This window comes from Equus quagga, chromosome 11 (assembly GCF_021613505.1).
Source record: "Equus quagga isolate Etosha38 chromosome 11, UCLA_HA_Equagga_1.0, whole genome shotgun sequence".
Classification (NCBI taxonomy): domain Eukaryota; kingdom Metazoa; phylum Chordata; class Mammalia; order Perissodactyla; family Equidae; genus Equus; species Equus quagga.
In genome coordinates this window covers 11,498,391-11,611,564 of record NC_060277.1, presented here as the reverse complement: position 1 = coordinate 11,611,564, position 113,174 = coordinate 11,498,391, and the positions used below count along the sequence as shown (strand labels likewise).

General features: G+C 40.9%; 1 protein-coding gene across 5 annotated transcripts; it reads left to right on the top strand.

Annotated features, from left to right (window-relative positions):
- The first annotated feature begins 13,440 nt into the window (after positions 1-13,440).
- On the top strand, positions 13,441-110,723 carry TPD52L1 (TPD52 like 1). Of its 5 annotated transcripts, none has more exons than XM_046677295.1 (8): positions 13,441-13,632; positions 74,535-74,650; positions 83,690-83,838; positions 96,810-96,911; positions 100,223-100,237; positions 101,823-101,861; positions 104,918-104,978; positions 110,108-110,723. In XM_046677295.1, exons 1-8 carry the CDS (start codon positions 13,614-13,616, stop codon positions 110,234-110,236), a joined length of 630 nt encoding a protein of 209 aa, XP_046533251.1. In that variant the 5' UTR covers positions 13,441-13,613; the 3' UTR covers positions 110,237-110,723. The 5 variants fall into 5 exon arrangements, with proteins under 5 accessions (XP_046533251.1, XP_046533252.1, XP_046533253.1 ...); XM_046677298.1 differs by lacking the exon at positions 13,441-13,632 and adding an exon at positions 59,937-59,993; XM_046677296.1 differs by lacking the exon at positions 100,223-100,237.
- Positions 110,724-113,174: the final 2,451 nt, after the last annotated feature.

Genomic DNA, 113,174 nt, shown 5'->3' with positions numbered 1-113,174 from the left:
TTATATATTTATATGTATATATAATTATATATTATATATTTATATGTATATATAATTATATATTATATATTTATATATAAATATATATTACATATTTATATGTTTATATAAATATATACAGTATATCAGGCAGAATAAATTTTGAGAAATGCTCCTGGGTGATGGAAAGTTGGTTTTTTAAATAAAGACAGTAATAACATATTAGATTTGGGTTTTAGAAAGATGGTTGGTAACAGCATGGTAGCTGAGTGAAGAGAAAAAAACCAAAAACCTAGAGGCTGCCAAATGAGTTAGATTAGGGCTGAATCACCCAGAGCCCACAAGTAGAAAATGTAACACACCACTGCATATGTCAGGAATTTTAAACTATGGGACTAAAAACGGTTTTAGGGCACTACAAATTTGGAGGCAGTAATTTATTCCCTTTAAAAGAAGAGACTGATTAAATAAGGTAACAGACCTTATTGGCAGAAATGACACAACGTAAGAGACAAAAAGAACTGACAAAAGGATGGACTTCTTGGGTGTAGAAATATCATGCGCCGAGCAGAAATTAGTACAAGGGCAAGCAAATCTAAGCCACAGCAAATAGAGAATTCTGCTGATAGAATATAAGATACAATAAATGCCCAACAGCAATGCATAAATTATAGAAAAAATTATTTCCCCTGTATTTGATAATTGTAGTGTGTACTTCAAAATTCTCTTGCCTCTTTTATTGAAAATGACAGATGTAGGTGGAATACTTTATCTTATGAAACAGAAATCAGTTCTTGTGAGTTATCAGAACCAGAATGAGTGTGTGTGTGTGTGTGTATATGTGTGTTAGCGCAGAATAGCGTTTTGGCAAAGTGGGTTGGAGATAGCTCCCGGGGAGGTGGAATGAAAAAATATAAAAAGGTAGAAAGCAAAACTCCTTGAATATATTAGAGGAATAAAAAGAGAATAAAACCTTTTTTCTACAGGACATTGAATTATCCCAGCAGTTTGACGGATTCTCTTTGCTCTCAAACTGATTTTATTCACCAGTACTTAGAGTGGTTGCTCTACTCACCTGACAGTTATGGGGAATAATTACACATTTTTCCTTACTGAACTGGTTTGAAATGTCACGTTGCTTGAGAGTTCCTGCAGCTTGTCAGATTGTGTTAATTTTCTTCATTTTTCTAGCGAATGCTTTAAACTGTTGACCCAGCTCATGAATAGAGTGGCCCTTTTCTTCCTTCTCTGAAAAAGACAGGTAATTGGTTAACATGTTGTTAGGTATGCAGAAAGTGAAGCATCCTGGGACAGATGTAAGTCAATGTTTTTAAGAGAAAGCCAACATAGTTTTCCTTTTTTCGAATTCTTCCATTGATATGATGCAACGTTTATTTCAAGTGAATTTAGTCCATTAAACTTGGTTTTTAATTTATATTTTCACTGACTATTCCTAATATTATTACAGAATAAACTGTGATAGTCACTTTTTAACTATACCCAGGAATGGAGGGAAACAAAATTAGAAATTGGAGGCAGTCTGTGTTAGAGCATCTAAGGAGCGTCTGTGTTAGAACATAGGTGGAGGAACTTAACCTGGGTTCACATCCCAGCTGCACTGTTACTAGCTGTCTGACCTAAGCTAGTTAAATAATCTAAGACTCAGTTTCTTTGTCTATAAAATGGGGATAATAATACCTAACTCCAAAGAGATTTTATAGTACCTAACTCCTGTGTGTGTGTGTGTGTGATTACTTATTATTTTGGCACTGTCCAAAATAAAATTATTAATATACACTTAAATCAATATTCTTACTTTGGGTTTTTTTCTTTCAAAATGAAAATTAGAATATGACCTCTAGTAGCATAAATAATGAAACCATCAGGCACTCCAGATTCTCCTTAGGTTTCGCTTACTTATCCAATCTGATCTCTAACTAATTCCCAGAATTAACCCTCCATTTCAGGGGGGCGGGTCAGCCTTCCTCTACCTGTGCATGCTTGCACCTGTCCCCATGCTTTTTTCAGCTCCTTAGAAAGCGTTTCCTTCTCCCCACACACCATCTCACCACACAGAGCTGAAGACCTATTTACTTGTCCTGGACACCTGCCTGACGTTACTGGTAAACATACTGATGCTGAAATTTTCTTATCCCAATCATAGTCTCTAATGTTTCTATATCTCTTTGCAAGTATAACTACCATATTATAAATGATGAAAGATAGTTCCATAAGTTTGTTTTAAACATTTCTCCAACATTCTTTGGAACTCTTTCTTGCTTTTGATAACTTGCATTCTCTAGGATCGCCAACTGAAACGTCACTTTGAGGCGACATCCTATCTTAGCTTTTCCCAAGAAAAATATATCAAACACAGGTCCCTAATTCTCTTTGAAGTCATTAGTATACGATAATGAATTAGTATATTACCATTTGTAAGAACATCTTTGCGTTTTAGCAACTGCCTTCAAGTTATCCAGAGAAGTGCCTAGTGGGAAGATTTCGAGCATCATCTGAAGAGTCAGGAGTAATTTTTGACAAACAGCTGTATTGACACCTCATAAACCACCCCAAGTGAAAGCCTGTCCCCTCTGCCCATACATGACCTCATCCTAGATCAACAGGATGATATTTACATATGGAGACTATTGCTTCTTCAAAGACTCAAGAATAAGGAAAACTAGGAATGAGAAAACCTTGCATTAGTAAATTTACATGTGGCAAATGAAAACTTCTAAATCTCTAATTCTCATAATGTGATAGACAAGAGAGCCTGATACCATCCCATTAGATAAAAATATAAATATTCATAAGTTATTCAAAATGTTAAATACACTTTTTGAATGAAAAGATAAGGCTGAAAAACAGTCAGGGAGATATGAAGACAGGAGTGCATGATGAGTAGATACATGGGGAGGTAAGATACTTTGGAGGCACATGCAGATTCTTATTTCCACTCAAAGAGAAATAAGAAAAAACAAGGCTTGGAGCTACAGCAAATGGGGAGCTACATAGGAGAATGCGCTTCATAAAGTTTAGGCTCAAAAAAGAACTATAATCTGAAATAAAAGACTGTTCAAAGACACTCTAAGCCACAGAGGCACGCAGCAAGGAAAATGACTCAGCTCTGCCTCTGCATCAAGGTTAAAACATTTTCTCCAAGAATGTATATATATATAAGGGCTGGCCATCATGTGAGTTTGGGAACTGAATTAATGTTATTTGCAAGGTTCAAAAAAAAACCCCATCACAATCCCGGAATTGTAATTTAAAGTGGATTTTCGATTGCCCATCAGAAGCAAATGCTTTCTGGATGAATACATGCTCCTTCTAAGGTACAAACCCTCTCTAGGTAAAGTTTCAGGAAATATGAAATCAGAATTGAAAATCACATGCACTTTAAATATCTTACAATTTTATTTATCAATTATACATCAATAAAGCTGAAAAAAAGAGAAACTTATATTCCAAAAAAACAAATTGAAAAATCACAAAACAAAGAATGAAACAAGACGTAACTAATGAGTCAACAAAATCAATGACTCTTTTATTAGAATGACCAGAACAGAACGCAGATTAAGTATCTTCAGTACATTTGAAGAAATTAAAAGTGGAACTGAAATCATGATTGTGGTAAGCTGAATAATGACCCCCCCCCCCCAAAAGATCCACATTCTAGTCCCTGGAACCTATGAATGTTACCATACCTGGGAAAAGAAAAGGACTTTGCAGCTGCAATTAAGTTAAAGATGAGAATGAGCAGATAGCCTGGATTACCCAGGTGGTTCCTAAATGCAGCCATATGTTTCTGTATAACAAAGCTAGAGATGATTTGACACATGAAGACACGAGAGAAGAGAAGGCAGTGTGACCACAAAGACAAAGTTGGGGGTGATGCCGTCAGTCAAATGCTGGCAGCCCCCAGAAGCTAGAAGGAGTAAGGAACGAATTCTTCCTTAGAGAGTCCAGAGGGAACACAGACCTGCCAACAGCTTGATTTTGACCCAGTGATACTGATTTTGGCCTTCTGACCTCTAGATCTGTGAGAGTATACATTTCTGTTGTTTTAAACCACCAAGTTTGTGGTTTAAAATTAAATTGGTTAGAGCAGCCTAAGAAATGAATATAATGATTAAGGGACAAGAGACAGTAAAAAATAAGGGACATTTAGAAAAAGAACAAAGCTGAACTTTTAGAAATAAGAAATATGACATTTAATATTGTACATAAATACTGTAATTATATAAATTATAATATGAACTTAAATTATGTAATCATACAAATATATAAATTGTATAAATATAAGGAATAAAGAAGATTAGGCACAGTTGAAGAGAGAATTGGTGATTGGAGATAGAACTGAATAAATTTCACAGATCAAAAGAAAATGAGACAGATAGAATATATGGAAGAAAGCTTAAAACACATGGAGGTTTGAGCATAAAGATTACTATACATAAAACCAGAATTATATAAGGAGATGGCAGGGAGAATAGAGGAAAATTAGTATTCAAAATGATTAATGACTGAGAATTTTCCAGACTTGATGGAAGAGTAGCATAATAAATCCTAGCATAAAAATATAAAGAAATCCAAACATAGACAAATATTGAGGAACTGCAGAACAAAACACCAAAGCAACAGAGATTATTTTAAAAGCAACAAGAATAAAAATAGAGGTGACTTACAAAGAAATAAAATCAGTGTGACGCTAATTTTCACTCGTAACAATAAAACATAACAATAAAAAGTCGTGACAATAAAAGACGTAAGACAGTGGAACAGTATTTTAATATGCTGAAAAAAATCAACTTTCAATACAGAATTGAATAACAAACTTTCTTTCAGAAACCACCAAGAAAGGAATTTCTAAAAAACATACATTAATATAAAATGGAATGATCCCAGAAGTGAGATCTGAGATGCAAGTGAATTTTAAAAAACCAACAACGATGTACGATGACATAAAACAGTAATAATGGCAAGTTGCTTTTTTGCTTAGCATTATATTTTTGAGATTTAACCATATGGATACTTGTAGCTCCAAATATTTATACATATATAACATACATACTATATATATATCATTTCATACAAATGTACATTTATTTCACATTGTCTTATTGGTGACATTTAGGCTGTTTACAAATTTTTGCTATCACAACTAACACAGCAATGAGCATCTGTGCATGTCTCCTTGTGCATATGGCCAAGGGTTTCTCTAAGTTCCAGGTGTAGATCCAGGTGTGGATTTGATGGGCTGAAGCTTATGTACATCTTCAACTTTACTAGATATGGCTGAATTATTCTCCAAAGCTACCATACAAATCTACATTCTCACCAACAAGTGAGAATTCACTTGCTCCTCATCCTGACAACACTATTGTTAGATTTTTCTCCCTTTTTTTTTTTTAAGTTGGTGGATGTGTTGTGGTGGTAATTTACATTTCTTTGATTTTCAGTGAATGTGAATATTGATTTATTGGGCATTTATATTTCCTCTTCTTGAATTGCATTATCTTTGCCCATTTTTATTGGGTTAGCGTCTGTCTCAATTTCTAAGTGATTAAATCATTCATCCTTGATTTATACAATTCTAATGTTAAATGGTGATTTTACCTTCTTCCCAGACAAGGCAAGAACCTTAGAACATTTAAACTCCTGACATATATACAGTTGTGCAATATATTTTAATTCCATATATATTTTAAGCCCCACAGAAAATTATTTTTGTTGTATTATACAGTCAATATTTATTTTGCTTTACCCCTCATATTCACCATTTTTTTCACTCCATTATGCATTTCTGACATTTCATTCAGATTCATTTTCTTATTTCCTAAATAACATCCTTTCCTATTTCCCGAAAATTTGACAGTCAGCTCTCACGAGCCAGTATGAGCTGGCTGCAGTACTCTCCTGTTTTCATTATTATATTTTCTGAAGTTGAACCATCCATGGATTCCCGGGTTTAATCTTGATTGGTAAAGTGATAAACAAACACACACACACTTAATACACTGTTGAATTTTATTTGCCTTCATTTTATTTAGAACTTTTGTACTGATAGTAGTAATTTTTTATAATTTTATTTCCTAGGACTGTCCTTATTGGCTTTTGGTATCAAGGTTATAGCTACACAACGTCTTTGAGAGTCTAGAATTTCATCCCTTTTCCTATTGTAGGTGTTGTAAGAAAGTTATTTTCCAACTTGTTGATTTTGGCTACTTTTCATGGATAGAAATTTTAATTTTTGAAGCCAAATATGGTCATCTTTCCGCTTATGATTGCTTTCTATCACGTTTAAACCTTGAAAGTACTCCTCAAACCTTAAAACTTAATACATATTCAATTATATTTTCTTCTAGCTTTTCTACGGTTTAAAAATATTTGATATTTTAATTTCATTAGAATTAATTTTAATGGATGAGGTGAAAAGAATGTATCAATTGAAATTTTAGAAGTTCCTATTCAAAACCTTAAAAGAATGATAGAAATTCTTGGCTTTCCCCCCCATTTTAAAGATTAAAAAATGGGGAAAAATCGTCCCCATTTAAAAAATCTTTTAAAAAGGTTGCATTTAGTCTTGGTAAAATCATTTCACAGATTTTCGCAATATAACATGATTGTTTTATGCTTAATTTTCTTAAAGTCTTGAAATTAACTTATTGCAACTCTGTATACATGAACAACAAAATAAATTTACATATATATATTTTTCTTACATAGAGTATGTGTTTGGTTGGAATTAGTGAATGTAAATGTAGATAATTCCTGAGTTAATTACGATATAATACTATATGAGGTCTATTTGAATTACTCATTTTTCCCATACAATTTGCTTCATCAACTTATTGCAGGAAACTTCCCTGGAGAGATAGATTTTTCCTCATTCATGAGGAGGACTGACCACCAAAACACGAGAATTCTGAGAGAGATCTCATGAACATGTTTCCTCGGCACAATTCTGTAAGTACATTTTCCCTACTAGCTTTTATTCAAAAGTTTAAATACTAGAATATTAAAATGTGAGAATATTTGAAGAATTAAGTTTATAGTGCTTTTAAGAATTTTTCAATTCCAAAATGATTCTTTTTAATAATACTATTTATGGGTTTATTTTTTTCTTCTACAAATGTGTTGGAACTTTGGACAATATGCAGTATTTCAAATTCAAATTTAAATTCCTTCCTTCCATTTTATAGTTTGCAAAATCAAAAGTTCGTATTATCCACTTGCTCACATCCTAGCAGAGCTGACTTTCTGAATGAGTCTTAAGGCTGCCCCCACGCCCAGGTCCTTGAACTTGACATAAGCTGGTGTAACAGAGCTTAAGTTGGTATGTTCTTATTGACCAACTGCACAGTTGTTACGATCAATTTGTATTGTCTATCACATTTATTTAAGATCCAATTTAGACAATTTCAGATTAAGAAAGTCACTTTGCAGTCTTAGAAAATAGCTGTTGCGGTCGCTAAACAATCCTTTGCCATTTGGCAGTGTTGTTTGTGATCTATCCTGTGACCTCGGACAGCAGATGTGGTGCCGTCATCAAGATATCACCCAGATTTCTGCCTACCAAAGTAAAGGAGCCTCCTGGTTCCTTTCCCTTCCCCTACGGACCTTGTCAATAATCTTTGTGACATTCTACTTCACCTTTCTCTAATTTTTCAATGTCACTTGTAAAAAAGGAAGCCAGAAGTGTACATCGTGTTTGAAAAGAACTGGATGACACCTGACTTTCTGCTTTTGTTTTACGAGAATGGTGTGGTGATATCCATTTACCTAGAGGTCAGACTGGCAAGGACAGCCATTGGGAACTCAGCCACTAACCACAACAGCCCTCTCATTGGCAACAAGCCGCCCTGGAGCTGTAAAGAAATTGCACTTTTCAATAAACACGTCAAAAATCCCCCGAGGAACAAGAAAACCAAGTAATGCAGGAATTGACTGCGTGGTGGAGGCCTTTGTCTTTTCCTTCTGTCCTTTCCTGCCTCTCTCTTGGAGTTTGCTTGTTTCCAGCACTCCCACCATGCACTGTTCTGGCCTAGCCTTAGTTGGTAATACACTCCTTTTCTGTCTTTCCTTAGCACTATTGAAAGAATTGAACATTTTTCAAAGGGAACATAATAAGCACTAAGCAGAAAAATATACCAAAAAATAAACAAAAGAGATGCAAGTAGCCTGAAAATAGCCAATTTTGCAAACTACAGGTTTTGGAATCTAAGAAAACCAAATGTTAACCACAAAATGACGGGTGCAGGCCTAGGCTTCCTTCTTCCCAGCATCTCAGATTCCTTGTGTCTGATGGTCACATTCCAACGTGAAAGTCCATGTAAGTAATGTCTTCCCGATCTTCTGTCACCCTTCTCACAACAAAGGAGATTGGGCAAAGAACACTGGTCACTCTCAGCTCAAGTGTATCCCTGGGCAGAACCGATGTAAATCGGTTCAATCTCCAAAAAGGGGAAGAACTTCTAGTACTTTCCTCAGGCACAGTTAGAGAGCAATAGCCACATGGGCCAGTCTGCCTCCTCTAGCTCTTTGTCTTTCTCTTTAGGCATGAGGTAAAGCCCCTCTTTGTCCTTTCTTGGACAATGGCATCTATTCAGGCAGCAGATGAGGAAGGACTGATAAGAGAAGCAAAGAGGAAAACTCCAAGAGCAGCTGTATGTGGAAATGATGGGCAAATATCCCCTCCCTGGCTCAGCTCAGAGGGCCTGGCTGTACCGTAGGCGTCTCTACATTACACAGGGCAATCATTGCTATTCCTAATCATTCTATTCGTAATGATCTCCAAGAAAGAGCTAAAGTTGTGGTTCTCACCTAGGGGAGACTTTGCCCTCCAGGAGACATTTGGCAATGTCTGGAGACGTTTTTGATTGTTGCAACCAAAGAGTTGCTGCTGGAATCTAGTGGGTAGAGGCCAGGGGTTCACTTATATATCCTACAACACAGCAAAGAATTAGTCAGCAAAGAATGTCAACAGTGCCAAGGTTGAGAGGCCCTACACTAAGATTTTAGAAAACAAATCCATTTTAAATGAATTTTAGAGATTACCGTTTAAAAATGATTATATATTTTAAAGTCTAAAGGAGTAAGTTTTAGTATTTGTGTATACTGGAACTTCAGGGTACAACGAAATAATATGTCTCTATATAATGGAAAAGAAAGCACTTTTATCCTCTGAATTCTCTGAACATCCATGTGTAATTTATGATCCGGGGAATATGTCTAAAAATTCTGGAGGAATTTAGAAAAGAAGAAATGTGTAAACTAGTTTTTTTTGTAAACGATTTTATATAGTGTAACCAGTTTATTGAGAAGTTACAAGTTTTTGAGGGATAAACAAGAAATATTTGTACTTTTCCAATAACTGTTCCCTCAACTGGCTTCAAAATGCCTCCCTTACAGGCAGCTGGTCCAGAATCATTAATTTTAGTTAGTTTTTGGTTAGTAGAACAGTCCGATGTTGGTATGTGGTCTAGTCCTCTCAATCTCAGAGTAAACCTCTTCTTTCCTCTCTCAGCACTATTTGGGAAATCTTTGTGCATGTGTGTGTATTAGAGAGTTACAGAGAAAAAACTAGTCTGATTTTTTTTGCCCCTCTCTCTTCTAAGTACCAGCTCCTCTTGGTGGAATATGTGGTGGGAACTGAGAGGAAGGGGTGAAACCCAATGACTCCATATTTAACTGGATGAGATTGACATCATTCAGGCCCCCCAGGTCTGGGTAGACCCTAACTGATGGCCTCATGCTCCACTCCTCTGAAGTTCACCTCTTGGCTTTCTACTTCAGTGGTCCTGGCAAGATGGCAGCCCACTAACTCTCCTGGCCTCATGGCTGACTCTGGCTGGTGGACTTGAATAGGAGTCACGTTCCAGGTCTTCTGAGGACTGGGGAGTTTGTGGAGATGGGGTAAAAGCAGTCCCTCTCTGAGAAATACCTTGCCAAACTCTCTCCCCCTATTTCCTTTCCCCTGCTTAGTAGCATGACGTGGGTGAGGCCAGCAAGTCCTCTGGCCAAGCAGGGATCCCACACAGACGCTGACTGCCTCTCCCTTTGTGCAGCCCCTCCTATCTTCCTTCCCTTATGGAGCCTCTCTTCCTCCAGCCTCGTGGGAATGTTGGCTCACCAGCTGGTTCTCTCTCCCCTAACTTCCACACCCCACATGGGGCTCAAGGGAACTCCTAGATGTTTTCCTACACCACTTGAAAGTGGGGAAGGATGGATTCAAGGTGACATTCACTTTGCTTCTAACATGTCTCAAAATGATCTGGCCATTATTAGGTTCTCGATGGGACTGTCAAGGCCAGGTCCTCTTTGCTCTGAGGAGGGTAGGGAAGGAAGGGGTAAGAGACATGACAGAGCCATGTCTAAGCTCTCCTTCAAACTTCCCTTCCCTGCCCAACTCCCCTGGAAGGAGGGGCAAAAAATCCTTGCTCTGCCTGCTCTCTTTTCTTTTTTATTATTTTATTATGTATTATATTTAATAATATAAAATATTTATATTTTATTATTAGTATTTATTATTCATTATTTTATTATTATTTATTATTTTATTATTTTATTATTATCTGGGTGGCAACTTTTGAATTTAAAAGCTGAGAATTTAGTACCTTTCACCTTTTCTGTGGACAGTTTCTAAAACGTTCATTCTCAATCTTGGAAGCAGGTCAATACGGCCTAGAGAGCTTTCAAAAAATCAAATCAGAATATGTGGGGAGTGGGGCTGAGGTATCAGAAATGTGTGGAAGGCCCCCCCGTGGTGCTGATGCAAACAAGGGCCGGGAAGCATTGCCCCAGCAACACGGGAGCCCCGGGGCTGGAGGGAAACAACACGCCGATTAATGCCTCAGAGAGCGTGCTGCCCCACAATGCAGAAACCCAGGTACAGAGAGGCTGAGAAACTGGCTTCAGGTTACTCAGCTAGTAATTTTCAGAGTGAGAATCTAATGGAGCTCCCAAGCCCATGTTCTCCTTCAATGGCTTCGGAAGTTTCCTGATCCCAAGGAGCATACTTTATGGGTCCTTTCCTGCTTCTTCCTCTCGTTTCTGGGCCCTGGCCACTCCCAAGAGCACCCTCAGCACCTTATGTTACAGGTGACCCAAACCTGGTTTAGGCAAGGACTGTTGAATCCACCTCGCCTTTGGACATTTAGATTTCCACTGCATCCCCGCCTCTGCAGAAAGATCAATTCTGGAGGAGTGAACCAGGTTTTCACGGACTTAGTCAAATACTCACCTCTTGTTGCCCACGTGGAATAGCTACAGAGATGAAGAGCAAGAGGGGGAAGATGGCTGTGTCACTAACCCTTAAAGAGATGAAGGAAATGCACCATCGTAAGCGAAAGAAAAGGAGAGACATAAAATGTACAGTCTTCCTTTTCATGATATGTTCACTTCAACAATTGTCTCTTTGGCTAAGCCATTATTTGGGGGCTAACGCAACTTATGGGTCTAATTCCTTCATCCTTCAAGTCTCAGCTGAGGCGACACCCTCTTTTATCTCCTCCCCAGTCTGAGCGAGGAGCCCTCCCTGGTTGCTCACATGCACCTATCCTATTGCACTGCCTTATAAAGCCTCATTTCTCCCTCCTTCTCACCAGACCATGACCTCCCTGCATAAAAAAGATCCTGTCCTTTACTTGTATCCTTAGCATCTAGCGCAGTCCCTGGCACAGAGACGACATTCAGTAACTATTTCTGAATGAATTTCAATATTTTATTATTATTAATGATAAAAGACATTAAGGGGGTAGTATCTTAAAATTTCATAAATCAGAAAAATGAGTCAGAGTTTAGATGAAGGTTAGATGACACAAGCTGGAAAGTCATTAACTATTTTTAGCTCCTTTTTACAGCTGGGAGTCAGCCTTAACTTGGTGTTTTATTTCCAGGGCACAAAGGACCAGAACAACTGAGCAGACTCTAAAAGTGATTTACTCGCTGATTCTGATTTGTCACTCGGTGCATCCATGGTCACAATCACCAAAAACCATTAAAAAACCCTATGCTTGGTGTTTTATAGAGCAATTTTAATGGTACAGATTACAAATTAGGGACATCTTCAACATAGCAAAGAATACTGACTTGTTTATACATATGCCAAGAAATCATGGCTGCTCCTTCTTTCAAATAAAAATGTAAGACTCCATTAATGTTTATTAGTCTTTACTTTGAGAGTAACTTGGGCATAGATAAAATAGAACCTACTGGTTAGTTAATTGTTTATTCAATAAATCTTTTTTGAGCTATGAATTTGTATAAGGCTCTTGGGCAGGAAATACGGAAGGCTCAAGATACGACCTATACTGGACCCTCACAGACTTTACCTCTATTTAAGAAAGAAAAAAAAACCCACTGAAAATCATGGCAAACCATTCAAGACCAAATGTAAATAAATACATTGTATGTATTTCACAGAGGAAGATAGCGCGGATGTGAGGAAAAAGGGGAGATCTGGAACGGCTAAAGACCTGAGGAGGTGAGACTTGAGCTGATATTTCTTCCTCCCTTCCCTGCTTTCTGGTCACATTGCCAGGCCAGGCTTGGAGCAGAACTGTAAGCTTCTGGTCTGTTCTCTGAAAACATGACTGCTTCATCAACCGACAGGTAGAGTCTACAAGTTTCGGATTAGAAAATATATACACAGTTGATGCTTATTATTTGCAGATTCCATATTCGTGAATTTGCCTCCTTATTCAGATTTCTTTGTGACACTAAAGTCAGTACAGTGTTTTCGTGGTCATTATCAGACAAGGGCAGAGCGGGAGAAACATGGGCCCACAGGTGCATACCTTCCCAGCCAAGGTCAGCCAAGGCTAAGCTCCACCTGCTTTATTTCAGCTCTCACACTGTAAACTAGCGCCGTTTGAACGCACTGCAGATAGACCATTTTTGTGCTTTTCTTGGGTGATTTTGCTATTTAAAATGGACGCCAAGCATACTGCTGAAGAGCTGTCTAGTGTCCTAAGTGCAGGAAGGCTGGTATGTGCCTTAAGCAAAAAATGTATACGTTAAACAAGCTTATTAAGTTTTATTCAGGTATGAGGTATAGCGCTGTTGGCCATGAGCTCAATGTCAATGAATCAACTGTATATTAAGTAAGGTATCTTTTAACAGAAACACACATAACACCAGCTTATTTGTTGATCAGTTGACAAAAATGTTGGAACCAGAGGGTCAGAGGAACCTAACTCTGCTTTTCCAGCAGGAGCGATGGTTCAGTATTGTAAACCCACCCTCCTTCCTCTCTGCCAGGGCATTTGCGCCTATGGCCCACCTCAGGGCCTACTTCAGCTGGGTCAGGCAGCTCTTGGGTCCGAGCACGCACCCTGAGCCAGCAGTGGGCGCCCTCGGCCCGCTGCGCAGCGCGGCCGGCAGGTGGCGCCAGCGGTGACTCCTTCCCAGCTCGGTCTGGGCCAGGTGGACTGGAAGGGGCGGAGGGAACCAGAAGCGGCCAGTGGTGGCTGCCCCGCGGTTCCCCACCCCTTCCTCGCCGCGAGCGCCAGGCGCGCGCAGCAAGAGGGCGCGAGCGGCGGGCCAGCTGCGCTCTGAGCTCCGGCACCGCTGCCTGCGTGTCTGCGAAGCGCCAGGGCGTCCTCGCCACGCTCAGCCCGAAGTCGGCCACCATGGAGGCGCAGGCACAAGGTGAGTGGACGCCGACAGCCCTGAGGGTCAGGTCCTGGCGCGCGCCTAAAGGCGCTTTTCCTGCATCACCTAACTTTGCTCTCGGACACAGCGGATCGGTGCCATCTCCACGCGTCCGCAACTCTGCTCCTACCCGCGCCGGGGGGGTAATTCCTGCTCCCCAAACTCAGGATTTGCGGCGGGGCTGGGGGCCAGTGAGGGAGAGGTCTCTTCGCAGGAAATGCGCCCACGGAGCGCTCTACCGTTTTCCCCAACCAGTCGACCCCGCTTCCCGAACCTCGCGGGTGCCCAAAGGACCTGTTGTGCAGCGTCGCGAATCCGCGCTCCGTTCCCTTTCCCTCGGGGGAGCCAGGAGGGAGCGGGGCTTCGCGTCCTGCAGCTCCCAAGTTCGAGGAAGAGCGCGGCGCGCGCCCAGGTGGCTCTGCGGAGACCTGGGTCTCCCGGCTGCGCGAGGGGCTTGCGGCGCGGGGACCGCCTCCCGAGGCGAGGGGAGCGTCACCGCCCGCAGATCTCCAGCAGCCCAGCGCCGGCGTCCCGGTTTCCCACGGCCGGGGAGCGACCTCTGCCCCCCGGGCGCGCGGGGCCTCCGGCCGCGTTCTGGCCGCCGGGCTCCCCGCTCCCGGGGGCCTCCCGCTGGAGGAGCCCGCGACGGCTTTATGAAGGGCGGCCTCCTATCTGGGGTCCCCCTCGGACCAGGGTTAGGGAATCCCGAAGAATCGTGCTAGAATGGGAGTAAAGGGGCTGTGGAAGGGAGCAGAGGTGGGCGGATGCGGAGCACGAGGCGGGGAGGTACGACCCTGACTCTCGAGTCTATCTTGGGAGCAACGCCAAGGAGGCAAGGGTCGCCGAGTTCAGCCTTTTTCAGCTTTTAAAACAATTATCACCACCTTTCTTCTACACTGTAGGAAATTCTGTGATGGCTTTTTATATCAATAGAAGCCCATTAAAAAAAAAAAGGAGCAAGAGGTTCCATGACCCTATGCGCTCGCCCTCTGCGGGCAGAAGCGTCCTGAATGAGCGCCGTTTGGCAGGTGCCGGGGCCTGGAGCCACCCAACAGATTTGCTGCCAGGATTACAGTTGTCTGAACAGCGCGAACTGTCCTCGTTGGTTCCATCAGCCAAGATCCTACTCATAAAGCTGCCGTTTCCAGCTTCCAGTATTTTTTCCCCCCATTATCTAATAGGAAAGAAGAATTCAGCCAAAGGTGGGGGCAAGCTTGATTTTGAGTTGGTCAAATTGAAAAGCAGAGGTCGGCTTGGAGGCCTTCCCTCCTGAACCGAAACAGGTGGGAACAACACTGGAGCTTTCCAACCTGACTTGCAGCTTAGAGTTGTTTGTCGAGTCTTAGATACTGGCTCTGTCCAGTTCCAGACCAACCAAATTGGAATCTCTGGGGTCTGGGCGTGGGTGTATTTGAAGGCTTCCCAGGTGCTTCTCTTATTCAGTGAGGTTGGAGAGAAGCCACAGCAGGTAGGAAATTTTCATCCCAATTCTGAAGACATCTGAAATACGGATTGGAGCCTCTGGGGTCTTTGGTGAGCTTTACTGGTTTGCTTTACTTGCGAGATTTACTTAAAATGTTCCAGTGCTTTCCTTTGCCAAGCACGTGCTTGGAGGAGCAATCGCAGACTTGATTTCTGCTTCATGAAATTAACAGTAGAAGAGAGAGACATTAGTTTGATACTTATTTGATTAAAAAAAAATTGCAGGCGTGTTACTGCTATGAAAGAGGCCCGCATAGTGCGATGAGAGCCTGAAGAACTTGAGGCCAAATAGGTGGTAATCCACAAAGCGAAGATTGTTTACTGTGCCCCTGTTTCCCTTCTTCGTGCTTTACGTGTGTTGACTCATTTCTTCTTTACAACAGTTCCATAACGTGGGTAGCGTTCTTATTCTCGTTCCACAGAGAGGAAACAGTCACAGAATGTAAATTCCTCGTGACATCAAGTAGGTAATGAGTAGCAGAGTTGATGCTTTGAGCGCCCCGTTCCCACTCAAAACCTGCCACTTTCAAGGGGAAGGTAAAACGTGGGTCCCCACCTGCCTGTCCCTGCCCCCTCTGCCACTCTTCCCCACCGTCTGCTCATGGCTGGGTGGAACCTGAGCTCTGGGGGAAGGACAAGTTAAAAGGCAAATGCATTGTCCTAGGGGGACTTGATTTAGGGTGACGGTCAGCCAGGAGGAGAAAAATGCATAGACTTAAATCCTTAGGAAGAAAAGTCAAATGAACTTGGATTGGATGTGAAGGAGGGCGGGTCAAGGCTGACCCAAGTTTACCCTTCTCCAGCCCGATGGATGATATTTGCATCTTAAATCCTCATTTTCCTGCGACTCTTAAGTTCTTCATTTTTCAGATTTCTTCTTTTTTTTCCTGTCATTTAAGCAACCGACATATTAAATTCTTTAAGACTAAAACTTTTTAATAAAACTTGGCTGTATTGTGCTAAGCAAAATAAGTCAGACAGAGAAGGTCAAATACTGTATGTTTTTATTCATAAGAGGAATATAAAAACAACGATGAACAAACAAGGAGACCTAGAGACTGGATTGGTGGTTTCCAGTGGGGAGGTGGGGAGACAGGAGGGCGAAACGGGTGACTGGGCATGTGTGTACGGTGATGTATGGTAATTAGTCTTTGGGTGGTGAACGTGGTGTAGTCTACACAGAAATCAAAAAAGAATGATGTACACATTTATATAATGTTAGAAACCAGTATTACCTCAATTAAAAAACCAATAAAACTTTTTACAAAATGTTTATAGTTTATATTAAAGGGAAAAATCTTCTTTCTATCTGGCACATTTTTCTGGCTAAATAAATTGGCTCTTAGATTCTAAGAGCCCTATGTTTTCCTAAGTGCAACTTTCTACCATGGGCGCAGTTTATTTTAGAATTATCTAGAATGGAGATGGCTTATCTTTCTGCCTCTTGATCTAGAGACAGTGGAGATGAGTGAGGTTAAGCAGGCAGCGGCTGCTGAGATGTCCCCTTGTCCTGTCCAGGAGACCACCCAGGTGCTCTGGACACTATTGGCATATATAGTTCAATAAACGGAGCAGCGGGTGCTAGGAACTTTTCTGTAAGTAAAATTCTGCAAATATAATATTTGACTTTATGAAAGAACAGATTACTTCTAGCAAGACAAGGCATTCTGGGAAGTTCGTAGAATGGAAAACGCAGAAGTGGGATTATGAGCAGAGTGATTCAAGGAGGCGGGCTGGAGAAAGTGTGAAATGAGAGGCCCACCGGAGGCTCACGTTCCCAGTGGCTTTCCTGGTATGAGAGAATTTTGCTTGCATATAATTGATATATTAGAGAGGGAATGTGGTTAGGAATGTAGCATTTTCCCGAAACATATGGCAGTCCTTTAAAAGAGAAAGTTCCTGATCGCTTTAAACGACCTTTCAATACTTCATTATTCTAGGAAATAACTTTGTTTTTGTCTTTCTCAATGTCTTTAATGTTAAAAGGAAAGTTTTCTTTCCACTTAACACTTGTATATATAGATTAATAACTGTATTAGTCTCCTATGACTGCTGTAAAAAATCACTACAAATTTGGTGGCTTACAACAACAGAAATGTATTCTCTCACAGTTCTGGAGGCCAGAAGTCCTAAATCACTCTCACTGGACCAAAATCTAGATGTCTACAGGGCATCGCTCCCGGTGGAAGCACTAAGAAAGAACCCATTCCTTACCTCCTCCGGCTTCTGCTGGCTGCTGGCGATCTTTGGCCGCATCACTCCCATGTGGTCAGTCTCTGTGCTGACGCTGCCTTGCCTGCTGCCTTGCCTTCTGCCTGTGTCAAATCTCCCTCTGCCTCCAATTTATAAGGACACCTGTGATTTCACTTAGGCCCACCTGGGTAACCCAAGATAATCTCCCCATCCCAGGACCCTTAACTTAATCACATCTGCATGACCCTTTTCCTGTAAGGTAACATTTACAGCTTCTAAGGATTGGGACCTCATCTTTGGGAGACATTATTACAGTAACCATTTTTTATATTTGAACATTGTACTCAAGAAGATGCTCAGAAGTGCATGAATGACATAAAATAATAAATGTCAGATTAATCCTACCTTTTCGCAAATTCCATTCAAGTGAAAATGTCATATGTACCTGACATCATGCTTTGCTCACAGGACATTTATGTACCCTCATATTGTTCCAGGAAGACTTCTGGCAGTTTATATGAGTCTATAAAACCCTGCAAGACAATGTAAATTAGAAATAGGTGAAAGAAAATAAATAAGAACAAGAAAAGAAAATGAAGCAAGGAATGAAGCTCTTGAAAAATGAAGACAGTTATATCCTTTTCATTAATATTGCGTGGAAAATAAATTCTTGCTTTGTAAACAAAGTGTGTTATTTTGTTATGAAACAATAAAGTAATCCCTCCTTCCCCTGTCTAATAGCAGCAGCACGAGTCTCCTATATTGTAGGGATCAGATTACCCACGGAAAAAATTTATTTTGTATATTTCAGGCAATATAATCATAAACCCCCAAATATGGGAGCTAGATGTTGTACATTTTGATTTATGATTTTTAAAAATATTATTATGAGTATTCTTACTGTCTTCAAAGCTACTTCCTAGTTTTATTTTCTTTCTAAATGAAAGTTTTGAAGTAGGTCGTGATGTGCGTTAGATGAAGTCAATCATTTGCAGCAAATCTTACACTGTTGTTGCAATTCAAATTCTTCTAAAATCTAATTGTACAAATGACAGATATTATCGGATATTGGAACCTCTTCTGAATTGCCTTCCCTAACATACACCTTATTTTCTTAATACTCTGGGTAGGCAGAATTTAAGAAGTTGTTTCAAAAAACTTAATAGCAGGAGAGTCCATTTTTGTGGCCTAGGATAAGATTTGGTACTTAGTGAGATACCATAAATAATAAACAAGTACTTCAGCAAATATTGGTTTGTTAAATATTTCAACAAATAGTTATTGATTATTGCAGTCATAGCAAATATTCGACAAGCACTTACTTATGAGAGGCAGCGGGGGGTAGTGGCTAAGATTCCAGAATCAAGGCAAACTGCCTGAATTTTAATCCTGCCATTGTCACTTCCCATTAATACGACCTGGAACAGGTTACTTGGGGCTTGGTTTCCTCATCTGTAAAGCGAGGATAATAATAACGTCTATGGCGTAGGATCGTAACAAGGATGTAAGGACTTAATACAAGCCAAGTGCTTAAAACAGTTCCGAGCACGTGGTCAGGACTCTGTAAATGTTTGCTGTTGCTTTTAGTGGCATATACCAAGAACTTTCCATGTGTTATCCTATTGAATCCTTATAATAACACCGTAAGATAGATACTGTTACTTTTAACTCATTTTATAGGCAGAGAAACTGAAGGCGAGGAAGGCAGGGTTCAGCTCCGTGTCCATCTGAGTCCTGAGTATGAGCTTCTCCATTGTACTACACTGTCCCTCTGTGTGTGCTGGGCAACACATACCAACAGGAAGCAGAGATGAATTTGACGTGGGTCATCTTTCCAGGGAGGGCAGCAAAGAAGAGTCATCCCTAGGGGTAACGCACATGGAACTGATGAAATGACGTTTCCGTCTCAATGGGATTTTTGGAGTACTAGAGTGCTAATTAGAACTAACTCACGTTGATGGTCATAATAACAATAATATTTTAGTGGTTTTTTTCAATGCCAGATACCATGTTATGCACTTAAAAAAAATCGTGTTATTTAATGAATACAACAGAGTCACAAGGAAGGTAGTGTTATTCTCGTTTTACTGATGAGGACACTGAATGGCAGAGTGGTTACACAGCTTTCTCCAACTCATGCAGCTTGGACGTGTTGGAGCCCGGATTTGAAATCAGAGAGTTTGACTTCATATCTTGGGATTTCAATTACTATTCTATATCATCTCCTGAAACTGGCATGCATACGTGGTCAGTGTGCAAAGTTACAAAGAATAGATTTTACTTTATATTCTATATGGTCAAGGGGTTTTAAAAGGGCAGGATTTAATTGTACTGTCCATCTCACATATGGGCAGGGTCTTGATCTGAATATGATCCAGAATTCCTAAGGTCTGCAAGAATAAGCCCCATAATATGGCAAGTTGGGGAGTGGGTGCTCATATAATCAACAGCTTGCTGTTTTAGCTATGTTTTCGAGATGAAGAATTCTGTAGAATTCATAGGATATGTAATTCTTAGAACTGGTGTAGAACCTTATTACTAGCCATGAGAAAAAGCCAGTTAAAACGTGGAATGGTTCAGATATATTATTCCACTCGGTGTTCATCCATGTCCACTAATCTCAGGACTTGCAAATAAATGAAAGGCATAGGATCTGCGTGCTTGTTTCCGGAAAGTAGGATCTGTACTCTTTAGATGCTGTCTGAAAGGACTAATCTCAATGAGGACCCGAAAAAGAAAGATTTTTATAGTCTCATGAGTGATATAATTACTTGTTTCTACGAATATGTTATATTTATTTAACCATCTCCCAAGCATGTTAGCACAATACCTACTTTAAGAAGGTACCTAGTGGGAAAAATGAATAGTCAGAGGATTTGTCCTTAAGCTGCTGTAGCATCTCTGTGTTAGATTTTTATGGTCTAACGTGGCAAGTGAACAACAGGGCTTCAGCCTCGGTTATCAGCCTGGCTTGCTCTCCATACATGTGGACATTCACCCTTCTGGACTGTCCCCAGGAACACCTTGAAGCCATCTGTTAAATTTACTGGGTTAGGATGCATTTAAGAACACATAAAGATGACCCCAAATTATGGATTTTCAAACCTGTCATTCTGCTTTTCATTGAACGTTTAAGTGTATAATTTATTTAAAATGTATGCATCAAATTAAGAATCATCATTAACGTGCTAGGGAAGGCAGCAGAACATTTTAATGAATTTGAGTTGGCTAAAAGAAAGCTTTGGGTCCTACAAGAAAGATGAATTTTAAATAGTTTCTCACAATGTGAGTCATTCATAAATACTGCATTTTGATGGAGAGGAAGCAAAATTCCCAGAATAAAACCACAAATCTCCAAGAATACCCCATCATCACTAAGATATTGCTTTTTTTCTCAAAAGACAAAAATCTGGCACTTTGCTGTTTGTGCTGTAGCCAGATAATGTACGATGCCGGGGAAATGTGTGTGTATGTTACACCTCATCCCCAGTTACCTGTGGTTATTTGTACTTTACACAAATTACATTTTCCCTGATGTATATCTGAAACATAGAATCCTCCAGCCCCTTGGCAGTTGCAAACTGCATTTTTCTTATAATTAGACATTTCTTTTGTCAGTCAATAGCAAGAGTGACTTGTCAAGAATCCTAGAAGCAGATCATTCAAAATATGCTTGATTTTGATTCATTCAAAAGAAAAAGACAAATTGGGATGGGGGTGGTAGGAGGGGATCTCTTCAAATCTCTCAATTTCAGAGTCTTTGGCTGTTGTATTTTTTTTTTCCCACAGATATTTCCCCCTGTCCATGAATGAGCCGAGAGTAGCAATAATGAGAACTGAAAAGAAAATTGTCTATAAATATTTTCCAACATTTTGGCTTCCAAAATGGATTCATTTCTACATGAAGACATCATGGAAAGACAGTTTCACTTACTGAACAGTTAGGACAGGCCAGGAGGAAACTGAAGTGTTTGGACCCTGTTTTTCCTCTTTAGATACCCCAGGGCTCCTACTGGAAGTTTCAAGATATTTGTGCTTCCTGCACAGTTTCTTTCAAGTGATTGGAAGCTGCTTGTAACCACTCTCTACTTTCTTGTATTTTCCCCAATCCCCGAAGGGCATTACTGGCGAGGAAAATATCTACTTACTGTGGGCCTACTGTGTACCAGACATGGTTCCAATTACTCATGAGCCGCTGCATCAGTTGCCACAGCCTGCTCTCCATGACGCTGCCCCTGAAAGAAGGAAGCAGGCTCTGGGGATAAGGACTTCCACTTTTTCATGGTGACAGTTTAGAGGATGTATAGACATAAGAACACACATTCAGTAATTTTTTGAAATATGATCTTGCTGTTTGAAAAAATCTGCAATATGCACGCAGAAGACGTGAGGGGAGCATCCAGCAGCCAGAAAGTAGGTGGTTACTTCGTGGCACTGCTTAACACATGCACGTTACAGGTTCTCTTGCGTACAGGAGAAGAGCCTGGCCCCATCATTCCAGAAGTGGTTTTGGCATCCACAAAAGAGGGAGGACAGCCCTTGTACTTACAAATAAATAATCTAATATATTTGAAAAGCATATCTTGTACAGTCAGGCACCGCATAGTGACTTTTCGGTCAACGGCAGACTGCATCTATGACGGTGGTCCCGTAAGATTAGTGCCATACAGCCTAGGTGTGTGTAGTAGGCTCTACCATCTATGTGTAAGTACACTCTGTGATGTTTGCACAATGGTGAAATCCTTAGCAATGCATTTCTCAGAATGGATTCCCATCATTAAGGAATGCATGATGGTATTGGGAGGAAAAAAAAGGAGGTGGGCTGAGTAATAGTAAACAGAGGTAAAACCTACATCTGAAAAAAGATTCAGCTATTCATTTGAAAAGAATTCAAGTCACAATATCCCTCCCCTCGCCATTGACTTAAATTCTTTTGACTATGTTTTGGGGTGTGACTTCCTTCATTAAGAGATCCGGGCAAATAGAAGATCAGTGGTATCGAGCACTAGCATTTTATATCCTGCCATCCCAAATCTTACAATTAGAGATGAATATAATTTTTTATGACCTTTGCTAATGGGGGGCACAACCCCATTTATATAATTTAGCTTCATCCCACATTTTGTGTACTTACAGTTAAATATGCTGATTTCCAATGACCTGGGAATTCACAACCTATAAAAGTACAAAACCACCTCCCTGTGGAGATCTGACCTCGGGAAAAGAAAGAACCTGCCGCCAGTGTCTGTTTGAGTCGAGAGGGCCTCAGTGTCCTCTCCTCTCCTCTGCGGTGATGCCCCATGCCCACCTCTGCCCGCCTCTGCAGAGCTGGCCTCTGTCCTTCTCAGATTTTTGTCTGTTCTTCTTATCCCTTCCCCAAGACTGAGGAAAAATAAATATTTTGGATTAATGTAATGAGACCTGTTATATATGGTGGAGGTGTAATGGTCCCGTGTAATGGCTTTGAGATTGGGTTCCATTTGATTTGAGGAAAGAGAAAATTAGCTCTTCCTCTTTAAAAAAAAACATCCAGCGGTTAGTTCTCAGTCCTCATCTTATTAGCTGGCCTACCAGCATCACTTGGCACAGTTGCTCACCACCTCCTCTTTGGAGCTCTTGGTTCTCTTGGTTTCCAGGACACCGACCTCTCTTTTTTTCCCTTCTACCCAAGCCCTGCCTCAGTCTCCTTTGCTTGCCATCTGTACTCACTCTCTTGGTGAGCTCCTCATGACTCGTGCTTTTAAATTCCATCCATACCCCTACCACTCCCAAATTTATTTTCCCAACCTAAACCTGCCCCCCCCGCAACTTCAGATGGCCCACTTGATATGCCTGCATGAATGTCTAATAAACATCTTAAACTTAACATATCTAACATTGAACTTCTCATCTCCTTCCTACAAAATGCCCCTAGTTTTCCCAGAGTTATCCCCTCCTCAGTTAACGGCAACTCCATTTCAAATGCAAACGCCCCAAACCTATTCCCCCAAGAGGTTTTTGGTTTTTGATTTTCTCCCATCGAACCGCATTGCCAGGCTGTCACGCAATTTCTATTTTCAAAATACATCTAGAGTCGTGCACCTTCCCACCCCCTCTGCTGATACTGCCTTGGCCCAGGCCGCATTGTCTCTCACCAGGGTTCTGCACGAGTTTCCTCGCTCGTTTCCCTGCTTGGGCCCTGGTCTAACTTCAGTCTCTTCCCAACGTGGTAACTGAAGCAAATGATGCTCTCAGAACACATAGTATCATGCCACTCCTCGCTTCAGAACTCTACAGGAGCTCCTCATTTCACTCAGAACAAAGGGCAGAGTCCTTACAGTGGCCACAAGGGTGCTGCTGCGTGATCTGTCGTTCCTCACCATTGCTTCCCTGAGCCCAGCTCCTGATGCGCTCCCGGTTAGTTCCGTTTGCTTCCTCTTCAGAGCCTTTCAACTTACTAAGCCCGCTGCCTCAAACTCTTCCTCAGATAGCTGCCTCGCTTGCGTCCTCCTTGCTGGCCCGTGTTACCCTCACACCCGGCAACTGGAGCCCTGTCATCAGGAGACAGTTCTCCAAAGGTCTCTCAAGTTTCTGCACAACTGGTCTTCTGAGCAAAGGCCTGAACAGTTCATTTCCTCTGCCCTAGCTTTCCAAGGACGTTTGCATAGCAGGCAGCCCCGGAAGGTAGAGACTGTCTGCCTTAGGGGCAGCTTGATTTACTGTCCGGGATAATAAAGATCAGGTCTCCCTCTGGACCAGGTCTTGGGCAGATTTGCTGGCAACCCTTATATCACATTGTGGCTTCGTAAGCTCGGTGTTACTCTGTTGAAACACGCTGTGCTGTGTAAACAGGCAGCATCTGGCCCTCATCACGTCACCCTTTTGGAATTAGGGCTCCGAGAACTGGTGCAATGATGTTACTATGGCTACTGCTATTGCTGTGAGTAATTGTCTTTTTTCTGTGACCCAGGAGTCTTGTGTCTTCTGCCAGCATCCCTGAAACTGGCAAGCTAATTTGTTTGCTTGCAAGTAGGGCAAAATCTGACCCTTCACAATTTTTGACACCTATCCTAAGCCACTGACTTTAGAGGGCCCTGTTTTAGCCTTCTGTCTGAGCCTTGTCCTGAATGTGTAGTCTATAGGTCCACCTAGAACCTATGTTTCTTCTTTTAAACCGTACTGTGGATACATGGGACTCCAGAGTTCTCTACCGAAACAGCCCTCAGTGTGTCACCAGGCTTGCGTGTGCCTTCCATAGGCAGACCATGCTGCCAACATGTACATTCCTAATCCTGAGACACCGTTTCTGGGGGTGGCAGTGTGAGTGGGTCAGACATACAGGCTAGAGTATGATTCTCAAAGTGTGATCCCTTGACCAGCACCATCACCTTCACCTGGGAACTTGTTAGAAATGCAACTTCTTAAGTCCCATCGCAGACCTGGTGAATCAGAACCTTTGGGGGTGGGCTGTCTGTGTCTTAACAGACCCTCCGATGACTGATGCACACTCTCCGAGAATTCTGATGTGAACTCTCTGGGTGAGGTTGTCCACATACGCGTGCATGAAGCAGCACCTCCCCCCCCCCCCGAATGGTGCCGTGGGGGACGGGCCCTCAGGGGCCCCCCACCGATTCCTGACTTCTGGTATTCCTACCCTTGTATAATCCTTCCCCCTAGATTTCAGGCAGGACGTGTGACTTGCTTCTAACTAATGGAATGAGACATACTTGATGGGATGTTACTCCCTTGATGATGTTCTTTCAATAAGACTCTGTCTTAGCAGACTAGACGGAGACTCTCCTTGTGGGTTGATGAAGTGTAGGGGAGGAGGACATTTCCTCTCCCCAAATGTGGGTTTGTCTGGCCGGAGAACGAATTAAATTCACATGAGACAGAATAGCAAGAGAAAATTAAACAAAGCTTTATGAAGAACCATGGCCCGGGGCCTTTCTTCCCAAAGGAAGAAAGGGCACCGAAGAAGTGGGGTGCACATAGTGGTTATATACCCCCAAACGGGGTGTTTCACATGTGATTGAAATGCCCCTCCCACAACAGTCACAAGATTGCCCTGTCGGCACAGTGCCTGATGGACACAGCAGGTAGTGGTCGGCTATCTCGGTGGGCGTAGCAGGAGGCAAGTGGATTGTCTGGAGCTGGGCGTCACAGGTGAGCACAGCAATCAGTTCCTTCCCTAAGGAAAGATGCTTAATCCTTAAAGAAATGCCAAAGTTGGGAGGGGGAGGGAAGTCAGTTACAGGAGGTTACCAGAGAAGCACAATAAAATGCAGATTTAAGTCCTTGCCTTTGGCATTGATTAAGAGTTTCTAGAGAGAAGGTCATCTCCTTTCTTCTTCCTGGTACAGAGAGGGAGGCACCTTTTACAGATAGAGATTTACCTTACAGATGTAAATGTGTCCTAACAAAGGGCAAGTTCCATTCCTCAGAGCCTCCTTCCCTGTCCCAGTTTATCAAAAGCAATCAGCTTCAAATAATCCTGATGCCAAAGAGACATATCTTGGGGTGGCCAACCTCAGGTCCCCACAGAAGTAAGTAGCCATGTGGACAAGCCCACATGGCAAGGAACTTCCGGCAGCCTCTAGAGACGGTGGGTGTTTTCTAGCACCTGAGGAAGGCAGCAGAAACCTAGGGCTTTCAGTTCTCTAGCTGCCAAGAACCTGAGGGAGCCTTGAAGTGGACTGCCCCTGAGTCAGACCTCTGGATGAGAATGCATCCGCTGACGCCTTGACCTCAGCTTTGTGAGACCCTGAGAGAGGCTCCAGACCAGCTGTTTCTGACCCACAGAAACTCTGAGATAATGAATGTTTGTGGTTTTAAGCATCGAACTTTGTGGTAATTTGTGATCGAGCAGTGGACACCTAACACCGTGCAGGGTCTGTGTGGGACAGAGGGCCAGCTGTGTGCTCTGCAGATGTTGGCCATGGTCATCATGTCCTGGCCTCTCTGGATGAATGCTCACCTCGTCCCCTCGCCACACACACAGGAACACTTACTATTTCCCTTCTCTGCTTTTTGTCTTTTATTTTTAGCAGCTATTCTCCTCTCACATGCTATGTATTTTACCTAATTTGTTTTGTTCATTGTCTCTTCCCACCCGCCCTAAATGTAAGTTCCCTGAGGCTGAGATAGTTTACTGGGTGTGTCACGGCTTAATCTCCAACACCTGGAAGACAGCTTGACACCTCGTCGAGGTTCAGTCAATATTTATTAAATGAATGAAGTGAACTACGATCTTTGGGAAAGTCTGCTGCCTCCTTGTTAATGCGCCACTGAAATCGACAGGCTCTTCCTGCTGTCTCAGCTCAGTGTCAGGTATTGCATGAATGGGAAAAATAAATGTGAAGAAAATAATCGGAGCAAAATAGTCAAATAAAAACATGGGTTCTATTCCCTAGCCCTTCCCCCAGAAAAAGGACCAGTTGGCCCGGGGTTTGCTGTTCTTACAAGACCAGAGTCCGTCCACCCATATCCCCATGAATGTCACTCTGACTTTGTCAGCAAGTCTCTTCTTATTCCGTGGCTACCTAGCTGCTGTGTGTTGGTGTGGAGACATGAGCGCATGCTCTCAGGAGGAATCCAGAAGGAGGAAAGTGTCCACCCTCCCCATTGATCTGTGCCCCATTCTCCTCTCTTCCCTAATTGACAAAGCTGCACTGACTCAGTCATTTAGGCCAGAGGACTTTCCACTTCGAGTCAGGCACATGGTCCAAGGAAGGGTTTATAGAGGCCGTGGTTGTCCTCCCCAACATAAATCTAAATTTTTCTCCAGGTAGTTAGTAGTTTTCTGTTGTTTCTTGATGAAGCCCTTTTGGGAGGCAACATGATGTAGAGAGCGGGCACTGGCCTGGGAGCTAGGAGGCCTGGGTCCTGGCCTCTGCTTTGCCACCTTTTGTCACTTGCCTCTCAGGTCCTCTGTCTGCTCATGTCTTACCTGAGAGGGTTGGACCAGATCCCTTCGAGTCTTAACTAGCTCTTTCTTGAGAGGCTTACTCAAATTCTTTCATCACATGTTGCTTTAAAAAAATAATAAAATATATATATACACACGTATGTGTATATATGTATGTGGAACTTAGATTTAGGAGAGGTGGGAAGAGACAATGAACAAAACACATTAGGTAAAATATATAGCATATGAGAGGGAAATAGCTGCTAAAAAAAGGACAAAAAGCAGGGAAGGGAAATGGTGAGGGTCCCTGGGTGTGTGGTGGGGTTGGGGTGAGCTATAACACGTGTGTATGTATATATGTTAAGCTGTTGTCCCTTGAACTGGGTTTGCTTCCATTTCCATGTGGGAAGTTTGCAGCCAAGTTAGATATTTCCATTTTCTAATGTAATTCCTAAAATTTTATTCTAGGTGCTGCTGCTTCTCATTTAGAGAATGACTGTATACCCACGTAAGCGGTTTCTCCAGGCAGAAGAGATGACTGTGGTCATGTGAGGAGAAGTCAAAAGGAAGGAAATAGAAAGGTTCTGTCATAGGAAGGGACTCCAGCCTAGTGCTGGAGAGCATGGATGTTGTCACAAAGATTTGGATTCTTGTCCCAGTTCAGCCACTTCTTGGCTTTGTGACCTTTAACTTACTCAAGTCTCAGTTTGCTCGTCTACAAATGGTGAAAGTGGTGGCTGCCCGGCGAGTTTTGAGATGATTGACTGAGGCGATGCATGTGAAGTGCTTGTGACACTGCTTGGTTCTATTTTGGCAGCTAACAGGAAAGGAGAGATTCATTTCCTGATTTCTCATGAAGTGTGCATTGAGCGCCCCCTGTGCAGGGCCCTGTGCTGAGTGTTGGGGAAACAGTTGATTGAACCAAAGTCCTTTCTTCGTGAGCTTACCATCCTATTTTTGTTGTGGCAGTTGCATGTCAAGCTACTATCTTTAATGCATTCTTTTATCAGAAAATGTTTTGGATTTTGTATACCACCTACCACAAAGTTAAAAATAGCTTTCTGGAGCTAAGGAAAGATGAGTAAGTTGAAGATAGAAATAAATATATAAGTTGATGGAATTTGGACATCTGGCCCCCATGCAACGTTCTTTTCTGAAGCACAAATTTTACCTACTAGCGCACACTGAAATTTTGCTAACAGGAGGGTAAATATTTTGAACGTTTGCTCTTTTCATCTTTCTTTATTTACTTGAATGTAAGTTTAAAGGTGCACATAGCAGACGTACAAAGCAATGTTCATTGTTTGGGCACGTGTCGAGGATGAGCGGGTTGAATTTTTTGCTTACGTTTCCATTGCTTCTCTCATAATCATTTGACAAATCATCGGGGCTTGTCTTTTCAGTTAGCAGATCTTATTTCTGGTCTCTCGTGGCTGGGATGGTGATTATTACAGTGCAGCCTTGCTGAAGGATGGCAAAGCCAGTGGAGAAAGGTGTGTGTTCTGGATGGCAGGGCTGTGAGGATCCTGGTGTCTGTTGCTTAGCAGCGTGCTTGAGATTGCTGAGCGTTCTGAAATGCTTCTAATGACAAGTGCCGATTTCTGCTCTTGCTATTTTAGATGTTTCAAAAAATAAATAAGGCACAATGAAAACTTTTAGTATGTATGTGGATGCATACATACATGCATATATATATAAGTGACCCCATCGTGGTCTATCCCCTTCATTCTGCCTTGTTTTTCTTCATACCACTATGGCATTTTATATTACGCTTAATTATTTGTTTCTTTTTTCTCCCAACAAGCATTTAAGCTCCTTGGGGGCAGGGACTTTGACTGTTTTCTTTATTATCATGTTCCCAGTGTCTAGAAAATGATTGGTTCATAGAAAGTGCTCTGTAAATACATGTGGGGAACGTGATGAATGAATGATTCGTATTGAGTAGATAATATCATATATAACCCTGTTATAATGGGGAATGGACATTTCAGGTTTTATAAGAAATGAATAGTTTTTTAAAAATTTTATTGTAACTTCTCATTAGAGCTCCCCAAATTAAGAAGTGTGAGAGTGACAGTAGGAGTTCTCAGTACTCCTGCACTGTCAGAAAATGTCGTCCCCAGTGCTGAAATCCTGAAGATGATATTAAGCTTAGGAGGCGGGTATGTCAACATGAGAATACAAGTTGGGATAGAACTAAGCCACTCTTCTTAAGAAAAGGAGAGTGAGGAGGATATGGGGAGATTAAGGGGGAATATGGGAAGTGGGGAGGAAAGGACCCCTGGAGACTGAGCCCTGGAGGGAGACAGAGAAATAGAGCCAGAGAGAATGAGATGCCTGGAGGCCGAGGAGAGAAACGTAGGACAAGAGATGCTTCTAATGGTGTCTTCCCAGGAAATGCTATACACCATCTCCTACTTTCCCTGTAGTTTCTTTAGTAAATTCTGCATTGCTCATTTGAATTTTTTGTGGGAATCGAGTTTTGTTGTGGGACAGCTCAAAAGAAAAGAGGTCACTGGACACCTTTCTATTTTACAAAGAAATGGATAGTCAGTTTCTCCCAGTCTCCGTGAAACAAATATTGAGCAAATACCTAAACTCTCAGTGTGACGTGTGCAAGTGAACCGTGTGCTCTGGGTGCCCATGTTTCTGTCCTGGTGTGGAGGGTCCAGCGTGGTGGAGGAGGGGTGAGAGGGGGAAAGCCACAGCCCACCCCATGCAGAGTGGTCTGCCTGGGCAGCTGATGTTCAGTGCGGTTGAAAACCTGGATCAGCAACAGCTGCTGAAATTATTGTAACTGGACAGATGAAAGTCTCGTTTATAGAAAAGAAGCTACAATAATTTGGTGGCGTTCTCTTGTGCAATGTACATGTGCTGCTCTCCTTAGCTAGTTTATAGAGATTCATGAGAAAATACGTCCGTATTCTTGTGTTGCTTAAAAGAGTTATTTTGCATGCGGCAAGCAGTGACTGAACTAACCCTGAAAAAGGCTTATTTCCTTTCCTGAATGTGCCCCCTCCCCAAGTCCTCGCTGATGCCTGCTAGGGTTTGAATATTGATGAATATGCATCCATTCATCTCCAAATTTCACTGACTTTTCGATGGAGAGTATTTTTAGCTTTGGTGAGAATTTAGGGCAGAGGAAATCTCCTAGAGAAATATCAGGTTAGGTGGTATTCTTTCAGTTTCATAGACCTCAAGATGGATTCTGTAAGATGAATATTTGCGTCTTCATTAGCCTTACACTAGTAAAGTAGTGTAAGCTTGTTTTTAAGTAAGCTGCCAAGAAATTACTGTGTGATTTAAAAGCACATCCTTCTTGTAGAATCTAATCTTAATACAAATAGATATAATAATTTTGATAATCAGTTGTTTAGGTCCTATGTAAATACTATCCTTCTGCTATTAAACTCTCTCTAGCCTCCTAACAGATAATGTAAAGGCTGCTACTAATACATTAGCTTTTTGAGCATGAGATATCTTCTTCAACACATTAGTGAGGGGCTCTCTTGAGCAGACTTGATGGCTAGCTTACCACTGGACATTTTCCCTGACTCCCCATTTTCCAAACCCACTTTCTACTTTCCCATGTTAGAGCGTTGGCTCACATGGTTTTCTCTACTCCGAATGCTGTTTCTGCTCATTTTGACTTGTCAGATTCCACCCAGCTACTAATGAGCCCCTGATTTTCCCAGTGGAAGTAATCTCCCTCTTTTCTCAACTCCCACAGCATTTTGAATCTGTTTTATGTCCATAAGGAGCAGCATCATAATTTAGAGTTGGGAGGTACTTAATAAATGATCTCACACGATCTCCTTATTTGATAGATGTAAGCGCTCCAAGGTCAGGCCATTGACCTGGGCTGGTTTCTCCTAAGTGGGGGCACTGGGACAAGAACGGGGGTGTTCTGCCTGCCGGCCCTGTGGTCCTTTCTCTGCGACATCCAGCTTTCCACCTTCTGCAGCACATTGTGGTGATTCTTACCTATGTCCTGTGAAAAGACCATTTGGAGGTTTATTTTTAATTTAAAAGTTAACATTTTCTTCATTAAAGTCAGAGTCAGAAAACTTACACTTTTAAGTTCCGCTTGCAAATCTTATTCTATTCATAAAATTAGCAAATGTTAATATTTACTTTTAAAGGAACTTTGAATAATGTGATCGTCAAATAGTACGATATTAACTGATATACAAATTTAGCAGATGTACTCAATTTCGTATTTAAGTGCTTCAGTTTTCTAATTGACCGCCATTCCCAAGTACTTAAATCTAATAAATCTAAAAATTAAATATATAAATATAGTAAATCTAAGATTCTCTTAAATGTTCTAATATTACTTACAAATTTAGTAGGATTTCCACTTAAAACTCACATTTAAATGTTACATAATTAAACATTTAAAATTGTAATTACAAGCCTGATAATATCTCAATAGACCAAATTCTCTCAATCTTAATATAGAATACCAAACATCCAGATACCTCCCCACAAAAACACCAGTTATGGTTTTGGTTTTATTCATTTCTTCATTCACTCATTTCTTCAGTCAATAATTATTTATAATATCTATGTGCCAGGCACTCTTCTAGGCTCCAGAAAAATGCGAGCAAACAAAATAAAAATTCCTGCCCTCGGGAATTTCATATTCTAGCTAGGAGGCAAGTAGTAAACAACATGAAATAAAAGATGTTGTGTACTAGATGTTGGTAAATGCTAAGGAAAATGATAAATTGGCAAAGTGGGGATGTGAAATGTGGAGGTTGTGGATGATTCTATTTCTCTCTGGAATTGGTACTCTGCACAGACATTTTTCAGTGATCTGAGCTTCCTTTCCAGCAGAGGGAGGTGGCTTTCCGAGTACACTTGAGGTTGCACAAGGACCAGAGATTTGGGTCGGGAGGTTGCCTGGATGCCCACTGGTGACCCTGGTGAATAATCTGAACTTATAATTACTGTGTCCACAACTCCATGACTTCTAAAGGGAAACCTGCAGCCTCCACATTGCTTGATTGGGTTTTGTATTTTTCTGGCTCTTACAAAATGTGAATGTACTTTCCACCCAACTGTCAAGACCTTTGATATAACCCTGAATTCCTTCATATTCTTCAGACCACTCAGTCTTAACAGACATGCAGTATCTGACTGAATTCGGAGCATCCCTCATGTGTCCTGCAATTTGAACACAACTTCCTGTCACTTTCCTGATCAATTTTAGCTCTCCAGGAGACAGTGAAATTCGAGAGGAAAAACACTGTGCCTTGGCTCAGTTTTGTTTCTCATTCTTCATTGTGTTCCATAGATTACACCCAAGAGGATGCTTGGTATGTGATGTTTAAGGCAGCCCAGCGAGTCCAGAGCCAGCAGGTCATCCCCCTCAGCTGCCTGGTTGCAGGCAGCTGCTCAGAGACTGGACTCCCTCAGGTGTGAATAGGAATTATGATAATCCCCATGTGCCTCAAAGCACTTTGTGACTGAGAACCACTGCAGGAATGCTAGTTTTCCTTCATATTAATGGTTGAATTTTTATTTAAAAAATCGCTTAAAGCATTTCACAAGCAGGTGGTCCTTTTCCCTTTCTAGTTAGGCTTTACGATAATGTGAGTTGTACTATATACTGTTTTGTTTTTACAACGCTGATAATTTTATTGTACTTGCTATATATTTAAGGCACAAGTTCTTTTTCACAGGATGGCTTCAATGTAGCAGAATGATCTTTCATTTCTTTTTTTCCACTCTATGGTGCTAACTTAGTCTTATTTTCTATTCCTTCAATTTACCCACTCTGAATTCCACTGATCTTTTTAAGGATGAAATGCTGAGAAGGCTCTGATTTAAAGTGAGTCTCTTCTACTCTCATGCAGGATACTGTTGTTTGAGCATTCTAAGGAAAATTCGGAAATGGTTTGTAAGAAGGCTGTGTTGCTCTGGGGAGCAGCATCTTACGGCAATCTGGTTAAGAGAGGGTGTTGGAAAGCTGTTTCGACAAGGAAAGCCACTTTCTACCTGGAGTCTGAGTGCACCTCAATGCACCATGGGACAGGACTCTGATACCATCCTGACAGGACCTTTTCATCACCTTTAACCCATAACTCTGGTTTTTGCTGTTCTTCAGTTTGTGCTCTGTCTTGTGGGTAACTGTTATGCTCAGAGTCTTTGAGATTCTTCAGATGTCTCAGTTTCCTTTTGTCTCTTAAAATAACTGCTGCACAAACTCTAGTTTATTTCGATGTAATGGTTAGTTCATCAGATATGATGTTGTAAGCCGGTTCAACTCCTTTATGGAGTGAAGGCAGAAGGAAGGTAAGGAAGAAAGAGGAAGGCAGGCTTGTACTGTTAGGTTTTCAAAGACAAATTTATTTGAAAGTGAGTCTTTTCCCAGAATTACCTACCACTTGCTATGGTTAATTGGACACAGTTAGTGCCAAGCATGGTTTGCCACTTTTTTTAATTGAGCAAAATTTTTCTTTAACTTGAAGCTTCTGAAATTACGGACATATTAGAATTTGCAAATTTAAATTATGTTGTACATAAATTTTAAATTAATAAATAAAAATATATGATATATATATGTATGTATATTTTTTCAGCTGTTTCTTGATCAGAGAACATAAAGGAGAGTGTTAATTACCCCATTCTGGAGAATTCAGCTTACAATTGAAAACATGAAGTGGGACTGTTTACCATCTATATAAAACACTGCTCCCCGTCTTTCTAATGATACATTCAGGTATCAAGAATATTTTCTATTTACTTCTCAGAGTGCTTTTAAATAAAGAAACAGAATCACACCAGCTTCCTGCTCTGAGGACCCACAGAATTGCAGCTACATGACTTGCTATTACCATTTATATTTGCTGACTGCTTTTCAGTACATCTAATTGTGAGTGTTCACAGTGCCTTCTGGCGGTGTGAAGGAGGCTGCTGCCCTTGTGCAGATTACAAGGCTGGAACCAGAGGAGGGGAAAATGATGGCTTAAATTAATGTTAGAGGTTAAGTTCAAGCCTACCGTTTGTTTTTCTCTTTAAGATGTAGAAAGGTAAAGAATCTGATGGCAATGAACCAAGTACAGTCAACCCACCATAGTTGAAGGTTCCATATCCGAGAATTCAGCAAACTGCTGATGGAAAGCCCTGTGATGATTGTGTCTTTACTGAACATATACAGACTTTTTTTTTCTTCTCATTATTCCCTAAACAATACAGTGTAACAACTATTTACATAGTATTTATATTATACTAAGTATCATAAGTAATCTAGAGATGATTTAAATAGGGGAGATGTGCCTAGGTTACATGCAAATGCTGCACCGTTTTATATAAGGGACTCGAGCATCAGTGGATTTTGGTGTCTGTGGGGATCCTGGAACCAATCCGTCATGGATACCAAGAGATGATGTAATGAATGTGATGTCATTATTTATTTATACCCTGTAGTAATTAATTTGTAGCAATTAACAAGCAAACCTGATAATATGGGATCTAAGTGATCAGTATAAGTAACAAGGCCAAGACCAAAATTCAGGAAGACTAAGAGGTTAGAATATAAAATACTTCTTCAGGAGGATTAGGAATAACCAAGAGAACTAAATAACAGACCCACCTAAGAGACTGAAGAAACGTTTCAGCCAGGGTTCAACAAGGAGCTAAGGCAGCTGGGAAGTTCAGTGATAATGTGGAGGCAAACTAGCTATTTTATCTTATCGTGTCCATGCCATCTATTTTCTAGAGAACAAAGAGAGAGGAAGCCAAATCAAGACTTAACCAGCATTGTGGGATTTAAATATCAGACTAGATGAATTTGGGTGTCTTACGCTAGCACCAAGGACAGACCTAGCTAGAAGCATAGGCTATTTTGTGGTACTGTTTGTTTACTGACAAACATTTGGTGAACGTCTTCTGTGTGCTACACAATGTATGGATTTTGGGGACATAATCACGAACTAGAACGGATGCTAGAATGTGGCAGCACAGGTAGCTATGAACATCCAGGCCTTATTGGTTTGCCTCGGCATGGTGTGAGCCATAGATCTTTGGAGAATTTCTGTCTCCTCTCATGTTGTCAAAGGCCAGGATTTCCCAGGAGAACTGGAGTGAGTCGGTGTTGGATAGTGCACTGATTCCAGCGTTAAGGAGTCTCTAGGACATTTGGGAGATTCTGGGGCAGTTGAGTTTCATTTGGAAAGTTGACTTTGAACTGCCCCTCTCCTGGTGGCTCCTGTCTAGATCACCTCTTCAGGGCAGTTCTTATGGCAAGGCTGCCTCTAGGATGCTTCTGGCTGTAGGGAGGCACTACAGTGCTCCTCTGAAGCTGTACTTTCTAGAAACCAGTTAACCATAATGACCAAGAGTCCCTAGGAAGGCAGGTAGACAGAGCTGTTGAGTCACTGCCAGGGGCCTTTATTAAGCCAAAGTTTGTAAATGTGTGTTACTTGGCCGGGCATTGTACAAACCAATTTAAACAGCAACTGTGCCTTCTCAAACGCAGATGTACCAACATCAAAAGCACATAGAGGCACAGGGGAAGTATGTGAACAGTGAACAAATGCACAGTGCTGTGTCGCTTTTGACCATGTGTCAGCACAAGCTGCCTTTTTCAGGCATCGTGAGCTGAAGTCGTGAGCAAAGTGTTGTAGGAGTTGCATTTTTAGAGAGTGAGGTGGAGCGGCGTGGCTTCCTCTGTAATAGTCAGTCAGGAAGGGGTTGTTGAGGGGGTGGTTTTTGAGAGTTGGTTGAAGGTAGAAAGGGAGGGAACCTGCCATCTGGGTGTGTGATGATGTTCCAGGCGTTGGGTACAGCTTCTTAAAGTAGCCTCTGCTTTTAGAGTACAAGAAAGGACATGGAAGAAGAGGACATGAAATGAACTTGGCTGAGAACAGCTGAGGGAGTCAGAATGTTAGGAGCACTGGCTCGGCTGTCAGACATCATCATCCCTACGATTTCCTCACCTTGGCATCCTGAACCACTGCTAAGTAAGCATGACCATACAGGATCCCATTTAATCTGTTCCAAAACACAGCTACGTGGCTGGTGACAGTGTCCCCATTTCACAGATGAGTAAATGGAGGCCTAGAGACTTTAAGTAACTTGTGCACTGAGTACTCAAAAATTACTGTGTGTGTGTGTGTGTTTATATACCACATATGACTACACATATATGATGTGGGTATTAAAAGTGCAAGGAATATTATTTTTGAGTACTTCATACCAATCACTGTATTATAAACTATGAGGAGAGCCAAAAAGACAAATTCTTCTTTTCTGAGGAATTTCTAATAGAATCAGTCCTTATACAGTGAATAGAGATGAAAAGAATATTTGGAAAGCAGCATTAAAGGGCATGTAGAACTCTGAAGCATCTAGAAGGTTCAGGGTGGCTGCCTGGAACTACACAGGAGAACCTATTGGAAGCGTGAGCTTGGGGCCAGATTTTGTAGTTAGAAATGATAGGGTATCAATAGTTGAAAGAAGCATAGATCCATGAAGAGTGCCCAGTGAAGGGCCTTGAATGGAACACATACTGATGTTGATATTTCTCTATATGACTCCACTGGAAGACCTTAGCTAAGTTCCTTTAATAAAAACAATGAACAAAGCATCACTGGATTGAATGGGAATAAAATTGGAAAATATTAATAAAATCTGTGAAGGTGACTATAGAACAAAAAGACAGGGATCAAGTTTTAGCAGTCCTTTTTTTCTGCAAAACCCAATTCCTGGCAACTTGGTTGACTCTCAGATGTTGGTTAAATATAAATAAATAATGATAGTGATTGGGAATGTGTAACATAAGAGCTAAACAGGTAAAGAAGAGACATGTTGAAAGGAAAACTTTGTCTAAAACCAAAAGTACGAAATTATTATCTCAGTAAAATCTGAGAGTTCTATGGGGAGAAAGGGGGAGTATCATTCAGGGTCCAATTGCAGAGGACAGAACCCACTCATCCATTTTAAACAGGAAGGAATCTGTTACCGAGTCACGTTAAATGGCCCCAGAAGCATTATATGGCTGAAGTAGTAGACACTAAGTTTTCAGGAACAACTCTTAATGCTACTCCCCGGAACTGGGGCCCCATGTTCCTGCTGCCCTGGGTACTATTAAGAAGCAGTTGAGACCAGGAAGCTGCTCCCACCATTGGGGCCTGCCTTGTCACCAAGCTGCTGCTCCAGCCATTGGCTACAGAACTGTGCTGCACCTGCTTCTGTCTGCACCAGTAAGATGGACGAGTCACACCATGAGGTGAGGGGGGACACAGGGACCTTCTGACTGACCAAAACCAGAGTCACATGTGGCCCTTGACTCTGAGGACGTCAGCTTCTGGGACTTTGCAGTAGAGGCGGGCATATCCACGTGGGGAGGGACTCCAAGCTCTCGTCCTGTGGGGCAGGGGGAGCGGCAGTGTAGGAATAACCTATCTGGCAGGAAGAAATACTTGGTACTTTGTTTGGGATAAGATAGTGGACATTTGATTTTGTCTGATTACTAGTATTAGGCATTTAATTTTCAGATTTAAAAACAGATATTTGTGAAGGGAAGCTAATTGTGGAATTGAAAAGAGTAGTAGAGCTTTCAAATTAACAAGAGGAAAAAGGAATGAATAGAAGTTCTACCAAGCCAGCAAAATAGGAAAGAGAAAAAGAGGAGAAAACAATAAATTGTAAATATAAAATTAGAAAAACAATCAAGTATACTATTGTTACATTAAAATGTAAAAGAGGGGCCAGCCCAGTGGCGTAGTGAATTTTCTGTGCTCGACTTTGGCGGCCTGGGCTTCGTGGGTTTGGATACTGGGCACAGACCTACGCACTGCTCATCAAGACATGCTGTGGCAGCATCCCGCATACAAAGTAGAGGAAGATTGACACAGATTTTAGCTCAGCAACAATCTTCCTCAAGGAAAAGTGGAGGATTGGCAACAGCTGTTACCTCAGGGCCGATCTTCCTCACCAAAAAAATAAAAAAATAAGTAAAAGAGCTAAATACTCATATGTAAAGAGAGAGACTATTGGGATAAAAATAAAAACATAGATGAGAGTTGCTACAAGAAATATAGTTAAAAAAGAGGAGGATTGGTGGCAGATGTCAGCTTAGGGCTAATCTTCCTCAAAAAAAAAAAAATAAAAATAAGATATATTATAGAACTTTATATAGAACTTCATGTTCTTTTCCTAACTCCCTGGGTGCCATGAAACACTTAGAAAAAAGACTGAAGAATTTGGCCCAAAGAATAGCTTAAAAAATTCAGAGGGGCTTTTACAGACCACTTCCTTTAATCATTGTCCAACAACATTAGAAATAAATATTAAAATGTAACTCCAAATTTTTAACAACTTGGAAATTAAGAAACACACTTGGGCCAAAGGTAATATCAAAATGAAATTCTAAACTATCTGGAAAACAGTGAAAAGTGGAACACTCCAAAATCCATGAGACACAGAGTAACTACAAGTCATAAAAGTTAATAATTAAGAAACTAGAAAAAAAAATACACTAAAAGAATAGAGGGTTTTAAAAGATGATAGCAGAAATGAATGAAATTGAAAACAGCAACAATGAAAAGAGTAGAAAAGATAAGTAAATCCAAAAGTTAATTTTTGCAAAGACAGAAACCTCTTGTGAACCTATTTCCAGAAAAAAAGAGAGCAAAGTTAGAAATGTAAAAAAAAAAAAAAAAAAAAAAAACTAAAATATTGAAGAAATTTTAGAAGCTGGAGAATACCATGTGTAACTTTTTGGAAACTAAATTTTAAACCTAGAGCTGGGATCTGCAAACTTTTTCTATAAAGGGACATATAGTAAATATTTTAGGCTTTGCAAGTCATATGGTCTCTGTAACAGCTACTCTATTCTGTCACTGTAGCACAAAAGAAGCCATGGGCATTATAAAAACAAGGGGGCATGGCTATGATCCGATAAAACTTTATTTACAAAAGCAGGCAGATCACCAGATTTGACCTGCAAGCCATAGTTGGCTGACCTCTGAACCAGAGGAAGTATAGCAAAATATAAACTACCAAAATTGATCCAAGGAGAACTTAAAACTGCAATAGATAAATTATTAACTATATTCAATGTAAATCCATTTAAAGTCCCAACAAAGGTATTGTGGAGTTGGATAAAATACTCTTAGAGTACTTATAAAGAATAAATGTGTGAGATGAGACAAGGCACTATGATGAAGACAACTGGGTGGAGACGGGAGTTGCCTTAGGGACTATTAATATACATGGTAAAGTCACTCATCAAAACAGTATGGTATTGGCATCATAGATAAGTACCACAAAATGGAGTCCAGAATGGATCTTGGAATATACTAGAATTTAATATGTGCAATTCAGTGGGAAATATGCTTTATTTAATAACAAGTGCTAGTACAATTGACTATCTATCTGAAAAAAATAAAGTTTGACTCTTATTCTATGCCTTACAAAGTTAATTTTATATTAAAGTCTTTACTATAAAAAATGAAATAATGCAAATATTAAAAATGAGATGACTATGTACAATGTAATAACTGGGGAGACTCTTTCAACCAAGAAAGGAAACACAGAAAGTACAAAAGAAAAATACTGATAGACATTTTATCCTATATAAAATTTAAAAATATTTGCATGGCAAAAGATATTATCAAATTCAAGAGGCAAACAATATGTTGGAAAAAGAATTTCATCACATATAGCAGTTAATGGATTAATATTAATAAAATACAAAAAAACGAATCATTTGATATAGCAACAGAAAAATATGCAAATAATTTGAATGGACAATTTACAGAAAAGCATATCCAACAGCATATGAAAAGATGCTTAAATTAATTATTCTGGGGAAATGCAGATTTAAGTAATGATAAGATATTGTGTTATAGACCTTAGACAGGCAAAAAGTTGTAAGTGTGGTAACTCCCATTGCTGAGAAGGACGGAGAAAGAGAATACTTTCACTGTTGCTGGTGCAAGTGTGAATTGCTCCAGTCTTTTTGGAAAACAATCAGGCAGCATCTATTAAAATTTAAATTATTCTCTTGGAATTTTTTGAAACTAAAGCTACCTTGTGTAATGATACATGCACAAAGATATTCATTGCATCACTGAATGAATTCTCCATCCAGAAAAAAGTGAAATAAATACATGTTCATCAAAAGGGCACTTTAAATACATTCAATATTTGCTTATCATAATTCCACACTTAAAAGAATGAGTTATAGCTGTACCATTTGGCACATATGTTCATTATGAAGGGTTAGGTAAGAATAGCAAGACACAGAGGAGTAGATAAATATGCTGCCATTTTTGTCAAACAGTGGCAAAAAATTGTGTATGTATAATTATATACTGTATGTGCATATACACACATACATCCAAACATGCATTGCCAAAGAATAAAGGAAGTCTTGTGTTATCTTAAATCCAGAAACTGTCAGATGCTGAGGAGCAGAGTGTTTTAGCTGGCGGTTGGAGGGAGGAGTAAGGGGAGCAATTCACATTTAGGAATAATTAACAGAGATCTTGTTTTGGAAGTTTCTACTGAGAAGGTGGCTAGGTTTTATGGCATCATCAATTAAATAAGATATCTCGTAATTATCCAGGCATACTGCACATTCCACCAAAGCCTTCACAGCTGCTTAGGTTTCACAACAAGTTACCATAGCTGAGAAAACTAGTGACTCCAATGGAAATTTTACAGTGCCTCGTTCCTCTGTGAAGATATCTGCGTCATCAACTTGTTATCTAAGTGGAAAGGCACATTTTTATCCTTCAGTGGATCTATCATCTTCATGTGGTAGATGACGATTCTTACTCCCACAGCCACATTCTGAGTAGAGCTAAAAGGGGCCTCTCTCGTCCGTTTGTTCCCACCCTTACCTTGTTGGAAAGAGGGAATTATATTGGTAGTGTGTGAACTTTTGGATTTTATATTAAACAATGAAATTAAATATCCTTCTTAGAAGTGTTTTTCTAACTTTTCAAACCTTGATACAGAATAACAAATACATTTTATATTGCACAGTATCATGTTGCTGTGTGCCTGCATGTGTGTGTGTGTGTATATAAAATGACCATAACTGAATCAAAATTTCATGAAATATTCCTTGCCCTTACCATGTGCATTTCCAATAATTTCTACTGTATTTTATTTCATTTAAAAAGTGCTGATCACAGCCCATAAGTTGACTTTGTGACCCATTACATGGGTTAGTGACCTACAGTTTGAAAAAAATACTGCATCAAAGGACTCCTATCAAACTGCATGTATGACATTCCCTGGTCAGAAGATTTCACTGGGCTGGCAGGGCAGTGACTCAGAGAGGTGAAATCCAGACCTGGGTGTCTTTTGCTTTATTTAGTCTATGCCAGTAAAGCCATCCTATGTGAACGACCTTCTGATAGCAGGTTCCTTAAGGTAGTTTTAAATCTTAGGCAAAGCATTGTGATACTTCTAGATAATTAGCTTAAACTGAGGGCAGATAGCTTTTTACTGCGGTGGTAGATGGCTTAGGTAATGATTTTTCTCGAACAGTTGGGACTGCCATGAGAAGGCTGGTCATCTTGGTGTAACTAGAAGGCATCGCAGTCGATTTCACCTCTGCCCTAAGCGTTCTTGAGTTATCTTTCCCACTTAGACTTTAAAATTGCATGCTCAAGTTGGCAAAAGAAGAATTTCCATACCAAACTAAGCAGTAATTAATAGTAATTACCCCAGTTGGGCAAACTGCCAAATTAAGTTTTCTTAGGACCAGTAAGATCAGTTGTGTACTCCTTTCCAAATACAGGATTTGTGTGGGCCATGAACACAGAGGAGGTTGATGTACAGGCTTTTAAAGCAGAAGTTTGAAAACCTGGCTCATATTTTGCAAAGGAAAATGATGTGTGTCATATCTGACTGAATTTGGGAGCAAAGAATTTCAAAAAGAAGGTGGAAAATGGACTCTGCCTACGTCATCCTTTGTAGCACATATACCTAATTTGCGATGTGTATAAAAAATTTTTTTAGATATTCGTTAGGAAAGAAAGACTGTTGCATCCTGCCGTTAACTTTCGTTTTTTAATAGAACTTATTTTTTCCCGCTGATTAACATTGATGCCTTTGATTTTGTGGGTGTTGTCAAGAGAGAGTTCATCACGTGGGGAAAGAGCGGAGAGGAAGATTGGCAGTCTCTCTCCTTGGTACTTTTCCATAATTCTCCTTTCACCACCTCGTTGTTATTTCTTTTTCACTCTGAAGTAGTTCCAAATCTGATATGGTAGAAACTTGATTTTATTTCCTGACTACATGAGTATTTGAAATAAACTGGGCCTTTTTTTTCAAGTTTTTTAATAAGTATCACAGAAAGAAGATTGTAAAGTAAAAGCAAGAGCAGTGATAACTTACATTTGAAAAACTACATAACAAGAAGGGTATGCTGAGATGTAGAAAGTCAAATTATAGGTACCCCTAAAATCCTCCCTCCACTTTCCTTCCTTTACTAGAATTTTCTACCAACATTGAAGTATTGGGGGTTAGGATAGGAAGGAAGTATGGACAGAGCTTTCTGTTCCTAAGACATTTGGCACTTCTTTCTAAAGCTGAAGACAGTTAACCTCAAAGTAACTGGAGTGCCAGACTGGAAATAGTTTCTATGAACTATATTGGTCGTAATTTGAACTATTTCTACCAGCTGTGACTTTGTGACTGGCAAGAATTAATATGCCTTTTTTGGTTTGTAGGGCTGTCAAAAAATGAGACACCAAACTTGTGACCAATCCCAAGTGAAGCAGACTATTGTCCCTGGTGCTCCATTTTGAGAATAAGTCCAGGCTCGTTCTCTCTGAAAAGAGTACTGAAGTAGGTGGCATGTGGGAGTCATTGCAACAACCAACCTGATGATGGGGAATCGATGGGCCCAAGAGCCATCAATGTTACATTAGCATGCTTTAGAGTTTTTAGGATGTATTCAGTATATCTCTTTTGCTATACCAAGGAAACAATGTGGAACCATCTGTTTCTGTTGTCTCTTCTCTACACATTGACTACAGTGATTTGCATTATAGCATATGTGTTATATGGAACCTTAATAGAATTTTATTTTCGGTTGTCTTCCAAACTATGCCTAATGTTTTCTCTAAAATTGAATAGTCCTCACTGACCTGGGGGTCTTGTTTTGTTCTTGGTGTGTGTGTGTTTGGGTATTTTGTTCAAATTATATTTTCTCCATTTCTTTATTCTCAGTAATATTCCCAGCCTTATTTCCTAGTGGATGATTTTGCAGAAGAACCGATTGTCCTTTGACACTTGCATCCCCTCCATTGTCCACCTGCCTGATGTATTTCCATGAGCACGGGCAGCGGCTTTTCCTCTCTTCTCTTCTAAATGAAGAAGAGAGAGACCAAATATCTTACTCCAGGTTCTGTCAAAATATGAATTTAATTCTTTTTCCTTAATTTCAAAAGGAAATGGTGAAGGGATAACAATGTATTCAAAATTGGATGAATTGTATTATTTTCTAACTGAAACAGTGTAGAGGAACCTACCCACTGTCAAATCTCACTGGCACAGCTTTATAGATACTGAGGAACAGCCGTGTTTCCATTTGGCTGGCTGTTCTCACATGTGGTTTGTCAAAATAGAGAAACACGGCACGGATATTCTGAGTATAAGACCAAACATGCTCTGAGCATGTCTCTCTCTCTGTCCTCTGAGGAGAGAGAGAGCCATGAGCAAGGAAGAAATGGACAACTGTAGGACACCTCACAGTCCTCTGTGGCCCTCAGAAACCTGTTCTTCTCCCTCCTTGTTCTGTTCATTGGACACACACATACCTTGTCATAATGAACTGTTATTATTTTTTTAACAAGGTAAGTTCAAGAAAAATTTAAGAGAGCCAATATTCACATGGTGTAATAGCATACGGAACTTGCTGTTCTAAGAAGCCAGAATTGAAGTAGATCATAAAAGATTTGAACAAAATTGTGAATGAAGGACCTGACGTAGTGACTACATGGCCACCAGCTGTCCTGATGACTTCTGTCATGTGCTGTCAGAGGAGAAGACTATATCCTCTCCTCCTCGTTCCCTCAGGGCCTTTGTTGTAGGAGAATCATGGGAAGGATTGAGGATGGCTTTGACTCCAAGTGGGAATTTTTGTTTTCCTGACGAACCTGACTAGAACTCAGCTTTAGGCGTATGACTACCACCCGGTCATGTTGACATCTGCCCTTATGCCAAGGGTTTCAAAACCCAGTGCCCCTAGCTGCATGAAGTTCTTTTGGGTTAATCTGTAGCAATTAAAGTGTTTCTGGATCCCAAAATGTCCTTGCTGGTAACTTGAAACACAGTCTATTACGGGGAGGAGAAATGGGCATGCAGCTGTGATGTGACTCATTCAGACTTTGTCCCTTTGATGGAAAAGAACCTGCTGTGACATCACCTATTCACCAGGGGACATGCCATTGCCAGAGAGCTCCTGCTTCATCTACTAGCACCCCCTTCGGAGAAAGGCTGGGTTTTTGTGTGCAGCAGCACCTTACAGGGAGGCCTCCTGCTGCCCATCTTCATTTCTAAGGAAATAAGCATCGATTTTTTTTCCTCTTTGTTAAGTTGCTGGCTAGGGCTGAGTGCACTCTTCTCAGAGATAATAAGAACCCAAAGAGAAAAGAGACTCTTAGCCGTGGTTCCAAACACCCACCAAGCGCTTTGCCATGATCTGCTTTGGTGGGTGGGCCTGCGTCTGCATTGACCGCTGTCCATCCCTCGTGCTCTGCATTGTCCCCTGGGCCTCGCCTCCTTCATGCTCTGCACCTGACGCACACACATACCTTACTGAGAAAGCCAGATCCCTGTGTGGCCACTCCAACGGGAGCTGGGTCTGTCACAAGGATCCCTCCTGATTTCCTGAAAGATTTTATTAGTATCCATGTCCTCCATGGCAAACATTTAATTATAAGGGCACTGACGGGGGAGGTCAGGCCTGGCTGGTTGTTTATGATAATCATTGCTAACATCTACTCCTTAGCCTTATGTGGCAGACATTGGACCCAGCAGTTTATCTAATTTAATCTCATTTAATCCTCTAAACAACTGCTAGAGATAGTAGTTATCATTTTCTCTATTTTACAGATGAGGAAAGTGAAGGTTGAGGAAGCTAAACAAGATGGCAGGATTGGTCAGCTAATAATTGTGTTGCTAGCACAGGGTTGAGGCCCATCGTAACCCAAAGGCCAAATTCTTGAATTGTACTGTGGTTCTCCATTTAGGGAGTGGGGATTGGGGTGAAGCCCTGTCCCCCCACCCCCTTGGGATATGGCAGAAGGATTTAGGGAATTTTTTCAGTCTGCTTCCATTCATATTCCCTTTCCCATCTGCATTCCCATTGCCATTGTCTTCCTCTTCCCTATTCTGTCTGATTTGCTTTCCTGGGTCAGCAGGGTCGGGGGAGGGCCTGTGCTCACCATGCATGGAAGGTCACTACCACACTGAGTCACTGTTCCTGAGGGGTGTGCTGTAGCCCTCAGGAGCACTGTGATGGAAATATAGCTGAGAACCAGTGGGCTGAAGAGGGGCTGACAAATCCCCAAGCAATTTTTCTGCGACTTCCTGCATGAAGAGTTCTCTCTGTGATGGCATAGCTTCAGGTGGTACCCACAGCTGTGGAGTGCTGAGAAAGGATGGAAAACAGCCTCCCTATATATGAAAAATGTGTGTGTATATATAATATGAAACATATGTAAAATGCATATATTCATGGAAAACATACGCATACAAAACACATATATGTGAAATATATATACATATAAAAGAAAATATATATGAAAAAATGTATTAGACTCTAGGTGTGTCTTTCCTCCTCTCCCACTTCCAGCATCACATTAGTAAGGGTACACTTGTTTCCTTTCATTATGTGGCATCTCCTCCATGAGCCTTGCAGAGTGAGCTGGGGAATGGGTGGGGATAAAGGCCGTGCCCAGGCCTTCAAGGAGCTCACAACCCAAAGGGCTTTTGTTTCTCTTGAGGATAACACTGACAGTTCAATTTATAGATCAGTTCTCTTAGATCATCATGATTTAGACAGTCAGAGAATTCTGTGGAAAAGTTTTCTGAAAAGTAAAAAAAAAAAAAAATCTTAATACAAGGCCCCAAGCCTTTCAGTATCCAAGAGCTGACCGGGCCCACTTTTGGATTTCAAGCTTATTCACTCAGTTATAGATTAATATTAAGTGTGACTTTTTTGTTCCCTTTGGCAACTTCTAGTTTCCAGTCAATTAGAAATGGCATTTGACATCAGGGAAAGATCTGGAAGAAATACCAGCTCTACATTCTTGGCATTTCTGAGCTTTTTGTGGACGGATGTAAGGGCCATTTATAACTCAGCAGCCCCTGAGGTTGTCCGCGTAGCATCAGAGCATCAGGAAGGTAACATTTTCTTCCTCAAGCACATCTCTTATTTTTTCATTCCCCTGCTCAGAAATCTTCTGTGCTTCTCCACTGCCTCCATCTCCTTTCCAATTCAAGGCCTCTAGGACCTGGACCAAACATCCTTTTTGGTATCTTTCTTACGACCTTCCCCTAGAAGCCTAACCCCAGCTAGTCAAGCAGCTCTTCATGCTTTTACCGTACCCGAACTTTCATGGTTCTGAAACTTTGCCCATGCTCTTCCCTACACGATCCGCTTCCCCATCTCCACCTGTCAAAATCCCCTTATTTTGTAAGACCAACCTCAGACAACGTTATCTCTGTGAAGATCTTCAGGATTAGCTATTGAAATTAAACACTCTTTATTTGTGCCAATAGTATGTGGTTTAGACCTTGGCTAAAGCGTTTAATACATTCTTTTTTGATTTCTAGCTGCCTGGGTACATTGAGGATCTCTACTCTGTTCTTTGAGGATAAGAAGCATGTTATGCATTTTTGTATCACTCTTCAGTGAGAGAAAGATTTTGTATAAAATGAGTCATTTTTAAATAGCTTAACATTAAGTAAACTTTACATCTGTGGGAAAGGTACTTATGTGAAATTCCCTGATAATACCAGATAAATCAGCATTGTCCTCTTGAGCATTGCTCTAATCAACACTTGCACCTTTTGGTCCTTTGATGGACCAGGCAGATTTTAACTTTAGGACTGTTGAACTAGCTGTGACCTCTCCCTGGAAATCTCTTTTCTTTTGGATTTTACATGGCAGCTCCTTCTTGGCGCCACACTACTGACCCATCTTAGAGAGGCTTTCTCTGACTTCTCAAACCATTGTTGGTCTTGTGTTGAGACAGAAGCCCTGTCCCCAGTCGCTCTGTCACAGTGCCCTGTTGTACTATAGCACTACCACAGCCAGGTGAGTTGTGGCTTGTCTGCATAGCATGTGTCTCTTAAGCTTCATGAGAGCGAAGTCCTCCAATAGCTGGTCCCCAGTAAAGGCACTGCTGATGTCTGTCGATGCTGTAAGGTTGGCTGTGGCATTCCATGTCATTCCAGAAGGCCATCCTACCTAGTGAGACAGTGGCACAAGTCTGTTTCCCACAGTTGTAGGCACATGACAGAAGAAGCAGATGTCACCATGGGTCCACTGATCTTCCTGGGAAAGGCTGGTGACCAGGGTATGGAGGGGTCCACCTCTTCTCATACGTCTGTGGACTTGAGCGTAGGTCTGACCACAGTGGTATCCCTGATTCTGGCTACCATTGTCCTGGGTCTTGCCAGGAGCTGTCAGGCTGCTTCTCACCTTGTGATGTGCCCTGTGTCTGCTTCCCAATAAAAGAAGAAAGTGAAAACAAAATACACATATATATGTATATATAATATGATGTAAGTGGCTCACAGTGGTGCCACTTACATCATATTATATTATTGAAGATCAATGGTTTTCAACATTGGCTATCTGTTAGTGTCACCTGTGGGGCTTAAAAACACACAGATGTTCAAGGTTGACCTCAAAGATTCCAACTCAGCTGGCCTGGAATGATGCTCGTAAATTTGACTCTAAATGTATGAATCATCAAAAGGTCAGGAAAACAAGGAAAGATCAGCTTTCCATGGCTTCCAAAGTTGTGGTTGTTTTTAAGACTGTCTATATTTTTTCTTAAATCCTCATCTCATCTCCTTAATCCTTGTGACTGTCACAGTGAAATAATAAGATCAAACATGAACTTGGCCACAGAAACATCTGGGGCAGTTTTAATTACTGTTTTGATAGTGTAAGAGCTTCATTATAGTTTTAATATATAAACAGGTTTTGGTATGTTGTCCTCCAGATAAAGGAAATGTAAATAATTATCACCTGGGCTTCTGTCTCAATGCAAGACCAACGATCACCAAGTTATTTTTAAAAAATGTACTGCATGTTAAATGGCTATTTTTCTGTTAGCTTATATAAAGTACTCTATATTGAGTAACTTGAAGTGAATGTTTATTTTATCCATAATTTGTCTTTGGTGTTTATCAGATTCCATTAAAATTGTACAACGCGTTTCCCTGTAAATAGAACTTTCCTTTTGCTCGTATTTGTGCATTTGATATCAGACTGTATTCTTAGACTCTCCACCTCCCTCATCCCCGTGGGATCTGGACAGGTTGAAGTGTGACGTGCGGCCCCCCGTATTTGACACAGGAAGCACAGAGGTCAGAGTGGGTTAGAATCCTGCTCAGAGCCACTTGCCCAGTCAGTGGCAGACCCAGCATTAGAATTCCTCCCCCTGAGGATCAGAGGTGTGGTCATATTCCTAAATCATTAGGCAGGCAAATAAAAACAACAACCTTAAAACAATTCCTCAGAGATATCTGGCCTAGTCGGTGCTTTTAATCAGAACAGTCGTGTGGTGAATCTCCTGCTGGGGAGATCCAGAAAAGATTTCCCCAACCTTTTCTGGATCACAGGAGTTACATTTAATTTATACTGTGAAAATATTTCCTAAGACAGACTCATAATCGTGCTTGCTGAGAAAAGAGCTGCTGCCTTTTCCCTTTCACAAGCCTCCCAATGTGGACAGTCTCGGGCGATGTCTCTTTTTCCAGACTAAAATCTGTTTTTTTGTGTTATCACTTTGACCTTCCAAACCCTTGAATTGTTTTACTTCTTCATCTTGGTGGGTCTGTTGTCTTCATAATCTCTAATTAAATGGTTCTGAACCTCATATAGCCACCGACCATCCAGTTCAGCATAGCGTGGGTAGGATCAAGTTCACAGGCTCAGAAATGCAAGAGATGTAACTTTCCTGATTTTCTGCAGCTCATTTGCATGCCCATTTTGAATTCTTTTTCTACCAGGGAGAATTTTAGAGAAACATTTATCCTCAACATCGGTGAACACTCCCTTCTTTCTCCCTGCCAGGCCCCAAAGTAAAGACTTTTTGGAGTGTTAAGTGTGAGGTTCAGAACTCTGAGAGGCAGAAGAGTTGGAAGGATTTTTTTAAAGCAAAGTCTGTTTTCTACCCAAAGTAGAGTATAATGAAAGTACTTATCGAGTATCCCAACTTGCTATTTCTTTTCTTTTCTTTTTTGAGGAAGGTTAGCCCTGAGCTAACATCCGCAGCCAATCTTCCACTTTTTGCTCAGGAAGGTTGGCCCTGAGCTAACATCTGTGCCCATCTTCCTCTATTTTTTGTATGTGGGATGCCTGCCACAGCATGGCTTGATAAGTAGTAGGTCCGTGCCCAGGATCTGAACCAGTGAACCCGGGGCCACCAAACCAAAGCATGTGAACTTATCCACTACACCACCGTCCTGGCCCCCAAACTTGCTATTTCTAAATAACATGTAGTTCAATGTTTTCTTGAAGTTAGGCCACACTTTGGAAACAAGAGTGCCTTTTTAATTATTACTCTCAACTAAGATGGGCCCCAGAAGATTATAACCACCTGCCAAGTTACTTTTCCTTTCATTTTAGTGTTAAGGATTCAGATGAATGGCAGGAACTAAGAAAGCGAAAGTGTACATAACTGGTCAAGTGGGAGAGTCCAAAGGGAATTGAAGCCCATAAAACCTCAGAAGTGAGGGGTGTACCATCTAATTTTCAGAGACTTTGAAAGACTTTCTTTCTAAAAAAAAGTCATTTGGGTGTCCATTACCTGAAATAGTAGAGTCTTCTTTTTCTTGGTCCAAAAAGAAGCAACAAGGAGACATAGGAGATGTCACAGCAGAGTGTGGTTAACAGCAGCTCCCTGCTGGAATCCACAGGTGAGGCTGGTCAAATGCCTCAGTTCTAGGTCAGAGTTGGGCTGGCAATGGGATCAGTTAGCCTGGGGACCTCTGAGTGAGCCTGTGGCTCCAGTTAAATAAGCAGAGGCCAGGATCTGGGAAGGTTGACACCATCAAAGCCCTTCCAGGAACTAGGATTGTCCCCTGGGCTTTAAGCCAAGACACTGGCTCTCTGCCTGATCTTGAGTGTGATCTTGAGCTCTGCTTTGCTCCCCAGAGAAGGATTCCAAGCTCTCCGCCGTCGGGGACAGAAGGTCTGCGGTTAGCTCCCCATGATCTTGACTACAGCAGGGCAACCCAAAGGCTGTCGGCCCCTGGGAGGCTCCTATGGTGCTTTAAACCCTGGAAGGCGATTTGAGTCTTCTGTGTCTGTTGTCTTTGAAGGTGTCTAGTGCAGTATTTGAAACCTGTAGCGGCCATGTTGCTAAGTGATTTTTCAGCTGTTCACTGGAGATGGAAAAATTGCAAAGTGCCCCGCCTTTATTTTCCAGTTTTACTCACTTGGCAGTGGCTGCCCCAATTCTCTCCCTGCACACCCATGCTTGGATGCATGGGGTCAGGGAAATCCATTTACAAACACATAACCAGCTTCCAAAGCTGAGAGGTCAAGGGACACGTTGAGGTGATAGGTCATCTGAATACAGAAAAGGCAGGGGAACCTAGTTCAACCACTTTCTCTCTGTGGACATCAATTTCCACATCCATAAATTAGGGATGGTGATATCTACCCATATGAATTAATGTGCATAAAATAAAACCCCTGGCCTAGTGAGTGACACATTGTGAACACAGGTGTCAGCTCCGGCCCAGCAGCCAGAATTGTGGATGTGGGACTGTCTCTGTGCTGGACCACAGCTTCCTCAATGGTTCTCAACTGGGTGTAGTTTGCCCCACAGGGGACATTGGGCAATGTCTGGAGACGTTTTGATAGTCACAACTGAGCGGAAGGGTACTACTGGTATCTAGCTGGCCCAGGCCATACACGCTACTGAACACGCACCGGACTGGCCCAAAATGTCAATAGTGCCAAGGTTGAGAAACCCATCCAGCTAAAGTCATAGCAAAAAAGGGATGAGGTTGGCAGATTTTCCTTCGTCCTTTGGAAAAAGAACATGTTAATGTAATTATTGACCTCATCTGGTGCTTAAAGAAACAGAGCGTGGAGGTCTAGACACTGCTGTGAAACTAAATCCAATTCTGGTGAAAGAAAATGTTTCCTGGATTCTGAGAAAGTAAAGGATTTTTAAAAAAATTTGAATAAGCAATTCTAACTATTCAACTGGTTTATTGAACTATGGATTGTAGGATCAAAGGCTGGGTTTTCTTGATTTTAATTTTTACCAATAATGCAGCCTAAAACCTTTTGCTAGGTTTGTATGATTTACTAAATAGTTGCTGATATTTGCGTGACACACTGGACCAAGAATGTCGCTTGTTAAATTCTGCATATAGTCTTATTTTAAGTCAGATGAAACTCTAAAGGAGAAAAGGCATTAAGTTTAGCTTGCCTTAAATATAAAAGTAAAATGTGCTAGAATTGAGTACTCATGTCATAAAATATTGAAAATCAGATGTTGATAAAAATTTTAAAATGACTCAATGCATAAAAATGCTTTGTAGTCATAGGGCAGTTTTTTTGTTTTTGTTTTTGTCAGGGAAGATTCACCCTAAACTAACATCTGTTGCCAATCTTCCTCCTGACCCCCCCCCCCCCCCCCGCCACCAAAGCTGCCCTACATAATTGTATATAGTTGTAAGTTCTTCTAGTTCTGCTAGTTCTTCTGTGTGAGCCACCACCACAGCATGGCTACTGATAGACAAGTGGTGTGGTTCCTCACCCTGGAACCGAGCTCAGGCTGCCAGAGCAGAGAGCTCAGAACTTTAACTGCTAGGCCATCAGGGCTGGCTCCATAGCACAGTTTTTAAAGCTCAGCTTTCATTGAGTTTCTAAATTGTTCCAGGTGAAATCTCCTAAGTGAGTGGATCACCACCCAACTTCCTGGGCTGAGTTACCTGGGACCCATGAGAGAACCAGCAGTCATTGCCATGTTTGACAGTTCTAGTCTGTGTTAAACTTCTAAAGTGGTGCCTTTTTTAAAGGAACACACATTTTCAAAGCCACTGATTATTATCAAAACCCTTCTTTCAGTCAACTTATTTGCAGACTTTCATCTTCAGTTTTGTTTGCCAACTAGGAAGGATTTTAAAAGAGAACTTGGGCTCCTTCCTGCTTCTGTGTTTAGCATGCTATAAATTCCAATAATAAATTCTTAAGATAGTTTAATCTTCAATTTTTAAAAAAATACCTCTACATCTCAGTAATTTGTTAAAAACGTATTGAAAATAGACCCCAATTGCACTAGCCACAAATAGATTTGGTACGTATTTTCTTTGAAAAAATTTCCATTCAAACTATCAAAAATGTTTTCAGAAACATATATACACAATTTTTCAATAATTCAACATGACCTAACTTTTAAATGTTCCTCAGTAGTCACTGATCTCCAGAGGGATCAAAGACTGTGTGTCTGCGAATATGGGACACTCCAGCAGCTGCTGGTGACTTCGGATTGCAGCAGCAACGTGAGTACTGTCTGAAAGATACCAAGAACATTCTTACAAGGGAGATGAACTTTGGGACTGTGTGTTCTCCTTGTCCTTGTCCAGCTGGTCTCCACAGACACTGTCCCCTCAGCCACCTTCTAAAATCCAGATCCACTCTGCCTAGACCCGATTTACTTGGTTTGCATATGTTAAGATTTATTCATTCATGTTCCTTCACCCATTCTGTATTTGAAATAAAATCACCACTCATGATTTAGAAGAGTATGCATTTGCCTCCCATTGATACCAAAACCATAAAATGAAATGAGTTATTTAGTGGTTTATATATATATATATATATTGTACATGTATTGTCCTTTGGTGATAACATTGAGAGTTGAAAAGACTGATCTATTCTTTCTACTCTTGTACATATAAAAATCTATCTTCTCTGAGTAAAGATTTTTTAAAAAATGGCCTTTGATTTCAATTTTTAATTGCAATTTGTAAGACAGTTCTCTTCCAAAACTCTGTGATCCTCTTGCTTAGAAAGAACTTACCAATCCAGCGATTTTTCTTATTTCTTCTGTTTTCGTGGTGATTTTTGGACAGAAGTTCCAATAATTCTCCATGATTGTGGGATATACAATTGTACTTTGTTTCTATTTAACTATATATTCACTTATTCATCCAGTAGGCTTTAACTCCTCTTGCATACTACAACTGTGCTAAGTGCTGGAGATTCAGACATTATTAAGACAGTGTCTCAACTCTTGAAGATTTTATCGGTAAGGACTAATAAGCACTAAATTCATATAATATTATAAGTGCTAGGACAGAACCAAGAGAATGGGTAAGACATATACATGAGGAAGCAGTTAACTCAGAGAAAAGCTTCACCATGTAGGCACCATGTGATCTGGGCTTTGAGGGTGAAGTGAAGTTGGACACATGAAGACGGTGGGAAAGGGCATGACTTGCCCAAGAGAAGTGTGAGCAGAGGAATGGGAGCAGAAAGTGCTCAGTGCTCTGAGAACGACTGGTGAGCTGGCGTGACTGGAGAGTAGGCTGCCTGATGAAGAACAGCTGAAGGGCCCTATGCAAAGCGGCTCTCGCTGGTACTGATGCTCTGCGAAGGGGGTTATATTTTACCCTGTACCCAGTGGAAAACCATCAAAGGCCCTACTGTGATGTCATAGACCAGCTTATCCTTGGGTGGGGGATATAGGGGCCCCAAGGAAGCCAATCTAGAAAGTTCTACATTTTTTCCTTAATATCTGTTTATTTTAGAGTATTTGAAGACTACAAGAAAGTAGTTAGAAGTAAATGAAAAAAATCACCAGTAAATCCACTTTCCATTTATATTCATTTTGAAGATTTTTATGGGTTTCATCCCTCATAGTCTTTTCCTATGCATAGAAAATCTATGAATTTTATATAATATTTGATACAAAATTTGAACCTACAGTTTTGTGTATTTTAAAATTAGCCTGATATTTTGAGCTTTTAAAGTAATCAGTCATTATTTTTCTTGAAAATGATATTTTATGATGCATAATGTTCGCTTGTATGGATTTACCATAAAGTTTATAAATAATAATCCATTTTTGGACATTTCACACATTTCACCTTTTTTGTTGTCTGTCTTCAGTAATGGTTTGCTGAACATCCCAGTTAAAATTGTTAAAGCGTAATAATACCACGTCGGTGATATCGTGTATTCATGAATTCCACTGAAAAAGGATAACAATAAATAAACGTTGGTTGAGCTGAATGGGAATGAGGCATTTGCTTTGATGGCAGTGAGAGTCATTTGGGTTAGATGTTAGGAAGGGCTCTTTTACTGTAACAGCTGTGACATAGTATTTGCCATCATGGGACTCTTGAACCTATAGTCCCATTTTCTGAATGTTTGAAAAATAAACAGCCAGGATTTAAGTACTATCTTTCTTACCTGAATTGACTAGGATAGACAGTATCTTATGTCTGTTATCTAAGATTTTCAACTTCTGTAATCCTTTAAAATTTTATTTATATTTAAAATACAAATTTTCAAAATTTTTAACAATTACATGCTGTCATAGTCCACTTGAGCTGCTGTAGCAAAAATACCATAGACTGTGTGGCTTAAATAGCAAATATTTATTTCTCACAGTTTTGGAGGCTGGGCAGTCCAAGATCAAGGCCCTGGCAGATTCCTGTCTGGGGAGAGATCACGTCCTGGTTCATAGACAGCTGGTTGTCTTCTCGCTGTGTCCTCACACGGGGGAAGGGGTGAGGAAGCTCTCTGGGGCCTCTCTTACAAGGGCACTAATCCCATTCATGAGGGCTCCACCCTCATGACCTAACCACCTCCCAAAGGCCCCACCTCATAATACCATCACATTGGGGATTATGATTTCAAGATATGAATTTTGGGAAGACACAGGCATTCAGTCCATTGCGCGTGCTTTTTGTAACCAGCCAAGTAATACAGAGGTATGTAAAACAGAGTTAATCTTTTCCCTAGCCGATCTCACCCTTCTGCGGTAACCAGCATTAACAATTCAGTGTGTCTTTTCTCACCTTTCTCAGTGCTCGTACAGACACATGGACATTCATGTTCCCATATAAAAGGTGTTTTTGTTGAGCAGAGTGCTGTGTACTGGTTTGTTTGTTTTTTTCAAAGATTGACACCTGAGCTAACAACTATTGCCAATCTTTTTTTGTTTTCTCCCCAAAAGCCCCCAGTACATAGTTGTAGATTCTAGTTGTGAGTGTCTCTGGTTGTGCTATGTGGGTTGCTGCCTCAGCGTGGCCTGATGAGCCGTGCCATGCCCGTGCCGTGGATCTGAACCTGCGAAACCCTGGGCCGCCGAAGCAGATACGCGAACTTAACCACTCGGCCACAGGGCCGGCCCCGAGTACTGCTTATTAATCCCGAGAGCAGAACACTGTGTACCAATCCCAGGGGAGGACTCCAAACACTTCTTTCCATTGCCTCTTGGTATTGGAGTTGCCACAGAAAACAACGCGATCCGGCACTAGATGGAACAACACGACAGAGCAAGATCAGCTTCAATGGTGTGTGTCAGTCCTTCATGGCCAGCGGGTCTGTGTCCCATCCTGTCATTTCCCTACCCCCAACAGCCGATGCAGGGCAATTGGCCTACTGTACATTCCTCATGTTTCTACCACTACCAACAATGATTTGAAGGACCCCAACCTCTCCCGTGGAGTCTGAAATACTGAAAGCTGAGGGCATGCCTAAGGGCCATTGATACACAAGCTTAAGTCACTGCGCCTGAGATAGGGAGAGAGAATCCCTCACTAGGTGATAACCCAGCACAGGCTATGTGGGGTCTTTATCTCTTGGAGAGGAAGTGTTCCAGGCCCGAGACCCATTCTTATTCAGCCATGTGGGGGTCCAATGCATGCCTTCCCCAACAATTTTTATTCCTGTCCCCAAGTGAATCATGTGCAAACATAACTCAGCAACTTGCTTTCCACATTTAACAACATACAAGGAACATTCCTCCTGGTCAATACACGTCACTCCAGTTGGTTATTTTTAGACTGAAAAATAGTACGCAGTGTGGGTGTGCTGTGCTTATTTCATTTGTTCCTGATGGGCATTCAGGTTTTTGTAGTTTTCTGCCGCTATCAACAAGGCTGCAGTAAATATTTTATACCTATCTTCTGAGGTCTGCTCCTTTTTTTCTATGAGATTGATCCTTAAGAGTGGGATGGCTGGGCCAACGGCTCTCCCCAGTCAGCTGTCACAGTCCAGAAGCCAACAAAGTATTAGAGGACCTATTTCGCTACAGCCTTGCCAACACAGGCTGTTATCCAACTTCTGCATTTTTACTGATCTCTTAGATGAAAAGATGATATATTGCCGGGGTCCCGCCCCGGCTGAGTCCAGGTTCCTGAGGGATGGACGGCGTCGGCGCAATGAGGGGAAAATAAAGAGGACATGAGACTTGGGTTGGTGTTAGCAAGTCCAACTTTACTGTGCACACGTGTCGTTTATATATTTTTCAGGATTAGTACAGAAATAGTTCTACAAATATTCTCAGAGAGATAAGGAAGTAAAAAACGAGCACAAGAATATTTATTAGCATTCCATTCTATAGAGCATAAGGTTAATGATCGTCTTCTCCGCAACTAACTAGTGTTTGTTGTCTCTAAGCTAAAAGAGATAGGTACCTAGACACCTGTTGTAATTCATGGTAAAGTTAAATCAAAGAGAGAAAGTCCAGGCCTCCGGACAGGACAGCAGTCCGTCTGGTTACATCCTGGTGGAGCCATCCCTGCCTCCCTCAATCATTTACGCCATTTAATGTAGATGGTTAATGGGAACAAAAGGCAACTCCAGGGTGTCTTTTCCCCAGGGCTATCTGCATTCTCAGCGGGCAGTTAAACATCTTTACTTTTTCGCGCCCTGTAGGGGGTGAAAGCATTCCTTTGTCTTTTAGATTGTGGAGCTAACAGTCCCTTAAGCACACTGCTGGAGAAAGTATCATTTTGTTAGTAAAGTAAAGGGCTGAAAAGCTAAGCTAAACTGTATATCTTCAAGAATAAAAAACAGAAATAAGTATAGACATAACCTTGATAGAAAGCATGCATATAATTCAGAAAATATCAGGGGTGTCGGCCGGCCATTCTTCACCGAGGGGCATCCCTGCACCCCTCGGCCCTTCTACTCATCAATTATTTATTATTTATTGCTTTTAGGAGAAAACCTCTATAACATTTTAACAGAAAGCAGAAGGTCAAGAATAATATATAGATACTTCTTGGTCATCCAATTAACCAGCAAACTTAGAAGGACGATGCATATATATTTAGACAAAGAACTGGAGGGAGAAGGAAACATTAACCAGATGGAGGCCATAAACCTAATTCGACATCTTATCTGGGCAGGATTCCTTTCTGTTTGTCTCAAATGGGACTGTGTGCTCCTCCGTTAATTAACTGAAAAATATCTTGAAAGTTACCTGCAGGTGGTCACATTCTCTTACTATATCTAATTTTCCCGGGAGGTAGTGCCTCCCAAGCAGCCACCCAAAGGAGTGAAAACTGGAAGTTAAGAAAGGAAAAGGAATGAAGGGCAATTAGAAGCAGCACAGGTTTCAGAGCTATGTGAGGGGCTGGCCGGTTATTCTTCACCAAGGGGCGACCCTGCATCCCTCGGCGTTAATCGGCTGGACCCTGTCAAACAGCCAATCAAATGATGTAGCCACGGCTCCCGGCAATATATCTTTGTGATTTTGCTTTTTTTCCTCTTTAATTTTTTTTTATTGTGGTCATAATAGCTTATAACATAGTGAGATTTCAGTTGTACATTGTTGTTTGTCATACACCAATATAAGTATGCATATCTTTGTGGTTTTAATTTGCATTTTTCTTATTACTATTGAGGTTGTCTTTTCACATTTTATTTGGCCATTGCATTTTCTTGTGTATGACTTGCCTTAAACTTTTCTAATTCTTGCATATTTTATTTTTGCTAAACATTTCATGATTCACAAACACACATTTCCATCTCTTTTAATAGTTATTTTCCTACCCAGATTTCAAGAGAAAAAGAGATTTTCTCCTGGATGTTGTCAATAGCAGCTATTTGAAATGATAAAGATTTGATAAGTGAAACTGGAGAAATGTGAATGTTACTGAACGGATTGCTTCAAGTGAAAGGAAGATTGCTGATACCTCTGACCGATGCTTCTTAAATGATCAGGCCCCCGAGTCAGGCTGCAGTACCCAAAGGCATGAGTCCAGGCTTGACATATTGGTGGCTGCATCCTGGAATCATTTTCTGACTCTCACCCTAACATTGATGTTGTGTAAGGCCTAGATTACTTAAACAATCTCTAGCCTGTCTGAGGACGTCTTTCTTACTATCTACCCTTTTCTTTAAATATGCCATGGGGGGAAAAGTTACATTTTGTCTTGCTTCGTGTGCATAGTGGATGTCTTCCATTGCAAAGGGAATGGTGTTACTGTTTTCCTCATCTCACCTGAAAGGATGACCCGGAACTTTATAAAGACCAGAGAGCATTCAAGGAATCACCGAGGAGGGGAATGTAGCATGTCCAGGGAGCTGACCACAGGCACAGCTTGTGTCTGTCTCCCTCCCTCAGCGGTTACAGGAGATAGAAACTGGTCGCAGAGCCCTGTGCTGTAGTTTGGGTATCAGAACAACTCACCAAAAAATGCACGGAAAACCCAGTTCTTGAGTGGGAGGAGAGGGGAGAAGGGAGAAGAGAGGGATTTCCTTTTCTTTAAATGAGTGTTACGTTTTGTTAATGAGTTTGAATTCAGAATAATTTATTACCTTGGAGTTTTCTTGTAATTTGAGACTGTCTCCCTTCTTGCTTAAGGCAAAAATCTATGGCTGGCTGTTAAATTCGGAGGTTTATCCTTTGTCAGGTTTGGCTGCCTTTTCCTAAGAGGTAAATTTGAATATGTGTGTTAGGGAGGCTGAGAAATGAAGGGAAGATGCAGAGAAAAAGGTGATTTAAAGGTTAAGGTGGTCTACCCATGTTTGGTTTGTCTACACACATTCCTGGAATAGTTTTATTTTCCCTCATGCTATGTAGGAGTTCATTCAGACGAGGAAGTTCCTAGAGTCTGTGCATCAGGAGCATTAGCTATTTTTTGTTTTTCCTTAACTATTTGTTTGGTTTTTTATTCACAAATTTGTGGCTGCTGTGTTTTGATGACTTTGTTTTTGAGTTGTTTGGATCTGAGTGCCAGTTTTATCCAGTGTGCATCTCTTGTGTGTGTGTGTCAACCTGTACCTTTTCTAGAGTGGCAAATAGTGTTTTGAAACGGGAGGAATACCCCAAATGCCCTTATACTTGAAGCTGAGGTTTGTGATAAACATTTTACATCTTTTAATTGAAAATTCACTTAGTGTTTTTCTAGGTGGTTTTGAGTGTGGTCACTGAAATGCTCATAACCAGCAGAAGCCATTGGTGTGGATAAGGTCATGTGACCTCATGTGAAGAATAAAAGCTCAGGTCTGAGGGCTCTGGTTGTGATTCCTGTTGGCCCCACTGGAGGGAAGTTCAGAAGCGGCCCCTCGAGGAGCACAGCTACCACATCAACTGTGAGGAACTTAAGCTTTTCTGTTTCTGGCTTTCGTTACAGAAAACCTGATGTCTTCTATACTTGTTCCCTTAACCTACTTATAAAACAATTTTTAAAAAATTTTCTACAGTATTCACATTTTAAACTGAAGTTTTCTTTTACTGATGGATATTCTAAACAACATAAATTATGATGGAGGTTGGAAAGTATGACACAACTATGTCCTGGTAACGTGAAAAGACACCTTTCTACCACAAATAGTCCCAGGTATACATCAATTTTTGACTTTTTGGCATGTTGGATCGATCCTGATGTAGGTGTCTTCTATTACTAAATGCAGTTAACATTCTAGGGTCACCTGTCGTGTCATGAAGCTCCTAGTTCATTCTAATCTTTCTCACTTTTCTTACTTGTAACTTTTTCAAGGAAGTGGAGACTTAAATTTTTTTTATCTGGGAATATAGAAGTATAAACTCAGGCAGAACATTGATAGAATGAAAGCTAGCCTCTGGCTTAATGTAGTCCTTGAAGGGACTGAATGCAGAACAAAAATGGAGTGATGGTAGCCGTACAGCTCGTACACTGATGTGTGCTGATTCTTACTCTCGTTACATGTTGTTTGCTACTCCTGTCAATGGCCATTGCATTGGTTGTCAGTCTTAGTCATTTTATCTTCAACGCTACAAAAGAAAGATGCTCCCCTGGCTGAGTATCAGATTTAATTTATAGACGTTGGAATAGTACATATGTAAGGTCATGATAGCTAATTAAGTTATTCCACAAATATTTACTGAGTGCCTGGTAGTAACAGTGAATAAAGTACCTCATAATCTAAAGGAGGAGAAAGACAATGAATCATATAGTTAAAATATAGCGTAAGTGCTACAATATCTTGAAGTCTTCTAACTCTCTTTATTCTTCCCAGTGTTGACCAGATAATCTTCTGCTGTTCATTTGGTTTCTCAAGAAGATTTTGTTCTGAGGAAGAAAAGAGCACAGAATTTGCCATAAGATATTTGGTCTACTTGGCAAATCAATCTCCCAGGAGATTTGTTAGTAGGAACTATCATCTGAGAAGCTGGTCACCATAGTGTGAACTGGTGAAATAAAATTCTGGACCTAACCACATAGGACAGCTTGAAATATGATATCTCTCAGATATGCAGCCAACCTGGGGATCCCAGCCTGAATGACCAGCTGGTCTTACATAGTAATTGAAACTGTGTTTTACTGCAATGACATTTTCTCTAGTTAGTCCAGTGAGGTGACGTCATGAAGCAAGCTGCTCCCATGGCCTTGGGCAGTGTCACTGTAGCCATAGGACAAGCAGGTCCTGCCCATCACCCCAAATTTTCATATCTCTTAGTGCCTTCAGGAGCATCCTAAAGGCATTGAGTGGGCATGAGACTACAGAAGCCTTGGATAAATGTGGCCAGTTCAGGCTCTCTGAGATTGCTATTCCTGGAGATGAGTAGAAGTCTTGATCAGATTTTGGCCACAGAAATGATAATTTACGTTTACGTGCATCCCTAATTGGTTTGAGCTCCTTGTTGATTGCCTACCTTCCAGCACCTCCCAGTGCTTATTTAGCTGTTGGGTTCCATGTCCTTTCTGCTATCTTTAGTATTCACTCGAATTCTGGTGACTTCAGCAGTACATGATGAATGTGGGAATTTTATGTCGAAGTTATGTTTCCTCTTGCAGTCAAAAGACAGTCACTTTGTGCATATAGATGAATGAGAAATGCAAGGAAATATTTCCATATGTTTGTTGATCTCTATCTGTAATAACATGTCACTTCCATCTTTAGCCAAAGTTAGGTTTTGGCTAGTCACAAATGGTTTTAGAGATTAGAGTCAATTTTAATCACCATCTAACTGTTTGGATTGATACCTAAGCAGCATATTAGAAAAAAAAAAAAAGTGGAAAGACAGAGTGTAAGAATTTAATTTAGTCTACTATAAACTCAGAAGCATCTTCAGATAAAATACTTAGTAAAAAGCATAATATCTTTCTTTATTCACCTGATCAGTACACTCTCAGACTAAGCATTATAGATATGACTTCTTTTTTTGGCTACATTATTAAATGAAAGCAAACCTTTAGAAAACAATGAATGCTATTAATAGTAGAGAGTCATGTGTTCTTCGTATTTTAAGAAGGATGGTAAACTTTTATAGGACAGTGTCTGAAATATTTTCTGCATAAACTTTAACTATAATTAGAGTAATATATGGTATCATGTGTCTTAATGCAATTTATAATGCGAGTTGTAATGTAGCTTGTGTTGCATATAGTATTTACTAGAAATGTAGATAGTAAGATATATAAAAAACAAAAAAGTCAACATTTTAGATCGAATTCAGCACACAACATGTTACGTGTTATTGTAGTGTAATTGGCGGCTAGGTAGGATTCCAGAACAGAAACTGAGGAGGCAGAGGAGAGAGGATTTTGCGAGGGATGGAGCAGCATAAAAAATGTATGATCAAACAGAACATGACTGAGGGACACTGCATATGACAGTCTGCCTGGTTTTGAGGGTTTGGTGGGAAAAGCATAGGCAGGCTAGTTGAATCGTCACTTGCAGCCAGCTGTGGAAGGTTTTGAATGCTAGTCTAAGAATTTTCAAATTTAGGCTGTAAGCAATTCCATCCATTGAATGTGTCTTGAACTGGGTTTTGACATGATGAAAGTAATGTGTTCAAAATACTGAGTGTTGTGTAGATTGGGTGGTGGAGAAAGAGAATGCAAGCAAGGAAATAAAATTTAGCTTAGATTTCAATAGTCTGAGTGTATAGAGATAAAAGCCTAAATCACTATCATGGCGATGAAAATTCAAAGGAATGCAGATATGACAGATATCGTGAGGAGACTTGATAGTTTGATTTTCCAGCTTAGGGGATTAATTCAACAAACACTAGTTGAACAACTCCTATAAGAGTGGGTTTAGGAGCTGTAAGCCCACCCCGGACTCCTCCCAGTTATCAATGGTGAGGAGGCTGCATATATTGAAGCTACAGATCTTGGCCTTCAGTAAGCCTGAGTCCTGCAGGGCAGAAGGTTTTATGGGTGGGAAAGAGAGACATTCTAGTTCCTGTCCGACCTCTGCGAGAGATGTGGTCAAGTTGAAAAAGCATGAGCTCTGTTACCTAATAGAGTTGCATTCAAATCTCAAGTCCAGGGCCTGGCCCCGTGGCTGAGTGGTTGAGTTCGCACACTACAGTTCAGCCGCCCAGGGTTTCCCCCATTTGGATCCTGGGCACAGACATGGCATCGCTCACCGAGCCATGCTGAGGTGGCATCCCACATAGCACAGCTAGAAGGACCTGCAACGAGAATATACAACTATGCACTGGGAGGCTTTAGGGAGAAGAAGAAGAGAAAAAAAAGATTGGCAACAGATGTTAGCTCAGGTGCCAATCTTTAGGAAAAAAACAAACTCAAGTCCACCACTCATCAATCATGTGAGCTTGGGCAAGTTATCTAACTTTTTAAATCATCATTTCTTCATTTGAAAACTGAGCAAATGCCAGCTATGGAAGATGATTCTCCATAAATCACCTGCATTTCTGCACATCTTTCAAGCAGAGACATTGACAGCCTTTTTTCTGCCCTATCTTTTCAAGGATGTTTATAGTGAACAGTCTTGGAAGATAGAGATAGTGTCTCCCTCTAGAGCAGAAGGCAGATTTGCTTACTGCCTGTTAGAAAAGATTTGGATTCCCTGAGCTCAGGATTCTTTACCTCTGATGCAAACCCATTTTCCATCTAGGTCCCACCATGTCACCCCCCATGAAACTTGGTGGCAAGAGAAACATGCCTGAACATGATGTTTATGCTGCTTGCTATGCTGTGAGTCTCTGATCCAGGAGTCTTGGCTCCTCTGCCAGCATCCATGAAATTGTGACAAGCTAATAACTTGTTAGCTTATGAGTTGGGTAAAATCTGAGACCCTTTGTCTTGATGCCATCTGCCTAATATGTTTCTGGGGAGGATGAGACAAGATATGATATAGAACACATCTGGCATATAGTCTGTGGTTGAAAAGAAAGTATTTGTTCTACTTCCTCCCTTAAGAGAGCAATTGACGAACTGCTGAAAGTTCTCAAAGACACAGCAGCACTTATGCCCTTTCCAATATGGTTTCATCATCAGCGCAGATCCTTTGTCCTACTGTCAGGATATGTTGTGGAGTGATTGACAGAGAGGGACCCAAAAAAGTTTAGGAAGAGATTATTATGCTGCCTGGTTGCAGTTGAGGGTCTGGTGCCCTTCACTGACTTCTCTCAAGGTCAAGGTATCAGAGAGAGAAACAAAGAGCAGCTTGATAGCAATTCTCTATTTATTTTACCAGGATTGAGCTGAGGATAAGGAGGTGGTAAATATGGTTCATCTAAGACGGTGGTCCATGGAGAGGAAAAGAGATGAGGCCTGGGGAAGAAGAGAGACACAGCTCTCTCAGTGAATGTGACTCTGAAGGAGAAGATGGAAGAAACTGTCTCTGTAAGAAGGACTGGTTGTTCCCACGAGGGCTTGGCTGAGGAGGGAGCGTCACCCTGGCAGTGTCTTGACCTTCTGTAGTCACCTTTGCACACATGAGTGTGACATTCACGTGCCTGATCCTGGGTTACTCTTTTCAGAGACAGTTCCTCATCTGTGGCTCTGAGCACAGCTGTTGCGTTTTGCTCTAGGTTGGGTCTCTCCTTTCATCATCGTGCCAGGACAGATTGTCATGCTAGGAAATGCAGGGAGGCCAAGGTGAACAAAACTGGTTTCCTGTCATTCAGTTGCTCACATTCTAGCACGGGAGATAAGAGGGGTAGTCAAATAGACTGAATACAAGGGAGAAAGTAGCGAGTGCCTGAGGGTGGCACAGGCGCTGATATGGGGCTGAGTGGTGACGAGACCAGTGCTGACAGCATTGCTGAGGGAGTCACCCCGTCCAGAGCCCCCATGATCTCAGAGTGAATCCCATGCCTTGCTCCAGACCCTTTCATCCTACTAAAGAAGACACTGTGCCAGTGAAGACAGCCTCTACGTCCAAAGGACAGGAATGGGCAGGCAGGCCCTAGGTTGCAGCTCAAAACCAGTAGGAGCCTGCACAGAGCTGTTGAGGAAAACTGCTGAGCACTTCCTTCAGGGTCTCAGAATCTCGTCTCTACCATGTGCCTCGTCTCTGACACAGCTTTGCTTATTTCCCAGACCCAGCCTTGAACTTTAAGACTGGACTTTACCTGTGTCAGCCTTCTTGGAAAACAGCCCACCTTGTTCTAGATCCTTGGCTGAAGGCTTATCCCCTAGTAACCCCAATCGTCCACCTGGAGACACACAACTCTTGGCTGCCACCTATGGCCATATGACCCAAATGGAACCATGGTTCTGACTTGGTCTATGCTGTCAGGAGGTCCAGGCTGTGAAGGGCCAGACATGGTGTGCAATTGTCACCGCTCAGCACTAGATCAGTGCCTGTACCACCCTCAGGCGCTCGCTGCTTTCTCCCTTGTGTTAAGACTATTTGACTAGATGTCTAGTGCCAGACATGAAAGGCCAAACACTGGAGTAGAGAACACTCATCTGTCACTTCTCAGGGCAGGTAAATAACACAGCTCCTAAAGACAAGCCCACACTTGTGGGGTCTGCACCAATCTTCCCACATGTAGATGACTCAGGGAACTCTAGGAGTCCAGTCTTGTACTTCAGCTCCAGAAAATTCCTGGTGCCCCCCCAGAGATATTCCAGAAGTATCTCCAGCTCTTCTGGTTTAGCCAGAATCCCTGGGCTTTTGTCTATGCATGTACAGGGATGTTTCCAGATAAACTATGGAAAGGCCAAACCTTAATGACCAGATCAGCTTTCAGAATCTGTATAGAGACCATAGCCCAACAACTCGTAGTAACAGTCGCATCTGTCTGGGAGCATCCAAACGCCGTGAACAAGGTGCTGTGTTGAGAAGTTCTGGAGGGCTGGTGAGACTGAGTGACCCCTGCCCCACGCCTTGCTCTCTCAGAGTGAAGGGGACTGGGCTCGGGGAAAGTAAAGGAGGGTACCATTATGGTTTAGGTATGCTTTAACCTCCTAAACCATTTCTATCAGAGAAGATCTTAAAGACTATACAAGTGGCAAAGTGACCAGGTTTAGAGAGAGCCAGCTCAGGGCAAAAATTTTTAATTAATTTATTTTGAGGCCATGACAAGTCATTGAAGTCATGGAGCTAAAATTTGGTAGAGTTCTTAATAACCTGTGTTTTACCTGAATTCTATAATATTGTCTCTGTTTATCTCAGTTTGTTTGGGGAAAAAAAGACATTCAGACTAACTCAAATGAAAGATGAGGTTTATTTTAAGGATAAAGAGAAAGCTCATGGAAATTTAGGAGAACTCAAACAGCTGGCCTTAGGACAGTCAGCATTATAAGTTCTGTGTGAGCAAAGACCTGCACAGTACTAAGTAGATGCTCAGTAAATGTTTATTGAATGAATGAATGAATAAATGAACAAACACATGACCTGAGCAGCAGTGAGAAAGAGTTAGGCCCACACTCTACTCTTCTGCTAGCACTCGAGTTAACCTTACTCCACGAATCCATCCTTTGTCTCAGTTTAAAATCACAAGAGAGGATTCCAGAGGCTACCCCTGGGTCAGGTGTCCAGCCTAGCCCATTAGGCAATGGCAGAAAGATAGTGCCAAATGAACGTAGGGCTCCCTTCCAGGGGTGGAGCAGGTTAAGGTATACAAATAAGCAGAACATGGCATGGGGGTTTATGCTTGTCCAGGGTGTTCCCTTTATATGTAATTGCATGCCACTATGCAGTGGTATGACTTAAGGTTAAATGTGAGTGGCTCATCTCCATGGTGAAATTTTTTTAGCTCCTTGAGGACAGAGTAATAATAGCTTTGACTTTTTTTCTCTCTCCTAGTTCTAGAATTGTATAAATAATTCTGATCTAGGAAAAATGTCACTCAAGTATGACTAGATTGGGTGCTAACCTGTGCTGGCTGATTATTATATACCAGGCACTGTGCCAGGTATTTGGCAAAGCTGGAACTCATGGCAACCTACCCTCGTGGGTAAACATCATTATCCCCATTTTACAGCTGAAAAGACTGAGTTTCAAACTATCACAGTCACAAAGTTAAAAAGGAGTGGAGTTGGAATTCTTCCTGAGATTAGTTTGTCCCCAAAAGCTACACTCTTCCCAATATCATATATTCTTCCAATCACTTGATGAATTGTTAATCAGAATATCTGGATAAATTCACCAAGACAGAGCCTGGTCTCTTCTGTAAGTCATGAATTAGTCAGCTAGAGAAAAAGAGGCTTATGGGGCAAGTATGCTGTTGTGGACTAGACATGAATTTGTCCATCCAAGTGCTGGATACAATATGGGATGAAGTGGGGACCTTCGATATGGTCGGGTTTCAGGTGAGACGAAAAAAGATGAGAAGAGAAAGTTGTCTGAAAAAAAAAAATCAAGTTACAAAACAATGTCATCTCATTTTTAGTTAGGTGGATATATCTAAATATATATATGTTAGATATATTAAATCTTATATGTATCTGTCTATATATTATATTTTTCAAATCTAAGATGGCAAAGATGTCTATTGTTTTATGTACCAAAAGAGAGAAAAAAAAGTGCTGCCAATTAATTATAAGACACCGTTGATTGTAATAGGCATCCTGATTTCAGAGATGTTAAGGTGTGGGAAAAAATGTGTGCTACAATACATAGGAAAAGATCTGGAAAGATGTACATGAAGGTTTTATAGTGGTGATCTCTGGAAATGGGAGTATGGTTTGTCTTTATTTATTGCTTGTCCGTGTATGCAGATTTCCTGCAATGCTGCTCTCTCCCTGCTCCCTGTTCCCAACCCTGGCAGAACCAGTCGTAAAATCTATTGGCATGTAATGCAGTAGCGTTCAAGCTTTGGTTTTAGGATGTGGGAGTATAAAGCTCTCATTGTGTTGTTCTTAGCATTTGAGGCCTCTGCCAAAATCCAGGGCAACAGGAAAAACCACATTTAAAGCTCTGTCTACTATACACATGATTCAGTTATAGGCTAGATACAAGTAATTGGTAAATGAGTGAAAAGCAGTTCAATAATGGAGGTCCATAGGAAATAATAGTTAGGTTTTTGTCGTAGGTTTAGTAAATGTGCAGAAAGGATTCTAATAAATAAACTTGTTTTATGTCTTTAATTTCCACGCTCGAATTAACATGTCTTAGTTTTTTGTGTACTTAAAGATAATCATAAGTCCAACAGTAATGAGATTAGCTCAATAGTTTTTCCCTTAGTGAATAAATGGAGATATTTTGAAGTTTTATGATAAAAGAATGCCTGAGGTTATTTTTACCAAACATCATGAAAAAAATACAATTAAGTAATAAATATTACAGTCTTAAATTTATTATTTAAAACGTGGTAAATTTTCATTTAAGCTACCTTATTGCATTCTTTCTTTTATTAAATCCTAGAATAATTTTGTATTCTTTTTGAAAATATACCCTTTTCTTTCTTTGCTTGGTTACACAACCAGATTTATTTGTTAATTCCTTAGTATAGTGCACACATATTTACAGGCAAGATCATCTTGCTATTTTTTTCTTCTTTTATATTTTAATTTTTTCTCAATTATTTTTTATTGAGTTCATAATAGTTTACATCAATGTGAGATTTCAGTTGTACATTATTTCTTGACCATCACCACACAAGTGCTCCCCTTCACCCCCTCTGCCCACCCTCCACCCCACAACATCATTTTGTTATTTAAAAGAAATTCTGTAACTTTTATATATTTGCCCAAATGCAGGATATGGTCACTCATCTGAAATCATAGTTCATAATCGTTTTAATTCATAGCCGTCTGTACTGTTTCAATCATGTGCACGAAGTCAATATCTAATCCACTGGCTAGTTTCTCCCTAAGTACTGCAGGGAATTCTGGATCCCAGACATGGTTAATTGACTGCACAAGAGTGAAGTGGGGAACTAAACACCAGGGTCCCATCTGCGCAACCACCCAGCACCTGCCCAGTTCACAGGAATGTGGCTGTGCTCCAGGTGGGTGTGGGAGAGCCTGAAAGATATTTTTTTTCTAGAGCCCGGAAACGCAATTGGGGCAGGATCCAATCTGTAGCAGTCAAGGGCCAGGAAAGAAGCAGATGGATGGTGTGTTCAAAAGGGGTGCCTGAGTCAAGAGAATCTAACGAAGGGAGGATTAGAAAGATAGGAAGAGTTAGGGGAAAGCAATAGAGAATGTCGAAACATCTCAGAACCACAGCAGCAGCAGTCAATACAATCTCTAGGCTAGAGGAGAGGGTGGGGTTCTAGGCACCTGACAGGAGCGGAGCCGTAGAAGAAGACTAGCTAATAGGAGCTGTGGTCTCCTAGTGGAAAGCTGAACCTGTGCAACGCAGCCTGGCAAGGAGGGAGGCAGTCCCTACCCCTTTCTGGAGCCCCAGCATTCCGCTGGGGCTCCCCACGGCCAGTGTGGAAAGGATGCAGAAGGGTAAGGGAATCATGTTGATATAATCCTTAGATCGGTCTCCCAGGGCAGAGCAGAGTGGAGAAGGGTAGAGAGTGGGTCTGGAGGGGCAAACAGAATCCCCAGCAGGTTCCTCTGTAAATCTTTCTGGGCTAAAGCCCAAAGGGAAAGATTGAACATACACATCTTCCAGCTTCTCTCTCCTCCTTTCTCCCTTCCCTCTTCCCACCGTCTCCCAGGAATGAGGCAGAGAACACATACATCCTTGGTAAACCCTAATGCACTGTGTTCCTTCCTGTACACAGGAAGGGGAACTTCCTGGATGACCTGGGCTTGCCTTCTGATTTACGAAAAGGGAAATAAAGATATGAAGAACATTCTCTTCTGGGAAAATTGCTGCTTTCGCAAAGCTGTTGTCTTTCTGGCAAATCCAATTGCAAATGCCAAAAATCTGAATATTTTTTTGTGTGTGTGTTTCTTTTGCTCCTCTGCCCAGCCTCAGACAGATGGATGCCTTAGACCAGCTAGGAAAATACTATATTCTTGGGCAGGCAGAAGAGAATATAGCACATTAATATTTTTTAAAATTATTACCCCCAATTTCACCAATATGCTACTGTTTGTTTGGAATATGTTTGTATGGAAATTAAAAATTTATATAACAGTTTCACATATTGTATCTGATTGAACATCACTTAATCTTAACAACAATTCATTATAAGGCATCCATTTTACAGATGAGATAATTGCGGCCAAGTGTACTCTGCTAGTTAGCAGCAAACCCACAGACAGGGAGATTTCTACATCTCCTGACCCCTGTTGTAGTTCTCTTTGTTCTGTGACAATGGGGCAGAGTTTGCACATTTGGAAAAGAGAACCAAACTCATGAAGTTGGCTTATAATGTACTAGTACCTGCTAAAAATTATGCTTCTTGAGCAGTTTTGCCCACTAAGAATTTATTTCATTACAACTACGTTTTTAGTCTTCTCTATCTGCTTCTATGGTAACTAGATCATTTTATACTCATTTTTTCCGCCCTTCTCACATTATCATCTGTCATTTGGTGTCCCTTATCATTTGTGCTTTTTTTTCCCTCTTGATTCTGATTCACTTTACTGGTTAATCACTTTTTTATCCAGCTCTTCTTTTCACCTACTCCTTGATTCTGGAATTGTCCCTGGATCTCATAATTTGATTGCTGCTTCTCTGACTCAGTGAGTCGAGCATATTCTGCTGAAAACAGCAGGCCTGTTTTCATTTGTTTGTGTTTACATGGCACCCTGTGCTCAACTGTGTAACTCAGAGAACACCCATGGGAAGAGGCTGCAGCAGGGAAATAAATGCCGAAGTAGAAAAAGAAAATGAGGACCTGACATTTAATTTCAAAGCCAAGAGTGAAGAAGGTAACTGGTCTAGTTAGATCTGAACGAACCAGCACCCTGGCCTCCCAGCAGATTTCCAGAATGGCTGCTTTCTGGGAGTGAGACAGAGAGATTCATGATGTCTCTGAGGAGTGACACGAGTGACAGATCAGAGCTGAAGGCCGGTGCAGAATATCCCGCTTTATCAGGTTTATGTACCTCCCTGCTGAAAAGTAGAAGCTCCTTGGTGCACTCAGGGGTCTGTCTTTCCCTAAATTCACTAGAAGTTTCCCAATTCATGTATTATCAATTAAAATGGATTTTGATTTTTCTTTTCCTCCTAGAATATAGGAAGATACTAAAGATGTTTGATGTCTTGAGAAGTCTCAGTACCTGGAGCTATTGTCTGTTCCCTGGCACATGTCCTCTCACACTGTCAAGAGAGGGGATGATTGAGAATTTGGGTTCTAGCTAAGTTTGAGCAATATCCATTAAGTTCCTGGGCCAGGCTGAGTTGGGGAGAAGACCTGAGTGTCTTACAGGTTCCTCCTACGTCTCTTCCCTAACCTCCAGTGCAGGGGGCAGCTTACCTTCTGGGCCCATCTCCTAAACCTGTGCTTGGAGTTGCTGCTGATTCCTGATTTAGACAGTTATGATAGATCATTGACTAAAAATACATCGCTACATGTAAACATAAATATTTACTAGTGGAAATAAATGACAGTGGGATTTTTGCCCTTTAAATGACCTGCTTAGCATTGTATTGAGAGTCTAGAGATATTCTTATAGGTTGCTGATGTTTGCGTAAATCTGGCACAGCGTTTCTGGGGGATAATTAGGCAGTAAATTTCAAAATGTCCATGCCCTTGACTGTGTAGTGCACTATGTAGGAAATCATCAAGATTTTGCCTAATGACTTGGTTAGGTGATGTTCACTGCAGCTTCCCAATAAACAGGATAAATTATCAATCATACATGAGACAAAATACTGACAGCCATCAAAAATATATAAATGTAGATGTGTGTTTTTTAGACATAAAGGATATTCATTATATCTTATTGAATAAGTAAGTTAATTAAATGCATATAAATATATACAAGAAAATGTATACATATGCATAGAAGAAATACCAGAAAGGATGAACCAAAATGATAATTGTTTCTGGGTAGTGTGATTAATAGTAATTTTAATTTATAATGGATAATTTTATTTTTTACTGTCTTCTACAATGAACAGGTATTATTCATGAAAAATAAAATTATTTAGCGTTGAAACTGGCCCATGGGGTAGGTGATGGGACTAAGGTCAGATGAAGTTGCATCCGCAAGATCCATATTGACTGATGTGTGTTGGTGTCTCGGCAGTGACAGGAGGTGCGGATGGTGGCCCACTGTTGACTCTGACAAAAGGATGTGAGCACAAGGGACTCAAGAGTGGGGCCAGCTTGGGAAGAGCTTTGCAGATTGGGCCGTATTTTTACTCTCTTTATCTAGAATGTTCTGATTTTGTAGATAATTGTTTAGCTTTCTCTTTTGACTTTAGACAAAATGTATTTTAATTGTTTTATCAAATAATATTCAAAAGAATATTTACAAAATAAAAGTGCAGAAAATACTCATACACAGAAATTCAGTGTCCTAGAAATGGAGCATTACCATTAATCCTGTAGAGATCCCCTGCAGGGTCTCCGTTCTCATCTCCTCCCCCGCCGAGAAAACCAAGGTGCTGAATTTTTTATCATAATTTTGCTTTTCTTTATAATTGGATTCCTAAACAATATTTTATTTAGTTTTACATGTTTTTGGACTTCGTATAAGTGGAATTATGCTTTGATATTCTCCTGCAGCTTGTGTTTTTCACTTAATATCTTGTTTCTGCGTTTCATCCATGTAGTGTGTGTAGCTGTCATTCACTCACCTCGCTGTTGTCAAGTCGTCCTGGTGTGAATGCACCACGGTATGCTTATGCATTCTCCTGTTTATGGACTTCGTATGACTTACAGTTTTTTGCTACCATGAGAGTTCTTATTTAATGACCTCAGGTGCTCATGTATGAGTGTCTTGGGTATACACATAGGTGTGGAATTGCTGGGTTGTAGGGTGTGTGAATGTTCAACTTTACTAGATAATGTTTAATTATTTTTCAAGTTATTTGTGTCTATTTATATTTTTGCCAGCAGTAAATGAGAGTTTCCATCCTCCACATAGTCATCAACATTCAGTAATGTCAGACTGTTAACTTTCTGCTCATCCATTAGATATGAAATGATTTAATTTGTCTTTCTCTGAACATTAATGAGATTGAGCATGTTTCTTGGGTTTATGAACCATTTGTGATTTCTCCCTATAACAAATCTGTTTGGGTCTTTTAGCCCATGTTTCTATTGGGTTATTTGCATTTTTGAAATTGGTTTGTAGGAATTCTGTTTATTCTGGGCACTAATCTTTTGCTGGTTATACATGTGGGAGATTTCTTCTTCCAATTAGTGACTTGTCTTTTCATTTTCTATATAGTGTGTTTGATGAAGAGACATTCTTAATCTTGTCTATCCTGTCTTTCATGATTTGCCCTTGTTTGTATCTTTCTAAAGAAATCCTTTCCCACTCAGAGGTTCATAAATATAAACTCCTATATTGTCTTCTAAAGTGTTTATAATTTGATCTCTGTGAATAGTGTGAAGGTGTCCAATTTTATTTTTTTATATGGATAACTCTTTGTTCCAGGACAATTAATTAAAAAACCTTCCTTTCCCCACAGGTGTATAAATGCCAGCTCTGTCGTAACTCATGTCATAAATGAAGTTTCCATATTATGTGTGGGCCTGTTTCCTGGGTCCTTCAGAGAATGTGTGCATTTGAGTTCTCTAGAAGCCAAGGGGCTCCACTAGGGAATGTCTTTATTTTTTTAATAATAAGGCGTTTCTCTTACATAACAAGTTAGCAGTTATACGGTTCCAGGTCAGTCTGTGGCACAATGATGTCATCAAGAACCCAGGCTCTTCCCGTTTTCCCTCTGCCAGAATCGGCTTGTCCATGATGATTCCTCACAGCTGCAGCTGCTCCAGGTTTCATAGCCACAGATTTCCACATCCCAAGTGGAAAAGACTCTTCAACGCGCCTATCTCGGGGTTGTTTCGGACCACCCAGGTGGTGCACAATCACTGCCAGCTCACAGGCAGTCCCATTCAGGATTGTGAATTCTCTGGGGGTGCTCTTTCCTCTGTCCGTTTGGGCTGAGTGTCCAGGCAGGCGATTTGCATGGCAGATCCCTGTGGGGAGCACAGGTATTTGTTCCCAGTTCACCTTCCTCTCAGGGGGTAGCTCTGTGGCGACGCACGTTTCCACAGGGCTCTCATCTTAAACTCCTCTCCTTGGGTGATCCTGGCTTGTCCTCTGCCTGCTGCACCCGATGGGACTATGGGATGGTGGAAACCGGAAGCTGGAATTCATCTAGGTGGCAAATGTAAAACTAAGGAAACTTGTTTGTTCACGTCTCTGACTTCTCGTTTTCGCTTAGTTTTTTGGCTTCTTGGTGATTTTTACTTTCTTGGCAGCTCATCACATATTTAGAAAGGTTTTTTTTCCTGGACTTTTTAATTGTTTTTCAGTGGGAGAGTCAGTCAGTGTATCTAGTCCTGCAGACTGTAGAAATAGAAGTTGGCTAGATTCATTTTTTCAATTGCATTGTGTTCTATCAACCTGTCTAAAGGTTTGCTGGAGACGGAACCATTGCAAGGAAGAGACGAAGATGCAGTAGCCAGTGCTGACTTCTCTACCATGCTCTCTGAGGAGGAGAAAGAGGAGTTAAAGGCAGAATTAGTTCAGGTATGTTTAGTAATCTTCCTATTGTTGCTACTTCTATTTCTGGATCTTGAAAGTTATTATTAGTGGGACATAAGTCCCATGTTACAATTATGCTGTCTTTCACTTAATAAAATTTAATAAATGGCATATTGCAAGGTGATTCATTTTTCTGGGGTATTTTTGTAATGCTATTGTCCATTACCTGTTGGTTACAGTAGTAAAACGAATGGTTATGCTGCTTAAGCAACAATGATTAATTAATTAGTTGTACGTGTGCACCTCTTAGTCTTTTTGGTATCCCAAGGCTAGGGGAACAATAAGTCACTTACAAACCTGATGGAATTCCTTCAAGACCTTGTTGTAGATGCAAGCTCCTTTTTTTTTTTTTTTTTTCCTTTCTCTCCCCAAAGCCCGCCGGTACATAGTTGTACATTCTTTGTTGTGGGTCCCTCCAGTTGTGGCATGTGGGACACTGCCTCAGCGTGGCCCGATGAGCAGTGCCATGTCCGCACCCAGGACCCGAACCAACGAAACACTGGGCCGCCTGCAGCGGAGCGCGCGAACTTAACCACTCGGCCACGGGGCCAGCACCGCAAGCTCCTTTTTAAGAGCAGTTCTTGTCCTTGGTCAGCAACTTCGTTCAACGAATACTTTGAAATGACTTATTTTTGTAATGAAAAGGTCAGTCATAGAAACGACTGAATTTATTAAGTTGTGTCCTCTTTTGCGCAAGAATAAAGCTCAGAGGGTAGAGAAGAAAGCTCTGCTGAGTTTAGGCTTCCTTAGATCTTGTGTAGTTGCTGGGCGCATCTGGGCCTAGAGGCCAGGGTGATGCCTGGCTCCCCATGAATGCGACTCTTTGTTCAAGCCTTTCCTTGCAGGGTCCGCTAACCTTCAAACACTTTGCTAAGGAGCGTTTACGTTATAGGAGGAAAGGGCTGGAGAAAGGGAGCTTTTCCAAGTAGAATGAGCAGTAGAGCAAGAGAGGAAGAGGCCCATATTCCTCGCCATTCTGCATCCCTGGCTCAGAGGGCAGGAAGCTCCTGCTCTGGCTGGAAGCCAGGCTTCAGCCTCCTGTTCTGGCCCCTTCTGCAGGCTGAGGACCCACTTTGAGCTCCACCTGACCCTCACCCCCCCTTTGTCCACTCCGGACTCTTCAAGCTCTAATGTTCTGAAACGTGTGTTTATGACAACTTATAATGATATGGAAGACTTTCCAGGTGCTTTCACAAGGCACACCCTAAAATAACTTCATTGTAAAATAAAGGAGCAGCTTGTTCCTCTGGTGCAGCAGAAATTATTTCAGTGAGCACAGCGTCTCAAATCAAATAGCCTGGTTCTTTGGCTGCGTCTGTCTGTGGCCAGTGATCCAGAACCACCCAGTTTACTTCAGTTTGGCCACATGTGCCAGAGCACACAGATCAAAGTCAGCCTTAACGGAGAATGTCCAGCTGTACTTTTTTTTTTGAAGATTGACACCTGAGCCAACAACTGTTGCCAATCTTGTTTTTTTTCCTGCTTTTTCTCCCCAAATCTCCCCAGTACATAGTTGTATATTTCAGTTGTGGGTCCTTCTGGTTGTGGCATGTGGGATGCCGCCTCACCGTGGCCTGATGAGCAGTGCCGTGTCCGCGACCAGGATCCGAACCGGTCAAACCCTGGGCCACCCAAGCAGAGCGCGTGAACTTAACCTCTCGGCCACGGGCCAGCCCCTGCACATTTTCTTAAGGCCTGGAATTCTGGCTCATGATCTGTTCATGTCACTTGCAGTGTCCAGAAGTTGTATTCTCTGTATTAATGATTCTGAGCTAAATTTAACTCCGTTGTTGTAGTCTAAATTTAAATTCAGGCATAACCTCTGTAACAGACCAACTTTTATAAAATGCCTTGATTTTTCTGGGTTCTGGAATTAATGGACTATACGTAGACACACATATCAATGTATGTTTTTTGTGCGTTCTATATTTTCTAAACGTTCAACAATGAGTGTTTCCTACTTTTATAATCAAAATTAGGTATTGGTTTTAAATGGATGCCTCCATGAATATAAAAAACTAGCGGTGTTTTCAGAAATCCCTGTTTCCTTTGGCCACATTAATAAGCTTCCAGCGTGTCTTATTCCTGAGAGTTTCTGAGCCTGACTTCTGAAAATAACACCAGATTCCTTGTGACTGTGTTCAAGTTACCGAGACTCATGTTTTCATCCTTGAGAATGCATTAGCCTCCATGCATCCTGTCGCTTGTTTCTGGGTTCTGCAGAGATGAAGAAATACTGCATTTTGCCGGTTTGCATCATGGCTCCAAAGACACTCGGCCACAGCTGTATGACGAGGCTCAGCGAAAAGGAAAGGAAGTGTACTTAGCAAGCACACTTTGTTCTTCTTCACATTTCCATTTCTTCTCCCTCCACCTCAGGCCACCTTCCTGTTATGCTCATTCTTTTCTTAAATCTGCTTTCCCTGCCCTTCTACAGGTGTGTGCACATGCACGCATGAGTGTATGTGCACCCATACGCATAAGCACGTGTGCACACACACACACACACCCAGACACCAATCAGCTTCCTTCAGATCACAGATGTATTCAGATTACCTCTGATGCTGAGGTTTCATTGTAACAGGAACACGCAGAGAGCTGTCTCAGAGTCTCACAACTGGCCTTAGGAAGAACTGAGGCATCTTTTAGACAGCTTAGCTTCTCTGCCTCGACTTTCCACAGACATTCTTCCCAGCCCCCTGGTCACAGGCAACCCCTCTCTATGTCTGAGGGAAGATCCCACTGGGACTGTTAGCCACATGGGTAACAGGACACCTCACAGGTGAGCCTGTTAGATGACTGCCTCTGAGTTAGGCAATCACTGTGGATTGCACGGATCACTTGTGGCCATGATCCAAAGCAAGACTTCGTGTACAAGGACTTCTTATCTCTGACTGCTTTGCTTAAAAGAGGTCTTGGGGTGTGCTAGGGACCCAGGCTCCTCTTCAATTCACTCCTCTCGCTGGTTTCCTTGGATTCTCCTACTGTCTTCTGGCTATGCTGGATCCCTCCCCGCTGCCTTATCCTACACTGTTTTGTTGTTAATATTCCTATGAAGATGCCCTTAGATTTCAGGCAGTCTCATAACTCCATTCACCCACACAGCCAACGTATTGTGTGCTTAGCAAGTGCTGGCAATAGGAAGACGTGTCCTTGTGGTGGGAGACATAAAATAAGCCAGTATTGGCCAAAAGGCTACATCTTGGATGAAGTCTGCGTTTTAGAAGAGAAATCTGTTGTTAATACAATTTAGTCTTTAGTTTATTATTGTGGTCATGCAATATATGTGTTCTTAAAAGTTCCTCGAATGTGAGGCCAGTATCACCTCTGATCTGGTACAGTAGTTGTGCATAGAAGGTGTGCAATTAAGATTTATAATTAACTTGAATTACTTTATAGCTTCAACAAATATTTACATTTGTAAATATCAGAAGTAGAATATGCTTTGCAGTATATAAAGAAATACTATTTTGTTTCAGATATTTATTCTCATTAGTCTTATCACCAGCTGCTCCTAACAGCTTTTCTGAGGTCTTTACACATCTGTTCTGTGGGGGATTTTTTCCTTTCTCTCTCTTTTTAAATTAATTTGCTCAATATTTCTGTGCTAACTTCCCACTCCCACTTTCATTTCATTAAGCTGCATTCTATGCTTAGTATTCCATAATGTGTGTTGGCTTTTGAAAAGGATGAAGTGTTGGCATTAATGCTGTAAATTTGTGATTATATAACAGTCAAATACTGCCAACATCCCCTAGATAAAATGACTCAAAGAAAATAGGCATTAATAGGAGGAGGAAAATACCAGACAGCACTATCGAGTAGGCAGAACCTATTTTCAGGCTCCTTCCATCTCTCTAGTGGCTCTTCCCGCTTCTTTTGGCCTGTGGCTCCCCAAGAACAGCACACAATGCCCTCAAGCCACCTGGCTCTTTGAATTACAAAGAAGTGCCTCAGGCTCTTGACCTTTTTCTCTCAATTCCTTCCTCTAAGACCTTCGTTATTTCTAAACTGAGCTAGTGAACAACCAGAGTATTCATAACCAATAATATCTTATTATAATGCCCCTCTGTATTAGTCAGGGTTCTCCAGAGAAACAGAACCGATAGTATGTGTATGTATATATATAGGAAGAGATTTATTATAAGGAATTGGCTCATGTGATTATGGAGGCTGGCAAGTCCCAAGATCTATAATCATCAAGCTGGGGACCCAGGGGAGTTCATAGTGTAGTCCAGTTTGAAGGCCAGTGGCTTGAGAACCAGGAAGAACTAATGAGTCCAAAGGCAAGAAAAAAAAAAAACAACTGTCCAATGTCAATCACAGTCAGGTAGGAAGAGCTCCCTCCTACGCAAGGGAGGGTCAGCCCTTTTGCTCTATTTAGACCTTCCACTGATTGAATGAGGCCCACCCACTTAGGGAGGGCAATCTCCTCTTCTAAGTCTACCTGTTCCAATTTCATCTCATCCAGAAACGTCTTCATAGAATAATGTTTGACCAAATGTTTGGGCCCCCTCACGGCCCAGTCAAGTTGACACATAAGGTTAACCATCACACCGTCCCGGATGGTATCTGCATTATAATTTTAGTTCTTCTGGATTCTTAGCCAAGGGCGGGAGTAGCTAGAAGAAGAGACAGGCCCTGAAGCAGTGGGTACAAGAGACCAAATGCTCTTACTCCAGAACACCATCGTGGTGATTAATGGTTTATGAAAGTATTTCTTTTTCTGGATTTAAGTTAGATACTTTATGTAATCTAGCAGATAAAATAGGAAAGTAAATTTTCACCTTTCTAACATAAATTTCATATTGATGCTAATTTATTAGCTATTTCAGATTAATTTATTTTTCTTTTTTATTGAGGTAAATTAATATAACATGTAATTAACCATTTTAAGGTGAACAATTCAGTGGTATTTATTTCACTTACAATATTGTGTAACCACCACTCTATCTAGTTCCAAAATATTTTCATCATCCCAAAAGGAAACTTCATACTCATTAAGCAGTTACTGCCCATTCCTTCTTCTCCCCAGCAACTACTAATCTGTGTTCTGTGTCTCCGGATTTGCCTATTCTGGATATTTTATATAAATCCGTCATACAATATGTGACCTTTTGTGTCTGACTTCTTTCACTCAGCCTGATGTTTTTGAGGTTCATCCATGTTGTAGCGTATCTCAATACTTCATTCCTTTGTATGGCTGAATAATACTCCATTTTATGTATATACTACAATTTGTTTATCTGTTCATCGTTTGATGGATATTTGGGCTATTTTTATCCTTTGGCTATTGTAAATAGTGTTGCTATGAACATATGTGTACATATACTTGTTTGAGTACCTGTTCTCAATTCCTCGGGTACACACGTAGGAGTGGAATTGCTAGGTAATATGGTAGTTCTATGTTTAACTTTTTAAGAAAATGCCAGTCTATTTTTCACCATGACGGAACTGTTTTACTGTCCCACCAGCTAGGTACAAGGGTTCCAATTTCTCTACATCTTTGCCAAAACTTATTATTTTCCTTTTAATTTATATTTAAATAATCAAGCTTAAATATCTAATCGTGGGCATAAATATTTATCCTACAAGGAGATCTTCTAGGGAGTCAAGAAACCAAAGAATCAGACTATTAGTTTCTAATAAAGAAAGATTAATTGAAAATTAAAAGGGAAAAGATATATTAAATACTTTACTTAAGTGATTTACCTGCACTCCACCTCATTTCAAAAGGAATTTGATGTGGCTCACAGGGGTACTTACAATATAGAGTTTCCATACCTACCTACATCAGAATATCTGGGGGTGCTTGTTAAATGATGTAAGTAGTCTGGCCCCAGAAAATTTAAGACATCAGAATCTCAGGGCATGAAAGGGATATACATCCAGAATCTGCATTTTAAATATGCTCTCTGGGTGACGTTTATGTAAACTGAAGTTGAGAGTCACTGGTGTAACCAGACCAAAAAATCTCATTAGTCAAATGAGAGATTGACTCTCACCAGGATTGTCACTTAAAGCATTTGTTCTTAAAGGCTTTCCTATCCTGACTGGACTCCACTCTGTAGAAAGAGATGTGGTTGGCCATTTTAAACCTTGCAAGTTAACGTAATCTCAGGTGATTTGTTTTTCCAACTTCTGGGATTTGCTTAATAGATTTTTTGGCATATATTTAGATTTCTGATAAATATACTGAAAGCTTTGAGAAGTGTGAGTCATGTGTTTTATGGAAATGGTGAGAATTTCATTATAGAACCTGAGAATAGACCCAACTAAGAAACCAAATTCGTGTCTCCATCATTAGAAGTGTCTTCCCCACAAATACCTTTTAACTTGTGCTTTGATTTTTAAGTTATTAAATGTGAGGCTTATATTTCTTTCTTTAGGATGATATTAGGTGAGTTGGTCACTTCAGTGTCTCTCTCTATCATTTTTTTAGAGCAAGGATTTCATTATAAAACTATAAATGCTTTACTCACTCCTTACACCAAATAACTACTGCCCCTCTAATTTTGAATAAATTTCTGGGGTTCCATAGATGTAAGATTGAGACTATCAAGATTTTTAAGCTTCTTCCTCCTTCTCTCCATCTGTAATTTCCTTCTACAAGTTAAAATGTTTCCCATTATTTTTAGTACACAGTGGAAACTACAGTAGTACCTGATGTGTAAAAGAAACAGACTCATAGTATTTTCAGTCACTCAAAGCACTATCATCCAAAAGAAAGCCGAAAAGTTCTTTCTAATAGAGACTAAAAGGCTGACATGAAGCCCAAGCATTTTCTATGGTGAGGGGGCTGGAGAGACAGCCTTGAGAAATACTAGGCAGCAGATGAAATGCAGGAGAACATGTTGACAAGGAAGACAATGTGGAATATGACATGATTGACAAAGAATAGAAGGGTTTAATTTTTAAATCACAGTGTGTTCTCATTTAATGGAGGAACTAAAAGCATTGTCCCCTTGGTGGTCTCTGAGCAGGATCCTTTTGCAGTAATCCATGTATGTCTGCATCCTGAAGACTCTTGCTCATCAAGAAAAGAGAGCATGCTGTTGATTATGACATGTTCATAGAATGTATAATTCATTTAGAAAGATTTCCATGAGCATAAAACAGATGTTCCATGAATGTAAAAAAATGGATAATGGATAATGTTAAATTACCAGGACATTTTGCTGATGTTAAAACCCCAAGATATTGTTCTTTTCTACTGTGGCATTTAAGATGCTTCTCATTCAGTATTTCTGACTGTTTTGCATAAATGATTATTTGTGTATACGAAGGTTCACAACTTTATTCCTGTCTATTCACCAGTGGGGCAAAATCTTCCTTGTGCTAGTAAAAGACAAATTCTAGCAAAGGTCGCTGTCTTTCTTGAGGTGCTTTTCTAGCAGCTATGTCTCTGGTGACCCAAAGAACACATTTGCAAGAACACTGACAGGGTTAGGGATGCGGCTTGTGGTCAGAAGTAGAGTGACACTTTGAATGTAAATGAGACACAGCTGCTCCTTTTTTTTTTTTAAACAAGAAATCTTGCAAAGTGTCAGGCTTTTATTACCTCTATGCATGTGGGATGCTAAGGGAGTACTCATGATTCTCTTCTGGCTTCACAAGGAAAGTCACCGGGACTTATACATTTCAAAACAAAGATGTAAATTTAAGCAATATTGCCAGGGCAATGAATTATAAAATTCAACAACCAATTAGAATCAAAGGCCTCGTGGAGGTTCAAGCTTATTTTCACGGGATATAGCAACACTTTCTGAAATCTGGGTGTTTTACAGAACTCCTTTGTTAGAAATTCCATTTGCAAGAGCAATTTTATAATGCTGAAGAGATTTGCTTCTCTGTGGCACGGGGAATGGAGGAAACATGTCCCTACAAATCTGTGTATGTGAATGGTCGTAGCAGTTTTGTTTGCATTAGCCAAACTCGAATGTCCTTCAGCAGGTGAGTAGAGAAGAAACTGTGGTATATCCACATGGTGGAATACTGCTCTGCAATGAAAAGGGAAGAACCACTGATAATGCAGCAACAGGGCCGCATCGCAGATCATCTCAAATCATTAGGTTGAGCGAACAAAGCCAGGCGAGAATGAATATATACTCTATGTTTCAATTTATGTAAAGTTCTAGAAAATGCAGACTAAACTCCAATGACAAAAAGATCGGTGGCTCCCTGGGGGAAGAGGGAGAAGAGAGAGGGAGGAATTACAAAGAGGAGCCAGAAAATTTTGGGAGGTGATGGATATAATCACTCTCTTGATTGTGGTCATGACGTCACAGGAGTACGCATACGTCAAAACTTATAGATTTTACACTTTAAATGTGTCCACTTAAGTGTATGTCAATAAAATTGTTGAAAAGAGGAAACAAATCACTGCCTTACGTATATCCCCTCCTCCCTTCTTCCTCCTTCTGGCAAAACCACAATGTCTGCCCATCCGTGCCTGCACCAGGGCAGCTGTGTGTGGTTAGCAAACGACAAACGACACTGACTAGTGACATTTGAAAAGAAGTAGTTTCTAAAATAAAGCCAAAAGGTGTTAGCTCAGGGCCAATCTTCCTCACCAAAAAAAAAAGCATACCTTTAACAAACATATAAATAGATAAATAAATAATTTTTAAAATTAAATAAATAAATAAATAAAGCAATTTTTTGTTCAAAAGCTATATCTGTGTACAATTTTAGAAGAACATTTGGAAGATTAGCAACCAAAGAATTAAGCGATGGCTAGTTCCTAGTGGATTACAGGTGATTTTTATTTTCTTGTTTACATTTTGCTGTACAAATGAATTGTTTACAAGGAGCAGTGGTTACTTTGATAATGGTTAAAACTAAAAAAATCGATTTCTACTTTTGAATATAGAGTATCGTCTCTGTAGGATGGGTTTGCTCCAGCCAAGCGTGGGCCTGTGCCAACAAGAGGGCGCAGAGGCTGCCGTGGGGCCCCCAGAACTTTTGCGGGTGTGTTTTGGCTGCTCTGATGTTTTTCCTCACCGTTTTCCCTCTTACCTGTAGCTAGAAGACGAAATTACAACATTACGACAAGTTTTATCAGCGAAAGAAAGGCATCTGGTTGAGATCAAGCAAAAACTCGGCATGAACCTGATGAATGAATTAAAACAGAACTTCAGCAAAAGCTGGCATGACATGCAGACTACACCTGCGTAAGTCTGTTAACTGAATTTTTAAAAAATTCCTTAGCCTGCTGTCTTGCCACTCTTCTGTTCTTTCTCTTCTATGAGGCTGACTTGGTATTTGTGGCTAGGAAAAATATTTTCTCTAGAAGTAAAATAAAGGAATATGAATAATCATCCAATATGTCACGTGTAAAACAGACTCTATAAAGTAGCTTCATGAAATTAAGCTTTATTCACCAAAACTCTGTTTTGACTCAGACTGCTTTCATAGAGTTTTATGGTTTAAATTTTTTTCTCTTTATTATATATTTTTAAACATTCGTTAAATATAGTTTTTTTCTGTATGTTTTCTCGTAATATTCTAAATGGGCAGGTGCTTTTTCCTGAGTACTTGGCATTCCCTACTATTTTGAGTTTCTATCAAAAATGATTGACCATTTTAGTACAGGCCTGTTAGCCATTAATTTAAAAAAGAAAGCTTGGGAGCTGGCTCCATGGCTGAGTGGTTAAGTTTGTGTGCTCTGGTGCGGTGGCCCAGGGTTCCCATCCTGGGCACGAACATGGCACCGCTAGTCAGGCCATGTTGAGGCGGTGTCCCACATCCCACAACTGGAAGGACCAGCAACTAAGATATACAACTGTGTATGGGGGGGGGTGGGGTGGGTAGATAAAGCAGAAAAAAAAAAAAAAAAGAAAATTAACAGTTGTTAGCCCAGGTGCCAATCTTAAAAAAAAAAAAAAAAAGAAAGCTTGTACCTCTCATATTTTGGGGATGTGCTTTTCATCCCCACTGCTCCAGGGGATATTTAGAGCTGAGTTTAGGCCAATGGAAATGCTTTTGGCTTTACTGCCATCTTCTTGTCTGATGTTAGGCAGAGCACGGAACAACTTTGGGTCTTGTACAATCACACTTTTATTGGATTACTTTTTAAAGTATGTGAAATATTTGATATTGTGGTCTTTTTCTAAGGATTTAAGATATTTTGCTTGCCAGGTGGTCTCGTACCAAAGGGAAGAAGGTGCCCCATAACGATGTGATTTTTCTTCTTTTTGTGTGTTGGGGGTTAGGGGCTGATGGCGAAACCACACAGGCTTCCTATCCTAGCCCAAACTATGGCCCCAAATTCAACCATCATGAAATTTTTGTCTTTGGGTTATGCGTGTTCTCCCCTGGTACTCCCCATTGGAAGATAAAGACATTGTATTCCTAATATCTAAGTGGGAATCGATTTTTCTCTTTGCTGGAATGTTTTTCCTGGGCATAGAGAGGCCAGGTAGTAGGAAGAGGTGCCAGTGATGTACAGCAATTATCTCAGTCTTGCTGGAGGCCAACTTTGCTTGCTGGTTCCTGAGAACTAAGGTCTAAGACCTTTTGTTTCTGTGTGAAGGTGCCCTTTGTATGAGGAGTTCCATCTGAAAGGAACCTGATGTCTCCCCATGGTGGTTCTCTTAGTTTTCCTGTAAAGGAGCATGTTTTCTCCCATAACGGTCCTATCCACTTCTGTGCTTGTGCACCCCAAGGGCTCATGCAGACAGGGTCAGGACACAGCCCAGAGCAGGGCAGGATGGAGCCAGGGAGCCCATCAGTTTATTTCCAGAGGCTAACCAACCTTCCCCAGCCCGAGATGACAATTATGGAAGAAGATAAAAACCACTCATTGATGTTTGTTGATTTAAAATATATGTTGCAACACAGTATGAACAATCTGCTAAAAAGCGTAGCTGGATTTTAGGCACTAAATTCAGTGAGTGTATCTGTTGGTGGTTTTGGCCTCCATCTTTGCACTTTGGTGGCCTATACCCATTAATGTCCCTGACCGTGTGAGGTTGAACAATCTCCAGTTCCCTGGGGCTGGTCGTCCCTGTATGTATTCTAGGTCTGGTTGCTTTGTGTCACACTGATCCGAGCTTCCTTCTGGAGCCTAAGAGCCTAAGAGCCAGGCAGGATCTTTCTGCTCAGCCTCCCTGACCACACCGCAGGGTTCGGTTAACCGAGTGGAGGGCAGGGCAACTGTGGCTGTGCCGTGCTGAAGGGAGGGAGGGAGCAGGGACTGCCTGGGCAGAGGGTGTGCTGGGTTTGCCCCAGGTCTGATGGGGACCGGCTGGGAGGTGGGGTAGTGAGGGGAGATTCGGATTCCTCTTAGGACTTGGCGTTAGAGCAGGCAGGTTCTAGGAAGGCTTGTCGCCTCTTCCCATAGGGAGAATATGTAGTTTGTGTGTTTCCCGTGTTCGAAAAGCAAATTGGTTTTATAATCAGGCAGTCTGCTTAGTGTCAAGCTTTTTGTTGGATAAATAAAGAGATTTACTCCCTGAGGGTATGGAGTTTATAGTGTAGTTAGGAACACAGTTTTGTTTTGGTTTTGTTGTTTTACAACTTATTGCAAACAACCAGTTCAATGATGAGTATGAAAAGTGATGTGAGGGGAAAATACAGGGTATTGTGGGATGTGGAGCAGGAGATTGAACCTTGCCTGGCGTCTCAGGGAAGGTTTCCTGAAGAAGAGATGTTTAAGCTGAACTCTGAGGGATGAGTCAGAATTTAATCAGGCCACGAGGGGCAGGAGGAGCCTCCTGGGGGAGGCACAGCCTGGTGAGGGCCCCCAGAAGGCTCCCTCTCCCAAGGGCAAGTGGTCCAGTTAATTAGTCTTGTTGAGACAGCAGGAGAAGTGGCCTGGTGGCACCTGTTAACAGAGTTATTCTTTGTCCACAGGCAATAGAAGGCCATTAAAGGGGTCGTGGCAGTGCTTTTATCCAACCGTATTAATTAGTATCTAGTAGTAGACATTATTACACAGGGGCTAAAGTAAGCACTCAGGATACAGGATTCAACAAGATGGACAAAATTCCTACTGTCTTTGAGTGTCAAAAGGAAAAAGAACAAGAAACAACAAAATAAACAAATGAAGAAATAGCGGGAAGTGCTATAATGAAAATATCATAGGGTGGTGTACTGGATGACCGGGTCCCAGTCAGGGTAATCCTGTCCCGGGAGGTTACTTTAAGCTGAGACCTGAATGACAAGAAAGATCCAATCTTGTGATGATCCAGGGAAGAGCTTTCAAGTGAAAGTTGCTGCAAAGACCCTGAGGCAAGAAGTAGCTTTGCAGATTTGGAGTGCTGTGAGAGGAGGTGAGATCAGAGCCTCAGGGACCTCCTATGCCCTGGGGAGGAGGGGGGATCTTATTCTTAGTGCTGTGGATGCCATTGGAGAGTGTGAAGCGGAAGATCACTCTGGTTTCTTTGTGTAATGTAGATTGTGGAGAGGCAGGATTTTGCAGTAGTCCAGGCGGGTGATGATGGTGAGGGAAAGTCATGGACAGAGAAAGAATAGGATTTGGAAGTCTGGCCAACAGGACTTCCCAATGGTTTGGAGGTGGAAGCTGAGGGAAATAGAGGGATCAGATGTGACTCAGGTCTTTGACTTGGGCTGCTGGGTGAGCATCGGGACTATTTCCAGCAATGAGGGTATATAGCATTGTGCTTAAGCTGGTGGGTTGTGGACTCCAATTGCTTGGGTTGAAATCTAGGCCCCCCTGCATCCATGCAATGAGATCATCTTAGTACCTATCGCATAGGTAGTGAGGATTCAATGAGTTAATATTTGTAAAGCATGAGAACGGTGTCTGACACCTTGTAAGCCTGTTTGCTGTTCTAGGAAACACGTCTGGTGAGGAGACCCAAGAATTCTGTTTTGGCTCTGCGCAGTCTGAAATGCCCAGTAGACAAACAAGTTTATATATTGAGAGGGCAACTGGGAGCACAAGTCAGAGATAGAGATGGGCATTCGGGAGTCGTCTGTGTATTGATATCATTGAGATCCATAGGACTAGATGAAATTTCCTCGGAGATTATTTAATAAATAATATGATTGTGGGTTCACTAATTTTCAGGAATCATGTGAACTTTCTCTTGTCAGGAAGAATCATTCCCTTTCTTAAGAGGGAGCATAAGTCTATCAGCAACATAACTTCTGGAGAGCATCTTCTTCCCACCCTTTTTTCTTGGCTGCTGAGGGAAGGGAAAACCTCTCATCAGATGTTAGTAGGGGAAGGGTGATAACAGAATCTCTTTTCCCTCTGAATTAATTAAATCTCTGCTGTTGATGTCCGTGATGCCCATTCCAGAACAAGATCTACACCTCACATGATGGAGATTCTGATGTGAGGAGTGATGAGCTGGGGTGGGGTTAAATTGGGTAGAATTAGATTTCAAAGCACTAAAAAGAATGTTAGCTGTCAGAGGATTGTATGTGATTCCCAGAGGTGGTACTTTGCATACTGATGAAGCAATCATGACCTATTTAGTTTGACTTGTGAGGAAAAGAAAATCTATGGCATGGTAATGAAAGATCTAGGCATATTTTAGTCTGTGGTAGGATTCCAATTGGAATAGGACCAGATGAGGAGGAATCCTTACACAGCAGACTGAAATTATCTCCTTTACAGAAAGATAACCATACAGTAGCAGGTCAAGAGATCATCTGTGTCTGGGGCTTGTTGTTGCTGTTTTTTTCATAGTTTTTTCAGCTCCTTGATTTGAGAGTATCTGAGAACACATACAAAATTACCCTACCTCCTTTTTTTTTTTGGTTCTCTGCTGCTTTTCATGTTGTCTTTAAGCTTTAAGGAGGCAGGGGAAGGTGGGTGGCTTTGATGTGAATAAGTGGGGAGGCCACAGGAGGAGAAATTGAATGTCTTCTATAGGTAGAAGGAGTAAGAATTTGGAAATGCAACATCGTGGTGGGCTATTCAAACCAATAGGCTTCATTTTAATAAGTGTTCAGCCTTTGCTAACCCATGAAATTCCCCTACTAGTAAACTCCTCTGAGTTCTACCACAGACCCAATGGTAGGTCTACAATGGGGAGAAGATTTTCCTTAAACCATTCTGTTGATGCAAATAATCCATAGTCAATCAATAAATCAAGATTGGGGTGAGTTTATTATGAGCCAGATTTGACAACTATAGCCTGGGGCCTTCCTTCCCTAAGGAAGGAAGGGCACCAAAGAAGTGGGGTATACAGAGTCGTTATATACCGTCTTGGAACAAAGAGCATACATCAATATAACAGGAATATCTCTTTTACGACTGTCACAAGATGCCTAGCTGGCACAGCAGGTCGATGATCAGCAGGTCGGTGGTCACCAGGTGAGCACAGCAGGTCAGTAATTAATCCTTATCCTTAAAGAAATGCCTATATGATGGCACAATGCACGCTCAACAGGCCACATCAAGCCCTTTTGGAAAAACAAGGTCAGGCTGAATTAGTTTTAAACCAAATGGCTTCCTCATATACTCCAACATATACTGTTGCTTTTCATTTATTTATCAATTCCATCTTTTTGGAAAGCTTAATAACTTCATCCTATATAAAGAGGAGTAAAATTCTGATATTCAGCATTTGAAAAATGCACAGTACTTGAAAATTGACATTTAGTTTATGATTTATTTACTCTTTGATTTTGGGCTTCTAAGACTTGCAGACCATTATGGTCAGTAATTATTATCATCTCTTTTTATGAGGAGCCTGTGTGGCATTGTTGAGTTCAGAAGCGCCAGTGAAGATTAAAGACCTAATTTAAAAGGACACACGTGGCCCATCTCTGACACAATTGTTCATTCTTCTTACCTTTTGGCTTTCATCTTGGCACACAAAGCAGGAAGTCAATTCTTTTCGGGGTTTGAGTGGTAAACCCATGTTTTGATAACACATTTAGGGAACCTTTGTAGCAAAATAAGCCTAAATATTTTTTGTATCTTTGGTAAAATGCTGTATATGCAACCATTCAAGTAATGCTTTCTTTTAAACCCCATAATAGAAAATCTACTCATGCTTTAAGATCTCTTCTTGTAAGAAGACTGTTGCATTTTTAATTTTTCCTTCTCTCTGTATAAAAAAGTGCTTTAAGTCAAAACCTTTTAGAAGATGACATGCTTTCTCCCTTTGATTATTAACGCTGACTTTCAAATTAGCAAGACAGACAAGAGGAAACTGCATGAAAAGTCAATAGGATGCTGTTTATTTGGCTTGCAGACACCTTACTCCACACTGCTGAAGAGCCCCTGTGGGTGTGCCGGCCAGACAACTAACCAGTCCAGGCCATTAGACGCTAGCCATTCCTTAAAGAAGATGTGGTGTAAATATATATACACAGTAGAATACTGTGCAGCCATGAGAAGGAAGGAAATCCTGCCATTTGCAACAACATGGATGGACCTTGAGGGCATTATGCTATGTGAAGTCAGTCTGACAGAGAAGGACAGATACTGCATGGTATCAGTTATATGTGGAACCTTAAAAAAAAAATGTCGGATTCTTGGAAACCGAGATTGGAAGGGTGGTTGCTAGGGCCTGGCAGGGAGGAATAAGGCGAGGCTGGTAAATGAGTACAAACTTTCAGTTATAAGATGAATAAAGTCTGAGTATCTAATATGGTGGCTATAGTTGATAACACTGCATAGCATCATTGAAATTTGCTAAGAGAGTTGGACTTAAAGATTCTCACCAAAATATATGTATAAATATGTGAGATGATGGATGTATTAATTAACTAGATGGTGGGAATCCTTTCATAATGTGTATGTATATCAAATGCACTTTAAATAGCTTACAATTTTATTTGTCAATTATAACTCAATAAAGCTGGGAAAAAAAAGAAAAGAAAGATATAAAGCTATCCATTCCAGCCAAACTGAATCTCTGACGACTACAGCCTATTTTCCTGGTCACTTTCATTGAAAAATAGGAAGGTTACTTGTACACAGAGCAAAAAGTCTCCCTGTCAGCACTCGACCATGAGATAATGCATATAAAGTACTCAACAAACGTGAGGTGCTGTTTGCCAGCATGGTCAAATCGTTGCCAAAGAAAGGTTGAGCGCTGGACCAGACCCGAGCCTTTTTGGGAAGTCAGGTCCCTACAAAGCTGCTGTTTGCAGAACTGCTTTAGAGCCCAGGAACCAGTTTCCCTTACTTACCTTGAGGACTGCATCGCTCTCCTCCAAAGTCAGAACCTTTCATGGGAACTTTCATTCGAAGGTCCCAACTCTGCACCTGTAGCTGACGTCTGCCAATCAAACTGGGCCCTATTTCCCTCCTTTGGTCTCCTGCGGCCCTTGCTCTGGTTAATTCAGGCACTGGGGATACAGTGATGATGAACAAGATGTGGCCCCTGCCCTCTGGAAGCTCAGGCAGGTCACAGAGACAGATTCGAAAACCACAATTGCAACACGTGGAAAAATGTTTGGAAAGACCTATGCAAAGGGGATTATGGGAACACAGAGGAGATGCCCATAACACAGTCTTTTTCAGGCGTATACTCCCAATTTTTCTGCCTCCTAATGACAATTGACAGCAATTTGAGGACATATTAACCCTTCAACTTTTATTTAAGGAAAATGTATAGTCCGCTGCTTTATGAAGTATGTAAGTCAGCAATGGTGTAACTTATATTTAGCTTAAATAAGAGGCACTAGTAATCTAAAATGCTAAATGCCATTTCCATTTAACTTACAAGATTGTCAAGTCAATCAGAAGGTTGGTAGTTAAGTTGTTTTTCATTACTTAAATATTATTGAACATGATTATATATGATATTGCTAAAAAAGTTTTAAGTATTAGTAGTACAAACTATGTACCAAATTCCATGGCACAATAAAGGGAGTAAAATGCAAATACACCAGCTTCCTTGCAGGTTATCAGTGGCCTGACAGGAGGGTCTTTTTCAAGATGCAGGCTCTTAGCCTCTGAATGGGAATGTATATTACTTTTTCTTTCTTTCTTTCTTTCTTTTTTTTTTGGCTGAGGAAGATTGGCCCTAAGCCAATGTCTGTGTCAATCTTCCTCTATTTTGTATGTGGGACACTGCCACAGCATGGCTGATGAGCAGTGTATAGGTCTGTGCCCAGGATCCGAAGCTGTGAACCCTGGGCCGTCAAAGCATGGCACGTGAATTTAATTACTACGCCACTGGGCCAGCCCCCTACTTATTCAATTTTAAGATCAAGCCCTCTTAGGATGCAGCATAAGGTTACAGAGTCTGTGTGGTGCACAACTCCAGAGGGACCCTTCACTTAGACTATGATGTGGAGCTTTCAAATGCTCTGAGCCCAGTGAGGTCCCTGGTTACTTTGTTCTTGGAAGTCACTTGCTTATGTATAACCCTCTCTCATTATCTGCCCCCTCAAAATCTCTTTCCCTCCATTGTTGGTCTCTGCAGAATCTATGTAGCATGACTGCTAGTTGTTTTCAAGAAATGGGGTGGTTAGTCTAGGGAAGAGGTGTAAGAATGTGGGGAAAAAATGGGCGTCTTAGAATTCTTGAAATATGGTATTACAGTTTCTCTCCACAAAACACTGGAGCTAGAGACAGCTGACCTAACGCACCCTCAACTGTCTGTCATCTCCGAGGCGACAAGACTTCCGAGGGAAGTCAGCTACAGTACCCTAACCCTCCCCATCATTAAAGAATCACACAACTCTTCTGGGCCTCAGGTTCATCATCTGTCACCTGAAAGGATTGGGCTCCAGTGCGTTTCAGATTCAACTTTATATAATTCTCAGAAGTAAAGAGTTGACAGTCCTAAAAATCCCTCTTCAACACTCCATTGAGCTTTCCATACAGTTGAATTTTAACTTTGAAATTTCACACAGATACAGAGTTGCATTGTTCCTGGTGAGGACATAAATGTCAATGATAGCTCGCTAAAGTAGTCAGACGCCTGTCTACACCCAGCTCACATTTTGGTTTAGCAGTGGCTTTAAGCACAAGGTAGCTCCCACTTAGTACTTCTCTCTAGCTAACTCTTTTTTTATTGAGGTAACACCGATTTATAACATTGTATAAATTTCAGGTGTACATCGTTATATCTTGATTTCCGTGCAGACTACATGGTGTTCTCTAGCTATTTTTGGATTAAGCCATGGAACTCAGAATGTGACACATGCACAAGAAAGTGTTCAAAAGTCACCTCATCTCAAAATTCAAAGCGTTCTCCAATATATAAAGTTAAACTACATTGGAGTGGTTTACAAGAAAAAGAAATATTTGATCTAATTGCAAGAGATTCCTGAAGAACTGCAGGACCAACACAGGAAGGAATTCTCCAGCTGGCACCCACTCCCACCTCACACGGAGGCCACAGGTGTTGCAGGTTTCTCTTCACTCCCCCTGAGTCGCCTTTCAGGCCTCCCAGAGTCAGTGCCAGTCGATGCCCAGCAGACTTCTTCCCTCTGCCTTCCTCCATTCCCCTTTCTATCCCCATTGCCCCTTTCTCCCAGAACCCGGCTCTATTCTGCTGCATCCACCTGGCCAAGACCGCAGATACGTCCAGCCCTGATTGAACAGAGAGAGGCAGCTGTTAAGTCTTCCTAAGGGTGCAGGCTCAGGTCTGTTTAATTCTTCAAAGTGGGGTATTTACAATACAAAAAAAACCAAAAAAACCCCTTTTCTTGCCATTTTGGCGGCATCGCATAGCTGAACAGCTAGAGCTGAGGTGCTAAGGCAGGATGGAGCCTGGCATGTGGGAGGAACAGTGCGGAGGAGGTCAGGGTGGCTGGAGCAGAGGGAGTGAGTAGCAAGAGGAGGTGAGGGAAGGGCTGGGGCCCCGCTTGTGCAGGCGCATCACAAGGCCTGGGGTATGGACTTCGGCTGTTACTCTGAGGGGAATGAGGAGCCAGTGACAGAGGAGTGACGTGCTCTGACTGTTTTAATGGAGTCCTCTGCCTGTTGTGTGGGAGGGGGATGCAGAGATAAGGGTAGAAGTGGGAGACGAGTGAGGAGCCTGTTGCAATAGCCCGGGTGAGTGATGATGGTGGATTGACCTAACTGGAGGGCAGTGGAAGTGGTGAGACAGTCGACAGATTCTAGCTGTGTTTTGAAGGTTGAACCAACAGGGTCTCTCGATGGATTGGATATGGTGGGTGAGAGGAACAGAAGGGGCAGAGATGGTACTCAGTGTCCTATTTTGGGCATTTATAGATTACTCTATATACATGAGAACATATACCAATCTCATCAATTTACATGAGAAACTTTTGCATAGTAAAAGTTTTTCTTGGGGCCGGCCCAGTGGTGCAGTGGTTAAGTTCACACCTTCCACTTCTTGGCCCAGGGTTCCCCGGTTTGGATCCTGGGTGCGGACGTGGCACCACTTGGCAAAAGCCATGCTGTGGTAGGCATCCCACATATAAAGTAGAGGAAGTTGGGCATGGATGTGAGCTCAGGGCCAGGCTTCCTCAGCAAAAAGAGGAGGACTGGCAGTAGTTAGCTCAGGGCTAATCTTCCTCAAAAAAAAAAGAAGAAAGTTTTTCTTGAGACTTTTCAGAATTGTAATGTGAGTAGAAAGAGTCCCGGTCCATAGTGCAAGAAATGTTTCATCTGCATATGATTCTGTGCTTTCCTCACTTCCGTCATGTCTGGATTCCAGTTTTTTAATGCATTTTTTGTAGATCTGATTTCATGGCCCAATTACAACTTTGTGAAAACTTTGTCAGTATCCTGAAAGTATACCTGGAATAGGAATTCCAGATTTTTTCTTCATGTGTAAATAAATTCTTTTGTTTTTAAGGCTAAAACCACTACATTTAAATCCCACTTTTAAATACTATTTCTAAGCCGAGTTAATCCAAGTGTTCAGGACACTGCTGTGGGAACCTGTTTAGTAGATGGTTTCTTCTGAATTCTCGGCATGTGCCATTCCAAGATCACACCTCGTTAAAATCTTGTAATAATGACTGATGTTTTTATTTCTGGTCTTTAATGTGTTGTACTATTTTTTTTTTTAAGATTGGCACCTGAGCTAACATCTGTTGCCAATCGTTTTTTTTTCTCTTCTTTTCCCGCAGCTGTATATTCTAGTTGTAGGTCCTTCTAGTTGTGCTGTGTGGGACACCGCTTCAGCATGGCATGATGAGCAATGCTAGGTCTGCGCCCAGGATCCGAACCAGTGAAACCCTGGGCCTCTGAAGCAGAGCACAGGAACTTAACCACTCGGCCACGGGGCTGGCACCTATTTAGTACTATTTTAACTGCCTTATCACTAATAGCAAGTTATATATTAATATTTTATTTCATGTTTCAACTGCCTGAAAGTCCACAGTTTCACTTGATCAAAAATGGTTTTTCCCATAATTAAAACCTAAAATTATATGGTAAAATGTAAAAATAAATTTGTAATGTGAATAAGCCAATATTTTTGTACCTTTGCAGAAAACAAAATTAGGCAAACATCCTAAAAGCTGTTCCTTTCTTCCATCTTCTCACCTCTCATTGCTGCTTGACCCGGAGCCATCTGGGTCCACCTTCCCCATTCTGCTCACACAACACTCTCCAGAGTCACAAGTTACCTCCTAGTCACCAGATTCTTCTTTGACCCTTGGACCCCCTTGGTCCTTCCACATTTGCTGGGAAATGTCTGTTTAGTAAATGACTATTTGGCTGGGTTTTATGGTCTAAATAATATATGATTTTTACACTTCCTGAAAAACAGGGATTGTGTAGATAAATAACGTATGATGCTGATAATATTAGAGGCTCATTCCGTCCTGCCGACAAAAAAGAGAATAATAGAATACCATGTTAATAAAGTGATTTCAGTCTCAAGGAAGACCAAGGGGCATGTTTTAAAGCATTTCCGTAGAGTCTGATGGTATATTTGGGACTGGATGACTTGTGGCAGATGGAAGGGCTGGAGGCATAAGGGAATTTCCTACGCAACCGATTTCTTATGACATAAAGTCTTCTCAGAGGTACCACATACGTGCACGGGTTCTGGCCGAAGCAGGCAGCTTTGGGGGAACTGACCTAGGAGCAGCATACATTAGAAGAAGACAGTGTGTGTATTATAAGAAGTAGTTCATTTTTTAAAAATCTGTACAGAACATTTTCTGTTTGGATTTTTTTTGTTTCAGTTTTACTGGGATATAATTGACATGCAGCACTGTGTAAATTTAAGGCGTACAGCGTAATGGCTTGGCTCACGTGCATTGTGAAATGATAGGCAAAACTTTCTGCTGATTTCTTCCTATTCCCGTATGTTAGGTGCCTTTGGTTTCCCACTTTATTAAAGAATTCTTAGAAATTCCTCAGCCCCATGGATTCACCACTGTCTTTCCTGCTCAAAACGGCTGGCCAATCTTTTTGGCCTGTTCTACTTGTCACTTACAAGCTCCTGTCAACTCTGTCCATTCTGTCTCCAATCCACCCACTTCTGTCTGACTTACTGCCATGACTCCCAGTTCAGAGCCACAGGAGAGCGTCCTCTTTGATCATCTGCTCATTCGTCTAGTATTTACTGCTAGTGTCTCCTGTCTCCTGTCTCCCTCTGCCAGACACTGGGTGCACAAAGATGAATGGCTTCTTGTCCTCAAGGATCAGGCTAGTAGGGACAAGGGCTTATGAACAGATAGTTGCAGTGCTGTATTCCTACAACTGTTTTGAAAAAAGTCACTATCTTATCTTCAGATTATGTGCCCTTCTTGTTCCCAGCTATAAGTATTAGAAAAATAAGTCAATTTCTAGTTATATGTTGCCCTTTTCTGGTTAATTTTACCCACATTAACAGTAGAAGCTTAAATTTCCCTTTGAAATTTACATTTTCTAATTTCTGTGTTACCTTTCATGGCTAGAGCTTTCATTGGCAAGTGTCTCTTCGTAATTAATACACTTCTCAAGAATAACTCTCTTCTCAGAGCAGTTCCACTATTTGTGATTAAAAAGCTGGCATATTTAGATCTGTACTTGTATGTGTGTATATATATATATATATATATATTTTTTTTTCCTGAATTCAGATTTAATGATCTGACTTTCCCTCGATTGAGTGGTAGCCAACTCATTACTGCCAAACAATGAATAAAACAATGACTCCTCTTGGTCATCTTCTTCCTAAATCTGTTTTGGAAAGGGAACTTTCAAAGTAAGGAGAGAGAAGGATGATGAATGTTTTATAGGCAATCGTGATATATAAACTGTGTTACTGTTGTTCTCTTTTACCTCTAGCTACAAGAAAACACACGAAACCCTGAGTCACGCAGGGCAGAAGGCGACTGCAGCCTTCAGCAACGTTGGGACGGCCATCAGCAAGAAGTTTGGAGACATGAGGTACTGTGGGAAAGAACCAGGGGAGTGGTGCTGAGCGCTGGGCTGTCCCAGAGGAGGGGAGCATTGTCTGTCGGCGGTCTTCCTAACATATTCTTTTTTTTTTTATTGGATTAAAATTTTATGTGGTTGATAGTGGTTGGTGATTGAGATAAATCTTTATATGGAGATGTCTTCTGCCTGAAGGTCAGCTTAGTTGGCCTGGTCCGGAAGATGCCCTTCCACTAGGACCTGACCTAGTAAAGACAAAAGACAGAGGGTGCCTTCAATTGCTAGTAAAAGGGGATTTCAAAAGAATGCAGCATACACTGAAGTTTTATCACTGTAATTTAAACAATAAGTTAAAATATGCATTCAGTGGAATATGCTCTGATGAACTATTCTAGGTTACGTTTTTGTATACATCCATCTAATATATATTTTTCTATGCTAAATACATACATATTTATTCTCTCATTCCAAAAAAGTACCATATGGTATATACTTCTGTTAATTTTCTTTCTTCACTTTAGCAATATATTGTGAATAAGTTAATAAATGTTTATTACACCTTCATTTTTAATGGCTGTATTATCTTCCAGTGCATAGCTGTAGCAAAACTTTTAAACAAGTCCCCTTGCACATTTTGATTATTTTCAGTATTTTACTATTATATAAAATTAGGGTAAACATCAAGATTTTGAACTGAGAACCAAGTGTCCTCACCATAGGCATCAGAAAAACAATGAAGTATTGGCCATTTCTATTTTTTGTATTATGTTTAGGAAGTTATCTTACTTAGAGTTGTTACAATCATATGTTTTGCTTATTTAAATAACTATCATAGCTTATCTTGAATTTGGCTGATATGCTTAGGAGATTTTTCTTTATAAATCAATTTCATTTTTCTCCCTTGAAATTGAGTTCATTTCTTAAAATCTTTTGGAGTACATTTAAAATGTCTTCCTTTAAAAAAATACATGCATATTATTTCACTGGATTCTTAAACTATTACTTTCTTTATTACCCACACTTTTGATACCTAGAGGCAAATATTTATATCTTTGTGTTTAAGTTATTTTTTGGCTCCAAAAATTGCTGGATTGTACCCAGTATTCATGCACCAACTTAACAACTTGGCATTCATGAGGCTGGAGTTAAGTAGGTGCATGCGCATGAATCTGAGTACTTGGTTTTATCTTCATATTTACTAATAATGCAGTAACGAAAAGCAATTAAATTCTTCAGAGGCCACGTGTGATGAACAGGTAAACATTCTGGGTTACCAATTAACTTTCATTTGATTACAAATTAAATTTTGCTATCATTTCAATGGCATTAAAACATTTATCTAAACTAATTAAATAATTCCTTAAAACAGGAAATACCCTATTACCTGTTATATCCGAGAAAGTATATTTTGCCATGTTTATAAGATTTATTCTCCACATACATAGTTGAAATCTTTCACTTGAACACTGGGACCTCAGCATAACACTAGAATAGTGTTTCTCCATCTTTAGGGGGCCTTACGAATGCCTCTGAAGCTTGTTTAAAATACATATTCCCAGATTCCACCTCTCCAAGATGGTGCCTCCGTGGGTCTTGGGTGGAGTCCAGGATCTGCATTTGTAACACGCTCTCAGGTGATCAACTTCAAGTAGTCGGGCTATGAGGAGGCCAGATGTACCTTAGCTCGCTTGTACCGGAGTGTTCCCAGTTAGAAAATGAGGAGAAGAGTAACAGCGTCATCGGGTTATTATAAAAGTAGCAGAAAAGAGCCTGACGTGTATTAAGCACTCAATAAATGCTAGTTTTTATCTTTACTAAGTGACTGCCTCAGACAAGGTGGCCCGACCTGATGGAAATTAGGGAGAGTCCATTGCCAGGAGCGCACAGTATTTCATAAAGGCTCTGCTTATTTTTCTAAGTAGAAAAGAACAAAACTGTGTTTCGCATGTGCAATATGTTGACATATTTATGTGCACACATTAATTGGGTATAATATCAAGGTTGTGTTGACTTCTTTTCCTCCTATTTCAGTGTGGCTCTGTTTCAGCATAATGGGTAACCCATTTCCCAGGCGTTCCAAACTTTTCATTAATTACCGTTCTGTATAGAGGCTACAACTCTCATTATAAACTGTGGCTAAAAAAATATTAGAAAATGTAGCTTGTCACTAGAGACTCAAATATGGCCCTGTAATATTTTGTAGAGTTTGCAAAATTCAGACCTACATTTTTCTCAAAGTATAACATCTAATGTTTGTATATAAATGAGGATAAGTCCCTGTGAAAGCAACGTTTTACAAAGAATTTTTAGTTTTAAATTATGCTAGAACAAGCAATATACGTAAAAGTCATATTTGAAAATTGCTTATGTTAAATATAGTAAAGATTCTTAAAGGAGGAGAATTAGTAAGTTTTTATTTTTCATTCAAATTAATTTGCCAGTTTATGAAATGATAGTGGGGAAATTTTAAAATTTTATCACAGACATTTGACCTTGAACCCCTTTTATGGTTTAAAAGTATCATATTACTCTATATGTTTGTTAGTTACACTATAAAATTCTTTTGTACTTTCTGGGAACAAATTTCTGAACTTGTTTAAAAAAGATTGCCACCAAAATTTAGATACCTGGGAAGAAAACCAGTACCTCTAGTTTCTCTTTAAAATAATTCCAAGTTAGTACTTAGAGATTTTGAAAACCTAGAATTTGGTCCTTTTAGTAACTGAATGAAAAGCACTGTGTTAGGATTTAATTTAAATATTTGATAAAAATAAGTAATATTTCCCTAGCTAAGATTCTCATTTTATCCTGATTGCCACTGAGTGAAGTCCCCTCAGTCCAGTCAAGGAACCACTCCATCCCCTCCTCCATCTGTGAAATGACACTGTTAATAGCCACCTAACTAAAATGCTTCCTGTGAAGTTAAGATGAGGTCACATTTATGAAAGCCCTCTGAAGAAATGCAAGCTGTTGAAATCATGTTTACAATAATATTGGCATCTTCTTGGCACTTCTCAGTGAATCTGTTCAAGCTGCGTGTCATCTACTGGAGGTAAAATCTTTGGGGGAGGCATATAATTTTATTAGAGTCCAACCGTCTCTATATATCCATGAGAATAATAGAAGCACAACTTAAAACAGGTTGGTAAAGAAATTGTTAAGACATGTTTAAAAAGCCACGTACTCAAAAAAAGGTAATGAATGGAGTTGCCTAATCTTTGCTTTGGGGCTCTTGAAAGGGGACGAGGGGCAGTGCGGTCGTTTCTTGGCATCCTGATGTGCTAACTCTGCTCCTGTTCTCTCCTGTGCTGCCCTGGCTGCAGGTCTCACTCCATCGGGTAAGCGCTGCCTGTGGGGCCCTGCGGCTTCCTTGCTGCTCCTTCCTCCCCAGAGCCCGCTGTTCCTTTCACACTGTGGGTGCCTCTGCCAAGAACCTAGATCTATTTTCCCCAGACTGTTCATGACCAAGGAGTTACAGAGTATAGGGCGCCTGAGGCATTTGAATTTATTTAAGCATAGATTGATCTCATTGCTGAATCATATACACCAGTTTCACTTGCTGAGCAATCTCTTAGGAATCTCTTTCTCTGCATCATTCCTTCCTTCATTGGCAGAGGTCCTTAGCTTTGAAAGAAGAAAAAAAGGAAGTGGACACTGAGAGTTGTGTATGTTTATGGAACTTTAGAAAGTAAAGTAGAGAAATAGAAAATTATTTTCTCTAGACTGTCGTGTTTTTCTGAACTGCTTGTAATGGTTACCCGTGTGGATGAATCACCTTCAGCTTCCTGTCCCTTCTGAAGCTGAAAAGGGGGAAGGTTACTGGAAGAGCACATATGTTGGGAAGTGTGCAGTTGTCAGTCCCAGGCCTCTGAATGGAGCTTTCTTTTAGCTGGAATCTTATTATATACTTTGTTTTGGGGAATTTTTTTTCTTAAGAAAACTGCCTATATTTAAAGAGATGAATAGGTTGATAATGCTGATGAATTTCTTTTAATGTAATTTCTGAGGAAATATTTTACCTACAGTTTCTAAATGGAGTTGGAGGGTAAGACCATAAGTGTCCCCTGAATTTCTCTGTCCTTTTCTTTCTGAGTTCTAGTAAAGTGCTGCTCCTACTTATGACCTCAGGGGATATTGTTGGGGAGGGTGATGCGTTTGATCCCTTACCTGTTAGCTTCTTGGGAGAAGAGAAAGCAGGAACAGTGTTGGAAAGTGTGATGGGGGAGCACCAGCTTAGCAGAATGGACCCCATTTTGCTTCACCCAGCCTGATTTCTGAGTGGAACTCACAGAAAATAACAGGCAATCAATCAGAGGGAAGATGAGTCAGCTACTCTAGGATTAATAGGATGAGAAGGCTGACGCTCTTAGAGTTCTCGGAAATGGTGGTATTTGTACCAGATGTTCTGGAATGAATGCAGAAGTCCCTGCTCCTGTGTTGACTGTGTTTGCCTGACACATGTTTCCTTGACTGTCTTACGTTAAGTATGTATATTTCTCTGGAGAGTTTCTCCACAATGGAATGTTTAGCTTTTACCTGCCTGGCTCTACTGCCTGGACACTGCCCTTCCTGTCGTCCTGAACAGAAGGGAGCTGGACCTGGAGAGGATGCCCAGGGGCCACCAGGCTGACCTGGGGGAAACCAGACATTCTCCTCAGATTGCCTGGCCTACAGAGAACCTACAGGAAGTAAAATAATATGCACCTATGGACTATCTACTCTCCTTTTATTACCCCTGGAAGCCACCAGGGCCCATCCTACCCAACGAAAACAAATATCATCTTGGTGGGGTGGGCAGGGAGTACTTCAGGTAGTTGAAATTGCCGTTTTAGAACTGTGAATAGGGAGTGTCTCATGTACTTACATTGTGCTATCTTCTTTTTTCTTTCTTTTTTTCCCCTTTAATCTGCCTTTGCCCTGAAGCTACTCCATTCGCCATTCCATAAGTATGCCTGCTATGAGGTAATGTGTGTAAAATACTTTACATAATATTAATGCAGAATGTGTATGAAGTGTTACTTTATTGATATTTATTTTGTAGGGTTTTCCCCCTTTATATGTAAGGAACTTCCATGACCTGTCGTATTCTCTTTTCTGATGGTCTTCAGGAGAAAAGGCTGACAATTCTGTAGAAGTGTTGTAGGTACAATGAGCTTGGGCTTTTGACCAGACACGCCAGCTTAAACCCAGCCTCTCCTGATCTGTATGACCTGAGACAAGTTACTTCACCCATCTCAACCTCCATTCTCTTATCCGTACACTGGGAGAAATAAGACCTGCCTCCTGTGGTTGTTGTGAGACAAAGTAACCTGTGTAAAGCACTTAGCACAGGGCCTGGAAGATTCCGAGCAAACTTGCAAAGGTAAAAATATGTTTCCTATTTCAGCAGAATTAAATGCAAGCCTGGGAGAAAATTTAGATGAAAGGATAGGAGACTAAGAGGAATATGGTTCAAGAAAGGATATCATAAGGATTTTTAAAAGTAGATATTAAGATGAAGTGTCTGTTATACAGTAAGAATGTCATTAAAATTACTGGCCGGATGAGAACTTCTGAGAAGGATGCTCCCCGCTTCCAGTTTGCATGGTTTAGAGACACAATCTAATAAAATCCCACTCACTGTAATACAGTATAGAGGAAAGAATGTTAGACTGGGAATCAGCAGATGCATTGTAGCCCAGTTCTGCCAAGAATGAACTTTGCAGCCTTGGGAAAGTCACCTCAGTGATAATCAGTTAGATCACGTTTAAAATAAGAGTCTAGAACCAGATTTCCTGCTCTTCCCTTGGTGCTCCCAGGAGCCCTAGAGCTGCCTTGGGCTGCGTGGGAGGAGGGGGCGGGGGGCAGGGATGAAGCCTCTGGGACCCTCCCCTCCTTCAGTCAGAACTGCCCCTCTTCCGCCTGCTTTCTGTTATATATTGTGGTGTAAATACGTTATAGCTCAGGTTCAGTTACTCTGAATAGTTTGAGACCACTGAAGCCAAATTCTTTCTAGGGTCATTTGCAACTGCAAACTGTGTGTAGTTGTAAAAGATATGATTAAATCTGAGTAAACATTTTCTCCCTGTTCTCTGGCACACATTCTGGAGATTTTCTGTCTGTTTTATTATATCTGGTGATGTCTCTTCTACACTGGGGTTATTTGGTTACTTTGGAAATTTAACCATGGCATTTGATTTCCCTAATTTGGTGGTAAAAATCGAGAGCATAGATTCAGGATTGCTTAGTCTGTCTTTGAATGACTTGCTCCCCCTAGCATAAAAACACCCAAATTGAGTAGCACAGTGTATGGCCCTGAGCTCTTTTACTGTTAACTTTTAAGTCTGGGTATCCAAACAAGGCTTCCAAAAAATTAACATGGTTGTACTCTGTAAACCATGAATCCATCTAGTGGCTTATGGATCAAATGCAGCCCTCATGAGCTTGCTTGAAATTAACTTAAAAAAAATGATTTCCCTCATCTAACATACCCATGAACCATGAAGCTGAACTGTTTGCCCACTGTGGTCCTGTGTAACTGATGGGTGACACCAGTTATGTGAGCAGAGTGGACCAAATAAAACTTGTGGTGGAAGTCAGGTGTCAATAAGAGTATACTTTTGAGTCATTCAAGTGTAATTTCACTAATATTTCATCGTGAAACAGAGGTCTGATGGAGGATTACTTATAGGAATTTGACTTATGTTTGAGTCATATGCAAGATGTGATGCTGTGGTTGGGCCCTCTGAACTCACCGTTGTTAATTCACATACCTGAATGCAAATGCTTTTCTGACCATCTGGAGCATCAGGGTCTCAGGAGATAATCCTTAAGAAAGTCAAATTCACTCAAAAACATATTCTCTACATAGTTTCCTCTGGAAAGTGCTAGAGCCGTGCTTCATCCCACACCATACAATGAAGCCCCTATTTTATAGCCACTCTCTCTTATGAAGTTTTCTAGGCTATTCCTCTTATTTTATTTCTTCTGCACTCTGGAGAGATACCAAGTAGCCATTAGTATATCAAATATACTAACATCCAGGTGAATTATTTGACCTGAAAATCATGGCAGTCGTTGTTAGTGAAAGCTGACATGGATACAAGATTTAATATACATTTTTAGTTCAGTTCCTGGTTCTTTAGTTGTACTTTGTGATATCATTTTTAATGGTAATGATGACATTAAATCATCATGTCGTGTGGCCAAATTCAGTACAGGAAATAAAAAAGCACCAAATGAAGTGTCTAATGCTTCAAGTAAGAAGATGGTATAATGATTATTTAACACGATGGATGAGTCACAAATAGTATGTCAGTCAACTGCGAAGGTTCTCTCTGGTAAGAGAATGAGTAAGTGTCTCCTCTTTGAGAGGAAAAACAGCATGTGCTTATAACGCCATCTTGATCAAGGCTTAGACAAGTAATGGGTATATTTCAACTTATAATGAAAGCATTGACTTTTAGAAATACTGCTTCATGGAAGTTGACAAAATGATTACTTTTTAAGGCACTGGAAAGAGAAAACTTATGAACCGTTTTTTATCTTGAGCTATTTCTGTCTTGTCTCACATTCACTGAAATAACTAACTTTTAAAATTCCAAGTGGGAAAACTCAAACATGATATTCTTCAGATAGACTTTCCATTGCTTACAAAAAAACTGAGTTGGGAAAAGGAGTTGTTGCGATAGAAACAATTAATTAGTAAATGAAAAATGAAACTACCTTTGACTTATTGGAAATGATTTATGGTTCACCATGGAATTGTTAGAGCTGTATCATTGTCAAATGCTATATTATTTATTATACAGTTGAGTATCTGACTACTTTACTTAGAAAAATTCTGTGGCAGGTTATGGTTTCTGGATCTACCGTAGCAGAAGTGAAATGTATTTCAAAACATGGCCGGTGTAGGTGGCAAACCTACATCCAGCTCTGGTGCAGAGCTGATGCTCACGAATAAGAGCAGAAAACCACATGGCAAGGTTGCTAAGACAGCTTGGTCTTTGGAGCTGACCTCTCTTTTTTTGTTATTTTAGGAATTCTCCTACTTTCAAATCATTTGAGGAGAGGGTTGAGACAACTGTCACAAGCCTTAAGGTACAGATGAAGTGAATTTTGTGTCATTGGGTCCATTGAATCAGGACAGCTCAGTCATTGCTGTGGTTAGTTCCATAGGTGGGGCTGTCAGCCGCCGGTACAACCAACAAGGCAGCCTTGTATAGAGTCAGTCCTTTTCTTCACATATAAATCTATAAATAAAACCAGCATTGAATAGTGTTACTGTATCCTTACAGAGTTGTTTGTATAAACCATTTAGGGTGAATTGTTCATTAAAGTGAATTAAGGTTTGTATTCACCTCTTCACTGGTTAGAACTCCTAATGCCATCCCCCAAAAAGTAGATATGGGAGAGAGGATTGCGGATAGGATGAAGGATATGTGAATTCTGAATTTAAAGTGTAAGTGAAAGTTCACGAACAGCTCCAAGCTCCTCTGGTTTGGATGTGCACTAGCAAACATGAACTTGGCTCCATGTGCTATATAGCCGTCCACTACTGGTCGGCTACCTCGACTCGTTTACTCGGTTCACATGTATACTGAGCACAGTGCAGTATGGTAATCATGGAGGGAAAATAAAGCTCAGCCCCCAAATGCGTTATTTTTAATAATGCATGTAATCCCTGGATATAAACTGAAACTATGCCCGTTACATGGTAGGTGCTAAAAGAATTCATTGAATTTATTGTTTGAGCAGAGGCAGGTTCGTCTACAGAGAAGAGCAAACATAAAATTAGTCTAGTCTTAGAATGTATAGACCTTTTAAAATGGGAAGAATCATTGAAACTACTAATTTATTTTTTTAAATATGTCCCTTAAACAGTGACTTAATTACATCTTGATATCATTATCCCTATTTTGTATACAGTCCATTTCTGTATTTCCCTAATCTTAATCTTAATCCCTTAATCCCTGGGAAGATTAAGAATACATATGAATTTTAACCAGATGAAAAGCAGCTATATGAACATGCTGGTTATCCAGCCTCTTGTGAGTCGTCCCTCACCATCCTGCTCTCCCCCGTGCTGCCCAGTGAGCGTCTGTGAGCACATCAGTGACTGCTTCCTAGAGGTTCTAGAAGCTCTTATTGATTTTGCCCTGGAGGGTCTTTCCTTCCTCTTAGGGGAAGGTCTTTCACATAGTCTCTACTTCTGCTTTATTCGGCCTGTGATTAGTTGTTTAAGGCAAGAATGAAATTATTACTCAGCATTTACCATGGTTTCATTTACCAGCAGTTTCTAGTTGTGCAATTTCACTACCCTGCTTGTCAAAATCATCACTCATTGAGTAATATTGGGACCAATAGGGACCACTAAGTTGCCCCCTTTTGTAGGGAAAACTTTTGATAGAGAGGGCTATGCAGTATTTTGGACCTTTCTCTTGCTAGAATATCTATTCTCAAAGCAAAAGCCTCAGGAGATCCTAGGAGTCCATTTCTCAACATTTGCTTCTCAGCCTTAGACATTCCAAAGAGGATGGATTCTGTTGCTTGTTAGACAAGTTCTGACATAGGAGAAGTTGTACCTTTTAGGTTTTCTTTAGAAGAAGGAGAGATGAAGAAGCAAAAGAAGAATAAAGAACAACCTATTTTCATTTGCTTTTTAGGAAACTCTGGTAAGCTCACAGCTCACAGATGACCTAAGGGCTTGGTCCCTACTCTCAGCTTCTCACTTTATTCCCCCCATCGGGACGGAAGGTTTAGAGTCTGCCTCCTCCTTCAGACATGCTCAAAACTAACTCAGCCGACTGGATACTGGCTGGTGTCAAGACCTCCTGAAAGTAGATTCTGGGTCTACATGATTGTTCATGGGTTTAACAAGACTTATATCCCACCCACCTCCTATGTCATGGTCAATGCCTCATTCTTCTTTTTCTGCCCACCCAGGCAATGGAGAATAGCTAATAATCGTACTTTGTGTAAAACCTCCCACTTCCTCAATAATTAGAAATTTCTCATTCCTTTTTTCTCCAGACTAAATAATAGATGTTTAGCCCTTTTTTATCTAATTTATTTTCTGCATAGTTTACTTTTGTGTTCTAAATCTTCTCCAAAATTTCTATAACTTTCTTCATGTATGGATCCTGAGGCTGTTTTCTGCTGAAGAAATGACTCATGAACCAGTAAGGATGGGTGAAATTCCTTGCAGGTCTCTGTGCTGCATTTCCTTTCACACGTCCTGCGTTAAGCTTGATTTTTAATACAGCACTTAAAGGGGATCAGGTTCATTTTTGTGTCCTCTTAGAAATAATGTTCTGCCGTGAAGTGAGGTCCATTTCTGCCATCTTCTCACACAATCTGTCACACAACATGTGGCATTTGCACCAATTATTTGTTCTTCCTTTATCCCCAATTCTGTAGATGTTTTGATTTTCCATGAAAAACCTTCCAATTCATCATAATCATACAAAATTTAGTCCTTTCTGCCTTCATCCTTGTAATACGTCACTATATCACTTGATGACATCTGAGCTGGTGTCATCTGTACACCCAAAGAGCACACTTTCTATTTCATCCAAAACAAACAAACAAAAAGCAGACCCAGAGTTAGCTCTTATGAAACTACATTTGGAATATTCTGCTGTGTTCCAGTGAATCACAAATAACTATCTCGCTTCCAACCGTTCTGCACCATGTCAAGCAAACCATATTTTTAATGTACCTACTTTTTGATGAATATATTGCATGGCCTGAATTAAAACCTTAAAAAAAGGCAAAATATATTATAGCGATTGCTTCTTTGTGTCCTTTCAACCAGCTATTTTATGAGATTAGGCAGCCCAACTCAGTAATTCAAATAAAATTTTATGTAAAGAACAGTTATAATTTTGGGGACAAATTGACAAATCCTTGGCTGAAAAAGCCATCACGACGGGAAGAGTCCGGGAGAGGTTTGTTGTTCCCATCTTTGCTTGAGCAGGTCCTGGCCCAAAGTATTGCAGTGTGTGGTCACGACACCCACATGGTGGAGAAACTCCTTTATTCCACTCCTCTCTTTGCCAAATTGCTTTATTTCAAAGAGATTCCCTCCTTCTTTATTTCCCCATTTTGATTTGAGAAAATCAAGAACTAGGAGAGAAGAATGAAACAAAGCCCAGAAGAAAATATCAGTGATTAGTATTCACCTAACTCAATACTGTGTGACGTCGATTGCAAAAGAAAATCGGAATAAAATAAAGAGAGTGGGAACTATTAATAGCCTAGGTTACATTGAATTAATCCTGTTTCTCTCTGGGATGAAATAAGCATAGTGAAAAATCACATAGTTGAAAGCAAACCCTTCTTCCCAGGGCTAAGGTAACACAGAATGGAGCAGGACTTGATGCTCTGAGCCAGAGGTCTGCAGACAAAGGCCTGTGGGTCAAATGCAGCTGTTTGCCTCTTTTTGAATGGCCTATAAGCTAAGAATTGTGTTTACATTTTTTAATGGTTGAAAAAAAAAATCAAAGGAAAAATAATTGTTTGTGACGTGAAAATTACATCAAATTCACATTTCAGTGTCCATACATAAGAGTCTTTTTGGAACACAGCCATGCTCATTCACTTATGTACTGTCCTTCGCTGCTTTCTACAATGGCTGGTTTGAGTATTTGTGACAGAGACTGTGTGGTTCCTAAGCCTAAAATATTTACTATCTGTCACTTTCCAGAACGAGTTTTCTGAGCCTAAGCAGAGTGGAAAAATTCAGCTTAGTAATTGAACTTAAAAAGGCAGAGAGGGGGGGCTGGCCCCGGGGCCGAGTGGTTAAGTTCGTGCGCTCCGCTGCAGGCGGCCCAGAGTTTCGTCGGTTCGGATCCTGGGCGTGGACATGGCACTGCTCATCAGACCACGCTGAGGTGGCATCCCACATGCCACAACTAGAAGGACCCACAACGAAGAATATACACCTATGTACCGGGGGGCTTTGGTGAGAAAAAGGAAAAAAATAAAATCTTTAAAAAAAGGCAGAGAGGGATTTTAGTGATAATTGGAGAAAAGTGTGTGTGCACGCCAGGCAGGGTGTGGACACATCCTCCTGTGGTTTCTGTTCTTGTGAGTGATGACTTGGTGACTGAGATGGAGACAGCATTTTGGGAACAGCAACGTTATCTGTTCTATACCTTCCTTTCCCCCAAAGTGTTTTTCTATATTGTTAATGGTTAAAGGAAGGCCAACATGACCATTAATAAGACTTGCATTATGCATTTTGGACCATTAAATATTCTTTTGAAGGACTTTTTAATAAGGAAGTTTTCAAAATATGTATTTCTTATATTATAAATTGATTTCTTCCTGATTCTATTCTTTTTTTCTTTTAAGATTTTATTTTTTCCTTTTTCTCCCCAAAGGCCCCCAGTACATAGTTGTATATTCTTCGTTGTGGGTCCTTCTAGTTGTGGCATGTGGGACATCGCCTCAGCGTGGCTCGATGAGCAGTGCCATTGTCCGCACCCAGGATTCGAACTGACGAAACACTGGGCCACCTGCAGTGGAGCTCCCGAAATTAACCACTCGACCCCTCGGCCACGGGGCCGACCCCTTCCCGATTCTAGTCTTATTAGCCAATAACAAGTACACAAAAAGGGAGCCTCGTAAAGCATCCTAACTTTGCATTTTAAGAGGTGTTCGTCCTTTAAAGGCAACTGCCTAGAAAGATGTGCAGTGACCAATGCTTAAGACTTGATGCAGCTCCAGCTAGGAAAGCGGAGACCAGAAATCCCGTTGAGCCTCTCTGCCTTTTCAAAGGACATTTGTCAGAAATCCAGATTGCCTTGCTAAATGCCAAGTAGAAAACCTAAGCTGAAGTCACTTAAAGACGTTCATACGTTTGCAAAATTGGGGGAATTTATCTAAAATCCAGTTCCGTTCTGATTAAATCGGTTCTTTGAGTGAGTGAGTAGAGAGTGCAGATCCACAGATCCGGATATGCTCCCGAAGGGACTAGGAATCAGATGTAGAAGAGATAATGGGAGTGTTGCTAAAATTGTAAAACAGAAGTTTTTAATCCAATCCCGGAGCCCAAGTATGAAGGACACCCTAGCACAGTGCTAAAGGGACCTGACTTCTCCACATCCTTTATATCCTCTTTCAAGAATAAAAGTATTCCTGAACTTGAAAGTAACCAAGCTATCTTATAAAAACATTACCGAAACAATGAACTAACTGCACTTTTGCGTCTGCACCCATTTCAGACGAAAGTAGGCGGGACGACCCACGGCGGAGGCAGCTTCGAGGAGGTGCTCAGCTCCGTGGCGCAGGCCAGCGCGCAGAACTCGGGGGGCGGCCCCCGGCGGGCCGAGGAGGAGGAGCTGCAGTGCTAGGCCCGGCCCGCGCCCCCGACCTGGAGACCAGACTCCCGCTGGGAAAAGCCAGCCCTTGACCGTCTTCTTCAACTGGCCTCGCCGCCAAGTTTAATAAAATGACTTCCACTTGTATTTGTGTTGATGATGGACCGCTTGACCATCCCACTTCAGTCTTCATAGACTGTCCTCTTGTAAAATGTCCTGATTTGAGCAGGTGCACAATTGGTCGTGACCCTTGTCTTTGTGTAATTCAACATACCTTCCAAACCTGTAGCTCTTACTTATTTGCTGTGGTGTTTGCTTGGACTCCTTTACCATGTGCATGTCTTTGGGGGCTAAGTGAGTACCCCCTCTCGGTTGAGTCGGTCCACGGGAGGGAGCTCTTTCCGACCGACCGTCTCTAGCAATGGGATGACTCTGCAAATTTCCTCAACCTGCCTGTGATCGCCCCTCACCTCTATCAATTATGTATGTTTATTTAAGCAATTAAAATAATTGACTTTAATGATGACTTTGAATTCTTGATTTAACTTCTCAGGGCTGTTGATGACCTTAAAAACGTGGTAGTTAACGATTCTGAAGACGCTGTCTTAAATCAACTTCCACTGCGAATTTAGTGAACATGAGAGTGGATCCGAAAGTGATTATAACCTTAGCCACCCTAGGATGCTAAAATAATCTCCAATTCTAAAATTCTCTCTAACCCACGTGGAGAAGTAGTTAAGTCAGGTAACTACTGAGTAGGTAAGGGATGTCGGAAAAGGGGTGGCTAGAAAACTGGAGAAGCAGAGGTCTGCACCCCCTTCCAGTTTGCAAATTGCTCACGTGAATGAAAAAAGCATCGCATGAACACAATCAGATTTCTGCGGTAACTCCTACTTTCCACATCATATGGTTCTCTTTTCTTCTGAATAGGAATATACATTTGTAACTACCAAAGCTACATCCTATAGATACATTTCTTAAATGCACACAGAATAGACGTACTAACTAAAAAATCACAATTTACATATAAATACTTAAGTATATAAACCACGTAATATATATATTTATATATTCTTGTTAGTATGTTCATTGTTCATTTTTAAATTTATTCTTAAATAGAAGTGGATATATGTGACATAGTGAAATAAAGCCAATCTGAAAATTCTATGCAAAGTAATAGAGCAGGACAATTTGCACACCTAAGTGAAAATCAGACTGGGTCAGGGCCATCATCTCTGAGGCATGGAATCTTAGCAGAGAGCGCTTTGGGGCTGTAAACATGAACCAGAGTGGACAACTGTGAACAACAAAGCCCTGCCAGTGGGAACGTTGGCATTCTCCCTAATTTATCCTTCCAGCCTGTTGGTTGAAGCCAAACCCCATCCAGCTGGCTTGTGACTGTGTTGCTCGCCCGCTGCTGCACCGGTTCCAATCTCTCTGAACCCAATCTGCAGTTGCCTGGTGCATCTGAAATGGTCACCTCTTCTAAACTCACTGCCACCTTTTTGACAGCACTCAGCACACTGCATTGTATTAGGAAAAGCAGAGTTATGGTTTTATAAACAAATATCTTAATTCACCAACCAATTTCTGCACACAATAGTCTCAGCCTTACAATCTGAAAACACAGTATTGAAATTGGATAGAGAAAGAATCAAGAAAATTAGTGTTAATGCTTCAAAGCTTCAAATATATTTTAGTTGTTTATTTTAAACCATTCTTCAAAACTTCTGATTTCAAATTCTATATTCATGCCACCCCTATTAATTGAAAAGTTTTTAAAAAAATTATTCACTCTAATCTGGGAGTGATATAATGACAATGACATGGGTATTTTTTCATTTTGTCATTAGACGTGTGTGAATAAGCCACATCACTTGATGGAGCATAATAACTAAATCACTTGTTGGTAGGGGGGGTGGTCTTAGCCTAGCGGTTGCATTTCCTCACTGCCTAGTCACTCAAGAGCTGCCTGTTTCTCCTCCATTTCTCATGTGCCAGCTCATCCCAACTGGAGTGGCTGCTCACTCCCTATTCTGCCCAGCTGGGCTCAGTTCACACACAGTAGTTTAACCTGTTCCACAAGTGCTAAAAGGTTTTTGCACACAATGGACATAACCTTGTACTAACAAATCAAAATAACTTCTGGTCCACACCATGTATACAAAATGATGTCAATACAAAATGGATCTCAATAATCGAAAATTTCAATGTGAATTGTGATTACAAAATATACCTGCTTTTTAAAAAAGGAATTCATTGTCTAACCATTTACTGCTTTTTAGATACTATTGCTTTGATTGAAAATATTCATAAATTTACACCGCTACTTTATCTTAAACTCACATCTCATAAAGACTATGATTATTGGTAGATCATGTCAGCCAAGCAATCTGCATCTTACCCTAAACTACACATGTTCTTAAAAATCTGCTCCTGAACCTGTCAACCAATTATGAGGTAGGCTCTCATAGACTCAAACAAACAGGTTTACTCAGGGTTTTTTAGCACTGCAGCCTGGGTCACAGATTCAAGTAGCACCTGAATTGTGTTCCGGCCTTGGAAAGGAGAGGGAAGGCCTGATAGTCATGGCTAAGAAACGCAACGAATAAAAGAGAAAGGAAGGTCTCACCAAATCCCAGGCCCAAGGTAGTCATGGGATGAGGGTCAGTTGAAACAAGCCATGAAAATTTAGGAATATAGACGGTGACCTTGACAGGAATGAGGTCTCTGTCCCGATAATCTTATCTTCCTTGAGAAGACATGCAGATGCATTTCAGGCATTTGATGAGTTCAGGAGTTCATTCTGAAGAAGGAATTTCTTCCTCTCCTCTTCATGTCCTCCTGGCTCCATTTTAGGGTCTTAACATGAGAGACTCCATCTTTTTTCAATTCCACAAACCATAGAAAACAGAACAAACTGCGTGCTTTATTATGGAATTTCTTGATGTGCCACGCCATTCACAGTGGT

Excerpts from the sequence above, each read along its gene's own strand:
- TPD52L1 (XM_046677295.1), top strand. Across the intron at positions 83,839-96,809 it reads GACATGCAGACTACACCTGC|CTACAAGAAAACACACGAAA; the intron begins GTAAGTCTGTTA and ends TTTTACCTCTAG. Across the intron at positions 104,979-110,107 it reads CAACTGTCACAAGCCTTAAG|ACGAAAGTAGGCGGGACGAC; the intron begins GTACAGATGAAG and ends CACCCATTTCAG.